At 38.6% G+C, this 124,451-nt stretch overlaps 1 protein-coding gene and 1 pseudogene across 1 annotated transcript; one reads left to right on the top strand and one right to left on the bottom strand.

Annotated features, from left to right (window-relative positions):
• Positions 1-7,215: 7,215 nt before the first annotated feature.
• On the bottom strand, positions 7,216-7,334 carry LOC129409925 (5S ribosomal RNA; annotated as a pseudogene).
• A 752-nt stretch (positions 7,335-8,086) lies between these two features.
• Positions 8,087-111,697, top strand: tnfsf10l (TNF superfamily member 10, like). The gene is made up of 7 exons (XM_020922743.2): positions 8,087-8,516; positions 67,780-67,929; positions 102,451-102,487; positions 102,578-102,685; positions 106,274-106,419; positions 106,979-107,089; positions 108,244-111,697. The coding sequence occupies exons 1-7, from the start codon at positions 8,289-8,291 to the stop codon at positions 108,427-108,429; spliced, it is 966 nt and encodes a 321-aa protein (XP_020778402.1). The 5' UTR covers positions 8,087-8,288; the 3' UTR covers positions 108,430-111,697.
• Positions 111,698-124,451: the final 12,754 nt, after the last annotated feature.

The following is a 124,451-nucleotide window of genomic DNA, read 5'->3' as shown; positions in this document are numbered from 1 at the left end:
ACAGCAACCTACAATATCGATATTTTGATATTTTTGCACACCCCTAAAAATCACTATATTTCAAGTTTTATACTGTAGATCTCAAAATCTGCATGAGATACTTTTACTTTTATGCACATTTTTAAACTGGTATCTTTACTGTAATACTTTTCATTTTAATATTGAGTGTTTTTTTTTGCTCCAGTATCTGTACTTTTACTAAGAAAAATTGAATTCTTTCTCCACTACTGTTCTTCTTCCAGTCTGTGCTTTGTAGTTTTGATCATTGTGCGTTCAGACCCGTTAACTTTTGTTCAAGGATAGAGAAGTGTCATTTATCGTCTCAGAAATCGGTTTAATGGACAGAGACGGTGTGATGGGCAGAGTGTGAAATTTTGTAACTGGAGATGTGTGAAGTTTCTGTCAAATCACATGAAAGCTCGCTTTTATTTTTTATTTCTTTGGAGTCTTCAGGGACTGGTAAAAGAAAGGGTTCAGGTGGTTATCAAAGGTTTTGGTTCAGTCAGAGGTGACTTTTACTGTATTTAAAACACATGGTGGTCCATATGGGCTCTCCTGGGCTGGGGATATCTGTAAGTGTCCTGTTATAGTCCTGGTTTAGATCTGGTTTAGTCCTGGTCTAGTCCTGGTTTTATCCTATAGTCTAGTCCTGGTTTAGTCCTGATTTGAACCTGGTTTAGTCCTGTTGCAATCCTGATTTAGTTCTGGTTTAGTCCTGGTTTATGTGGATCTAGTCCTGGTTTAGTCCTGGTTAAACCCTATTTAAGTCCTGGTTTAGTCCTGATTTGAACCTGGTTTAGTCCTGTTGCAGTCCTGATTTACTTCTGGTTTAGTCCTGGTTTATGTGGATCTAGTCCTGGTTTAGTCCTGGTTTAGTCCTGGTTAAACTCTATTTAAGCCCTGGTTTAGTCCTGTTGCAGTCCTGATTTAGTCCTAGTTTAGTTAGTCCTAGTCCAGTCCTGATGTAGTCCTGGTTTATGTGGATTTAGTCCTGATTTAGTCCTGGTTAAGACCTGGTTTAGTCCTGGTTTAGTCCCAGTTTAGTCCTGTTGTAGTCCTGGTTGGTTTATTGTAGTTTAGTCCTGGTTTAGTCCTGTTGTAGTCTTGATTTAGCCCTGGTTTTCTCTGGTTTAGTCCTGGTCTGGTCCTGTTATACTCCTGGTTTAGTCCTGATTTAGTCAAGGTTTAGTCCTGATTAAGACCTGGTTTAGGCCTGTTACAGTCCTGTTGTAATCCTGGTTGGTTTACCCTGGTTTGATTCTGGTTTAGTCCTGAATTAATCCTGGTTTAGTCCTGGTTAAACCCTGGTTAAGACCTGGTTTAGTCCTGGTTTAGTCCTAGTTTAGTCCTCTTGTAGTCCTGGCTGGTTTACTGTGGTTTAGTCCTGGTTTAGTACTGTTGTAGTCCTGGTTCAGTACTGGTTTAGCCAAGATTTTGTCCTGATTAAGACCTGGTTTAGGCCTGTTACAGTCCTGTTGTAGTCCTGGTTGGTTTACCCTGGTCTAGTCTTGGTTTGGTCCTGGTTTAGTCCTGGTTTAGATCTGGTTTAATCGTACTGTAGTGCTGATTTAGTCTCAGTATAGTCTTGTTATAGATCTAGCAGTCCTTGAAAAGACAAATATTTGAAGTGAAAAGTTTGAGTGCTCCTTTTGTTTTTGTTAATTTAAATTCAGTCTGAAATTCCAGAGTCGATTTGCCCAGAATTTTACGAGGTTCTGCGTGACAGTTTTATGAAAGTTGGACTGAACCGCCACTCTCTTCCTCCGCCTCGCTCCTCGGTTCACTGGACTCAAATAACTCCAAATAGTTTTTACTTGAGTAATATATTGTACTTCTGCTTCAGTAATATATTGTGTAAAAGTACTCTTACTTGAGTAAAAGTATACTCTTCCCACTGTGAGTAAATCTACAAGGAGCAAAAGCTTTATGTCGACAATATGAAATTATTTGAACATTTGTGTTTCTAACTCCGCTCCTTCAGACATGACTTATTTTTTTCAAATTTTTGCATCTAGCCTATGAAAACACCAGATTTTATGTATTATTTAATAGGGATGGGACAAGATCTCAAGCCACAAGACAAACTCACCACATGAGAAAAATTATCTTGTGAAATTTTTTCCCGTGTTTTTACATTTGGACTGGATTTTAAAAAAATTGAGTTAAGTACTTTTTGAGAAGCTGTAGTAAGAAAAAGCTACAATGCCAACAGAAATATTAACAAATATTAAATACAGTGAATCAAAAAAGGTGAAGCTATAATTGGGAACTAGATTATGTGTCAAAATTTCAAAATCTCATCTTGTCTCGTTCTCGTAGAGCCAATCTCGTTTCTCATCTCGACTTGTGGAAATTGAATCTTGTCCCATCGCTGTGATTTAACATTTTGTCTTTCCAATTTCCTTATCCCTAAATTATAAATCTAATGTTAAAGATGCATTTTCCTATGCAGAGGTTACTCCATGGAGATGTTCTTGCTTTGTCTGGAATGTTCCACCGTATGACAATCGGTTCGACCTATTTCCATGGAGACAGGCAGGTCACACCACCAGGTCAGGTCTGTTGAGAGGGGAGCCCACTTACAGTAAGAGTGCATGATTTCACTGGGTTCTTGAATGGTAAGCAAGATGAGTCAGTTAGATATGTTGATTGCCATACTGTGGCACATTTAGGCAAAGCAAGAACATGTCCACGGAAATAAGCACACTCACACTCATAGTGTTACATAGTGCAGTTTTAAAGCTGACCTATTTTATAACTTTGTAGAGTTTCCCTTCCCATTTCCCTTCTCGGAATTGTATTTAAAGTGATTCATGTGTGCTTGAGTAATCTTATTGTCTTAGGTTATGAGTATACAATGAACAGGAGACGCAAAAGTGGCGTCGCCTCTTCACTCTCTATTCCACATTTAGACAAGTGTTTTCGGGAAGAAATCTGCTTGCATACGGTGACGCAAAAGTGTGTGGAATTTGATTGTGTATGTATGTACTTAAAGCAACAAGGGCATCTTTGGACAAATGGAAGATTTCACTCCACATATTTTCATCAGGTACTCCTTCCACAAAGTTGTCCCACCATCGACTGGTTCTCCAGGTCTCCGCCTGGCTCGCCTGCGACGAACTGGTGCATCCAGAATTTGACAGAGGTGATTGCAGATCCTTCTCTGTTCACTAATAGTATCTGTGCATATTCTGTACATTTGTTGCGATGCCTCCTGTAAGTTTATTAGAGCTCCCAGAGCAGCTTGAAGGTCTGATGCATGGAAATGATCCGACATGTTTGTCTGTGTACTGTATGTATGTGACGTAAACATGCACATGATGTGAGCAGATTTGACCAGAGTTTTGAGTCTTGGGCAGTGTAGACAGAAACACTACAGCAGAGTGTATTAACCTTTTCCACTCTGGAGGGCGGCTTCAGAGTTTTTCTTTTTTAAGCCTCAAAAACTCCATCACCATTTAAACGAAAGGCACTTCGGACAAAATGGTGGCATGATGGCTGACTGGCTAGCACTCATGCCTCACAGCAAGAAGGTTCTGGGTTTGATCCCTGGGTCGCCTGGGCCTTTCTGTGTGGAGTTTTCATGTTTCTCCCCGTGTCTGGATGGGCTTCCTCTGGGCGCTCCGGTTTCCCCCATCAACCCAAAACACGCTACAGGTCTCCAAGAACAGTTGATAGTCAAGGTCAGTTAAACACTTACTTACTTAAAATATTTTGTCATTTTTATCTGCAAGCGTTCTTGTCTTCAAGTCTTCAAGTCTTCATATTCCATTTTCACCTCTACCGGTACACATCCACTGCTCTGTACTTACTTCATTCTCCTATTCTATTTTCTTGATCAGTGATACAGGTAGGATTGGGGATGTTTGCATAGTCTTTTTGGTACAAATGAAAAAAAAAAATCAGCTGTTCACTAGTGACGTGACACTATCAGAGGGGTCGGCTCTTTGTTGTGATGACGTTTGCATCATCCAACAACAACGTTTGCATCATCCACTCCCACTGGGCTCCACATTTTTCCAACACAGCAGTCAGTGGATTTTTTTCTTTTATTAAGTCATTTTAGATGAATATTGTGATTTAAAATTTCCAAATTATAACATAAAGATCCACGGGTGTCTTAGATTAAAACCATATAGCAGACACAAAAAACAATGGGTCTTTGTAAAGTAACTGTGCTCTAACTGAAGTTCATTTTTAGTATTTTTTCCAGTATACTTCATCCCGTGGCCTTATCTGCACCACACTGTCTAAACCTAATGCAGAGTGAATTATGCATCTGTTCCTTTCAAGACAGACCGTTTCAAACACCCATTTTGACTATTGGGTCAGTCGCGTGCAGACAGTCCATCTGAACTGCGCTGTTATGTTTTGGAAATCTCAAATTCAAATATTTAACAGTGGCTGAAGTGCGCTGGGCAAATATTTGGGTTTAAAATGGCCGACGCAAACACGAGGCAGCGGCGTTCTAAAGGTTTACACTGAATAAACAGAGACGAGCGCTGAAACTCTCGCCCTAAAAATCAACAAATCAAAATCTCTCACTCAGTTATTGTACTAACACTGGAAAACGTTGTATTGTACTTTGTGGTATTGCCTTTAAAGGGCCTGTATTACGCTACTTTCTGATCTTTGTTATAATGTTGTTTCCTCATCGCAAACAGACCCGGAGTTGTGTTTTGTTTCATTTACACATGTTTAACACACAAATCTTGCATATTTAGGCTGAGTTCTTCTCTCAAACAGAAAACACTCACTTCCACCTTATGATGTCATGTGGCAGTACAGGAAGTGCTCCGTACACCTTTAGAAGAATCATTTGGAGGATATCAGCTCTGGAATTTCCAGTCTCTACTGAACTAAAAATAGATGGTAGCTGTGGTGAAAAATGCTTCAGCTATGTTCTCACTTGTCCCGTTTTGGTCTTGGTGTAGACTTGGTTTGGTTTTGTTCTAGTCCTGGTTTAGTCCTGGTTTAGTCCTGGTTTGGTCCTGGTTTGGTCCTGGTTTAGTCCCATGTGTTGGTGTGTCGCTTTGGCAGGTCTCGGATTGGACTTGGTGTAGACTTGGTTTGGTCCCGGTTTGGTCCTGGTTTGGTTCTGTTCTAGTCCTGGTTTAGTCCTGGTTTAGTCCTGGTTTAGTCCTGGTTTGGTCCTGGTTTGGTCCTGGTTTGGTCCCATGTGTTGTTGGAAGTTTGTACATAGTGTCCACTTTGGCAGGTCTCGGATTGGACTTGATGTGGACTTGGTTTGGCCTAGTTTGGTTCTGGTTTGGTTCTGTTCTAGTCCTGGTTTGGTCCTGTTCTTGTCCTGGTTTAGTCCCATGTGTTGATGGAAGTTTTTACAGTTTTACTTTGGCAGGTCTTGGATTGGACTTGATGTAGACTTGGTTTGATCCTGGTTTGGTTCTGTTCTAGTCCTGGTTTAGCCCTGGTTTAGTCCTGGTTTAGTACTGTTCTTGTCCTGGTTTATTCCCATGTGTTGGTGGAAGTTTGTAAGTAGTTTTCGCTTTGGCAGGTCTCGGATTGGACTTGATGTAGACTTGGTTTGGTCCCGGTTTGGTCCTGGTTTGGTTCTGTTCTAGTCCTGGTTTAGTTTTGGTTTGGTCCTTGTTTGGTCCTAGTTTGGTCCTAGTTTAGTCCCATGTGTTGATGGAAGTTTCTGCGTAGTTTTTGCTTTGGCAGGTCTTGGATTGGACTTGATGTAGTCTTGGTTTGGTCCTAGGTTTGGTCCTGGTTTAGTCCTGGTTTAGTCCTTGTTTGGTTCTGTTCTAGACCTGGTTTAATCCTGGTTTGGTCCTGTTCTTGTCCTGGTTTATTCCCATGTGTTGGTGGAAGTTTGTAAGTAGTTTTTGCTTTGGCAGGTCTTGCATTGGACTTGATGTAGACTTGGTTTGGTCCCGGTTTGGTCCTGGGTTGGTTCTGTTCTAGTCCTGGTTTAGTCCTGGTTGGGTCCTGGTTTGGTCCTGTTCTTGTCCTGGTTTATTCCTATGTGTTGGTGGAAGTTTCAACATAGTTTTGGCTTTGGCAAGTCTCGAACGGGACTTGATGTAGACTTGGTTTGGTCCTGGTTTGGTTCTGTTCTAGTCCTGGTTTAGTCCTGGTTTGGTCCTGATTTGGGCCTGTTCTTGTCCTGGTTTAGTCCCATGTGTTGGTGGAAGTTTCAACGTAGTTTTCACTTTAGCAGGTCTCGGATTGGACTGTACAAATGTTTTGAAATATATAAGTATTTTAAACTTTGGAGATGTACAGACTAATAATAAAGGATTATTCAAACATGTGTGAATGAAACAAAACACAAGTCCAGGTCTGTTTTTGATGAGGTAAAAACATTCTAACATGGCTTAAATCTCACAAGAGTCAAATTTTGCATAATATAGGACCTTTAAAGATGCACCGTGTAACTTGTCTGCTGGAGGGTCAGTCACCTGCTTGTCTCCATTTACTGTTAATATAACTCTTGATTTTGGGGTTAAACAGGCATTTGGGTCCAGTGTTACTTATATAAACCCAGAAAAAGTGTTCAAATTGATTCTGTGAGAGTCAATTTGACGTTCCACTTTTTGCTGTGAGTGTGGAGTGTTTGTGTGTGTGAGTGCTTGTGGTGGTCGAAAGGGCAAATGGTGCAGATTGGTATCCTCACTTCTGTCAGTCTGTCCCAAGGCAGCTGTGGCTACAGTAAGAGTTCATCACCACAGACTGTAGTATGGAGAGAATGAATAATGCATGCAATTGGAAAGTGCTATGCAAGACAACATTATTATTTTGTAGCTCAGAAATACTTTGAAAAACAAACATTCTTGGTATGACTGAGGTTGCCTTTCCACAGATCTGACCTATAACGTGACTAGGAGGCATCATATACTTGTCTCCACTGAGATAGATAAGCTTAAAGGTCCCACATTATACAAATTTGACTCTTGTGAACTTTAAGCCATAGTAAGTAAGTCTTCATTTATATAGTGCTTTTCACAGACATTTTTGTCACAAAGATGCTTTACAGAGCATTATTCATTCACTCTGTACCTGGTGATGGTAACACATCATGGTAGCCACAGCTGCCCTAGGGCAGACTGACAGAAGCACGGCTACCGTGTCAATCACCGCCATTGGTCCCTCCGACCACCACCATCACTCATGCACGCACCACTTTCATACTAGGCAATGTGGGTGAAGTGTTTTGCCAAGGACACAACGACAGTTATTCCCACTGGCGCCTCACTGTGGCACCTGATTTTCCCAGTGTTCTCCCATCCAAGTACTAACCAGGCCCGGCCTTGCATAGCTTCTGAGATCTACACAGGATCAGGTGTTTACAAGCCGGTATGGCCACATACCGGCCATAACAGAAGCCATAATAGAATGCTGATATCTAATAAAAACATACCTGGAGTTGTGTTTTGTTTTTGTTTCATTCACACGTTTGAAGTAATGCTTTATTATTAGTTTGAAGTTAAAAACACAGTGGAGCAATTCCTGTATTACCACAAGACATCATAAGGTGGAGTGTTTTCAGTTTGAGAGAAAAATTCAGCCTAAATATGAACGGTTTGTGTGTTAAATATGTGTGTGGGAATGACACAAAACACAACTCCAGGTCTGTTTGTGATGCGGAAAGAGGATTTTAACCTAAATCAGAAAACAATGGGCTCTTTAGTGTCATGCCTCTCCGTGGAGACAAGCATGTGGCGACTCCTCCTACAAAAAGTTGCATAGGCCTCTCTTAAGTTTACCACGTGTATGTAAAAGTGTATAGGCGCTAGTGATTTAAATAAATAATTGACCCAGAGTCTCGTGACCTTTCTCTTTCTCCCTCGGTGCTATTGCTGCAGTTTGCTCCTGATAACGTGTCGTTTCCCCTCTCCTCGTGTTTATTGCTTCTTCGTGAGCTGTGATTGTTTTGACTCCTCCGCTCCTCTGCTCCTCTGCACTGTCCCGTGCGCCCGCCCGGAGCTCATAAACTCTGGAGGCGGCGCATGGTTGCTCCTGCGCGGGGTGATGAGGAGGTTAACCCGGCCCCCTGCGCTCCACTCCTCCCGCTGCCTCCTCTCTCTCCCCCGCTGCAGCTCCAGTCCTCACAGCGCCGCAGCCATGGACGGAGCCAAACTTCGTTAACTCTCCTCACACCCAAAACTTTTTTCCAGTGTCTTTTACGCACTGACGCTCCCAAATGCGACAACTTTACGTTCCATGGAGACGCTACTGTGATTGGGGACAGTGTTGACTCGGACGGAGGAGTTGGTCGGTTCGGTTTTCGTTTCGCCGTGGTTCGCTCATGCGTCGGGAATGCCATGGCGCACACTCCGAGCGCTCAACAGCAGCAGCACCAGGATTATTTCAGATCCGTGAGCAGCGAGTCCACCACCTACATGATGGTCCCTACGGGCGGGCCCCCTCCCAGGCCACGCCGGGAATCACCGTCCCGAATGTGGGTGGCGATGGTCGTGATCGTGGTGGTAGTCCTGCAGATCGCCTCCACCACGGGGCTCTTCGTCTACCTGAACATGTCCATATCCCAGGTGAGAAGACGCGGTTACGCACGCGAACTCCTGCTGGTTCTGCACGCTTCGGCTGTGTTCACACTTGTCCCGGTTTAGTCTTGGTGTAGACTTGGTTTGGTTCTGTTCTAGTCCTGGTTTAGTTCTGGTTTAGTCCTAGTTTGGTCCTGGTTTATTCCCATGTGTTGGACTTGATGTAGACTTGGTTTGGTCCTAAGTTTGGTCCTGGTTTAGTTCTGTTCTAGTCCTGGTTTGGTCCTGGTTTAGATCTGTTCTAGTCCTGGTTTGGTCCTGGTTTAGTCCTGGTTTGGTCCTGGTTTGGTCTTGGTTTGGTCTTGGTTTGGTCCTGGTTTGGTCTTGGTTTGGTCCTTGTTTGGTCCTGGTTTAGTCCCATGTGTTGGTGGAAGTTTGTACGTAGTTTTCACTTTGGCAGGTCTCGAATTGGACTTGATGTAGATTTAGTTTGGTCCTGCTTTGGTCCTGGTTTGGTCCTGTTCTAGTCATGGTTCAGTCTGGTTCTAGTGCACTAAGCTTTTCAGATTGTGCCTCCCCTTTAGAAATCCCCAGGCCTGGTTCAGTCATGCTTTAGTACTGATTTGGTCCCAGTTAGTTCTAGATGTAGTCCTGGTTTAGTCCTGCTCTAGTCCTGGTTTAGTCCCATTTTACATGCATTTGTGGAACTTTGCAGGTAGTTTTCGTGTGCTCGTCGCCTACAGCATGGGAACAATGCGTGTTTTAACTCGCTGTATTTAACCACGACAACAAAACCGCTCCAGAACTGGTTTATTGTCCGGAGGAGACGTGACGTTGAGGGTTAAAACGCTGCGGTGTGAAGTCAGACCGCAGCCGGGTACATTTACTGGATAATTTGTCCTCTAATAATGATTCAAAACCTAAATGATATGAGCCTTCTGGCAAACGGGTATTCCCCAGTAATTATAAAAGGACAGTGAGATTACGAATCAAAAAGCTACTTTAATCATCATTAAAGCTGCACTCTGCAACTTCTAAGGCAGTGGGTCTGCTACTTTCTTGTGTGTTGATGTTATTTCTTTGCCTGGAATGTTCCACAGTAGGGCATTAAACATATTTCCCTTGCATTTGTTGAATTACTGGTGTTTTATAGCTCAAAAATACCTTTTAAAAACATGAATTCTTACCACGTGCAGGCTTGCTTCTCCATAGATGTGACCATTAACTTGTCTCCATTGTGACTGTGATAAGTTTATTCTCATACTGTGGAGTAATCAGGCAAAACAGTGATGACAGGTGACAGACCCTCCACCAGAAAAAAGTTACACGGTGCACCTTTAACTCTCAATTGAATGAACACAATTGGAAAATCGCAAAGACTGCAATTCTGAAGTACCATAATTATCTCCACAAACAAAATCTCCTGTCGAATTTTGTAGTTTAGATCTGTGCAAATGTTCTGAAATGTGACTCTTGTGTTAGTTTGTCAGTTCAGATTTCAGTCTACGTGTCAATGACAGTGCATGTCAGGAAAAATCACAGCATTAATTGACTTTTTTGTTATAACAATGACATTGAATAGTTCATTTTAAACATCCCATACTATCTAAAATTGTCTCTCGTGAGCTTTAAGTCATGTTAGAATATTGTTACCTCCTCAAAAACAGACCTGGAGTTGTTTCGTTTCATTCACACATGTTTGAGCAACACTTTATTATTAGTCTGTCTACATCTCCAAAGCTCAAAATGCTCTGTTCTGCCTTGTGATGTCATGTAGTGTTAGTTTTCAAGTTCACAGCTCACGTGGCTTTTACTGTTGTTATTAAAGTTGTGTTATATCTGCCAAAGCAAAAATACTGAAAGTTTCTTATGTAAACTGTTATCCAATTCACTGCAATACTTATCTGTCAAGTCCCAGCATGTTTTTCCAGCACCTTTTTATTGTAATTGTAATGAATCCAGGATATATAAGCCTACAGCATTTGACAGAATTTTATAGCTAAACATAAAGAGGACTTGAATAGGGCCTTGGGAGAGAGCGGTAAATTACGCATACATGCATGGATAAAATTTAAAATGTCTTCAGGCTCAAAATACTCTGCTTCACCTTGACATGTCACAATTCAATAGTTTTCAATTCAGTTTAGTAGAGATTGACAAATCCAGGGCTGAGGTTATCCAAATGATCACAAGATGGAACAGTGTTTTTTCGTTCGAGAGAAGAACTCGACCTAAATATGCAGGGTTTGTGTGTTAATTAAGCATGTGTGAATGAAACAAAACACAACTCCATGTCTCTTTGTGATGAGGAAACAACATTATAACATTAGAATATACTATAACATTAGAAAATAGCATAATATTATCCCTTGGTTTGCAGAGGTCCACTTACCGTAAGAATTCTGAGCTTTCTAACTATTCACTAAGAGGAGTTTATAAGTACAAGTCTGTACTTTAGTCCTTCTCAGGTCCAATCAGGAAGTAATCACAGAAATCCAGAGCGTAGGTGCCAGTAATGCCGTGAAACTTCCTGATATTAACTGAAATGACTTGAATATTAGGCTGTGATCATGCTTGTCTTGGTTTAGTCCTGGTTTAGTCCTAAAAATCTTGGTTTGATCTGTAATTAATCTGGGAATACTCCTGGTTTAGTTCAGAGTTTAGTTTAGTCTATACCTGAACTTTACCAGGACTGAACCAGGACTGAACCAGGACTGAACCAGGACTGAACCAAGGACTAAGCAAGAACTAAGCAAGAACTAAGCAAGAACTAAGCAAGAACTAAGAAAGAACTAAGCAAGAACTAAGCAAGAACTAAGCAAGAACTAAGCAAGAACTAAGCAAGAACTAAGACTGAACCAGGACTGAACCAGGACTGAACCAGGACTGAACCAGGACTGAACCAGGACTGAACCAGGACTGAACCAAGGACTAAGCAAGGACTAAGCAAGGACTAAGCAAGGACTAAGCAAGGACTAAGCAAGGACTAAGCAAGGAGTAGGACTGAACCAGGACTGAACCAGAGACTAAGCAAGGACTAGGACTAAACCAGAACTGAAATAAGTTAAAAATAACATATGTAATATTCTAAATTCTAAATTAAACTGAAGTGATTTTGACCTGTGCCGATTTTTGCGGCGTCAGGTGAAGTTTCTGGGACTTTTTGGATATAACATAAACAAAATGACTGTGAACCAAAGAGAAGCGTTCAGCAGAAATTTAGAGTGCAGCTTTAAAGGAACACTCTGGAACTTTTTGCACTGTTGTCACGAGCAGAGAGGCTGGAGAGAGGAGAGACAATAGAAAGAGGTTCAATGTGCTTAGAATAGCTGGTTTGTCATTTGTTAGCTTATAATAGGACTACATGTTGTGGTAGAATATTGAATTGTGTTTTTTCTGACAAGCACTGCAATTTGATTTAAATAATAGAATTCTGTTCAAAGTTCATATTTTAAACATATCTAGAATAATTAAGAAACAGGCGAAAATGATGGACTGACAAACTAATACAAGAATCACATTTTAAAGCATGTTTGTACAGATCTAAACTACAGATTTAGCAGGTTTTATACAGAATAAGACACAAGATTCTGTTTGTGAAGGAAATTACGGTGCTTTCAAAACTGCAGCCTTTGTGATTTGCTAATTGCATCCAGTCAAAAGAGTGATTAATCTTGCAGGCCCAATTTATAGTAATGTAATTGTAATGTGATTCTTGTTTTAGTTTGTCAGTTTATATTTCATTCTTTGTCAATTCTTCTGAGTGAATTTCAAATATGAACTTTGAACAATTCCTATTATTAAAGGGCCCGTACTACACTATTTTAAGTTACTTTCTGATCTGTCTATAATGTTGTTTCCTCATTAAAAACATGTCCGGAGTTGTGTTTTGTTTCATTCACACATGTTTAACCCATTTGATCTCAGAAAATACGCTGTTCCACCTTGTGATGTCATGTTGTAATACAGAAAGTGCTCCGTTGTGTTTATAAATGCTGTACACCTTCACAAGAATTATTTGGATGATTTCAGACCTGGAATTGCCAATTGTCTATTGAACTAAAGGTAAAAAGGAGCTGTTAACATGAACGCTGCCACTTCATGACATCACAAGGTGGAACAGAACATTTTGAGCTTTGGAGATGTAGACAGACTAATAATAAAGAGTTACTCAAACATGTGCGAATGAAACAAAATACAACTTGAGGTATTTTTTTGATGAGGAAACAACATTCTAACATGGCTTAAAGTTCACAAGAGTCTCTTTTGTGTAACATTTTGTAACATTTAACAGATAAACCACAAATCTAATCCAAATAGTTAATTTGTTCAGGCCCTAGTGTAAGCCACAAGTTGGTTACAGGTCAAATGCTCCAAAGATATTTATTTAAAGGTGCATTTGTTTTCTGGTGGAGGGTCTGTCAAATACGTATTCTTTTGTCTGGAATGTTTCACAGTATGGCATTAAACGTTTCTACCTTCATGGAGACCAAACCATACCAAGCTGCAGGTCAGATCTGTGGAGAGGTGACCCCACTCACAGTCAGAATGTCTGTTTTTCTAGATATCTTTGAGCTATAAAACCACTTGTAATTGAATAAATGTAAGGCAGAGCTGTTGTGAACTAATGTCATACTGTGGAACATTCCAGCAGAGCAATGACATACCTATAGGAACAAGCAGGTGACGGACCCTCGACCAAAACGTTACATAGTGCACCTTTAAGACCGATCTTGAACCCGGACCGGCGAGTTTATAACGGTGTAAAAGTCTCATATAGTGGCAGTGTGGGTCTCTCTTCGCTCCTTCTGTTTTTGTTGGCTCCACCGTGGAAAAAGTCCGGATTCGGAACGCCATGTGTGATCCTTGGAAGAGCTTTAAAGCAAATCTCTACTATACAAAATACATATGCGCCCCAAAATGTGTACATTCCAACTCATTGTAATAACTTAACTTCAGTGACCCGCTGAAATGCACAATTAAACAACAGAATGGAAGGACTTTATTACAAGTAAATTATGTCCAGATGACCAGAGACCAAAGCGTATATTTTACACATACGCATAGATCGTATAAAGAAGCGGACAAAGGGAGTGTGACGTTATCCGCAGCCTTCAGTTCCAGTTAAATGAAGGACAACGACGGACAAAAAAGCGAAATATAAACACCAGGATCATGTAGAGCGGGTTAATATGAACATTTTAAGACCAAAATGACGAGCAGGCAGCAGCATGGTCGCCTCTCCACAGATTTGACCTGTAACTAAGACTGGTGACATCAGCTGCTTATCTCCATGGTTTAATACTACTATAATACTAGAGGAGCTGGAGTACACATGAGCAAGACGGGGCTTTTGTGATGATCGCGGATGCAGACGTCTACTCATCTGTGCGGGATTGAACGTGTGTCACTTCCTGCGTTTGGTCTAAAGTCTAGATCCTAGAGTCTCATTTCTCTTTCCTCACTTCCTTCTCCTTGATTCTTCACCTCGATTCTGTAGGAAACGAGTGAGGAAGTCCCACGCACAAAGGAGACACGATAGAGAGAGGAGAGAGGATATAAACTCCTCACTGAGTCCAATAAAGTTGTCTGCACTTGAAGCCTCCCTCGTGTTTACTCCCTCCTTCCGTGGTTTTCTTTGGGACACCACTTAACATGACACATTTGATTGTAGGGCTGGGTATTATTCAGAAGTTGCAGATACGATACATACCTCGATACATAGGCCATGACACATATCTCGACACAGTGCACTTTGATTCGACACGATATATTTCAAAACGATTCAATACGGTTCAGTAAAAAATAAAGGCTACATCATGGCTGTGATACTAAAAGTCTTTGTTAAACCACTTATTGTGCAAAGTTAAAATGAAAAACACCAATTTTACTCATCAAAAAAGTTAAAATGTCAAATGTGTTGCATAAACGAGTTTCCTTCCTCTAAACAAGTAACAAAACTGTAGCGTTGTAACAAAATAATTTAGTAAAATATACCAAAAAATACTCTTGGCGACATATCGATACAGCAGCCCATGATATCGATACTGTATCATCACATTAAACGATACGATACATTGCTATTTCGATATTTTTGCACACCCCTATTTGATTGACAGCTGAAAATGGAGCATCGAGGAGAGGAATCAAGGAGAAGGAAGTGAAGAAAGAGAAATGAGACACGGCCCAGATCTTGGTCGGGACTGAGACTCTTTTTTCCAGACCTGAGTAGGAATGTAACGATATCCAAATATCTCGGAACAATATTTTCACGGTCGGCGTGGGACAATATAGAAATTTGATGTCACGATTATCATGGCCAAAATAACTGCGATTAGTGATTATATTATGATCATTATGAAAGTTGCTTGAAAGTTTAAAAATGTTTTGGATATGATCAATGAGTTGAAATGTTATAGTATTGCACTTTGTTGAAGAAAACATCTTGGAGAAGTAGCTTTTTTCAGCACATTCTGGTGATTTAATGGTGATTATCTTTGTACGGCGATTATATAAAATGTATTTCCAAACCCTTTTATCATGATAAACAATATTATTGCCCAATCCCAGTCTCACAGTATAGTATTTATTGCGATATGTTGTAGAGGCTATCAAAATTGCGAGCATGCTACTTTTTGCTTTTATATTGCTTTGACAGTCCTTTGGTTCTGTCATACTCCAAAGAATTAAGATTTACACATGCTTGTAACAGTTATTTCTTCATCTAATCAGCACTGAAATGGAGCAAAGGATCATGGTCTATGTATTTCCCTCTGTCTTTATAGCTGTTGCTGCACCACAACTATTAATTTAAGTGAATAGACTTGTAATTCGATATATTATGATGGCCCACGATGTTTGACGATACAATATCACAAATTTCCATTATTGTTACACCCCTACACCTTAGTCTCACTCGAGTGTTTGGTCCTGACCACGATCTGAGGAGCTTTCACACCTGGAATTTGGACCGAACCAAAGTCCAGGCCAAAGGTTTACAAGTGAAAGCAGCCGTTTTTTGCACTGTGATCCTATGGACTTAAAAAAAACAGCTGATGAGAAGAGGGAAGGAAGAAGGGCTGTTAATCTTTCTTTTCCCTGCTCTGTTGAAGGCCTCTGTGGTGCGTCGTCGTGGTGATTTAGGGTCAGATACAAAGCGGCTTGTTTGAAAAGACTCTGTCCATCATGCTGTGAAAGAGAGAGTGGAAAGAGAGGGAGAGAGAGAGAGAGAGAGAGAGAGAGAGGGAGAGGGAGGGGTGGATGAGGGGTCAAAACTGATGATTAACTACCACCCAAGAAGTGCAGTGTCGCTCACAACCAGCTGTGGCAGAGAGGGGCCGCTCCATTTGTGATTTTAACGGTGCACTGCAATAACTTTTCTGATGTGAGGTCTGTTTTAAAAGTTTAATTGCTCAGAAATACTGTGAAGTACCTGCATTCTTTCTGTTAGCAATCTCACCTCTCCACAGATCTAACCTGTAATGCAGCAGACTCGTTTTGATCTGGAGCTCCTTATACAATATATCTCTGTACTGGGGCAAGATGCATTTAGCTCAAATGCATGGGGGAAGTTCTGTACAGGACTTTTAATATTAGAATCCAATTTATGCCTTAATTTTCTTAAAGGTGCATTGTGCAACCTCTCTGCTGGAAGGTCCACAACCTACTTGTCTCATCTTATTGCTTTGCCTGGATTTACAAGTGTCTCAATGGAAAGCAGCTGGAAGGGCCCCTGAATTGTAGCCTTTATTGTACCCTAAGTTACCCTATGTACATAAAAAAAAAAAAAAATTGTTATATGTATTGTATTAATTACACAATTTACAGTATGTCTCAACACATTTGTTCGTGTTGAGCATAAGCAAGTATTCTGATTTGGGTAAGCACCCTGCTTTTATGTTCATGGCAGACAGGTAAGAAAATAAGTAATATTTCTTACCAAATCAACAGTTACAGATGCTCTAGGACATGGGGAACAAGAAAAAATATTTAAAATAAGATTTCATAGTAAACTTCAGCGAGCAAATGAGGATTATATTAATTTTACATACTGAAAAAGCATGTGCCTCTTCAGGAAGATGGGTGAAATGGTATAAACAAAGCCCAACATTTGGTCTTGATACATTCACATTTCATTTTAAAATGACTAAAAGCCGACGAGAACCTCCCCCCTCCCCCGGGCACAGCAGGGAGCGCCCTGAGGGAGGAGGGGGCTGTTCCCGCCGAGAGAATGGGACGCTTGAGCTGGGACTTTCAAACCAGGGGGACACCAGTATTCTGCTCAAAAATACAATAATACAATAATTCCTTCTGTGAATAGGGGTGTCTCTCCACAGATCTTAATTGTAATGTAGTAGAAATGTACTAGAAATGTTGCGCAGTGCACCTTTAAATCTGATTTAGGCTCTGGGCTACCAGATTAATTGCAAACAAATCAAAATCACAATTTGAATCAAAATATTCTGCTTAAAAACCGTTAACCCTGTAGTTTAGATCTGTCTTTTTGTCGATTCTTCTGGTTTTAAAGTTGAACTTTGAGCAGAGTCCTCTTATTAAAACATAAATTGTAATTCTAATCACAATCACACAAGGAAAAATGCGGTGAGATGTTCTTAGTAAAGCGTGCCGTCCTGTTGTTTTGGTATTTTTGGACCTAATCTTATGTTTTGTTGACTTGTTTCTGATATCTCTGAGGTTTAGAGACTGAGTGCAGCAGCTCTGGACCCTCTTCTGTTGTGCTTTTGGGAAACCCCCTCGGTCTCAAGCGAAGGACAAGAGTCTATTTTTAATCTGGAAACTGGGCCCTATTGGAATCACAGAGAAAGAACAGAGGAGGGAGGAGAGGGATGGAGGGAGGAGAGGGGCAGAGAGAGAGCGGGAGGAAAAGAGGGAGAGAGAGGAAGGAGGAGAGAGGAGGGAGGAGAGGGGCAGAGAGCTGGAGAGAGAGAGAGGGGAGAAGACAGAGGGGAGGAAGAGAGAGGAGGAGAGAGAGGCGAGGGAGAGAGAGGAAGGAAGACAGAGGCAGAGAGAAAGGGGAGGGAGAGAGGGAGGAAAAGAGAGGGAGAGAGAGGGAAGGGCGAAGGAGGAAGAAAGAGGAGAGAGAGGAAAGAGTAGAAAGAGGGAGGAATGAAGAGAGGAGGAGAGAGGGCGAGGAGTGAGAGAGAGAGGACGAAAGGGAGGAAGAGAGAGGAAAGGGGGGTGAGAGAGGGAGGAAGACAGACTAGGAGAGAGACGAGTAAGAGAGAGAGAGAGGGGGGAATGGAGTGAGAGGGATTGTGAGAGAGAGAAAGAGGGAGGGAGAGAGCGGGAGTGAGGGAGGAAGAGAGAGAGAAGGGGGGTGAGACAGGGAGGAAGATGAAGAAGAGAGAGAGGGGAGGGAGCGAAAGGCAGTATGAGAGAGAAAAAGAGGGAGAGAGGGCGGGAGTGAGGGAGGAAGAGAGAGGAGTGGGAGGAGGAGAGAAGGAGATAGAGGATGATACAGTGGCTGAATGTCTAGCAGCCCTGCATCATCCCAAAACCACAGGACAAACCCTCCAGCTGAAAAGTCCTGACCAAGACTCACTCAAGATCTAGAGATGATCAAATGCAGAGGGCAAATTTCCCAACGGGGGCAATAAAGTGAACCTTATAATTTGACAGAGAGGAAGAGATAGTTTGACATCAACTCATCAAGAGACTTAAGATGGCTATATCTTTACGTGTTTAAATTTTAAATGTTCATTCATATGTGCTGTCCCTTTTACAAATGAAATAAGAGATAAACAGATAGAGGTGTCACAAAGAGGACAGAGGGGAATATGAAGCTAACTGGAGGCACTGCTCAGTTTGAAGCTCTGTTACTCAAGTCTTTAAATGGCCCATCTCATGCAAAATAACTCTTTTCACATTGTATCTTCTGCACATATACAAGTACAGTTTTAATAAACACTAGTAGATAAACTTATTATATCGTGTACACTGCAGTGTAGAACAATGAGCTTATGCTGTCGCTTTGGTTTAGGTGTTCATGTGGGAATTGTCAGCCGATGCGGAGTGGAGGACGTGGAGGGGCTAGAGCTTTCTGCTACATCAAACGCGTCATAGGTGTAGCTGCCACGTCATCGTTGTAGCAGCTTTAGTTTGTTGTCACGTGGGATGGTGGCAGAAATACGCTGCAATTTGTTTAAAAAAATGCAGAATCAATTTAAAAACCACTTCGGCGACATATACAAGGCCCACACATCACTCTTAGAGGGTAGAAAGCTCTGAAAAGTTGATTTTGCATGAGATGGGCCCTTTTAAACTGAGCTTTGTTTTAACACAATCTGACCAGAAAGAACTGATTGATTTTATCTCAGAAATGTTAATTTCTATTTTTATTTTTTCCATCAGAAACCTTGAAATTCTCTTGAGTTGGACATTTTTTGGAGATGACACTGAAATAACTTAATTACGACTTTACATTCCTCAGAAAGGCTTTTGCTTGGTCTGCGTCTTCTCCTGTTTTTACCACTGTTTTTCTTTCATTTTTAAAACCTTGAAAATCGCTGAAGTTTCACATTTTCCCAGAAGAATTCATGACAAAACTCTTGACATGACTTAATTTCCTCAGTTTTTCTTTTTTTGAAAACCTTGACATGGACATTTTACAGACAATAATAATTATCAGTGACTAAACTTGTTGTGCTCGTTCAGCTGGTTTCACTATGACCGAACTTGCAGCTATGTATGCAAATACAGACTTTCTTTTGTTGTTTCACTTTTTGCAAGAGTGTTTTTTTTTTTCTTCTCATAAACATGACCTAACTGTGCCCCTAGATAAGAAGTAAACATGTTCAAATCAAATATAGTCTTTATAGATAACAATCCTAATGTTGATTTATTCTTAATTACAAAAACACTGGACATAAAGGACCATTTATCTATGTTACAATTTAGTTCCCCAGAGGATTATCCAATCAGAAAGCAGAATGAGCCTCACATAAGTCTCTCATTTGGGTTGCCAGGTTCAGTGGTGAAATCCAGTGTGTTTAAACCTAAAATGTCTCTGATCTGAACAGTCTCTACATCAGAATCTGCACCAATCATGAATCAGTGCTAGTGCAACCTCTGTAGCTCAGGGAGGGAATTCTAGATGTTATGAGCTTTCACATGAAGCCTGATCAGTCCATATACTAAGAATGAGACAAACTTGGATGTGTCCTCTATCTGCAAGTTAAAGCTGCATTGTGTAATTCTTCTGGTGGATGGTTCGTCACCTGCTTCTTTCTTTGGATACGTCATTGCTCCACCTGGAATGTTCCACAGTATGAGATTAAGGCTACGTTTATATGATGACAGTCTGAACAGAAGATGCAAAAGTGGCGTCGCGGCTTCACTTTTTATTCCGTGTTTAGATGAGCGTTTTTGGGAGGAAATATGCATGCATACGGTGACGCAAAAGTGTGTAGAATTCAATTGGGAATGCATGCCAGGCAGCTCGGTGGTGATGCTAGGTGGTGATGTATGTGACCTAAATGCATACACGACATGAGCAGATCTGACCAGAGTTTTGCATCTTGGGCAGTGTAGACGGAAACACTACAGCGGAAACTTTTCTGGAGGGTGGTTTCAGATTTTTGCGTTTTTAAGCCCCCCAACACCGTCAACGTCAATGCTACACTGTGAAATATTCCAGACAAAGCAGTAACAAGAAAAGTATTTGACGGACCCTCCACCAGAAAAGTTGCATCTTTAAGGCACTGGCAACACAGGTTTAATTGTGACTGTAGAACTTTTTCAAATGTAAAAATGCAGGTTACATACAGCTCCTTTAAAATGTGTCCAGATTTTTTTTAGAAAGTCTGACTATTGTACACAAATAAGCTTAAAGCCAAAGTAGTACATTCTCTCAAACAGAGCGTGGTGATTGGCGTCCCAGTCTGGTCTCATTGTTTGTGCAGTGGATCACCTCCTCTGTGTCTGTGTGGTCCGCTCCTGCCCGCCCCTGCCTGCCCCTGTCTGCTCCTGTCATCTCCTCATTCACAGAGGGTCAGTCCGAGGCCTGTTTTCGCTCCTCCACTCATTTATTTTCCTCGTTTCGTTCTTATTTTTGTGAATTAACTTTGTATTTGTGATGATGATGCTATCGGCGCTGTGACTGGCTGACCTCTCATAGCAGGAGAAATATTTATAAAGACCCGTAATACTGCAATAATGAAGGGCTAGATGTTAACGCTGAAGGCTTTGGGGTGTGGAAGTAGAGCTGTCATGATCACACGTTTTGAAGAGATATACAGGACCGGTCAAAAGTTTTCTTCTTTATTTACCTGGTTATTTACATTATAGATTCTCAGTGAAGGCATCAGAACTATGAATGAACATGTATGGAGTATAGAAAAGCAAAAATTACACTCAAAATAACTCAAAATTTGTTGATTTTTGCTTTGATCACTGCTTACATTTTTGGCATTTCTTGACCCTGATGAATTACCATTTCAGGAGACTTCATTAAGAAGATCAGTCAGGGAAGGCCAAGGTTTACAGCACTGTCAACAAAGCAAAGGGTGGATACTTTGAGGAACTGATTATGAATATGGATCTGCCACCTTTTGGTTGCTATGGAGATATTACTGTTTTGCCTTGACTATTCCGCAGTATGGAAAGTTTTTTGGGTTTTTTTGGAGGTATTTTTGAGCCATACAACCACAAAAACCATAAAACACCTGTAACTGAACAAATGAAGGGGGGATATGTTTAATGCTCTACTGTGGAACATTTCAGGCAGAGAAATAACACCTTTGTCTTTTTTTCTTTACTATATAATTCCATATATCTTTGTACACTGTTTGGCAAGTTATTTCAAAATTGCAATACGTTATTTATGACTTGCTGCTGTCATTTCAAAGTAATTAGTTACATTACAATATTACATTTAAAATGTCAGACATTACATTACTATTGCATTACTTTTAAGTTACTCTCACTCTAACTGTGAAGATGCTGAACTTTTGCACCGTATATGGACTGAACCAGGACTGAACCAGGACTAAACCAAAACTGAACCAGGAACTGAACCAGAAATGAACCAGAACTGAACCAGGACTAAACTAGGTCTAAACCAAGGACTGAACCGAGGACTAAACCAGGACTAAACAAGGTCTAAACCAAGGACTGAACCGAGGACTAAACTAGGTATAAACCAGAGCTGAACCAGGACTAAACTAGGTCTAAACCAAGGACTGAACCGAGGTCTAAACCAGAGCTGAACCAGGACTGAACCAGGTTAGAACGGAGTTCTGCGTCGGTCCTTTCTCCTGCTAATATTTTAGTGAATTTGTATGAAGAAAAACCCACCATTTCAATCCAGGTTAAAAAAAAGCATTGCAACGTGCGTTACTGACATTTGTACTGAGTAAAATATTACAATTTTTTCCCCTGTAATGCTTTACATTACTGCGTTACAGCAAAAAGTAAAAGTAGCATTACAGTAATTCGTTACTTTTATAACGCATTACTTCCAACACTGTCTTTGTATATCACTGCATATTTGATGTCTTCAGCGTGTATATAAAAAGTAGTGCACATAAAAAATACATGAGAAAAAAAGAAGGAAGGTGTGTCCAAACTTTTGACTGGTAGAAAACAGCACAATAGGCAATAATATTGAAAGGTGCTTCATACAGTTGTCTGTTAGTCGCTTTAATGAGTCATAGACAGCATTATAAACCTTTCTGGCTCCAATACTGGTTACAAGTGCATTTCCTCGAGTTCAGACAGGTTTGGTTGACAGGTGGATTAGTCATGTAGAGACACACATGGTCCGTCCGTATCAAAACAAACATGGCTGCTTACGAGGAAGGAAAGAAAGGGAAATAAATACCACAGAGGACTGAAAAACATGGAGGATTTCTGCAGAATCAATGAGCACTAAACTTAAAAATGCATTGTGTAACATTTCTGGTGGAGGTTCCGTCAAATGCTTAATAAATGTAAAGTAGAGCTGTTTAATCTCATACTGTGGAACATTCCAGGCAGAGCGATGACATATCCAACCAAAAAGTTACATAGTGCAGCTTTAAACTTAATCTGAGGTGAGAGAAATGTGCTTTTGTTTTTAAATGATGAGTGACCAATGAGCTCCTTTGTTTCACTTGCGTCACTGAAATAAAAAAATCTGATTGGACGTCCCTGTTTGGTTCTGGCTCCAGTCGTGCCTGAGGGAGTGAGGACTAGATTAGTATCCCTCTGTATAAAAAAAATAGAGAGAGATATGATATCAGTCTGGCCGTTTCTTTCTTTCACTTTCTTTTTTGCAGTGTTTACAAAGGTTAGATATTATTTCTTTGTCTTTGTCAGCGATATTTCCTCCTCTTTTGTTTTTAGCGGAGCAGGGCCTTGACAGTGTGTCCTGTATTTAAACATTCCAGTGTCCCTGTGTGGTCTGATCCTATAGCAGCACATGGACCGGGCAGAGACACTATAGAAGAGCAGGAAGAGGGGGAGGAGGAGGATGGGGTGTCACTCTTTAATTTAGAGTAGGGCTGTCAAAAATACCGAGAATCAGATCCTAATTACCAAAACTAATATTGGAACTAGATACTCATTTGAGCAGGTATCGATAATAAAAATTCCTATATTGCACTAAATTGACTTTTGTGAGCTTTAAGCCATGCTATAATGTTGTTACCTCCTCAAAACATACCTGGAGTTGTGTTTTGTTTCATTCACACATGTTTGAGTAACTCTTTCATAATTCATAAGCCTGTTCATACTTCATAAGAACATAAGGACCGTTTTTTTTTTCATCCACCAGCCTGACTGCTCTTTTTTTTGGTGATTCACCTTTTGGCTTTCGCACTTGTCATGGAGATTACATCAGACTTTTCTACACTGATTTTCGTCCGAGCCTAAAATGTCTGCGATCTCCCTTCATGAATTTCTTGCTATTTGACTGTCATTATAATCATTGAGCATCGTGTTGTATAGATGCTTGTGTTTTCTAACCTTTTCCGCCAGCTGTGACTCAAAACCATGTCTACGCGGCGTACGGGAGGGGGGACGGTCTGCTGCTTAAAATGTTTTTATTAACGCCAAATAAAATATCCAGCACAAAGTATGCATGATAGGCTTACGTTCATTATTTGTATATTTTACTTTACACTCATATTTAGTTTGCGGCACTGCAGTTTTCATCCACCCGTCCGCTCCCGCCTTGTGCCGTCTCTCTCCCGCCTGCAGTGAGCTTTCAAAATGTGTCCCGCGCCACACTGTTTTGTGTCGGGTCCAGCGGGATTGCAGGGCTCTATTTCCAGGTCCGATATCATCCAAATGATTCTAGTGAAGTTGTATGGAGTTTAAAAACACAGTGGAGCACTTCTTGTATTACCACATGACATCATAAAATGGATCAGTCTCTTTTCCACTCAGCCTAAATATTGAGGGTTTGTGTGTTTAACATGTGTGAATGAAACAAAACACAACTCCAAGTTGTTTGTGATGCGGAAACAACATTATAACACAGATTTGAAAATAAAATCACAAAACATGTCTATTCTAAATTGGTGCAGTGGACAAAACCGCTTTCAGACACAATATTCCTGTTCTTCTTCATTGGAAATATTTACTTTTTGATTGAATTCTACCAAAGTTTTCCATCCCATACGCCCACTCACATTTCTGTTTTCCCTGGGAGTTTCTCTGCCGTTTTACCCATCACCCCCTGCTGTTAGCCGGTTAGCGTGTGTTAGCATGTGTTAGCGTGTGTTAGCTTGCTGTCCGTGAGCACATCAGAGTATTGGGTTTCCTTTAGCTTCAGGCTCTGACAGAGACTGAATTCTTGCACAGTGACACAGACCTGAAGCAGTTTTATGAGGCTGCACAGATTCTCTTTAACTGTGCGTAAATGGGGTCCATGAATACAGCTTCTCCATGTTTTTAAAATCCACACTCTCTCAGCATTCTTAAAGAGGAGACATTACACTTCTATTAACTGCTAATACATAACTTTTAGATTGCTATATTACTAGAGGTGTAACAATATCCAAGTCTCACGATACCACGGTATGAACTGCACGGTTCGATATTTATTGCGATAACGTGGGAAGGCTCACGATTAGGAATGTAACACTATCCAAATCTCTCTGTATGATATTTTCACAATATACATCTCACGGTACAATATTTATTGAGATATTTTGTGAAGCTACACATGATACTTTTTCATCTTAAAATGCTTTGACTTAAACCAAAGAACTAAGACTTAAAAGTGCTTAGAACTGTTATTTCTTCATGTACTCTGCACTGAAATGGAGCAAAGGATCATGGTCTATGTAGTTCTCTTTGTCTTTTTTTTTTTTTTTTTTTAGCTATTGCTGTATCATAACTCTTAATTTAAGCAAAGAGACTTGTAATTCGATATATTGTGATGGTCCACGATATTATTCTGAGAACTCTGACAATACGATATTACGATATTTCGGTTATTGTTACATCCCTATATATTACCTTTTTATTGTTTGGAAATTAGACGAAAACAACGTCTATTTATTTAGTTTCAGTGTAAGTTCGCCTTCCCTTTGCTCCTCACGCTAAGTAAACCCACCTTCAGAGCGCTGTCACAACACAATCAGCGTGCATCCCGCTAATGAAACTACTGCACATCGCATCAGGTTTGTGACGTTGTAGTGTATTTTTTTGTGTCACGTTTTTGTATATTTATGCAGAATGCCGTAGGCTTGTGGGTGGAGCCTTGTACAGAATCTTACACAGGGTTTGAATATGGCCCAGGAGAGATCACTAGATTACTCAAACATGCATGGATGACATCTGAAACCAGTTCAGGCATATTTTTGGTGAGAGAACAACATTATAACATGGCAAAAAGCTTCAAAAAGTCAATAATAATGCATAATAGCCACTCTTGAAATAGTGCAATTAACTGAATTTTAATCCCATCGAGATCTAAATATTTTTAATGGCCAATAATCAGCTTTGATCTTTTTAATGGTGAGGACTACAGCCAAGCATCTTGATTATAACGTTCACTAAACCACGTTGTATATTTTTAAATGAGATCTGCTGGAAAAAGTAAACAGTTGGGTGCTGAAGTTTCAAGATCTTGGAAAATATATTCAGAAATTCTGCTCTTCCACACATATTTTTGGTCCTGATTTGTTTCAAGTTTAAAATCCTAAACAAATGAAATGATGTCTCTCTCCCTCTGTCATCTCTTTTCACTTTTCATTTTACACGTTTACAATTTGTGGTCGCATTTTTTATTTGCGCAGATCAAAACTAGTGCTCAAGTTTCACATTTCACTCTTCAGCTTCAAATTGTTGAGAGATCGTCCAAAACAACGTGCCCAGTGACTTAATGTGGTGTAACTTTTGGCAGTAGAATGAATTAAGCATTTAACCATGTTTAAGGGAAGAGTGAAATCTGAACTGCAAACTAGATTTTAAACAGCTTTTAAACAGAATAAGACCCCGTGGACACACAATGGAGGGCATCTAACGCACAAGGGAGGGCATCTGATAACCAAAGAAGGGCATCTGACACACAAGAGAGGGCATCTGATAAGCAAAGGAGGGCATCTGACACACGGGGACTTTTCAGAGCATGTTTGCAGAGGTCTAAAATACAGGGTTAGCTGCTTTTACACAGAATAAGACCCCGCAGAGACACAGGGAGGTTTAGTTCTCACAGGGGAATAATTATAGGGTCCTGATCCTGATTGGACTTACACAATGATGTAATAAGACTATTTACTGGTCATAGTGGGCTCAGAAAGTCCCATAATATTTTAACTTTATTTAGACAAAGCTGTTCTGTAGTTACTTGAAGAATAAATAACAGCTACATAACACATTTGGATCGGTTTTGTCGTATTTGATGTTGCTTTGTCGGTTGTTATCAACAGATACTTAAAGTTGCAAACTTTTCAGTTGGGGGGGTCCATTAGCCAGGCTGGTGCCACCTAGTGCCTCCACTCAATTGCATTTCTCTTCAGCAACTAGGTCAGGAATAAGGATATAATAGACGGGTCACAAAAACCCCGAAAGTGTGAGTTTGGGCACCAGCCAATCAGCGAAAAGCCATACATTCTGTGTTGGCAACGAAGATCGAGGATTTAAAGCCAGAACAAATAGAATGTTTGGTGAATTTCATCAAGGGGAAAGACATTATTGCCCTTTTTCTTATGGGATTTGGGAAAAGCTTAATATACTAGTTACCCCCGTTAGCGGCGCATTACATACGTCACAACCAAATTAAACCAGCAACTTTTTAAATGAAAAAAAAGTATCCACCTACCGTCGAGCAAACAAATCCTAATGCTGTGAGGTCAGATGGTTTCCATGAAGTGAAACCGGCTGATGAATCAGTCTAGGGGTCCATCACATGCTTGTTTCTATGGAAATGTTATTGCATTGCTTCAAATGTTCCACAGTATGACATTAAACAGATCTACCTTACATTTATTCAATTACAGGTGGCTTTGTAGCTCAAAAATATCTAGAAAAACTATTCAGACTGTGAGCGGGGTTGCCTCTCCGCAGATCTGACCTGTAAATTGAACTGGATTGGTCTCCATGAAGATAGAAAGATTTAATGCCATACTGTGAAATATTTCAGACAAAGCAATAACATTTGATGGATATGATAATAATAATTATACATTTTATTCAGTTTGTAGTCATCTTGCAGTTTTCTACAAGTCTATTCGTATTACAGGCCAAAGCGTCTGTGCTAAAGCATCTGCTCGCTAAATTTACAAGGCTTTTCATGCTCTGACTTGCATCATCTCAGTGCCAGAAATGCCAAAGATTTGATTTCACGATAAAATTCTCCTGGTCCTGGTTCACTTCACGTTTCTCTCGCTCTCGTCCAACCAAAACCAAGTCTGACACGTACCACTGTTAGCTGTTAGCATCAGCTGCCCGCTTGGATGGCAGTGACACAAACAAAGACCTGATTCAGACCTGGTTCAGACCTGCTTCAGTCCTGGCTTAGTCCTGGTTTAGTCCTGGCTTAGTCCTGGTTCGGTCCTGGTTTAGTCCTGGTTCGGTCCTGGTTTAGTCCTGGTTCGGTCCTGGTTTAGTCTTGGTTTAGTCTTGGGTTAGTCCTGGGTTAGTCCTGGTTCAGTCCTGGTTCTGTTTGGTTCTGGCTTAGTCCTGCAGATATAGATAAGAGAAGTTGTTACATGTCAGATCTGTGGAGAGATTAACCCACTCACAGTAGGAATGCATATTTTTTATTGTATTTTTCACAACAAAAACTCTTACATTTTGATATTGAATTTTAATAGTCAAGTTTAATGCCATACAAAAGTTACACAATGGATCTTTAAAACAAGGTAAAACTTATGCTGATGCTGTGGTGATAGTCACAGCTGTATTTGAGGATTGACAGAGTAAACATGACCTCTCCTAAGCAGCAGCTGGGACACACACGAAGTTCAATGACCGACACCTCTGAACAGCTCCACGACGCGAGAACGCAAACAAATACACTTTAAAATAAACCTTATTCACACCAGAAACTCTTGTGGCTCCTATATGTCAGGTTTAGTTCTGGTTTAGTCTTGGTTTAGACCTTTTTTAACGTAAAGTCTGGGTTGGGGTGGTTGGTATAAATAAAATAGTGAAAAGAGCCCATAATTAACAACATTACTAAGCACTCAGTCCGTTCTCGACTCACTTGTGAATCAGTACATGAGGCTCTGAGATACTTCTGTCACATCTGGGACATTTCTTGTATAAAACTGGGACAAATCCATGGTTTTTGATCGATCTGCTGGGACAAAAGACAGAAGCCAATATTATTTAATACAGATCAGAGGTGGGACCAAGTCGTTGTTTTGCAAGACTCAAGTAAGTCTCAAGGCTTTGACTTTAAGTCCAAGTCAAGTCCCAAGTCAAAGACAGGCAAGTCCAAGTCGAGTCTCTCTGGCCCCTAAGTCCAAGTCAGATCCAAGTCGTCTGCTTTGAGATTAAAAGTTATTTCAAGTTTTGCAATTTATATGTCTTTTAAACTAAATTGTACTTAAAAAGTCATGGATGAGAATTTATATAAGAGTTGTAGAAATGTAAATTTTTCCTTTTTAAATGTCTTGACAAGATCTTAGTGTGAATCATTACTGTCAGAATAGAAAGAATCAGATTTAAAAGTGCTTAATAACAATGATTTTGTCATGTAGTCTGCACTGAAATGGAAGGATCATGTTTTATGTAGTTCTCTGTTTTATTGTATTGTACTGTATGTATATTAATGCATTGTACTGTATAATACAGTTTGTTCCTTTAAAATGTATCAACTGAAAAGAGAAAAGTATTTTTAAAAAACATACTTTTTTTTAGGAGAAGCATCAAGTCTTCTCAAGTCACAGGCCTCAAATCCGAGTCAATTCCCAACCCATTGACCTTCAAGTTAAGTCTTGGTCCATTTTCGCAAGTCAAGTCTCAAGTTCTAAAAATAGTGACTCAAGTCTGACTCGAGTCCAAGTCATGACTTGCAAGTCCCCACCTCTGATACAGATAAGGGCAAATAAAATGAATTGGTTGTAATATAGTGAGTTCTTGGGTCTAGTTACTGATGGAAATGACCAGGTTCAACATTTGTGCATTTACTTTTTGGTTATTTCACAGCAACGTCCAGTGTAATCAATAGGAAAAGTGTCTCCTGCCCCCCACATGGCAGTATGACATAATCTCATCGTAGAATCTGAAAACCTCTAATAAGGCTGTCTGGTCGCCATAACTACAGTGCATTTTGTCTGGCCTCTCCAAAACCACACTATAGCTCTCCGATCTCCTCCATCTAAAACATGTGCTCATTTTCAGACCATGCACTTTTATTTTAGTGTCTGTCAAATTTACGAGCCTTTTGGAGCAGCAGATTTCTTTGGTTTTTATTTGGAATGAAGACAGAAGGATGCCTTTGTCGGGGTATAGGGCTCACGGGGGTGTGAATAAAACATATGGATGTAGAGAGGGTTAGCATTAGCCCCTCAGGTGAATGCAGATGGGTTTAGCATGGTGTGAGCCTCCTTCAGCTCGTGGCCTGTTCACACGTTGGTTAGATCATGTGGAAGTGGAATCAGCTTCAGCTCTGCAGCCTTCCAGAGAAGAGAGGAGAATGTAAGTGGGACCATGTGGAGTTTTATGAAGAATATTCATTTATTTAATATTAATAATGTCTTGAAAACATGTATTCTTTTTCATTACCATTATTATTTTTATCTAGCCTATTTAAACCAAGGACATTGCACAGATTACATTGATCTCAATGTGAAAAGATGCTCTTTACCGAGGGTGACCAGATGTCCCTATTTCCTCGGGACAGTCCTAGATTTGAACCCTTTGTCCCCCATCCAAAGATTTATCCAAAACCACTGATTTGTCCCAGTTTTATACAAGAAATGTCCCAGGTGTCCCTATTTTGACCAGTTTGAAACATGCCAACAGTAAAGAGAAGTATACATTGTCGTGTATTGCTTAAAAACGACCAAAACACAAAGAAAATGTGACTATACTGGCTCACATGTTAGTCATGAATGGTCTCTGTAAAACAATTTTTCTTAATTACACACTCGTTTCACAATTTTATTATTACCAACCAGCAAACAGCGGGGATGTCCCTTTTTTTTTATTTTGAAATTCTGGTCACCCTATCTTTGCCAGATTTAGCTTCAAACTACTTCTCGGGCAGGTGCTGAAGCCATTGAACAGCGTGTTGACATAAAAGTTGCAATACTAACTTACTTAAAATCACAACTATCCAATTTGTCATGGTTATAGAACAAATTGTAGTAGTTTGAGAGTTGAAGAGAAGAGGTGTGAGGCTGGAGAAGTTTTATTTACATTAGTACAGATCCACCACCCAGAGACATTGTGATAGTGTTCTCCATTCTGCCTATGCTTCTGTTGTAGGAAGTATTATACCTCAGATGATGTAGGTCAAGATAACAAGGACTAAGGTGGCAGTGAGAGAAATGGAATATGTCTAACATGGGATTTTTCTAACACACTTAAAGTTTCTTAAATAAATATAAAGCCAAAGCTGTTAACGCTCTTTTATCTTTTGTTCAGAAGAAATAGTCAATTCCAGAGCTGAAATTATCCAAATGATTCTAGTGAAGGTGTATGGAACATTTCAGGATAAGCATTAACAAACATCTCCACAGAGACAAAAGATGACAGACTTTCTACAGAAAAAGTTACAAAGTGCACCTTTAAGTCTATCTTGCCATGAGGTAATCAACAGTGACAGAATGCAAACTGGACAGTGCGTCTCTAATGAGGTGTTACATTGTCTAACTTTGTGTAGCGTTTAGCCTTTAGCGTTCGCATTATCAGAGTGTGAGAATGGAACCACAGTGAAACAATGAAACCATCTGCAGCTCCAGCGATTAGACCGTTCCCAGGGCTCCTTCATCCAATTGTTTTCAAGCCAAATCTGATGGCGTGTTTCACCTACCTCTGCTCAGCTCCACGGTTACTGGACGTGATCAGGTACTTTTTCTGCAACGTGAGGGGGGAAAAAAAGAAAATAGAGGTCTTAAAATAAACTTCTGTGAATTTGAACTGAAAGGCGCATTGTGTAACTTTTCTAGTGGAGGGTCCATCAAAGGAGACCAAACCAGACTAAGTTACAGGTCAGATCTGTGGAGAGGTGACCCCGTTCACAGTCCGAATACCTGTTTTTGTCAGTATTTTTGAGCTGTAAAACCACCTGTAATTTAAGGCTACTTTTATATGATGACGGTCTGAACTGAAGAGGCAAAAGTGGCGTTGCGTCTTCATTTTTTATTCCATGTTTAGATTAGTATTTTCGGGAGGAAATCTGCGTGCATACGGTGACGCTAAAGTGTGTGGAATTTGATTGGGCATGCATGCCAGGCAGCTCGGTGGTGACACTAGGTGGTGATGTATGTGATGTAAATGCATACGCAACGTGAGCAGATCTGACCAGAGTTTTGCGTCTTGGGCAGTGTAGCTGGAAACACTACTGCGGAGCGTATTCAACTTTTCCATTCTGGAGGGTGGTTTCGGATTTTTGCATTTTTAAACCTCAAAAACGGCGTCACCGTCTAAACGAAAGGCATGTCTCATAAAATATTTTTTGTTTTTTGCCTATAAGCCTTCTCGTGTAAACAGGCCCTAAAGTTGCACAATGTCTTCATGGAGATATTACACTTATTTTTCCCTATGAGACAGCAGGTAACACCACAGGCTCAAGCTACATGTCAGATCTGTGGAGAGGCAAGCCCACTCATAGTTAGAATGCAAGTTTTTAGGTCAATAAAAACCCATATTCTTGAATAAATGGAAGATGGATATGTTTAATGCCATACCGGGACATTCCAGGGAAAAATATAATATCTCCATGGAGACACACAGGTGGTGGACCCTCCACCAGAAAAGTTACACAGCACACCTTTTAATAAATATAAAGTAGAGCTGTGTAAAGTCATACTGTGGAACATTCCAGGCAGAACAATGACAGATCCTTATAAACAAGCAGGTGACGGATCTCAACCAAAAAGTTTACACAGTGCGGCTTTAATATTATACAAGAACATCTCAATCTAACATGTGGCAGAGGCAAAACAAAGAACAATTGTTGAAGGCACAATGCTACGGTAACGTCACTGAAACAGAATCCAAATGCGTTCACGCTAACTCAGTGTGAAGAGTCATACGCAGAGCTGGTCATTTTAGATATATGAGGTAATGTGGGTTTAAAGTAGAAATAAAGCCAGAGATTTTGTCTGTCTTAAAGCTACATTATGTCACTTTTTCTGGGGGAGGGTCTGTTCTGTTCACCTGCTTGTCTCCGTGGAGATGTTATTGCTTTGCCTGGGACCTGTTATGGCACGGCAGTAAATGTATCTATCGCTATGGGAACGAGAAGGTTACCCCACCAGGACAAGTTACAGGTTAGATCTGTGGAGAGATGACCGCGCTTACAGTAAAAATGTTTTTGGAGTTAAAAATAAATAAATAAATAACAAGAATGCTATAATGTGGAACATTCTAGACAAAACATAGTGCCCCTTTTTAAATATCTATGACTTTAAATGTTTTATATTACACAAAATTGATTCCAAAACATACATGGAGTTGTGTTTTGTTTAATTTATGTTTGAGTAATCCTTTATTATTATTCTGTCCACATTTCTAAAGCTCAAAATCCTCTGTACCACTTTGTGATGTCATGACTAAGTAGTTTTCAAGTTAACACCTACATTTTACCTTTTTGTTTGTGCAATTCCAGGGTTTAAATTATCCAAATGTTTCTAGTGAAGGTGTATGGAGTTTAAAAACACAGTGGAGCACTTATTGTATTACTATATTACATCACAAGGTTGAGTGTTTTCTGTTTGAGAGAAGAATTCATCCTAAATTTGCAGTTTTTGTGTGTTAAACATGTGTGAATGAAACAAAACAGAACTCCAGGCATGTGTTTGATGAGGAGACAACGTTGTAACATAGATCAGAAAATAGCCTAATATAGACCTGCTAAAGGGCCTATATTACACTATTTTCTGATGGTTTACATATGACCTGACTTGTACAACTTTTGAAAATAGCATTTATATTAAAGTAATCCTCTTTATTGTAGCCCTGTGTGCTTCTTGGACGCCTTTGAAACCAGGTCACCACAAAAGCATGACTCATCTACAGGATCTGGCCTCTTTTATTCAACTGCTAAACCTAAAATCCTTTTTGAGAATCGTCCTGGAAACGGCAGAGAAATCCCCAACATGTGCTGAAATACTATAGCTCCAGAAGAAGAGGCTTGGACCATTTTGTTTAGATCAGAATCAGCGTGGGTCAGGACTTGGAATTAAAGTGGACATGTTCTGCAAAATGGACTTTTCATTTTATAATTGTTTCCCTTCTCATTTACCTCGTGAAGTTGTATTTAGAGTGATTCATGCATGTGTGTAATCTGTATTCTCCTTTATTCCAGACCTCATTGGTCCATTGTTCAAACGCACAATAAGTCTTGTTTAAAAGCTTTTGGTTTTACTTGTTTCTAATTCAATGATCCAGCATCTGTCAAGTCAAATGAATTAACAGAAGGTCCATGTCATGTGGTACATTTTAGTGTTGTCACGATATCACATTTTCAAATATGGTTCCAATACAGATTCCAGTACCACAGTTTGATTATAAAAAACACTCAATACTAGTTTTAGTATTGATTAGTATCAGATTTTTCAATAATTATCACAAGCATAGTACATTTATCCAATTTGTTTCTATACTACTTACAGAAGTAACAGACTAACTACAGATTTTTAAATGTTCACTGTGTAACTTTTCTGTTGGTCACTAGCTTCTCTCCATGGAAATTTTATTGTTTTGCCTGGATTGTTCCACAGTATGGCATTAAACAAACCGTATATCCACCATGCATTTCTTCACTTGCAGGTGTTTTCATTGAGACCATGCATTCTTTGCATTGTACAGATCTGGAACATATAAAACAATAGCATCTCCGAGGAGTGTTTTATTAGTTGCTTCTTATTTTGGATTGTTGGGGTCGATTGTTTAGGACTTTTTTTCAAAGGCTTGGTTGCCTATTTCTTTCTGAAATTTTAGTCATTTTGTTGCATGGTTGAACGTTTTCGGTAAAATAGATCAATGCGACGTGTTGTGATAAGGGTTAGAGTTGCAATTTGTTTCAAATTTTAAACACGTCCAGAAGAATTGCCAAAAAGACTGAAATATGAACTAACAGACTAATATAACATGTACAGATCTACACTACAGGGTTAGCAGTTTTATGCAGAATAAGACAGGTTTTCTTGTTTATGGAGGAAGTTATGATACTTTAAACTTTACTTTGTTTGTCATTTTAGTCTGCAGTTTTGTTTACCTTCATCTTGGAGCCCTGTTTTATAGCTAGTACCTGAGAATTCCACATCTGTTATTCTTCTTCATTGACTCACTTTCTTTCGTTGATAAGGTTTTGGCACTGGCCCCATTAGGTTGACAGATTATTCGCTGGTATCTCTCCACAGTTAAAAATTGTCCCGAAACACACATATCTCTAAATCCCCGTGGGAATCATGTTTGTTTTGAAGGCTCAGAGGTCAAAGGTTATCACGACCGACACTATTTGTGCTAAAGAGCCAAATTATCACAGACTGCATTCAAGGAAACGAATCCCTAAGAATCACATTAGAACACTGGTTTACTCATACATAAACATGGGTGAAGTGTCTTGCCCAGTGACACAAAGGCAAAGGATCTAAAGTGCATATGACAGGTTAGACTATTCATTTCAGTAAAACATATTGACATAATTGACTGCTTTTTTACAAATGTAACTTTTAGTCCTGGCTTGGTTCTGGTTTAATCCTGGCTTGGTCCTGGTTTAGTCCTGGTTTAGACCTGGTTTAGACCTGGTTTAGTCCTGGCTTGGTCATGGTTTAGTCCTGGTTTAGACCTAGTTTAAACCTGGCTTGGTCCTGGTTTAGACCTGGTTTAGACCTGGTTTAGGGTTTAGACCTGGCTTGGTCCAGGTTTAGTCCTGGTTTAGTCCAGGTTTAGTCCTGGTTTAGACCTAGTATAAACCTGGCTTGGTCCTGGTTTAGTCATGGTTTAGTCCTGGTTTAGACCTGGTTTAGGGTTTAGTCCTGGTTTAGTCCTGGTTTAGACCTGGCTTGGTCCAGGTTTAGTCCTGGTTTAGTCCTTGTTTTGTCCTAGTTTAATCCTGGTTTCATCCTGGTTTCAGAGCTGCAGGAAGTAGGGGTGCTGGGGGCGCTGCAGCACCCCCTAGTGGCGAGAGGGATTTTTTTTTTTTTTTTTTATGTATTAAAATACACAATTTATAAATTCGTTTTGAATATTTTGGAGAGTGATTCTGACACATGTAGGCTGTTATGTGTATTTAGAGTTTAATTTAATAATTTTTAGCCCTTGACATGCAAGTTTACAAAAGTTATGATGTCAATATCAGGCTTCCCGCTTGCTAGCTTACTTCACAGCATCCCTTCTAAAAAATTACTTCCAGTGGCCCTGCCTGGTTTAGTCCTGGTTTAGTCCTGGTTTAGTCCTGGTTTAGTCCTAGTTTAGTCCTGGTTTAGTCCTGGTTTGTGTATGGTGACCATTAGCTTGCTCTGAAGTTAGCATTCAAATCGTTAGCGGCTCATTTTAGCGTCAGCTCAAAGGCAGTTAGCGTTAGCGTCAGCGCGACTCTGAGGCTCATTTTTCACTCTGTGTTTGGATGTAAAGACGCTCAAGAAGAACCGGACCAGTACACTTCGACTGGACCTAATGTAAACACACAGAGTTAATGGAGCAGACAAGAGGAGGAGGAGAGAGGGGGGAGGAAGTGAGGAGAAAGAGGAGGGAGAGAAGAGAAGAGAAGAGAAGAAGAGAGGAGGGAAAAGGAGGAGGAGAGATGGGAGGAAGAGAGAGGAGGGAGAGAAGAAGAGAAGGAGGAGAAAAGAGAAGGAGGAGAGAAGGAAAAGGAGGAGGAGAGGTGGGAGGAAGAGAGAGCGGAGGGGAGAAGAAGAGAAGGAGGAGAGAAGAGAGAAGGAAAAAGGAGGAGGAGAGATGGGAGGAAGAGAGAGGAGGAAGAGAGGAGAAAAAGGAGGAGAGGAGAAGGAAAAAGGAGGGAAAATGAGAGGAAGAGAGAGAGGAGGAGAGACGGGAGGATGAGAGGAGAGAGTGGAGGGGATGAGGGGGGAAGAGGAGAGGAGGAGGGGAGAGAAAGAAGGAGGAGGTGAAGAAACAGGAGGCAAAACAAGGAGGAGAGATTGGAGGGCTAGAGGAAGAGAGAAGGAAGAGAAAGGGGAGAGAAGACGGAGGAGGAGAGAGGAAAACAGAACCTAATTTACGAGGAGAAAGGAGGAGAGAGGAGATGGGATGAGAGAAGAGGAGAGGAGCTTGAGCAGAGTGTGGGGGGCCGTGGGGACTCTTGGGTGGGCAGGTCTGTGGGTGGGCAGACGGGTCCAGTGAGCTGAGGCTGAGTCACCACCAGAACCAGTCCGAACCAGAACCACAGACAAAGACCAAACAGACCAAGAAGAGTTCAGAGCCACCAGGACACTTTTCCTGCTGTTTGGAAGGAGAACTACTCTGAACATGGACTTTTCAGAGCTTTTAACCATGTTGTAGTGGTTTTCCTTCTCATTTACCCTCTTCAAGTTGGATTTAGAGTGATTCACACATGTTTTAGAAATCTGTATTCATTATTTGCATTCAAGACGTCATTGCTCTGATCTATCCACGTTTTCATTCTTCCTTCTTCAGTTTTATTTTTCTAACTGGTCATAGGCGTAGGATTCAGCAGCATCACAGCCATTTTGGTACATGTAGTTCGGGGTCTGGTTTTTGGTTCAGGTTCAGCCCTGGTTTAGTTTTGATTCAGTCCAGTTTAGATCCTGGTTTAGGTCCTGCTTTGGTCCTGTGTTGGTCCTGTTTTGGTCCAGGTTTAGTTCTGGGTTGGGCCTTTTCTAGTCTTGGTTTAGTCCTGATTTAATCCTGGTTTAGATCCTGGTTTGGTCCTGTGTTGGTCCTGCTTTGGTCCTGCTTTGGTCCAGGTTTACTTCTGGGTTGGTCCTTTTCTAATCCTGGTTTAGTCCTGGGTTAGTATTGGTTTAATCCCAGTTTAGTCCTGGTTTAGTCCTGGTTTAATTCTGGTTTAGTCTTGGTTTAGTCCTGGTTTAGTCCTGGTTTGGTCCTTTTCTAGTCCTGATTTAGTCCTGCTTTGGTCTTGCTTTGGTCCAGCTTTTTCAAGTTTTAGTCCTGGTTTACTCTTGATTTACTCCCGGGTTGATCTGTATCTAGTCCTGGTTTAGTTCTGGTTTGGCTCTTTTCTAGTCCTGGTTTAGTCCTGGTTTAGTTTTGGTTTAGTTCTGGTTTGTTTCTTTTCTTGTTCTGGTTTAGTCCTGCTTTGATCTTGCTTCGGTCCTGCTTTTTTCAAGGTTTAGTCCTGGTTTACTCTTAATTAACTCCTGAGTCAGTCCTTTTCTAGTTCTGGTTTAGTCCTGGTTTAGTCCTGCTTTAGTCTTGCTTTAATCTTGCTTTGATTGATTTAGTCCTGATTAGATTCCTGGTTTAGTACCCATAGTTTAGTCCTGCTTTAGTTCCACTTTTCATGTGTTGTGTGACTGTTGCCTATTTGGTTCTGGTTTGGTCCTGGTTTAGTCCTGCTTTAGTCCTGGTTTAATCCTGCTTTAGTCCTGGTTTAATCCTGCTTTAGTCCTGGTTTAATCCTGCTTTAGTCCTGGTTTAGTCCTGCTTTAGTCCTGGTTTACATGTGTTGTGTGTTTGTTACTGATTCTGTGCTTGACTCCAGGAGAAGTGTGAAACTTTATCCCACACGAGGTGACATCATGTTTCAGCGATGATGTTTGAAACCGCACTCACTTCAGGCCATTCCGCTGCCGATTCAAAGAAAACCACGCATTTCCGGAATTTCATAACATTATTTCATTCTGTTTAATGGGCCTGGATCCAGTGTTTTCCGTGTATTTGAGCAAAATACGCTTGCCTTCCAGTACAGAAGTGTTGTAATGAGCAGCTCTTGATGTCAAAATAACTGTGTACTGTTTGTATCTAATTACAAAGAGTTTTATTTTCCCAGAATCAGGAAATCCCCAGTAGCATGCTAGTTGTTATTAGCTCAGTCACAAGAACTTCACTTGGGTCTCTGAAAGTTGTAAAAAGCTCTTATTATCTCATTGTGGTGAATAATTATGGTGCTCTGAATGCATAATGTGAGTGAGAAATAACTTTGAACCACTGGAAACTGGAATAAATGCAACATAGATAAGTTTAATGCCATACTGAGGAACATTCATGACAACGTAATAGCATTCCCACACAGCAAAAAGTGGAGTGTTAAAGTTGACTCTCACAGAATCCGTTTTAACATTTTCTCACGGTTTATACGAGTCCAGTCTGTCCTAAAGTTAATTTAATATTTTTGGAAATGTTAATTAAGTAACACTGGACCAAAGTTCCTGTTTAACTTTGAAATCAAGAGTTATATTAATGTTTTGAGAGTAAACAGATCACACTTTGTAGGGTTTTCCAGATTTAGCTAAACAATACTCAGAGGTGTTTTAATTTTACTTTTTATTTTGGTTAATTTAAATGAAATTATGTACAAAACTGGTTCAAACTGGTCTTCTCTCACGGGAGTTTGAAGTGGTGGGTTGGAGGTTCCAAATTAACACTGAGAGAGTTGAATTAACGCTGGGGAAGTTGGAATTAACTTAAACCATATCAACTCTGCCAAACCGTAACCCTAACCCCAACTGGATTCCCTATTTAACTTTCAAATTGTTAAAATAACACTTTTTGAGTTAAAAACAACTCTGAAATATTTTACTCTGAAATTGTAACCGGCCAGTTTTTGCTGTGTATGTAGAAAAGCATGTGTCAGAGTCAGACCGTCCACCAGAAAAGTTACACAGTGCAGCTTTAAACAGCCCATGTTACTCTGTTTTCTGATTTCTGTTCTAATGTAGTTTCCTCATCAAAAAGAATCAGGAAATGCACGTTAGCATGCTAGTTGTTAGGTTAGTCAAGTCAAAACCTCGCTCTGGTCTCTGAGTTGTTAAAACGGTAAAAATCAGATACGGCGCCTTTTTAAGTAACACAATTTCTTCTACGAATGACAAAATACCCTGGTATGGAGGAGGGCCTGTCGTCTGCTTGTTGTTTCCATGGAGATGTTATTACTTTGCCTGGAATGTTCCACAGTATGACATTAAACTTGTCTATCTTGCATTTATTCATTACAGTTTTTTATTGCACAAAAATGCCTCTCCCACTGCCGCATGTTTTGAAACGCTTTTCACCATTTTCAGAGGCGAGAGTGGAGTTTTATCGCAACAGCTAGTATGCTAACAGTGTACTTCCTGATTCTCTCACAATACTCTGCTTTATAATTACATGCAGGACATTGACTTATTTTGAGCTCAAGAGCTGCTTATACAATATATCTGTACTCAAATACATGGGGGAAAAAAGATCCAAATGATTTTAGTGAAGGTGTATGGAGTTTAAAAACACAGTGGAGTGGAGCACACCACATGACATCACAAGGTGGAACTGAGTGTTTTCTTAGCCTAAATATGCAGGGTTTGAGTGTTAAACATGTGTTTAACACACAAACAAAACACAACTCCAGGTGTGTTTGTGATGAGGAAACAACTTAACATAGCTCATAAAATAAATTGCAGTTTTTATGTTTTTCTTATTTCATATGTGAAAAATGGAAAGTAGTTTAGAAGCAGGTTCAGACACAACGGGACGGTCGTATAAAAAAGTATAAAATGGTGATTAAAGTGTTGTTTTATTTAGTCCATTGGATCCTGTGGCTTTATAAGTCTGAGAATGATTGACAGGTGAAGTCTGCGCTGTTGGGAAATGACTTAACAAAAGCTCAGCTTTATTATACCTCCATTTACCCATGTGTAGCCTGAAGGTCTGACTGGAAAGAGGAGGAGAGAGGGAGGGGGAGAAGAGGGGGAGAGAGAGGAGGGAGGGAGGGATGGAGATGGAGGTAGAGAAGAGTGAGGGATGAGAAGAGAGGGAGAGAAGAGGGGGAGAGAGAGGGGGAAGAGAGGAGAGAGGGAGGGAAGGACATGAAGGGAGAGAAGGCGGATGGAAGAGGGAGAGAGAAGAGAGAGGGACAAGAGTGGGAGAAGAGGGAGGGATGGGAGGGGGAGAGAAGAAGGAAGGAAGAGGGGGTAAGAGAAGAGGGGGGGAGAGAGGGGAGAGAAGAGGGAGAGGGGGAGAGGAGAAAAAGGAGAAGAGGGAGGGACGAGAGCGGGAGAAAAGGGAGGGAAGAGAGGGGAAGAGAGGAAGAAAAAGAGAGAGGGAAGGGAGGGAAAAGACAAATGAAGAAGGGGGACGAGAAGAGAAGAGGGAGGGAGAAGGAGGAGGGAAGAGAAGAGGGAGGAAAAGGAGGAGAAATGAAGGAGGGACGAGAAGGGAGGAGAAGAGGGTGGGACATGAGGGAGAGAAAAGGGAGGTACAAAAGGGGAAGAGAAGAGGGAGGGAAAAGAGGAGAAATGAAGAGGGAGGGAAGAGAGAGAGAGGGAGAGAGAGTAAAGTGGATAAAGAGAAAAGAGAGAGAGGAAAATAAAGGAATGAAAGAAATGGGGTGAGCAAGACAGGAGGAAGAGAAGGGAGGGGAGAAAGAAAGAAAGATAGAAGAGAAGAGGTGTGAAGAGAGAGATTGAGAATCATCTTGTCATGATACTGAAATTTCCAACTGGATTTCGATACTTGATACTTAACACCGATTCCGATACCAAAATGATATGAAAGAACACTGAAATTTGGACAATACCATACAAGACCATACCTCCTCCTAACCCTGTTCTGATGTGATGAAATATCCCACAGTGGGGCATTAAACCTATTCTAATGTAGTGCCGCGCTCAGAAACTTACCTGGAGTTCTGTTTTGTTTTAATTCCATGTGTTTTAGTAAAGCAGCTTCTCTCTGCACACTCTGTTACACCCTGTGACATCATCAGGTGGTAATCCAGAAGTGCTCCTCAGTGTTTGTTAAGTCATCATTCAAGTAGTTTCAGTTTTATGCATGTTCACACTTTGCCAACGTGCTTAATCTTTTTTAGAATAAAGTGCACTATGTAACTTTTCGGCTTGTCTCCATGACGATTGGTGTCGTTTAAAGGAGGTTGAGGTGTTAACTCATTCACAGTAAGAATGTATGCTCTTCAAGCCATTTTTGGGCGATAAAAAACTGTGATGAACAAAAGCAAGATAGATAAGATTAATGCCCTATTTGCACGAGGTTGGTATTACCCGTGGACCTTTGGTGATTTGTAATAATTGCGGTAGATGCCTGAGATCTTAATCCCGTGCGAATGTGCCATGTCCGTAATTTGTAAAGTAAAAATTCCGCCGCAAATTACTTACAATATTCTGCCAAACACAGACAGTCCAGTGATAATACTAGTTCCGTGCGAATCTGCATTTCAGTGATTGTTGTTGTAATTGCGCGTCTTTTTTCTCTTTCAATCTCAGTCAGTGTCAGTAAAATGGAGCAATTTACGGACTTTGCTTATCCCGTAAGTAACGCAGAGGTGGGGCGGTAATTTGCAAATTACCAGACGTCCCCAGGTTGTACTTATCCCGTGCGAAAAGGGATTAAGTAACATTCATGACAAAGTAGTAACCTTCCCATGGAGACAAGCATGTGTCAGGGTCAGAATCTCCACCAGAAAAGTTACACAGTGAAGCTTTAAAAGGTTCATATGATGCTATTTTCTGATCTGTGGGTCATTTCATGCCAAATCTCCGAATGCCCCTGCTTGACCATCTCAGATTTGACTGAAAAAATTCTAGGTGGTTCACACACTTTCCAATCAAAAAAGTCCCAAATTGTAGCTCACAACTCTATATAGTTTTGTCATGAAAAAATATTTTGTCAACTCTGCCCTGACCTGTTTTGAGCAGAGTTTTCCATGGAGCTGCTTTCAGATTGCTGTATCTGAAAACATTTTTAAAGTCGGTCCTTCAAATTTTTAAGGGTTAATATTTGTCAAATGTACTTGTAGAATCTGGACTTTTACACATGTGCTTTTGATTTATTACAGATATCTGGGGGCTTGAATTTGCTCGTAAATTCTCTTCTTCAAATATGAGGGCGTCTTTGAAGGACTGTGAAAAGTGCAATTTCAAAGACAGAGGTTTGATATTGAACATACACCTTTCCACACATGCTGTGGACTTTTGTATTATAAAACTGACCCTCTGTGATGAACGCTCTAAAAGATATATTAAGTGTTAAAAATGCAAAAAAAATTTATTGGGTGCCAGCTTTACCATGTTATACCAAAAAAATTATAGCACCCACCAACATAAAATGGACTGTTTTAGAAAGCCTACATGTCTGTTTTTAACATATCCAAAATGTGTGATGGTGTTCTGCCTTATTTTCGCAAAATTAATTTTTGAAAAAAGTCAAATCTGAGATGTTTGAGTGGGGGCATTCAGAGATCTGGCATGGAGTGGCCCCTATGTTAAAATGTTGTTTCCTAATCAGTTGGTTTTGTTTCATTCACACATGTTTAACACACAAACCCTCCATATTTAGACTGAGTTTTTCCTCTCAAACTGAAAAAACTCAGTACTCCACCTTGTGATGTCATGTGGTAACACAGGAAGAACTCCAGTGTGTTTTTAAACTCCACACACCTTCACTAGAATCATTTGAATGATCACAGCCCTGGATGTGCCAATCTCAACTAAACTAAATTTTAGTTTAGTAGCTCCTTTTAGTTTACAGCTCCTTTTAATAAACTAAAGTTTATATAAGGTGGAAAAGAGCATTTTGAGCGTTTGAGATGTAGACAGACTAAAAAAGAGTTACTCAAACATGAGTGAATGAAACAAAACAAAACTCCAGGTCTATTTTTGAGGAGGTACAATACAATAATAAAATAACATGACTTAAAGTTCACAAGAGTTCATTTTGCGTAATACAGCCCCTTTAAGTTCTGCGAAAATTTCAAAACTCCATTCTATTAAAAAGTTGTACCTGAGATTTTAAAATAGCCTGAATAGAGCCGAACACGTCTCCTTTAACCTTTGGAACCTTATAAACTTTTTCAGAGACATTTTATTGTTCAGTGCCCACTCCAGGAGCAGATAACGCTGTAAAAACAAACACACAATAACCCCGCAGAGGAGTGCGCAGCTTTATCGGTGATGATCTTTGCGAGCGCTTATTTTAAACTTAAACGCCTCATTGTCTCCATGGCAGGCTCGCCCTTCTGTACGCGGCCGCCATATTTGAACTGGCGTGCGTCCAAAAGCGCCACAGAAAACGCAGAGAGGTTTGAAAGGGAGGGGGAGTTTCAAAGGCTGTGTTTGCACTGTGAACAGAGGTGAAGTAAGAGCAATGATACTTCAAAATAATATTACTTAAGTAGAAGTACAAAGTAGTGGGCCAAGAAATGACTGAAGAGTAAAATGTATTTAGTGAAAAGTAATTTAGTCCTGGTATAGTCCTGGTGTAGTCCTCATATAGTCCTTGTGTAATCTTGGTATGGTCCTAGTTTGGTCCTGTGGAGTCCTGGTGGAATCCTAGTTTGGTCCTGGTCTAGGCCTGGTCTAGTCCTAGTTTGTTCCTAGTGTAATTCTGGTTTGGCCCTGTTTTGGTCCTTGTGTAGTTCTGGTGTAGTCCTGGCATTGTCCTAGTTTGGTCCTGGTGTAGTCCTGGTATGGTCCTGGTATGGTCCTAGTTTGGCTCTAGTTTGCTCCTGGTCCAGTCCTGGTAGAGTTCTTCCGTAGTTCTTCCGTAGTTCTTCCGTAGTTCTTCCGTAGTCCTTCCGTAGTCCTTCCGTAGTCCTGCCGTAGTCCTGCCGTAGTCCTGCCGTAGTCTTGCCGTAGTCTTGCCGTAGTCTTGCCGTAGTCCTGCCATAGTCCTGCCATAGTCCTGCCATAGTCCTAGTTTGGTCCTGCTGTAGTCCTGGTATGGTCCTTGTTTGGTCCATGTTTGGTCCTAGTTTGGTCCTGATGTAATTCAAGTATAATCCTGTTATAGTCCTGATTTTAGTGTTTGTTCAGACCATGTTTAGTCCTAGTTTAGTTCTTGTTTACCAAGCAAAAAACATTACTCAAGTAAGTGTAAATTACTTCAAAATAATATCACTCAAGTAGAAGTACAAAGTAGTGGTTCAAGAAATTACTCAAGTAAGAGTAAAAAGTATTTAGTAAAAAGTACTATAGTCCTGCTATAGTTCTGATATAGGTCTGGTATAGTTCGGTCCTGGTTTAGACCTGATCTTAGTCTTTGTTTACCAAGCAAAAATTTTAATCAAGTAAGTGTAATGTTACTCCAAAATAATTTGTAAGTAAATAAGAGTAAAAAAGTATTTGAGAAAACTACTCAAGTAAGAGTAACTTGAAGAGCAACTGTTGAGAATAACATCTGATTTATAATTTAAATTTGATGTAACTGGAAAGACCAAAAAAAAAAAACTGATATTTTCAAAGGATAGATACGAGAATGTCTGTCTGAAGAAGTGGTGCAAGAAACAACAAAACAATAAATGTTCAAATCATTTCATATTGTCACATAAACCTTTGTCACTTATTGACTTACTCACAATGGCAATAGGACAGAAAAGAGCAAGTTCTTTTAAAAAGTTACTCAAGTAAATGTAACTGAGTACTCCACATCTCTCCACATGTGAAGTTTTGCATGTGAAGAAAAGACACGTGTTCCTGGTTGCTAAGGAAAGAACCGTAACTAAGGAAGTGATCCGTGCCAAGAATGCGGTGTGCAAACAGCAGCAGATCTAACCCGGCCGGGTAATTGTTTAGTATTAATTACAAACCCTCACTTACTCTTTTACTTAATGTCTTTCCCTGTTCCTGAAAGATTTAAAGGTGCAGTGTGTAACTTTTCTGGTATCTGAGATAAGAGAACCTTTATTTGTCCCACAATGTCCCACAGTGTCTCACAATGGGGAAATTCCAGTTGTTATTGTTTTGCCTGTTCCATAGGATGACATTTAACTTAAAGGTGTGTTTTTTTGTTTTTTTTTTTGGCCAGAAATAAATCTCTTGAGTGGGTGCCATCTGTTAGGAGAGGCACTTTAATGGCAGTGGTTCTCAGTGTGAAGGGTCTCAAGGCATCTACAGGGTCCTGACATTATTTCAAGATATAATAAACACATTTAGCTTTTTTTTTTTTTTTTTTTTTTTTCTTTTTCAAACATGTATAAGATCTGATTTAGTCCTGGTTTAGTCCTGGTTTAGTTTTTGTATAGTCCTGGTTTTAATCGCTTTGGTTCAGACCTTGTTTGGACCTTGTTTAAATCTGGTTTAGTCCTGGTTTAGTTATGATTTAGACTTTGATTTATTATAGACTTATGCCACATTTTTATTTTTAATATTTGTGACCCATTTCTTACTTTGTTTTTGCTCACGGTCACGATATCTGAAAACAATTCTCACCGTTTCTTTCACTGCAATCCAGCCCCAAGATGGCCGCCCTGCAGATTTGTTAGCATGTTTGTTAACGTGTATTTGTTAGCCTGTGTATGTTATCGCATGTTTGTTAGCATGTGTTTGTTAGCATGTGTTTGTTAGCATGTGTTTATTAGCGCATGTTTGTTAGTGTGTGTTTGTTAGAGTGAGTGCTTACAGACTCACTCTGTTAGTGCGTCTTAGTTAGCGTGTGTCTTAGTTAGCGTGTGTGTTTGTTAGTTTGTTAGCGTGTGTGTTTGTTAGCGTGTGTGTTTGTTAGCGTGTGTGTTTGTTAGCGTGTGTGTTAGCCTCAGAGCGCTCTGTTCTGTGTTCAGGCTGATTTGACTCTTTGCAGCAGAGTCTCAGATGTGAGCTCATCTGTGTGCTCGGCCAAGTTTGGATTGGCTGAAAATCAATGTTTAAGGTCATTGTTTTCAGGCCACATTTCATTGAAAAGACTTTGTTTAGTAATGAGCTTTGCGTTTGAGTTTTTAACCCTCTAGTTTTCTCATCAAAAACAAAAGTGGAGCTCTGTTTTATTTCATTCATTCTTAGCAATTCAACCAGAAGCATCAAGGATAACATTTAGGTTCACATCCTTGAATAGTGCACAATACGTATATGATGTCATCTTTATGGTGGAGGGTTCATCACATGCTTGTTTCCATGGAGATTGCTGCAATGTTCCACAGTGTGCCATTAAACTTTACTGTTTTTAATGTATTCATTTGCTTTTATTGCTCAAAAATACCATGGAGGGGGGGTTGCCTCTCCACAGATCTGACTTGTAACTTGTTCTCATTTTTTACCTAAAAGTTAAATGCATTTTTAACAGAAAAAAAGAAACTGAGCAGCAGTAGTAAGCGGAGTTGGCCACATTGTTCCAGAGGTCAGTTCCATTGGGAGGAAAGCGTACTGCCATTGTTGAAACACAGTTTTCTTTTATTATTAGATTTCTGGTGACTACAGTGTAAATTAATCCAATTTAATTGTGTGTCTAACAGACAAAACAAGATTTTATGGATATTTTTGATTTGTAATTTTTCATTAAAATACAGATTCAGTTCACAGGTCACATTTTACTCATCCAGGAGCAATAACATTTGAGAGAAGACTGAAATCTGAAATCTGAATTTAAAACTAATCCAAGAATCCCATGCATTTCAGAACTTGTTTGTAGAGGTGTAAACTACAGGGTGAATGCAACTTTTACACAGAATAAGACCCTATGGAGACACAGGGAGGACATCTGACATACAGAGAGGGCGTCTAACACAGAGACATTTCAGAACACGTCCGTAAAGGTCTAAACTACACGGTTAGCAGATTTTACACAGAAAAGGCTCTATGGAGACTCAGGGGAGGGCATCTGACTCACAGAAAAGGTATCTGACACACAAAGAGGACATGAAATTACCCAAAGCGCTCCAGATCTTGGGTTAAATCATTGCAACTTCTCAAATGGACCGCATTTGTTCCACTGTGGCAGAGTTCTTATATGGACCCACTTCTTTTGGCGTGAGCTCTGATTGAAACTGGCTGGCTGAAGTTTGGGAACTGCTTTGTTGGAAGTAGTAGTAGCAGTAGTAGTAGGATTACTTCTAATTGACACAGACATGTACACATTATAGTACCACAGTAAGGTCGGCCAAAGAGGGACCTGAGAATTGAATATTGAGTTTTTGGTTTTGGATGTGCTCTTCATAGTTTTAAGTTTCCAGTTTGAAGCAGTCTTGTCGTTATTGTTCTTTCGACTCAGGGTTATAGTCACCAGCTCCATGTGGACTTTGAGCTAAACTGCTTTTGTCAGCAGAGGAGCAGCCAGAGAAGACAGAACCAGTGTTTATGTCAATGCTTTCACTTATTCTCTTTCTCTTATTCCCAAGGGCTGGATGAAGTTCTCACTGCTGTTACTTAAAGTGCATTTGACAGGTTTTCATGGTTTTCTAATCATGACTGGGTAGGGTGAAGGGCTTAGAGAAAAAATGGCCAAAAAAATCTCTGCACACGCGATGATAATGATTTAAATTTATTTTAATATAAGTCAGAGCAGGAACTCATCATCTTTCAAATAGGAGGAGCTCTTTTCATTCTTATCATAGCATTATTTAAGAAACTGTAAACTGCTATTTTAATGTCTTTCTTATTCTGTAAAGCACTTTGAATTACCTTGTGTACAAATTGCATGATACAGATAACATCACATCGTTCTATAGGTGAGTAATATTTATAAAGACAAATGGGAGCAGCAAATATGAACATAGTTGTAAAGCAGAATTTTGTTATGTATGCAGTGAGTTCTTGGGTATAGCTAATAACAATTCCACATTTGTGAACTTACTTTCTGGATATTTCACATCAAAGTCCAATTAGGGATATAACAATAACTGAAATATCGTGATATTGTATCATCAGATGTCTCACAATAATATCGTGGGCTGTCACAATATATCGAATTACAAGTTCCTTTGCTTAAATGCATGGTTTTATAGTAGCAACAGCTTATAAACATCGGTAACTACATATCCCATGATTCATTTCAGTGCAGACAATGTGAAGAAATATGTTTTTTACTTGAATTCTTGGGATTATGATGGAAATAATTCACACCAGAACCTTGTCAAGGTATTTTAAAAGCAAAAAAGTTTCCTATCTACAGTTACATTAGTCTCCAAAGTATCGCAATAAATATCATACCATGAGAAGCATATCGTGATAATTTCGTACCGTGAGATTTGGATATCCTTACATCCCTATAATCATGAGAGAAATCTGTCTCTTTTCCCCATTTGAGAGTATGACATCATCACTATGGATAGAACAATAACAGAAATATTGTGATAATAATAATGACAATATTATAGAGAGTTGTCACAGTATATTGAATTACAAGTTCCTTTGCTTAAACGCATCGTTTTATAGCATATAACAACAATTAATAAATACGGGAAACTGCATATACCATGACTGATTTATTCAGTCATTAAGAAATATGTTTTTAACTTTCAAATTCTTAAGATTATGACACGAAAACGATTTGCTCTAAAGTCTTATCTAGGTATTTTAAAGGGCCCATCTCATGCAAAATCAACTTTTCAGAACTTTCTACCTTCTAAGAGTGATGTGTGGGCCTTATATATGTCGCCAAAGTGGTTTTTAGATTGATTTGGCATTTTTTAACGAATTGCAGCATATTTCTGCCACCCTCCCATGTGACAACGAACTAAATCCTGCTACAACGATGACACGGCAGCTACACCTATGACATGTTTGACGTAGCAGAAAGCGCTTTGCACCCGCCCCACTCCACCGCCTCCGCCGTGAAGTCCTCGTCCGATTCCAGGTCCAACACATGCGGCTGAACGCGCTATATCACCATGATGAATAAAAGTTTATTCCTACCACTATCAGGGTGCACGCCTGTCTCCCCCTCCCTCCCTGAGATGGCGGAGGAAGGGCGGCTCACTCAGAGTCTATGTCACGTTTGGAGGTTGGAGCCTGTGTTTTCTCAGGACGGGTGGGGGGATGAGTAAAAGTTGGCCTTTCATAGTTCCTGGTCTGTGATGCCTCCAAGAAATCAGTAAGATTTCATAACGTATTGTGTGAAGGATGTTCCAAAACCCAAATTGTGCTTGTATATGTGCAGAAGATACAATGTGAAAAGAGTTATTTTGGATGAGATGGGCCCTTTAAGAGCAAAAAGTATCTACAATTCCATTAGCCTCTCCAAAATATTACAATAAAACTCATACCATGAAATGAATATCGTGATAATATCGTACCGTGACATTTTGATATCGTTACATCCCTAATCATCACATTCAAGGATCTGAATCTGAATTTTATAAGGTGCTCAGCTCTAGTTTGCTGAGATATTCACTGTGGTAAATATTTGTCGTAGGTTACATCAGTTAGGTGGCGGTTTGTCAGAAAAAAAAAAAAAAGAAGATGAGATAAAATTCCATCTAAAATGCAGAGACAATTTATGCGCAAAATAAAGGTGTTGTCTTTTATTTTAATCATAACTATTGTGCAGTTTGACAAGTTTTAGCCCTTGTTTACATTATGGTTGCTAGGTAACAGTTATGGAATCACCTCTATGTATGTCACATCTGCTGCATGTGCCCAACCAGGAAGTGAAACTACAAACATCACCAAAATTAATAAAACAGGAAGAAAAATAAATAAATACTAGCAGATATGATTCTTTTGCACTGTTTTAAATCTGATGATGTTAACGATTTTAATGGCTGCTTTCACTTCTCTTATTCCCAATCCGAACTTCCCATTGGCACAGACCTCGGGAGGTTTTGGATCTGTGTTAAACATTGGCAAACGTGGCCCAGTGTCTGTTCAGTGTTTGAACATTTCAGTCCACTCCCTCAAACTCCAGTGGGATTTATATTTCCTTTTGTGCAGCGAGAACCAAAGCCCCCAGGAACGGCTCTTTTGGTAAACAAATAAAAATGAGCTAATAGGTCAATGAGGTGTGGGCCAAAATCTCCATGTTTTTAGCAGATGATCAGAAACAGGACTATTTTAATGTTGCACTACGTAACTTTTCACATTCTAGGTGGATGATCAGATATGTGCTTGTTCCAAAGACATGATATTGCTTGTGGAATGTTTTGCAATATGGTATTAAACTTGAAAACTTGACAGATTTTAGAATGTAATGTCATACTCCCAGATGGCGGCAAGAGATTACTTTTTTTTTTTTTTTTTTTGTGGTTAAACACAAGAACTCACAGTATTACAACAGAAATCTGCACTTTAGCTGTCCTCATCTGTATTAAATATTACTATCCTAACGTGGTTTACATGCAAAGTAACACGTGTCTAGGCAGTTCAATATTTTCCTCATGCTGTTTGAGTGATGACACCACAGGAGTCAAATGCCAGAGTAAAAGAATCAGAACTTTTGGCAACTATAGAGGAGTTTGGAGTGATGTTGACGTGGTGGTCTAACCGTAACCTGAGAATGCATGTTTTTTGAGCTATTTTTAAGCAACAAAAACACCTAGTTAGTGTTGATGCACCGATGTGATATTGGTATCGGATATCTGTTACTGAAAAATTTGCTGGATCAGATATCAGCTTCCAACCATCAATCCAGCCGATATCCTGACTCAGGGTATGCCCGGGCTTGACTACCCCAATTTAAGACTTTTTAAAGACCTTTTTAAGACCACTTTAAATGAAAATTAAGAAAACATCGCACACATTATGCGAGCGAAAAACACCAGATCCAATTCTAATAATGACAACTACCAATATTGTATCTAGAATCACTTCCCCATGATCCATCCAACATCTTCCTCCACTCTACTGATTATTTATTCATTTCTGCCGGTGCCTGAAACCAAAGTATTGTTGCACATACTCCAAATTAGACGTTCGTGCACATTAAGTGATTTCATGTTGTTTGTTTTTTTCCTTCCTCCATTTAAAATTGCACTGCAGCCCAGTTGACTAAAAAAAATAAAAATAGGCTAATGAAATGTAAGACTTTTGTGAAAGACATAAGACTTGGACAATATAATTTAAGACTTTTTAAGGCCTTAATTTAGGAACATAAGATTTAAGACCTTTTTAGGACTTTTAAGACCCCGCGGCTACCCTGCTGGACTTATAAACTGATGTAGTATTGTTCTTTTTTTTTTCTTTTTTTTTTACTGCTCTAGAAACTCTCATAATGTTTGAATTTGTATTTGTGAGGGATGTAACAATAAATATCGTGATATCGTATCGTCAAAGGTCTCACAATAACATCGTGGACGATCACAATATATCGAATTACAAGTCTCTTTGCTGAAATGAAGAGTTATGGTGCAGGAAAAGCTAAAACAAACAGAGGGAACTACATAGACCATGATCCTTTGCTCCATTTCAATGCAGACTACATGAAAGTTCTTTGGATTAAGTCTTGTCGAGGCATTTTAAGAGAAAAAAGTAGCATGTTCACAGTTTTTTTAGCCTCCACAAAATATCGCACCATGACGTGAATCGTGAAAATATCGTACTGAGAGATTTGGATATCGTTACAAAGTTGTTCTGGTCTGGTCTGTCTTTTTTATTTTTGTTTTAAGGATATATGGTATACGTTTTAATGCTGTCTCTGGAATGTAGGTGACGGACCATTCGCACCTTTTAAAAATGTTGTGCCTTATTTTAGCTGATGAAATCTAATACTGGAAACTTGGAAACTGTGCCCTTACACCACAAACCTTCTTAATCCAGCGTTATTTTACTGCCTCTATAAAGCACTTCACTCTCCCCCCTTCACAGCTGCATTAGTCGACTATAAGTGATATTTGAGACAGGTTCTGAGGTGCTTTTATGAGGTGGCTCCACACTCCTGAGTTAGGGTGTTTTGCACTCAGAGCTCTGGCTTCACTGTTCACAGGTTATCGACGCAATAAAACCAAGCTTTAAACTTTGGCCAAGATATACACACTTCACACCTCGTCTCTCCGGCTCCTGCTAATGAGAAGGTCTAAGGCACAGGGCAAATGTTTACTTCAATCTATGCCATGTGCAGCTGGTCTGGAATGTTCAGCAGTATGGCATTAAACATATCTTGCCTTTACTGAATTGCATATGTTTTCATTCCTTCAAAAACACAGTGGAAACATGCATTCTTTCCCAGTGTCCCATGGAGATAGATAAATTTAAAATAACTGCATGAAGCCAGCGCTCTTGCAGATTTTTATTAAGTTCGCAACTGAACTGAACAACCTGTGTTGCAAAAAGCTTAACCTGCAGAAAGAAGACATATCCAAGTTTGTGTCATTCTCAGTATATGGACAGACCTCATGTGAAAGCTCAGATCTATGGAATTTGCTGCTGAATTTCTTACTTACTCTGAAAAACATGTTTGAAATATTTTTAGTCTGAATTTTAGAAGCTGAAATTTTAAGTGTACATTTTCAAAATGTTTAAAAGTCAAAATAAAAATATCACCTTTTAAAAGTTCCAGCACAAATATTTTCAAGCCCTCAAATTCAACAGTCAAAATTCAAAGTGTAAAATTTGCTGTGAAAAAAATTTGCAGTAACGATCCAAGATCCAAGGCCTAAGGAATTGATCCAAAGTGATCTGATCTAATTTAGTAACAAACAGGAAATGGTGCAGTGAAATGATCTGATTGGTCAGAATTAGCCTCATTAAAACCCAATAGGAAAACAGCCAATAGGAAACAGCCTCTATCCTCCTCACTCTCACAAGATCGATTGCTTCTGCCTTGGCATCTTGGATCTGTGTTGAGAATTTTTTTACAGCAAATTTTGCACTCTGAATTTTGACTTTTGAATTTGAGGGCTTGAAAATATCACTGCTGAATATTTAAAAGTTGACATTTTTATTTTGAATTTGAAACATATTTTATTTTAAAAATAGCAATTTCAGCAACTCAAATTCAGATTAAAAATAATTTTAAAAATTCAAAGTGAGAAATTCAGTGGTATTTAAAGTTCAAAATCTGATGGAACAAATTATCTTCCATACAGAGCCTCCAGAATTCCCTCACTGAGCTGCAGAGGCTGCCCTAGCGCTGATTCATGACTGTCTGTAGGTGCTGGAGTTTAGGGAGTGACCATTTAGATCAGAGAGGGACATTTTAGGTTTAAACACACTGGATTTCAGCACTGAACCTGGCAACCCAAATGAGAGGCCAGATTATAACATGAAATATAAATGGATCGTCATGTTCAGTATTTTTGTAATTAAGAATAAATCAGCATGAGAATAGTTATCAGTAAAAGCTGTATTTGATTTGAACATGTTTTTCTCATACAGTTAGGTCAAGTTTCTGGAATATTAAGTACATACAGTTCCTTTTAATGCCATACAAAGCAATAGCCTCTCCACTGGTGCTGTTCGGCTGGTGGTTTTTGGCTGCAGATTTGTGTGTTTCATTTGTGCATGTTCAGATCTGTGTGTTTCATTTGCGCTTGTGCAGATTTACAGAGTGAGTTCTTCTTCTGCGCGTTTGGCCGGGCTCCAGCTCATTTCTCCTCTTTCCCGCTCGTTTATGTCCAGCAGGTTTTGCAGCAGATGTCTGATCGTAAAATGACACAAACCAGGAACAGCGCGTTTGAAAAATCACCAAAAGGAAAGTGCCAGAGTTCATTGTCACGCAAATCAAATATTATCGACTCATGCCAATAGAAACAGGAATGTGTTTCATACTTGCCTAAAGGTGCACGGACTTTCCTGGTAAAAGGTACAGCTCCTGCTGGATCAGTTCAATGATATCGGATCAAATTATATCCTGGTTGGATCTTTTATTGGATGTAAAAAGACTATTTACTAACTGATGGCCCAGGGCCTCTCATAATGTCTTTAAACAATTGGAGCCATTTTGCAATAAGTTAACTATGTTTTGAGATAATTTACCCTCCACTATCTGTTGATTAGGGATGCTCCGATCCAGCTTTTTCTGTTCCAATACCAATGACGATACTTTGGCTTTAAGCATTTGCTGATCAGCGATTTCAACACCCACACAGAGCAGAGACTGAAAACACACTGTCTGTGTTTAAAGGAAATACATTAGTAAAAATGATCCAAAGAAGCTTTGTAACTGTTATTATTATTAATTAGTAACAAACCCAAAATATTTTGATGTGTTTTGACATTGTAACATTGTAAATCGCCTTATCACGTCAAATTGTTGACCAAAATGGGATACTGATTGAACCAATACTGACTGAACGGATATCCAATCCATCCAAATTTTCAATACTGGTACCGATATCCCATACCAGTATCATATTGGTGCATCCTTACTGTTGATATTGGGTAGCATCACATTAGCATGTTTCCCATTTGTCAATGGTTTATTTAAACTGTTTTCCGTAGTAGAGTCACATGACCCAGCGAATCAGGATGGCGCAAATCACAGTAACGTGGTCCAATAAGGATGTGACTAGAGCATCTACAGCGTATCAGTGTTTTCAGGCGTCCACACAGTGCTGGATCAGATCCGTACACAGATGAATTTGTGGGAGCTGTTGGCACCAGATCATTCCTTCTCTGGAATTGTTTTCCATCAGATTAGTGTGGATGAAGACGGACACTGCATTCACAACAAAAATGACCCGAATATGTACTAGTCTGGATGGGACTTGAAAAAGGTGGATCGGTGCATCTCTAGACCAGTTTTCCCAAACACTTCCCAAGTACTTGACTACTTTCCAGGATCTCTACTTTGTACTTTTACTTGAGTACTCCATCTGAAGTAACAGTACTCTTACGTTTGCTGTAGTGGGCTTACTCTTATAGATACAAATGAACTTATTACAGCTAATATATTTACATTTACATCACCTTAAACTCTGTTGTGACAGGCCTGAGTGTACCTCCTGTGGTAATACCTGTAGTTCCTGTAGACTGTCTAGTTCCCACACCACAGCTCCTATGTTCAGATAAAGTCCTCGTTTGTTTTTTTTTTTCTTGTCCATATTTCACTGCAGCGCTCCGTTTGTGCAGAGTAGACACTTTGTTTTGGTAAGCTGATTTATGGCTCCTGCCCCCTCCCGCCTGCAGGGGTCAGCGCTGGGCTCCAACAAGGCGCTTTGTCTTGTCTTTTCAACACAAAAGAGAGAGTGAACTCCATCAGACCAAGTTTCTCTCACTTCTGTACTTTAGAACCTCAGATCTGACGAGCTTTCCAAGTCGAATTGAGGTTTATGTTTTAATAGGATTCTGTTCAAAGTTCAGATTTTAAACATGTCCAGAAGAATTGACAAAAAGACTGAAATATGAACTGACAAACTAATACAAGAATCACATTTCAGAACTGTTTGTACAGACCTAAACTACAGGGTTAGACAGGAGACTGTGTTGGTGTGATTTCAATTTGATTGGGATTTGCAAACTTGCTGTAAAACTAAGTCTCCTGTCCTCTGTGAATCCTAAACATCCCTTTGTGTCAGATGCCCTCCCCGTGTTTCCATTGGTTATTATTCTGTATAATTACAACTCCAGGTACATTTTAACGAAAGGAACGGTATAAGATGGCAGGTCTGAAAAGTTCATTTTGCTTAAAAAGTATCCTTAAATAAAAACAGACTACTACTACTACTACTACTACTACTACTACTACTACTACTCCTACTACTATTACTGCCATTACTACTCCTACTTCTACTACTACTACTACTACTACTACTACTACTACTACTACTACTACTACTACTACTACTACTACTACTACTACTACTACTACTACTACTACTACTACTACTACTACTACTACTACTACTACTACTACTACTACTACTACTACTACTACTACTACTACTACTACTACTACTACTACTACTACTACTACTACTACTACTACTACTACTACTACTACTACTACTACTACTACTACTACTACTACTACTACTACTACTACTACTACTACTACTACTACTACTACTACTACTACTACTACTACTACTACTACTACTACTACTACTACTACTACTACTACTACTACTACTACTACTACTACTACTACTACTACTACTACTACTACTACTACTACTACTACTACTACCATTACTACTACTACTACTACTACCATTACTACTACTACTACTACTACCATTACTACTACTACTACTACTACCTACTACTACTACTACTACTACTACTACTACTACTACTACTACTACTACTACTACTACTACTACTACTACTACTACTACTACTACTACTACTACTACTACCACCAACATTAATGCTACTACTACTCTACTACTTCTAGTACCAGCAGTGCGCTGTACATTTTCCCAGGCCTGGTCCAGATCTCAGTGACTTCTCGGTTTCCTAATCCTCTCAAATGAGTTTTGGAGTGCCAGGAATCCCCAACACAAAGCTGCTGCTGTCTCCAGGGACAACCTGAGCCTAAAGCACCAGTGTGGAACATTATCAGTGTGTGGAGGGTGCACCGGGTTGACCAATTATACTTGGACTAGTGTGTTGTGGAGATGGAATTTTAATCACAATCATAATGAAATGGAAAATTGAAATGATGCAATTAGAAAATCGCAAAGGCTGCAATTTTTGAAGCACCATAATTTCCTCCACAAAAAAACAAAATCTCCTGTCTTATTCTGCAGAAAAACTGCTTTTGTCAGTACTTTTGGTCGTGTTTAAAATGTGAATTTTGAACAGAATTGTATAACTTTAAAATTCTGGTACTTGAACGTTGTAAAATATTTCATCGATTGCAAACCAGGAAGAAAGAGTCTGATGTGGCTCTTTCACCGGTAGAAATGAGAGTGTATAGAATGGTGCTGTGTAACTTTTCTGATGGAATGCCGGGGAAGTTCCACAGTGTGGCATTACATATGTTTCTATTGCTCAGAAATAGCTTGAAAAAAGAGGAACAGGTCTACATTTTTACTGTTTTGCCTGGAATTATAGCAGTCCAAGTTACAGGTCAGATCTGTGGAGAAGCGACTCTCCTCACAGTGAGAAATGCATGTTTTTTTAAACTATTCCAGAGCAATAAAACACAAGTTAAGTAATTGCAAGACTATGAAAGGTAATGCCATACTCTGGAATTTCCCGGGCAAAGTGATATCTACAAGGCAGACACCTCCACCTCTTACAAAAGTTACATAGTGCAGTTTTTTCTTCTCTCTCTTTGGTAATCTCTCAACAAACTGCATTTTCTCCTCGTCTCTCTTTGGTAATTCTTTCTAATTATTTCCTCTCTCACGCCCCTCTGTCTATCTTTTGCTTTTCCTCTTTTACCTTCTCTCCCTCTCTCGCTCTTCTCTTCTCTCTCTATGTCTCTTTCTCTCAGTTTCTATCTAACCATCGCTTTCTCTTTCTTTCTTTTCTCTCTCTTCTCTCCTTTCTCTGTATCTCCTTTCTCCCTCTTCTCTCCTCTCTTATCCATCTGTCTCCCCTCTCTCTCCCTTCCTTAGTTGTTCTCCTCTCTTCTCCTCTCCCCCTCTCTCTTCCTCTCTCCTTACTTTCTCCACGTGCTTCTCTCTCTCTGTGCTTTCCTTAGTTTTTCTCCTCACTCTCTCTCTCTCTCGCTCGCTCTCTCTCTTCTTAGTTTTTCTCCTCTCCTCCCCATCTATCTCTTCCTCTCTCCTTTCTTTACCACCTGTTTCAGCAAAGAGAGAGAAACACTTACTTTTTCTCCTCTCTTCTTTCCCTCTCTCTCTCATTAGTTTTGTATCTTCTCCTCCCTCTCTCTCTTTCTCTCCCTCTTTCTCTCTCTCTCCTTAGTTTTGTCTCTTCTCCTCCCTCTCTCTCTCTCTCTATTTCTCTCTCTCTCTCCTTTTCTTAGTTCTTCTCTCTCCTCTTTCTCTCTCCTTTCCTTACTTTTTCTCTTCTCTCTCTCTCTCCTTATTTTCCCTCCTCTTTCTCTTCTTCTCTCCTTATTTTCCTTCCTCTCTCTCTTCCTCTCTCTCCTCTCTCTCTCCTCTCCTCCTTCCCGTGCAGAGATATTCTTTCACTCCTCTGGCTCCCTCCTGGATCAGACAGTGGTACATTGTTTAGGTCTTTCCTGTTGTAATCCAAGCATTGGGATCACAGCTCCTCTGTCGGCCAAGAACCTCTCTCCCTTTGCTCCACTCCTCCACTTTTCCCCATTTTCCTGTCTTTTTCTCGTCTTTTTCTCTCTGGGTGAAGACAGCGCGAGCCATCACTCAAACACACAATCACTTTTTCAGTTTTTTTGGGATTACAGTTTCATCCAACAAAAGTCTGGAATGATTTGGCGAAGTTCTCAAACTCATTCCTCTGCGATTTTAAAGGTTCTATATTACACAGAATGGACTCTTTAAAGGTGCATTGTGTACCTTTTTGACTTGGGGTCCATCAATCACCTGCTTGTTTCTATGGAGATGACCTTACATTTATTCAATTACAGGTGGTTTTATAGCTCAAAAATACCTCGAAAAACAAGCATTCTGACTGTGAGCGGGGTCGCCTCTCCACAGATCTGACCTGTAACTTGGTGTAGTTAGATCTCCATGGTGAGAGAAAGGTTTGATGAGCTGTTTACCAGAAATGTTACACAACACTCCTTTAAGTTATAATGTTGTTGCCTCATCAAAAACAGACCTGGAGTTGTATTTTGTTTCATTCACACATTACTAGTGCCACCTTGTGATGTCATGAAGTGGTAGTTTTCAAGTTTAGCACCTACCTTTTACCTTTAGTTTAGTAGAGGTGAGCAATTCCATGTCTGAAATTATCCAAATAATTCTTGTGAAGGTGTATGGAGTTTAAAAACACAATAGAGCACTTCCTGTATTATCACGTGACATCACAAGGTGGAACAGAGTGTTTTTCTGTTTGAGAGAAGAACTCAGTCTAAACATTGAGGGGTTTTTTGTAAACGTGTGAATGAAACAAAAGAAAACAGCTCCAAGTATGTTTGTAATGAGGAAACATTATAACACATCAGAAAATACCGTAATGTGAACCCTTTAAAGCTGGATTGCGGTACTTTTGTGGTTTAGAAATACAGCAGGAGATATTTGTGTTCACAGGAGGGAGAGAGATTATATATCTTGAGTCATTTACAATCTGAGGAAACCCAAGCGGCCCCCTCCTAAAGTTTTATCTCAAAAGTTGTGAATGAAATGAAATGTTTTGTCTGGAAAATTCGACAAATTGTTTTGAGTTTACAATGTGGTCTTTGTTACGACTCAAATCCAAAATCCCCCATTTGGAAAGAGAATGACGTATATGGGACAATCCTGTAGTTCAAAATAACTTTAAAGGGTCTATATGACTTTATTTTCTGATCTATCTTAAAATGTTGTTTTCTCATCATAAATGAACCTGGAGTTGTGTTTTGTTTCATTCACACATGTTTAACACACAAACACTGCATATTTAGACTGAGTTTTTAACTTCGATACACCTTCACTCATTTCACTTCATTTATCATTTGGATGATTTTAGCCGAACTAAATGTAAAACTACCATTACATGAAGGTGCAACAGAGCATTTTGTCTTTGGAGATGTAGACAGACTAATAATAAAGTGTTACTCAAACATGTGTGAATGAAACAAAACACAACTCCAGGTCTGTTTTTGAGGAAGTAGCAACATTCTAAGGCCCCATCCACACTAGTACGTATTCAAGTCGTTTTCATTGCAGATGCAGTGTTCGTCCACACTAATCCGATGGAAAATGGCTCCAGAGACGGAAAGATCTGGTGCCACCAACTCCCACGAATTCACCTGAGTACAGATCTGATCCTGCGCTGTGTGGACGCTTGAAAACGTTGATACACTGACGTAGGAGTTCTAGTCGCGTCCTTATTGGACCACGTCACCATGACTTGCGCCTTCTTGATTCGCTGGGTTCGGGATATTGGTCATGTGACGCTATTGCAGAAAACAGTTTAAACAAACCATAGACAAACGGGAAACAGAAACGAACACAGAAGCGACATGTCTGAGCGCAAATTATGTCCGATACGGTGATACGGTGATTCCTTTCGGTGTAAACGTAACCTAACGTGGCATAAAACTCACAAGAGTCAAGTTTGTGTTGTATAGGACCTTTATTTTCAATCGACAATTTCTCATACGTTTATTTCTTTGCTACTATTTTGAAGAAGCGTAGTTCAAATTGCCTGGCAAATCCAGACTGACTTTTTTTTTTTTAATTTAATACAAAGTCTGATCTCCACTTCCTGATCTCGAGCCACACCCAAACATCCCCGTCCAATCAGATTTGTTTATTTCAGTGACGCATGTGAAACAAAGGAGCTCATTGGAACAAAATCACATTTCAAGTTTAGTGCTTCACTCATTGATTTTACTGAAATACATCATGTTTTTCAGCCCCTATTGATACATAGTTTTTCCTCATAAGTGGTCATATTTGTTTTGATACAGACAAACCATGCATGTTCCTGATTGGCTAATCCACCTGTCAATCATCTGAACATCTGACCAGACTCACATCTTCATAAAGTATTGGAGAAGTGGGTATTCTTGCTCCCATTCACAATATGTACATTTTTTTCCTTTTATTTCACTGTTTTACCATCAAAAATACTCTTAAGGAAATAAAACAAATGGCAGAAATTTTAATGCCGTAGTGTGGAACATTCCTGGCAAAGCAATAACCTCCCTTGAATCAAGCAATTTATGGACCTCCACTAGAAAAGTTACACAGCATGCAGCTCGAGATAATAGGATGAGCTCTGATCCATACATTACTGACATACATTACATTTTATGATTATTTTATTCTAGCCAAAACCACAAAAAATAAGTTAAAATATAAGTTATTCTAAAGTTCCCCAAACGCAAACTTTGACCTCAATAAAACCTCAAATTTTAAGTCATAAATCCTTTACAACATGTCTTCTTTTCCATTTGACGTACCCCATCTGAGCTCAAACTGTATTTTTAACCCTGTTTTAAAGCTCTGTGGAGGATTGCATCACCGCTCTGGATGTCTTTAACATGTGGAGTCTGGACTGAAACCAGTTAGGGACCAGCTGGGACCTTCTGGGACCGGTTAGGATCCGAGTGAAGTCCGAGTCGGGGGATGCTGCTCTGGGGATGAGAGAGTGCATTTGGGAGGTCTGGACCAGGAGTGAGCTTGTGCAATGGTTTTGGAAGAATGCTGAGTTAATCCAATTTTCAAAGAATTTCACAAATAAATAAATAAATGAATACGATCATGTTGATAGTTACTGCAGTGACATCATGCTGGAGGTGTTCTACGTGTGTGTCTAATGGTGGAATGTTCAGCAGTTACCATGGTGGACCAAATTGCGCTATTTTCTGATCTGTTTCCTCAAACATACCTGGAGTTTTGTTTTGTTTAATTTACACGTTTATCACACAAACCCTGCATATTTAGGTTGAGTTAAGTAGAAAAACACTCTGTTCCACCTTGTGATGTCATGTGGTATTACAGGAAGTGCTTCATTGTGTTTTTAAACTCCACACATCTTCACTAGAATCATGCATCATTTCATTTCTGGAATTGCTAAGCTCTACTGAACTAAGATAAAAAGGAGCTGTTAACTTGAAAACTACCATTTTATGACATCACAGGGTGGAACAGAGCATTTTAAGCTGCAGATGTAGACAGACTAATAATAAAGAGTTATTCAAACGTGTGAATGAAACAAAACACAAGTCCAGGTCTGTTTTTGATGAGGTAAGAGCATTCTAACAGGGCTTAAAGCTCACGAGAATACATTTTGCGTAACGTAGGTCCTTTAATTTCACTTGAATCGTGATTTGTGATGACTTACTTTCACTTTTACACGGAGGAATTACTCCACACATGTTCCTCATATAATCCGTATTAATTTTGGCCGTGTTTGGACGTTATTACATCGTCCATTTAAAACTCATCTTTCACTTTTTGCTTGAGCTAATTTGCAACAGCACTTTGCAAAAACACAGATCAGTCATTTCAAGCTTTATGTTACAATTATAGAGATGTGCTTTTACATTGGAAGGTCAGGAATCCATCTTTACAGTTTGGGGAATTGTTTTTAGGCTGTCATCTGGTCTACGATGATGAAATCTGTACAAAATCATCACATTTAAAGGCGCACAGTGTAAACTTTCTGGTGGAGGGTCCATCAAATAATTTCTCTGAGGAGATGTTATTGCTTTGTCTGGAATGTCCCACAGTATGGCGTTAAACCTTTCTATCTTCATGGAGACCAAACTAGACCAAGTTGCAGGTCAGATCTGTGGAGAGGCGACCTCGCTCACAGTCAGAATGTCTGTTTTTCTAAGTATTTTTGAGCTATAAAACCACTTGTAATTCAATAAATGTAAGTTAGTTGTTTAATGTTATACTGTGGAACATTCCAGGCAGAGCAATGACATCTCCATGGAAACAAGAATGTAGGGCACCCTCCACCTGAAAAGTTACATAGGGCACCTTTAAGACAGTTACTTTTACTTGAGTAGTAGTTTCACCAAATATTGTTTTAATTCTTACTTCGTCATCGTTTCTTGGACCACTGTTTTGTATTTTTATTTGAGTAATATTATTTTGATGTAACAATACTGTACTTTTGCATATTAAGGATTGCACGATTATTTAAGTTATATGGTCATGGTGACCGTTCCACATCAGCACAAACTTCAGTCACAAGTTTTGCAGAAAAAAAAAGTGTGTTTTTCTGAAAATGCCAACCACGAAAGTGTCAGATCAGCTGAAACGTGTTTATGTGGTTTGAAATGATAAAGGGAAGTCATAACAAGCCATTTTATAGAGCTCAACAAAAATATGAAAATGCGAAAAACACAAAAATAAAAATTTTGTCATATAGGCTATTTTAATCTCTCAAAGTGCATGTGACAGGTTTTCAGTAGGTCCGTCACAATAACACATTTTTAATATATTGCTGAAGTAAATATTGACACGAAAACCCAAGAGCAGATTGAAACCACAAAACTACTCTAAATCTACAATATTGTTAAAATACATGAGCTCCAATAAATAAACAGCAGAATGAAAAACTTTATTACTTATTGCATCTGTAATAAGTCATAAAAGTTATTAATTCACGGTTTTATAGCTTAAATCTTATCATATTCAATAAAATTCCCAGAAAGTTACCAGTAGTGCAAAGAAAATATACACCTGATAAATAATGACCCCCCAAGAAAACATTGTTCCAGCTGTCATATATTGAAGTCAGTATAGTAATACTTGTGACAGGCCTAGTTTTCATGTTTGTTTGTTTTTTTTCTAGTTCTGGCTTGTTTTGATGGGATAGTACCTGTGGTCAATATTTATCATAGTTTTACATCAATTAAGTTGCAGATTGTGGAAAGAAAAGACTGAACAGAAAAGGACAAGAATACAGTATGTTGTCAGTACAGAAAACTCCAACCAAAATGCAGAGACAGATTTGGTTGGATTTTTCTCAATTTTTCTGACAGTTTAGACCAGGGGTGTCAAAGTCAATTTCACAGAGAGCCAAAATTAAAAACTGGGCCAAAAAGTCATGGGCCAAACTAAATATTTATTGAAAAATTTCAACAACATCTGCATGTTTTCTCTTCTTTTGAGATATGTAATGTTAAACCTTTTTAAAATATTAAAATAAATGTTTAATAGTAGTTTTGCTTAAACATTGAATCCAGAACAAGCATAATATAAAATAATAACAACATTTTAAATAATTAATGTCTCTATATTCTATCTGTAGCCGGCGGGCCAGCTCTTATGCATATTTGATATAATCTCGCGGGCCAAATATAATTATATTGCGGGCCAAATTTGGTCCCCGGGCCTGAGTCTGACATGTCTGGTTTAGATCTTCATTTGGCCAAATAAAAGTGTGTGTTTATTTTTATGAGTATTGTGTAATTTACTGGGGTGGGACAAGAGACGATCTCCACAAGACGAGATCTGACATGATAACAAGATGAGACAAGATGAGATTTTGACATAATTTATAATAAAAACATTGTGCTGTTCAGTTCACAATTTCATTTTATTTTTTTTCAACCTACTTTTGCTGTTTGTAGACCTAAAACAGTTTGAGTTCTTCTCTCGGAGCTCACAAGAGTAAATTTTGTCTAATATAGGACCTTTTAAATTTCTCATGGAGACAAGCAAGCGAGGCCACAGTGCCACGTTACCTGTCAGATCTGTGGAAAGGCAAGCCCTCTCAATAAGAATTCACATGTAATTCAGTAAATGCATGGACAGTTTTAATGCCAAACTGTGGAACATTCGACTAAATCAAGAGACAATAAATTCTGTCTGTCATTTTAACTGAAATACCGTTTGCTTTTACAGCGTGGGGAGGTTTGACTTATGCATGACTGAATTTTGAACAACATTTACTTATAATTTTAAAGTGAAATGAACTCGAACTCCTCCGTGGTCCACCGTTCTGCTTCGCTTCTTGAGAAAACCCGGTGGAAAGAGACTGGGCCCATGTTTTTGTTTGAAGTTTTGACGCGTTGGTAGGGAGTGTGTGAGGGATCATGGGAAGCAGTGCATTGTGGGGGATTTGGGCAGATAAAGAGAGCACACATCAGCGCACAGCTCAAACCAAAGATTAGGAAGAAAGTGTCGGAGCCATTAGTGAAGGAGACGGGGCCAGAGGAGAAGACGAAATATGTGCAAGAACCAAGATCTGCTTTAAAGTTCATATGACTGCACAGTTCACTGAAACACCATTAATATTATATTTAAAAAGGGGGGGTTACGCAAAATCGACTTTTTGGAGCTTTCTACCATGCTATAATGTCGTTCCCTCATCAAAAACAGGCCTGAAGACGTTTTAGATAGTTTCCATGCATGTTTGAGTAATTTTGTGATCTCTCCTGGCCACTATTCAAACCCTCCTTACAGTTAGCTTTAAGATTCTGTACAAGGCTCCACCCACAAGCCGACGTCACACATACTCCCACATGACCACTTTTCAGAAATATTTACAAAAGCAGGACACAAAACTGCACATTACACCTTCACAAACCTGGTGTGGTGTGCAGTAGTTTCATTGGCAGGATGCATGCTCATTGTCGTGTAATAGTGCTCTGAAGGGGGAGTGAATTAGCCCCAGGAGCAAAGAGAGGGGAGACATCAAAAAACAGGCGAATATTGCATTTTCAAAGCAATAAAAGGTAAGGCAGTGATCTAAATATGTTATGTGTAAGAAGTAAAATACCACCTCTTTAATAACATTATTTTGAGTACTTTATTGTTTCATGAAAATATTATTATTATTATTTTTTTTTTTTTTTTTGACAAACCCAAAATCCTTGTGAAAGTCAGATGCCTTTGAGGTGTTTTGGACTAACTGAGAAACCAGAATGTAACTTCTGGTTGAACTTTGACCTTTTAAACGCTTGTGTGTGTGAGTCAAACAGAGGAGTGCAGATTGTGATGACGAATCATGACATTATGGGTGTCAGAATGTCCCCAGGTGAGGCTTTACCTGTCTGAGCACACACCTGTCACTGAGGTATGCTAACTAGCTTTAGCCTGGAGCTAGCGTCCACTTAGCTATGCTGAGAAGGTCTTGGCACCTTTTTAGTTTCACTCTTTTAAAAGTGTTTGTTATGGCAAGGCAGGTTTATTTCTACATATAGCACAATTGGTACACAAAGTACTTCAAAGTGATTTATAGAATAAGAAAGGCATTAAAATCACAATTGATACTGTGCAGAGACATCACACTGAGGGTGTTCAACATGTATCTCTAGTGGTGGAATGTTCAGCACTTATAGGGTGACCAGATTTTCAAAATTAACCCCTTTGCGACGACTTACACAAATATAACTTAGGGTGACCATATTTCCGTTTGTGAAAACCTGGACACCTTACCGGGGGTGCACGGTGGGGCCTCGACATTGAGCTACTCTCACCTCACAACCTGTGCACATGGCCTCCCACTTGTGCCAACCAGGCTGGAAAACTGAGAATTTCTTGTACATGTCATTGTTAAATGCGCATTTGCGCTTCGGGATATTGCAGACTGACCGAATGTTTGTGTCTGCTCGCTCCTTCAGAGTTACAGAGAGCTACTAGAGATGCTCGGTTTAATGGCCCCAATGAAAGATAATGAAAACCCGGACATTTCCATCACTTTAAAAAAAAAAAAACGGACGCCCAGGACAGGACACAAAAAACGGACATGACCGGGGAAAAACAGACATTTGGTCACCCTAATATAACTGTTTGGATCAAGATGTAAGCCGAGATATGCAGGACCTTCCTAGGAACCTTTGGCAAGCACTTGTTTCTAGTCGTCACAAATTTGCAACATACCCAAATTTCTATTTATTTTTTGTTGCTATAGTCAAATTAATAATCTCAACTTAATTTAGCATCTACTTAAAGGCTAAAACACACAAAACATTTTTATATACATCTATATACATTCAGGCATTAAGGGGTTAAAAACTAGGACACCCACCGAGCCGGCGGGCAAGCTCTAATACATGTTTGATATGATCTTGCGGGTCAAAAATAATTATATCACGGGCCAAATTTGGCCCCCGGGTCTGAGTTTGACATGTCTGCCCTAAGCAGTTACCGTGGTGCAGACACAGCCAAATATGAATTAACATTGTCTGAAAACTCAAGAAAAAATCCTAAATGGCTTTAAACAACTCATTTGAAGGAGCCTGTGATCAATACAAGTATTTATGGTCTTGTTTAGGAGTTTGATTTTCAACTAAAGGTGAGAGTGACTAAGTGAAAAACTGTTTAGTAATGTTATGTATGTATGAGAAACTTGTCAAAGCTCACAAATCAGCTCCTCTGTTGTAGTCAAGCTAAGCCGCTAAATCAGTTCTTTCTGGTCAGATTGTGTTCAAATAAATCTCAAATTAAGTCTAACTTGAGTAACAGAGCTTCAGACAGAGCAGAGCCTACAGTTAGCGTCACAGCCCCATGAATAAAATGTTTCTATATCATCTGCAACCGAGCAAGAAGGAGGCAAACTTGTACCTCCTGTGCCATTGCGGCCTGATGGACAGTGAAGATTAGAGACCACCACATTTGGGCAGGTCAGGGGCTTATCGGCTGAAGCAGTGGGTTTAGTGTAATTTACTGTAAACTGAAGTGAATGGGAGATTTAGGGTTTAATCTAAAGTCATTAGTGGAGTTTTTAGACCGTAACTTTCCTCCCTCTCTCCAACCAGGATCTGAACCTCCTCCCATAGACTTTTTATCAAACCAGTGGAGCTACAAGTTTAATGCTGTCATGATTTCAGATGGAGAGCAGGGGTTTATATAACTCTATTGGAGATTCATTGTTTTTGAAAGAGATATCCAAACTTATGATTCACAAATGTTGAACCTTATCAATATTTGTTTGGGATGGACTCCACAAACCTGATATATTAATTTTATATCTTACAGTTTTTTAAATTTATGACAAACTTGCCTTAAGAGATCAAAAATTGTACCACTTTCTGATGTTAGAGTGTTCTGCCTGTGTGTTTATGAAGGAGTGTTCAGAGGTTACCATGGTGACAGAATGCAAAATTTACTATATGCCCTGTAGTGCAGAAAATACAGTATACATTTTTGGGAACCTGTGATTAATATGAGCATTCATGGTCCTGTTTAAGTGTTTTATTTTTACAAAAAGGTGAAACTGAATAACTGAAAAACTGTTGGCTAATGTTTGTTCTCGCCGGGTCGTGTTAAAATTAAACTCAGATTAAGTTGCAATTTGAGTAACAGAGCTTCAGACAGAGCAATGCCTACAGTTAGCATCACACCCACAGGGAACATTGATGACATCAGCTGCAAAGTATCAATAGGGATTCTACATTGTTGTGACGTCATGTAAACCTATTCCAACCTATTCGCATGATTTCAATCTTGTATTTTAGTTTTAATGCTCATGTTGTATTATTTTTTTCTGTGCAGGTTCGGAGTCAGGGCGTCACAGAGGAGCTCAAGTGTCTGAGTTTACTCAACGTTTTAGACAAAGACCAAGACATCCCCGACCAGCTCACCCAGCTCTTCGGGGAGCCATGCATCAAACTGGCAGAGGGCATCAAGGCCTACATCTCTAAGGTAAGACATGTCGAAGAAAATATACAAACAACATCTCTAAGGGTAAAAAATAAAGAAAAAACATCAAGCACACGCATCTCTATGGTAAATTCATAGTAAAATGAGTGAAAATCAGTCAAAATATTGTTTCCAAGAAGGCTGAAGCATTAGTGATGTCACAATAATCACATTTCAAACTCTATTTAGTGGACCGAACAGAAAAGCAAAGACAGGGTATAAAAATAAGTTTAAATTTAATGAAGTAAAAAAAAAAAAGGCTCAAATTAGGTAAATCATGAACAGAAAAGCTGGACCCAACTGGGATAACTTAAATCAAACTAACCAGAACAAACCTAACCCAACCAGACAAAGGAACAGGGGTGTTTAAATACATGAGGACCAAGGAAAACTGAACACAAGAAGGAGAATTACACTAAATATTTAACTAAAACTACTAACTTAATCAAAATGACAAAAGGCAAATAAGTGGATGTTTTCAACCAAGAGTCCTCTGTCTGGCACACAAGCGTAAGTAAACAATTCAGAGTTATACTAAAATATGTGCACCCAAATTAGAATGTAAGTCTAAATAAAGGAATCAAATTATGTGTGATGTAATTAACTTCATGTAAATAAAATGAAATGAAATAATACTAACACTGTAGAGTGGTGGCAGAGGTATGCACCACACTAAGGAACAGACTTGATACTTAAAACCTATTCTAATACCATGAAGATAATAAAAACACTCTTTCTTTAGACAACAGAATATGATTTTCAGCATGAAGTTATAGCACTTTCTTTTCTGTTCCCATTTGCTCTTATATCTGTGTAATCCCTCAGTGGTCCATGGGCGTGTATTAGTCTATGTGCTCTTATACTTGTCCTGATACAGCTCAAGATCATTCTAAAGCGATGCAGGAAAGATTCATTTCCATACTGTGAATGTGACTTTTTTAGTATCGATACCTGCTCAAAAGAGTATCTAGTTTTGATATTCATTTTAATTGTAATAATTATTTTCACTTGATTTTGACAATTCTAATTCAAACTTAAGATATTAAAATATTTTCCACTTTACCTTTGTAACCGAGTCAAAGAAAATTGATATAAATAGATATTAAAGAGGGAGAGAGAGTATTTTTCTTCTATGGGGTATTAACTGGTAAAACATAACATATGTTTTCTACGTTTCATTTTTTTGTTTCCGATCGACATTGAAAACCTCTCCAGGCATGTTTTTCATGACTGAACAATATTATAACACTGTAAAAGGCTAAAGAAAGTTGATTTTGTATACCCCTCTTTAGGTCCAAATCGCTCCAACACAAATAGAAACCCAATAAAACATAATTCAAAACAGTAATCCATTTTAGCTCTACTTACTTGATATATGCCTCATTCAATTCAGACTCAAATCTAATAAGTAGATTTAAAGACTTAATCAAAACATTAAGTTCACTTGACTCCGACTCGCTGATCTGAAAACCATCTGGAGCTTGACTAAACCTGGGATTAATTGGTCACATTTATTGTCGTAATAGAAAACCAGCGGAGCACCCAAGGGACTCAGGATTCAAACACCATTAAGGAGGTAGACGGGTTTTGGTGCTGTCCAGTTTTGACCTCTGCCTCATCAAATAAAGATTATCCAAGTCTTATGATTAATGAAAGAATTGTTAAAAAGTAAAAAATAAGAAACATGGAGTAAATGTTTTTGATTGAGAGGCTAAAATGGAGTAGTTAAGTGTCTATAAAAACTACAAAAATTAAAGAAAGTGTAAAGTGCATATGACAAGTTTTCATGGTTTTCTGGGATAGTACCTGTGGTCAATATTTATCATAGTTTTACATCACTTAAGTGTCAGTTTGTGGGGAAAAAAGTTGAAAAGAAAAGTACAAAAATACAGGAAGTAGTGCTGAGTTCTAAAACAGAATCCCTCTACCTACTGTATGTCAACAACAAGGAAGACAATTTACACATAAGGATGACAATTTTCTGACCGTTTAAACCTTCATTTAACAAACTAAAGGTGTTATAATTTATTTTTATCAGTCTAATCATAACTACTCTGTCATTTCAACAAGTTTTGGCTCTTAACATCAACATAGCCTCGTCATTTTGGTGTTAAAAACGTCCTTATTAACCCGCTCAACATGATCCTGGTGTTTTTATTTCACCGGTTTCATTTTAAATAAATTCCCATTCCTTATACGGAACTCACTCCAAATTCACTCCTATAACTGCAAGCCTCGGTGAGCTTCATTTGACTGGAGTCGAGTATTATAGGTGAAGTCACACTTAGACCACTTGATTGTGGTTGCTAGGTTACAGAATTACCTCTACGTATGTCACATCTACAACAATTTATAGACTTCACTTCAATTATAAAACAAGAACTATTTTTGGTAACATCTTGAATCTAATAAAGTGATCTTTGTTTTGTTGAAATGTGGAGTCTTAACCTGTCATATGCGGTTCTAAAGTACATGTCAGGAGGAGCAGACACACACAGCTGGAGTCCACATGTGAACCGGCAGCAAAACAACTCGACTCCCACACACTCATCACAACAGTCATATCTTCAGACAGTGCCTCAAGACATGTCTAGACCTGGTTCAGTCCTGGTTTAGTCTGGGTTACAACCACAGACTCTATAAAGAAGTGGACAAAGGGACTGAGACGTTGTCCATAGTGTTCAGCTCCAGTCAAATGAAGCTCAATGAGCATGGCAGTTACAGGAGCAAATTTGGAGCTGGTTTCCAAATTAGGAATAGAAATTTAATTATGGACAAAATCTTGAAATAAAAACACCAGGATCACATAGAGCGCATTAATAAGAATTTTCCAAAGTAAAGTCAATTCAAAACAGAGTAGATGGAGCCAGTGTGAGATAGTATTTTGACCCCCATAGTATATTAACCCCGGGGTCAACATACCGCTATAGTAAAGTGACCCCCACCCCCACCCCATAGGATTTTGACTCCCCTTACTTTTTTCTTTAGTAGTTACTTATATGATCATTATTGCTCATGTAATTTACTTTTATTATATATTGCTTCATATTCAGTTTCTTTTAAGGTATTTTAAGGAATGTTTTGATGGATAACGACTTGGTTTTTGTGTAAATGTAACGTATTGTTAAAATTGCATATACATAGCAATCTTGTCACTTTTTGTATTGTATTTTACATTGTTATGATTTTTAGTTTGCTATGTTCTGATAATTCTTAATCATAAAGTCAATTTAGGCAATTGTTTGTAAGGATAATGACCTTAAATTGAGTAATGTTGTGTTTTTAGCCATGTTGCTTTGATCATTAGTCTGTTGGGTTTGTTTTTGTCTTTATGTTTTTCATGCATGGAAGAAATAACAACACACACATAAAAAAGACTTATTTATTCAATGTTCGACTCCCTGTTTTTATGTATTAAATCACTGTAACACCTCTATGCCTTAAGTACATTACTCATCATGTTGTAGGCACGAAAATATGAACACACATCTTCATGTTACATTTTCATCTAATGCAATTGTCTTTATCTAAGAGTTTACACATCAAAACTATAATGAACATATTGAGAGGTCAGATTACTATAGTCTTAGGATTTTGACCTCGGAAGCGTCTCCAAGCTCAGGTCCTATTTGGAATGCAGCGGTTAGCATGCTAGCTATGTCCATTTATATATACAGTCTATGGTTAAAACCTGGTTTAGCTCTGATTTAGTCCTGCTTTAGTCCGCATTTTGTTCTGCTTTAGTCAGTCTTCATTTGTTTGCTGTAATCCTTTGATACTTACAGTATATAGGGTGACCAGACGTCCCTGTTTATCTGGGACAGTCCCAGTTTTGAGTCCTGTGTCCCCTGTCCCAGCAGATTTATACAAAACCAGTGATTTGTCCCAGTTTTATACAAGAAATGTTCCAGGTGTCCCTATTTTTGACCAATCTGATCCCTGGTAACAGTAAAGAGAGGCAGAAATTGTCATTTGTTTATGTAAAATACAGAAAAACTGCTTAAAAATGACCAAAACACAAAGAAAATGTGACTATACTGACTCATGTTAGTCATGAACGGTCTCTGCATGACAATGATCCTTAATCACACACTCATTTACTATTTTATTATTACCAACCACCAAAAAACTGAGGTGTCCCAGTTTTTTTTACTTAATTACAGTTTACTTAGAAAGACATTTGACTATAGATTTTTGAAATATCTTTAAAATATGTTCCTTGCCCTTGTGAGTGGAGTGGAAACCCTTCGGGCCAAAATTAGCCGTTAGCGTGTCTTGCTAACAGCCCTGCATTATTGTGTCCTTAAGTGAAGCGCCTGACCCCCGTCCGCACATTTATACATCTGCAGTGTGTCCATAGCGTGTTAGCATGTGTTAGCGTTTGTTAGCTGGATCTACACTTCCTGTTTTGGTGCGGTGCGCTGTAGCCTCGGGTCGGTGGAGCTTGTGATCGTCATGACGATTGTGCATTCAAACGAGCTGCTAAAGAACGACTGTGTTTATGTATACAGTCTATTTATTCAAAATCTGATAAAGTTTGCAACAGGGGGAGATGTCTGATAATCGCAATTTGAGTGGTTGCAATTAGCCAATCACAGATCACATGTTCTGAAATGTGCAAGTGTGTCAAAGTAAAAGTAAAAAGTACAGATACCTACATTTTTTACTTGAGTCAAAAGTCAATTTTAGTGGAGTACTTTTACTTCACTACATTTGACAGCAGGTGTCTGTACTTTCTACTCCACTTTATTTTTGAACAGGACTGAAAAAGAAGTCTTTTTTATTATAATTTTGAGACCCGCCAAGGAATTGTTTTTAACACATTCATAATTTGAGCAAACAAAAATATACAGCTTGTAAAAATGATCAATTATATTGTTTTTGTTTAGCAAAATCCAGCACAAATCTTATCAAAATCACTACATTTGAAGCTTTATAAGAACTCAAAATCTGCATGAAACTCAAAATCTGCATGAAAAACTAGTATTACACTTAAATACATGTACTTAAGTAGTTTTTTTTCTGTGATACTTTTACTTTTATTTGAGTATTTTTCTGCTATTTGCACTTTTAGTTCAGTAACAAAATTGAGTACTTTTCCCTCCAACTGATCAGATGTCCTCTCTGGCATCGGAACGTAGTAGAGTAAAAGTAATAAGTACAGATACCTAATTTTTTTTTTTTACAGTACAGTACAGTACTTTAACTTCTACTTCACTACATTTGAGGGCAGGTGTCTGTACTTTCTACTCCACTATATTTTTAAACAGGACTGAAAAAGAAAGGTCTTTTTTATTATAATTTGAGACCTGCTAAGGAATTATTTTTAACACATTCATAATTAAAGCAAACAAAAATATACAAATAAAAAGAGTTTGTAAGAACTGTTCTGTTGAGCAAAATTTAGCTCAAATCTTTATCAAAATCACTATATTTGAAGCTTTATAAGACCTCAAAGGCTGCATGAAAAACTTTAAGAGTAAAAAAAAATAAAGTATATTTTTACCAGGCACTTTAATACTTTTTCTTTAAGTAGGTTTTTTTCATGTATATGGTTTTACTTTTACTTGAGTATTTTCTGCTCCGTTATATGCACTTTTACTTAAGTAACAAAATTGAGTTCTGCAATTTACACCTCTACAAACATGTTCTGAAATGCCTTTGTGTGTCAGATGCCCTCCCTGTGTCTCCATGGGGTCTTATCCTGTATAAAAGCTGCTAGAACCCTGCAGTTCAGACCTCCACAAACATTCTGAGAGACAGGGGATTCTCAGATTAGTTTAAAGTTCAGTTTTCACGCTTCTTCTTTTAAAACCTAAATTGTACAAATCGAATCACAATTGTTTGTCAGATAATTCAGTATTTCCCCCTGGTGATGGCTGCTTCTGGCTTGGACACATTATGAACTCATTTGTGTAGAATCTGCGGACCCAAACACAAATGGCATGTTTTGTAATTTTGATCCAAATACTCCATTACCGCACTAAACATAACTGTAGCACTCCACTTGTTTAGAGCTCTCGTAATCCAATCGAGTCTAAATGTGTGGGTATTAAGTATATATTGTTCCACTGTATTTGGACACAGGGGAAGTCTGGGAGGCTCTGTTTACACTGCTGTTCCTTGACGTGGCCCCAGATATGAATGTATATATTTGGATATTTAAAGGTGCACTGTGGAACTTTTTCTGGGTTTCTATCACATGTCACTTTTCTATTTTGCATTTGTTTAAAGAAGACCTATTGTGCTTGTGTCTGCTTTATTTATAATCTATGACACCCGTGGATCTTTGTTATCATTTGCACATTTTAATCGCAATATTTTCTAAAACAACTTAATAAAAGAAACAATTCCTCTGTCTGAAAACTGTGGTGCTCAATGGGAGCGGACATGGCTGAAAACGTCATCACAACAAAGCGCGGCATGCTGAAGCTGCTAGCGAGTAGAGAATTATTATTTTTTATTTACCAAAATGACTACGCAGTGCTGCTGAATCCTACGTGTATCACAGATTAAGAAAGTAAAATTGAAGAACGAAGTAAGAACAGAGTGTGTACTGTGACTGATCAGCAATATGGCGTCTTGAAAAAAACATACATGAATCACTCCGAATACAACTTTGAGAGGTTAAATGAGAAAGGAAACAACTATAATTTAATTTAACTAACATTTTCTCAGAGTTTATATGAGTCCAATCTGTTCTAGAGTTAATTAATATTTCCAAAAATGTTAAATTAAGTAACACTGGACCAAAATTCCTGTTTAACCCCGAAATCCAGAGTTATATTCACGTTTTGAGATTAAACAGATAACACTTTGTAGAGTTATTCTGATTTAGCTAAACAACACACAGAGGTGTTTTATTTTATTTTTACTTTATTTTAGTTAATTTAAGATTAAATTATGTACAAAACTGGTTCAAACTGGTCTTCTCTCACAAGAGTTTGAAGTGGTGAATGGGAGGAGCCAAATTGACACTAAGAGAAGTTGAATTAACACTAGAGGAAGTTGAATTAACCTCAACCACATTAACTCTGGCAAATAACCCCAACTCAAACCCCCATTTAACATTCATATAGTTAAAATAACACTTTTGGTGTTAAAAACAACTCTGAAATATTTGACCCTAAAATTTTAACCCTCCAGTTTTTGCTGTGTACGGTTAACAGTTCTGAAAAGTCAATTATGGGAATAGGTTTGCTTTAAAGCCACAGCATATAACTTTTTTTTGGCAAAAATAGACAAAAAATGCAGTAAAATCATGTTGACTGCTCTGAAAACATGCATCCTTCCTGTGAGCGGGCTTGCATCTCTCAAGACTCGCTTCTATGATAATGTTGTTCCTTTAGCTACAATAGCCACACAATATGGCATAAAACATATCTCACTGAAGAATTTTTTACTTTCTATTTGGAATCTTGCAGCTGATGTCCCATCTCTAGAAAGTTATACAGTATACCTTTAATTTCAGGTGGTTTTATTGCAAGAAAATATTTGAAAAAACATAAGTTTTTACTGTGTTCTGACCAGTGACTCCCTGATAGCATCCTCTGCTTGTCTCCATAGCGATAGATGCGTTTGATGCCATACTCTGCAACATCCCAGGCGCAGCACTAACACCTCCACGGATACAACTCCACTCTACTAGAAAAGTTACGCAATGCACCTTTAACTTTGTTTTCCCTCAAAAATAATAATAGGTTTTTCATCATCACCAGTAACGTCCTGTGGGGACTGTGAACATGTACAGAGTGTGTAATTATTCTAGCTCTGAAGAGGCGGTTTTGAATGGACTAAACAAAGCTGATGTAAACGTGTTGGTGACAGATGCTGTAGAGGAACATCTGGTCCGGAGTCAGGGGAGGAACGAGGGAGCCCAGAAGACGAGTGACAGAGTGGAAATAGCATTCAAATGAGATTTTAATTAATAAAACGTGAAGTGAAGACGAAAATATGAGCAGAAGTTAATCACAAACATCTGGAAGTGCTTATGAGCCGCACTTAGGCTTTTACGATGACTTTAAAGCAGATGAGTTACAGGTTTGTCATTAATTTAGTCAGTAAATTAGGACTAAAGAAGGACTGAACCAGGGCTGAGCCAGGACTACATTAAAATTGAGACAGAAATAATCCAGGGCTAAACCAGGATTGAACCAGGACTAAGATAGGGTTAAAAAAGGGCTAAACCAGGACTGAACAAGGACTGAATCATGATCTCACCAGGATAAAATCAGGACTGAATCAGAACCCAACTAACCCAACTAACCCAACGCTGAACCAAGATTGAAGCAGGACCAGACAAAACCCGGACTGAACCCGGACTGAACCCGGACTGAACCTGGACTGAACCCGGACTGAACCCGGACTGAACCCGGACAAAACCTGAACTGAACCCAGACTGAACCCGGACCAAACTAGGACTGAATCAGGACTGAATCAGGACTGAAAAGACATAATGAACCAACCTATCTTACTTACTACACTTTTAATAACTGAAATAATGTATTCATGATTCTTTCAAAGACTTTCTATTAAATTCTGTGAAATCTAACCTGACATTTAACAATTTACATTTTTGTGCTTGTTTTTTGTCCCTAAAAGAGAATTTGTTTGGGAATGACGAGCTCTCAAATCGGTGATGAAATAAGTCTTTGATTCTAGAGTCTGCAGTGATGTAGAGCATCCTGCGTCATTGGGGATTTTGAGAAATCGTCTCATTAAGTGAAATAAACAAACACTTTGATGAGGTCAGCTGACAGAAAAAACACATGACTTTGATACGTTTAAATCAAGTTTATGTTTGGAAAAGATTCTGAGGGAAAAATCCGACACATCTTTTGTCGACAGTCTGAAAGAGACGGTCAAAGATGTGAGTCTGATCACTGGTAAATCTTCGTTTTCAGATGGGCGTGATTGACAGGTGGATCAGCCAATCGGGGACAAGCATGGTCTGTCTGTATTAGATAAAATAAAGGAAAAAATATTAGAGTAGTAGCACTAACTCAAGTAAATTTGAGAGAAATGTGAGTTTATTTGTAAATCATGACCAATGAGCTCCTTTGTTTCACATGCGTCACTGAAATAAACAAATCTGATTGGACGATCATGTTTAACTGGGCTTGAGATACAGCAGAGGGCGTGAGGACCAGACTGATATTGAGTATATATATATATATATATATATATATATATATATATATATATATATAAACAGAGATATCATTTTGGATTTCCAGAAAAGTTCCAGAAATGTTCCACGGCATGGCACTAAAATGATCTAATATTTAATACAGATGGGAGCAGCTAAAAATGAATATTGTTCAAATGCAGATTCTTGTTGTGATACAGTGAGTTCTTGGTTCTTCTCACTAAAGAAAAGATCAAGTTCAACATTTGTGAATTTACCTTTTGGATATTTCTAGATAAAGTACTATGTAATCAATAGGAAAAAAAAAAACTGTCTCTTGCCTCCATCTGGACGTATGACATCATCACATTGCAGAATCTGAAAAACCACCAATACTTTTTTAACTTTTTGTATTTCTAAGGAGGTCTCGGGTCACTGCTCTGACTTCCCTTTATAAACCCAGAGGTCAGACGATGGAGGAAACATGTGCCATTTGAGTTCCACCTTAAGCTGATAACCTCCTCTTATCTCGTACCAACTGTTTGTGTAGGTCTGTGTTTAAGTCTGTGCAATGGTCAGGCTTTTAGTAGAGAGGCGACTTCATGGCTTAAAGGACTCGCATTATGCAAAACTGACTCTCTTTTTAGCTTTTAACCACTAGAAATTAACTGGAGTTGTGTTTTGTTTCATTCATACTTGTTTCGATACTCCATACTCCGCAAAATTGATTCTTGTGAGCTTTAAGCCATGTTAGAATACAGAAACATATCTGGAATTGTCTTTAAACAGAAAGTTACCCTTATTGGAAAATGTAAACGTGGGCAAGGTACAAACCCAAGGCACTGGGTTTGTGTTTAAAGACTACTGCTTTAACCCTCGCAGAGCAGCTGTACTGATATTTTTAACTCTTTTGTGACCCGGTGAAGGCCTCTACCTATTTTTCTTCATCTGACATATCTGGAATTGTGTTAGTTTCATTCCCAAATGTTTGAGTAACCCTTTATTATTAGTCTGTCTACGTTTCCAAAGCTCAAAATGCTCTGTTCCACCAAGTGATGTCATCAAGCGGTAGTAATATCAAGTTAACAGTTACGTTTGTTTTTGTTTTGTTTTTCAGCAGAAATGGGAAAGTCCATTGCTGAAGGTGTATGGCGTTTAAAGGTGTAACTTGGGTTGGGTTTCCATCACCTTTTTTGTTTCTATGGATATGTCATTGTTCTGCCTGGAATGTTCCACAGTATGACATTAAACAGATCTACCTTACATTTATCCAATTACAGGTGGTTTTATAGTTCCAAAATAACTCTTATGACTGTGAGCGGGGTCGCCTCTCTCTCCACAAATCTGACTTGTAATGTAGTCTGGCTTGGTCTCCATGAAGATAGAAATGTTTAATGCCATACTGTGAAACATTCCAGACAAATCAATAACATCTCCATGGAGAAAAGCAAGGAGGGACAGAGTGTTTTCTGTTTGAAGAAGAAGATGAAGAAGAATTTAACCTAAATATACGGGGTTGAATGAAACCAAACATAACTCTGGGTATGTTTTTGATAAGGGCTAAATCCATAAAGTGTCTTGCCAATGAACACAACAATTATAGCCTTGTCAGAGCTGATATTCAACAGCAAGTTTTGGGTTTGAGGGCAGATTCCTCATAATCACTGTTTTAAGGGAGGCTAAAGAACCTTACCTCAACTTTCTTATATTTTGAACTGGCCTTGTGCCCAGAGTCCATATCTGACCCACACACTGTATGCCATACATTCTTTTACACAAACATCAAACACAAGTGTAAACCCGTATAACGAAAAGTGAATCTTGCGTGACGGTTCTGGGTTGAAGTTCAAATAAGGAGAGTAAAAAAAGAGGATTTTCTGGTGTTAAAAACTTCGTAACGCCTGAATTCATAAAATATGACGAGTGACGTTAGGGTAAAGCTAACAACGCCATTTTCAGCAGGTTCAAACATCTGGGACCAACACAAATATGGGCTTAAATAGGTCCTTTAATTCCTTTAAAGGCACTTTACCTGCTTTTTACAGTCTTAAAAATGTGATAAACAGAAATAGTTATGTTAAAGTTATTTCTCACTTACCTTATGCATTCAGAGCATCCTAAGTATTCACCACGATGAGTTTATAAGCACTTTTCACAAGACCAGAGCAGAGTTTTGCCGTTGCACTGGTACTACTAACAACAACTAGCATGCTAACAGCACTTTTCCTGATTATCGAACAGTAAAACACTTTAAAATTTGACACTGGCAGTACATAGCTGACTTATTTTGATGTCAAGAGTAAGGAAGGGCATTCGATTACATTTTCTTTATCGATCCTCAGGAGAATTAATGTTCAATTTTTGATTAATCATTAACGTTTTTATATTAAAATTATCATCATTATTATTACTATCTGCAATACTAATCTGCATAAATAAACTCAACTTTACAACATATAAACCATAACCACTATAGAGCCACATCAGCCCGAAACGAAACTTAAAACCACATGGCTCATTTGCATAAACTAAGCGAAGAAAAAAACAGCTCTTGTGCGCTGATGCGGTCAACTTCTGTCGGACTAAAGGACATGACTCAGTGGAATATAGGTGTTCTTTCTGTGACAGAGGGATGTTGATGCTGATGGTGAGTCTGTTCTCGCGTATATCGTGTTGGAGATGGTTGACGAGGCCGCAACTCTAGTGTTTGCGCTGTCAGACACAGCCTCGTCTTCGGTTTTGGTTTCGGTTTGTCGATTAAAAATGAACGTAATCGACAAAATTCTTGAAGATCAATTATCGATTAATGGATTAATCATGCCCATTCCTAGTCAAGAGCTGTTTATAAATAATTTAAACTTTACTCAAATATATGGAAAGAAATGAGGTACAGGACTTGGTATGATGAAGTTTTTGCTTTGCTTGGAATATTCCAAAGCATGGCATTAAACGCGTCGATTTCATGAAGACAATCAGGTGATGCGGCGGGTCAGCTCTGTGGAGAGGTGACCCCATTCATGGTGCTTTCGAGCTATAAAAACACAAATAAACGCAAGATAGATACATATTTTTAATGCCATACTGTGGATTACTCCAGACAAAACGATAACATAATCATGGAGACAAGCAGATGACAGACACCCCACAATAGAAAGTTACATTGTTGTGCTCCTTTTAAATACTGACGTCCATATATATAAAAAAAAAATAAATTATGTTATAGTCTCACCCTGCTTAACCCCAGTGTCTCTTTTCTTTTAACAACACAATTTATTACTACAATTCGCTTTGCATTTTTCAGTTTCGCATAAATCACATGAACCACATAAATCTGATTTTACAACCACAAAACAGATGCTTCATTGGTTTAAATGTCTTAATGTTCTTTAAGATATCAGGAGGTCATCAAAGCAATTTCTGTTCATTACATTGAATCGGTTTTTGCTTAAGGATAGAGAAAGCGCCATGATTAGCAACTTGCATGTCTTAATATTGTTTGTATCAGTTGCTTAAAGGTGTACTATGTAGCTTTTCTATGGCTATTTTATTTATCTGCCTGGAATTTTCCACAGTATGGCATTAAACAGCTCTACCTTATATTTATTCACTTTCAAGTTTTTTTATAGCTCAGAAATTCCTAGAAAAACAGACATTCTGACTGTGAGAGGGGTTGGACTTGGTCTGTTTTTTTCTCCATGAAGATAAAAAAGGTTTAATGCCATACTGTGAAAAATTCCAGACAAAGCATTAACATCTCCATGGAGAAAAGCATTTAACGGACATTCCATCAGAAACAAAAAACCCATGCATATTTCAAGTGGCTAAAGTCTGAAATTTCATGCAAATTTTCTCAGGGTCAAAGCAGTTTGATCTTTGACCTCTGCTAATCTGATTTGACCCACATCTCCTCGAGGCAAAAGAGAAAGAGAGAGAGAAACTTTAACCTTAAGTCTAGAATTAAAAGAGCCACTGCTGCTGTTGGCCTCACTAAAATAATACAGAAAGAAATTTAACACATTCTTTATTTTTAAAATCACTTTTCAAAATCAACTTTTAAAGCGCTATACCTGATCTTTACTGTCTTAAAAACGTGAAAAAAAACTAGTTCAGTTTGAAGTGGTCCAAAGTTATTTCTCTCTTACCTTATGCATTCAGAGTAGGGATGGGCATGATTAGTCCATTAATCGATAATTGATCATTAAGAATTTCATTGATTACGTAAGTTTTAATCGACAAACCGAATGTAGGTTGCTGTGCGTAGCCTGACCAAAAGGGGGTCCGTACATGTGTCTCTCTGCGCTCAGAAGGAGCGAGCAAACACAAACAGTCGGTCCGCCTGCAACGTACCGAAGTGCATATGCGTATTTAACGATGACTTGTACAAGAAATTCCACACTTTCCGTTCCGGTCGGGACAAGTGTGAGTCCATGTGCACAGTGAACAAAGCAGCACATATGTCTCGGTGTCCAGTGTGAAAAAGCTTTACCAGGTGAGAGTCGCGCAATGTCAATGATGAGTCCCCACCTCCCACCCCCCGTACGGTGTCCTGGTTTTGACAAACGCAAATATGGTCACACTAACCTGTATTCCACTGAGTCATGTCTTTTAATCCTACAGAAATTGACTGCATCAGCGACACAAGAGCTGTAGTTTTATCTTCGCTTAGTTTATGCAAATTAGCGATGTGGTTTTAAGTTTCGTTTCTGTGAGAGTTGCGCAAAACTGAATTAAACACATTATAAATAAACGGATTGATGTGGCTCTAGAGTTGTTACGGTTTATTTGTCGTAAAGTTGAATTTATTTATGCAGATTAGTAGTGCAGATAGTAATAATAATGATGTTCATTTTAATATAAAAACGTTAATGATTAATCGATAATCGATAGTTAATTCTCTCGACGATCGATTAAGAAAATTTCATCGACTGCCCATCCCTAATTCAGACCATCCTAATTTTTCACCAAGATGACTTTAAAAGAGCTTTTCACAATGTTCAGAGTCCAGAGTGGAGTTTTACTGTCACTCTAATGCTAACACTTGGCATGCTAACAGTGCACTTCCTGATTATCGGACAATAAAGCGCTTTATCATTAGTTGCAGACAGTACACAGTGGACTTATTTTGACCTCAACATCTGCTTATACGACTAGAGTAGAACCAGGGCCAAAGTAAAAAACAGGACCAAACTAGGTCTACATCAGGACTGAACCAGGACCAAACCCTAACCCAGCCTAAGTCTTTTGTTTCATTTGTTTTTATATTTTATCAGCTCAAGGGCCAAGGTCAAAACACGGTTACACAATTCAAACAATAAAACACGATTCGGACAAGAGATTATTTTGTTGTTTCGCCATCAAAGATAAGACGACTTCACTTTATCGAGGTCAGGTTAAAGGTTAAACGCTGACTCGATCTTTTAATTTTATTTTCCCTCTTATTGGAAAAGTGATATGTTTTGGTTTGGCATTGCATACTTTAAGTTGCAATGTGTGACTTTTCAGGTGGAGAGTCCATCACCTGCTTGTTTCATCATCATTACTCTGCTTGGAATGTTCAACAGCATGACTTTAAACAGCTCTCTTACATTTATTCAATTACAGGTGGTTTTAGAGCTCAAAAATACCTAGAAAAACAGGAATTCGGACTGTGAGTGGGGTCGCCTTTCCACAGATCTGGCCTGTAACTTGGTTTAGTTTAGTCTCCTTGAAGAAAGAAAGGTTTAATATCGTACTGTGAAACATTACAGAAGAAGCAGTAGCATCTCCATGGAGACAAGGACCCTCCAGCAGAAAAGTTAAACATTGCACCTTTATAGGAGCGGCTTCGCCTCTCCACAGATCAGACCTGTCACTTGGCCTTTAATCCCATAGAGCTGCAGGATTAATCACAATTTAATATAAATCACTATTTGAATGGATGCAAATACCAAATCGCAAAGGCTGCAATTTTTTAAGTACTATATTTATCTCCACAAACAATGAAATCTCCTGTCTTCTTCTGTGTAAAAGCTGCTAACCCTGTAGTTTTGATCTGTGCAAACATGTTCTGAAATGTGTTTTTTGCAGTTCATAATTCAGCCTTTTTGTCAAGTTCTTCTTGATGTGTTTAAAATGTGAACGTTGAACAGCATCCTATCGCAAATCGACTCACAATTGCAAAAACCGCTATTCAAAATTTGTCTAAATCATGAAACCCTATACTATGAAACAGTCTACTGGCAAAACATTGACTGACATCTCCATGGAGACAGGGAGAAAGGTTCCACAGTGCGTCTTTAAGTCCAAACACAATCTAAGGCCTGAGTCGTGACGCATTATTATTATTGTGTACAGAGGGATTGGTTCAGTCAGAAATGAAACTTAAATCTGTTTGGTGCCACTCCTTTGGCCTACTTTTCTCTTGTGTCCTCAGGTCAGAGCATGTGCTGAAAATACTGAGTAATAATCACTATAAAATAATATACTTTGCAGCTCTGGGGGTGATGCTAACTAGAGGCACTGCTCCGTATGAAGTTCTGTTACCCAAGTTAGACTAATCTGAGCTTTGTTTTAACACATTCTGACTACATAGAACTGATTTTGATGGAGATACAGCAGGAGAGCAGATTTGTTGTTGCTGTTAAACAAGTTCCTCTCAAATAACATTACACACACAGGCTAGTTAGTATTGGCCAACAGTTTTTCACTTAGTCACTCTCACTTTATTGTTGACAAACTCCAGAAAAAAATCACAGGCTTCTTAAAATCCATTTAGCATTTTTTTCATTGACTTTTCATCAGGTTGTGTTTGCTCTTTGACAAATAAGTGAACGCAGTTGTAAAATCTGGCTTTTATCTAAAAACGAAACCTTTTTTTATCTTTTAAATCGTGTGAACAGGTCACGCATGCTTTTATTTTCTCTCGTTTAGTCGACTGCAACACACTTTTCTCTGGCATTACTCACCATGCACTTTCTCGCTTACAGTTAATCCAAAATTGTGCTGCACGCCTTTTAAGTGGAACCAAAAAACGTGAGCACATTACTCAGATTTTAGCGTCGTTGCACGGGCTTCCAGCTCGTTTTAGAGTTGATTTGAAGATTTTATTGTTTGTTTTTAAAGCTTTGAATGGACTGGCCCCACAGTACACAGTCTCAAACCTCATGCAAATTTACCCCCCTGAGGTCCGTGGGCCAGCTCCATCTCGTGGGGCCTAACGTGAGACGTAAAACCAGGAGGATCGGGCTTTTTCTGTGGACAAACCCAAACTCTGGAACATTCTGCCCCCCAACAGCCCCACAGTGGAGAGTCTCGTCTTAAGACCTCTCTGGCTTTTAACACCGCGTGAGTTGTGTGGTCCTTGTGTCTTTTATTTATTTGACTTATTTACTGCTATTTTATGATTTTTATGGTTTTGCTGTTATTTGCTTTTACTGGTTTTATTGTTTTAGGACTCGTATGACCACATTTTAGCAATTTACCTTTTCGTGGTCTTCAGTTTATGATCTCTGTGCAGCACTTTGGAAACTGCTTTGCTTGTAAAATGTGCTGTATAAATAAAGTGGATTTGGATTTGCTAATGTGTGCATTGTGTCACCATGATAACTGCTGAACCTTCCGCCATAGACATACATGCATCTCAGCAACATATACATAAGTTACTAATTGCTAGTAAGTAATCAAGTTTCAAAAATGACATAATTTTATAAATATCATAGTGAAAAACCACTACCTGCTTGTCTCCCTATTCCACAGTCCTTTTAAAGCTATCAGTATTAGTTTGTTTTTTTGCGGTGAGATCCTGGGACACTGCAGACACTCGTTCTTTGAGAGTTTAAATGCGTTCTCTGTTTCTCATTACCAGAGGAAGTCCCCGCAACAGCCGAAGCATGTCTGAAAATCTGATTTATGAGACAATCATAAATGAAGCTCAACTCAAAGCGCGTGACTTTAAAGCAACAGGAAGTGTGCGTTAGAAATATGTGTCCCTTGAAAGTCATTGGTCTATATAAGGCTGAGAAAACAGAGAAAACAATGGAGAGGTTTAGCAGGTACAGGTATAGGTAGGTTTAAATACAAGATTATTTTTGCTTTTACCATCATTTTATTGGCAAAGTTAGCTCTAAACAAATTTACCTTCTATTTAAAGGTCCTATATCACACACAATTTACAAAATGTGAGCTTTAAGTCCATCCATCCATCCATTTTCGTCCGCTTATCCGGGGCCGGGTCGCGGGGGCAGCAGCCTAAGCTTTAAGCCATGTTATCATTTTGTTATCTCCTCAAAAACAGACCAGGAGTTGTGTTTTGTTTTGTTCACACAGTAGAGTAATATTTTATTATTAGTCTGTCTACATATTCAAAATTCAGAATGCTCTGTTCCACCTTGTGATGTCAGTTTTCAAGTTAATTTTACTTTTTAGTTCAATAGAGATTGGCTGAAATCATCCACTTGATTATAGTGAAGTTGTATTTAGTTCAAAAACAGTGGTAAATGGTCACACTTTTATACAGCACTTTACAACAAGTTAAGTGTCTTGCCCAAGGACTCAACTACAGCATCTGTGGGAGCTGGAATCACACCTCCAACCTGCATAATCAATGATGGGGTTTGTTTTAATATCAAGAGCGGGATTCGAAACGTCAAGCTTCGTATCAGTGGACAAACGCTTACCAACTTACCAACTGAGCTACTGCAGCTGCAATGGAGCACTTCCTGTATTAGCACAGGACATCACAAGAGTGTTTTCTGTTTGAGAGATGAACTCAACCTAGTGTTAAACATGAATGAAACCAAACACAACTCCAGGTCTGTTTTAAATGAGAAAACAACATTATAACAGAGATGAGACAATCGTGAAAAACAGACCTAGTTCAATTTAAATGGTTGATAGTTATTCCTCACTTACCTTATACACAGAGCATAATTATTATTAATTATTCACCATGATGAGTTTATAAGCTCTTTTCACTGTAGTGCTAACAACTCACTTCCTAAATTGCTTTATAATTAGACACAGACAGCACAAAGCAGTGTTATTTTGACCTTAAGAGCTGTTTATACAATATATCCATACTGAGGCAAGACACGTTTTACCTAATTACATTTAAAAAATTGGTAGAGCTCTTTTTTAAAACTAAAAGTAGGTCTGTGGAGCCCGCCTGCTTCCCTCCTCTGACTGTGTTTACGTCTTGTGCAGATAAAATTCTGACAGAACAATGGCGTTAGCAACACAAACAAGCTCATAGGAAGTGAATGAGCTCGCGGAACGGTAATCGCGGCTAACGGGGCTGTGAATGCGGTGTGTTTAAAGCCCGTCCGATATTCCACGCTTTAACATAGAGAGGGAGAGAGAGATAGGATCAGCTCTAGACTGTGTGAAAAACAATGTGCCAACCGGAAAGTCCCAGGCCGTATCAGAACAGGCATCAGGTTTAGTCCAGTGGAGCGGTACTGGGCTCGCGCAGATAAACAGAAGAATGTAGGTTTGATAAGGTGTTTTAAAGCTGTGGAAATTAATGGGGTTTAAAATATGAAGCTTTGTCAGGTCAAACTGGACGGTTAACAAGAATTTAACAGTGGCGCGTACAATGAAGTAATGGCGTTCTTATCTAATCTGGGGTGGCCTGCTCTGCCTTCCCGGGAATGTTCCACGGTATGATATTAAACATGTCTATCTACTAATCATCATTCACTGTCACCCACTTTTCGAAAATCCAACTCCTAAACAGAATCGTGAACGCTTAAAATCCGTTTTGCATTTTTTCATTGGCTTTTCTGATAAGCTAAAAACCAACTGCTTAAAATTTCACCATAGACATACATACAGCACCCCAGAGTATCACTACAAAGTATCAAAAAGTTACCTATTACTTGTACATAATCTGGTTTGGGCTTTTAATGACATAACATTATACATTACATTCTGAAAGTGTACTGCAGTGGTTCCCAAACTTTTTTTCTGGGGACCTATATTTTCAAAGTCACAAACCTTCGCGACTCAAGTCAATAGATATTATTTGTAAATCACAAAATAAAGGTAGATTTGACCATTATTGAGCATTACTGAGGATATTATATTGTTGACTGAGTGATCGTGTCTCTGAACAATTAGTATTACTCAAGTTTTAAACAATGACAAAGAGTAACTGAAGCAGCAATAAAAGGATCCATAAGTCGCCTATTTGGACATTAAATGTAGCCCATTTCTTTTTCTTTTCAACATTCAAATGAACCAACAATATTGGAACAAAATAGTCAATAAAATAATTACAAAAATTCTAAATTATACAAAACATGTAACATTTAAAAATTTCTAACGAGATAGGTGGGTCTGTCAATTTTTGTAGCATGTTCCAGTCCAGGGTGCAGGAGGAGAGCGCAACACGCAGATCAGGTACAGCATTCAGGGCCTGTTAACACCAGAACGTGCCTTTCATTTAGACAATGACTGAATTTTTGGGGCTTAAATATGCAAAAATCTGAAACCACCCTGCAGAGTGGAAAAGTTGAATACGCTCCGTGGTAGCGTTCCCGTCTACACTGCCCAAGACGCAAAACTCTGGTCAGATCTGCTCACATCACGTACGTGTTTACATCACATACATGACCACCTAGCATCACTGCCTAGCCACCGGGCATGCAAACCCAAATGAATTCTACACACTATTGCGTCACCGTATGCACGCAGATTTCCTCCCGAAAACTCTCGTCTAAATACGAAATAAAAACTGAAGACGCGATGGCACTTTTGCGTCTCCTTTTCAGACCATCATCAGATAAATGTAGCCTCAGTCTGCTTCTGTGCTTTGTCATTATTTTTGTGAGCACATAAAATCTCATGTGTCAGAACTGTATTTTGCAGACCAACATGCGGATGGTGACAATGCGACCCAAAAAAAATCTCTGGTCGCGACCCTGTCTTTGGGAAACACTGGTGTACCATATCTGTGTTTGAATATTTGTGGTTTTTGCATAGTATCAAAATATAAAGCTTTGTCAGGTCAAAGTGGACGGGTGACAGGAATTTAACAGTAAATAACACACAATACAGTAATCAAGGTCTTATCTAATCTGGGGCGTTCTGCTTTGCTTTGCCGGGAACGTTCCACAGTATGGCATTAAACTTGTGTATCTAGTGTTTATTATTCCCTTACCAGGATTTCAGAATGAATAAACATTAGGACTGATGCCATATATGCTGATAAAAAATATAAACGGCCCACTTTACCCTGCTTTCTGATCTATGTTATAATGTTTTCTCATCACAAACAGACCTAGAGTTGTTTTATTGTTTTGTTTCTTTCACACATCTTTAAAACACAAATCCTGCATATTTACACTGTGTTCTTTTTCTTGTGATGTCATGTGGTAATACGGGAAGTGCTTTTTCAGCTCAAATTGCCATTCTCCATTGAACTAAAGGTAAACTGTAGCTGTAAACTTAAACTATCACTTCATGACAGGTGGAAGAGAGCATTTTGAGCTTTGGAGATGTAGACAGACGAATAACAAAAGGTTACTCGTAACGTGTGATTGAAACAAAACACAACTCCAGGTATTTTTTTTTGAAGATGTAACAGCAATATAATCCATCACTTTTGCGTCATACAGTTTAAACTCCATTGTCACTGGTCTGTTCTGTTGTACGTCAGACAGAAGGTGAAGTGGAGGTCATGATCTGAAAACACTGAGTCCTCCTGAAACCTGCGGCTTTATTTGAAATTCTTCGCTCACATTTCACCGCGATCGGCTTCGGCGTAAAAAGCCAAACATTAACGCGGAGTTGGCAGATCCGATCGCTCCAAAGCAAAATAAACTAGACTGTGATGAGCGTCAAATGTTACCGTGGCAACAGATCACTCATCATATTTGTTAATACTTTAGTTGTAAAAATGGACAGGTCTGGTGAATATGGCAATTTAATGAAAAACACAATTAGATTTTTTTCCCCAAAATACACAATTTTTGTGTTACGATTATTGTCTGCATCTAATTATAAAGCATTTCATTGTTCGAGAATCAGGAAGTGTGTTGTCATGCTAGTCGTTTGCTTTACTGTGTCTGTAAACTGGTGTAGGATCTGTGTGTGTGTGATGTTTACGTTTGTGTGTGGAACATTGTGGCTGTGAAGAAAACACACATTCCTGAGTCCGACTTAACATGAGGTGGACAGGTTTGGCTCGACCTCTTGACTTTTCATCCAAAACTGAGGAAAAAAAAACAAAAAAGAAAAATGTAGTTGTGTTGATCTGTGGAGCTGTACCCAAAAGAGCATTACATGGAGCTTAGACTGTCGGCTGTTTATCAAAAGCAGAAGAGAGAGAGAGCGAAGACAGCGGGAAAGAAAGAGGGAAAGACAGAGGGGAATAGTCAGGTGAAGAGGTGAAGACAGAGGAAAAAAGAGAGGGGAAGAGAGGGGGGTAAAGAGATGGAAAACGAGAAGGGAAGAGACAGGGGCAAAAAGAGGGAAATAGAGAGGGGAAGGAAAGGGGGGGGAGAGAGAGGGAAAAAGAGAGGGAAAGAAAGAGGAGAAGAGGGGAAAAGATGAGGAAAGAGAGAGGGAAAAAGGGGAAGAGAGGGGTAAAGAAGAAGGAAAGACAGAGAAAATGAGGAAAAAAGAGAGGGGGAAGAGGGAAAAGAGAGAGGGGAAGAGAGGGGGGCAAAGAAAGTGGGAAAAGAAGGGAAGAGAGAGGGGCAAAAAGGAAGAAAGAGGAAAAAAGAGGGGAAGAGAGAAGGAAAGAGAAACGAGAGGGGCAAAGAGGAGGAAAGAGAGGAAAAAGAGGGGAAGACAGAGGGAAAAAGAGAGGGGTAAGAGGAGGGAAAAGAGGGGAAGAGAGAGGGGCAAAGAGGAAAAAGGAGGGGAAGAGAGAAGGAGAGAGGGACAAAGAGGAGGAAAGAGAGAGGAAAAAGAGGGGAAGACAGAGGGAAAGAGCGGGGAAAGAGAGAGGGAAAAGAGAGGGGTAGAAAGAGGCAAAGAGAGGGAAGAAGAGAGGGGGTAAAGAGGAGGAAAGAGAGAGGAAAAAAGAGGGGAAGAGAGAGAGAGAAAGAGAGGGGGAGAGGACTTTGATACAGATCAATAGGAGCCAGTATTGCACAATATCAGTACCATTATTAAGCATTAAACGTGCACTATGAAGGTTTCTGGCCAACTGTTTGTCATCATGGAAATACTATTGCTTTGTCTAGAATGTCCCACAATATGGCATGTTTTATATTTCCATGGAGATGAGCCCACAATGCCCTCCAAGCCAAGTTACAGGTCAGATCTGTGGAGAGGTGAGCTCACTCACTGTGGGAATGCGCGTCATTTTGAGCAGAAAAACACCTGTATTTGAAAATCTGCAAACTTAAATGAGTTTAATGACATAATGTGAAACAATAATATCTCCATGGAAGCAATCTTAATAGAAAAGTTTCACAGTGCAGCTTTAAAATATGGCTAATAGGTCTAATATACTACTTTTTAAATTGTGCATTTTTATATATTCTTTTATGTATTTTTTTCTCCACTGACTGCACAGAGCTCATGAGTAAATGCAGGAAATCACGTCCAGGCCCTTTTAAGAGAGCTGTTTTTCCTTTCCTGTTAAACCTGAACTTATTTTCAGGTTGTCCTTGAAAAAGCAGTTAGCCGTGTACTGTATATACACAGAGTCCTTTCCCCCTTTGAAAGCACAGCCCATTGACTTTAAAAGGGAAGTGAAATATTGCTTGCTGCAGCCACATTAGCGCTGGTATTCGTGCTCCTGTCCGCTCCATGCTCCGATTCACAGCATCTGATAAGGACCAGCACACACGCCGCCTTTGCATGCTTCTTGGGGACATTACACTGACTTCCATTGACTACCTAAACCCCGGCACCGGCAGCCAATCATTAAAGCTCCTATATTACACAAATTGGATTCTTGTGTGCCTTAAGCCAGGTTTTTATGTTCTTACCTTGTCAAAAACAGACCTGGAGCTGTATATTGTTTCATTCACACATGTTTGAGTAACTCTTTATCATTATTAGTCTTTTTATAGCTCCAACGCTCAAAATTCTCTGTTCGCTTGTGATGTCATGAAGCAGTAGTTTTAAGTTAGCGGCGCCTTTCACCTTTTTGTTCAGTAGAGTTTTCCAATGTTGGGGCTGAAATTATCCCGATTGACTCTAGTGAAAGTGTATGGATTATAAAAACACATTGGAGCGCTTCGTGTTTTATCACGTGACATCACAAAGCGTTTTCTTTTTGAGCAAATATGCAGGATTTGTGTGTTTAAATGCGTGAATGACAGAAAACACAACTCCAGATATGTTTTTAATGAGGTAATAACATTATAACATCGTTTAAAGGGCCCGTTACAGTTAATGATGTCGTAATAAGGATTTAAGTTGTGGGGATTTTATTTGTGTCCCCATAAAGGAGGCGGGTCCCCATGATGTGAGTGTGTACAGGGGTCCGGTCGAGTGGTAACGGAGGGAAACAGGGGCAGATTTTTTACATTCAAATGTCTCTTATTCAGAAACTAGAGGGACTATTGAAATAAGTAAAGTATCAGAATGTAGGAAAGAGTTAACACTCCAACAGGGAAAAGTTAAACCTGTGATATTCTTTCAAGTTGTTGACAAAAAATTTAAAAACTCACGTCGGTAACGGAGGGAATGAAATATGCAGCACTTTTTGAGCAATAAATACAAACAGTGATAACTAGTGGTTCTCACTTACATATCCTTAACAAACTGGTTTGAATATTTGCTTCATATAGTTTTCTACCATATGGTACAAGATTAGGTTGAAAAACCTCTTACTTTTTGAGTCATGAGATTTTTTATTAAGAAAGGTCATGGTAACGGAGGGAAAAGTAACGGAGGGAGAATTGTGCAAACAAGTAGAAGGTGCATGATTTTACATCATTTGTAAACTTTTTTCTTCCGAATACTTTAATATTACTTCAAAATGAAAGGAAACTATTTCTATAAAATATGTCAGTCCTTCCAAGCAAATTTTTGTCATTTTAAATACTTTTTTTTTTTTTAATCATGTACCTTCATCAACAGTTCAAAGATGGAATAACACAAGATATGATGAAATACATCAATTTCTTTACATGATTTGCAGGTCTTTGAAATTTGGGAAATAATTTTTGTTCCATGTTTCATACATGGTTTGTTTAAAACATATGTAACTTTAGAACCAAAATGGTACAGAAAAAAGGTCAACAGTTTCATAAACTAGAGTACATATGTATCTGTTGAATACATTTTTATATCAGATGCATTAACTTGAATTTTTGGCCTTGCTGTTTACTTCTGCTTGACCGGGCCCACAGGTCTCAGTCCCCACACGGTGATAAATACAGCTGCACACACTCGGCGCTCGCCGCATTAGCCAGCAGCATATTAAAGTGTTGAGTTTCAGCTGCTGCTAATCCTCCGCAGACTCTGGAGGTCATGTCCAGACTTGTCCCGGTCCCAAACTCAAACCTGAATCCTCCTCTGTTCTGTCTTTAAGGTTCCACTTTCACATTCCTCTGCACCAGCTCCATCACTCAGGAGAGGGACAGGAGGAGAGGGATCTTAGTTTAAAAGACATGATCTGTGTTAGAATGTTGTTTCCTCAGGAAAAACATACCTGGACTTGTGTTTCTCAGGAATTGCCAATATCTACTGGGAGCTGTTAACTCGACTTCATGTTACAGTAACTTCGCGACTTCATGACATCACGAGGTGGAACAGAGCATTTTGAGCTTTGGAGATGTACACAGACAATAATAAAGAGCTGCTCAAACATGTGTGAATGAAACAAAACACAACTCCAGATCTGTTTTTGGTGAGGTAACAGCACTATAACATGGTTTACAGGTCACAAGAGTCAATTTTGTGTAACATAGGATGTTTTAAAGGTGCACTAACTTTTCTGTCTTCCTTGAGATGTTTTACCTGCCAGATCTCAAATATTTCTGTGTGATTTATACAGAGAGATATCAGTCTGGTCCCCACTCCCTCCGTTGCATCTTGAGCCAGAATCAAATCTGATCATCCATTCAGATTTGTTCATTTCAGTGACACATGCCAATCGAAGGAGCTCATTGGTCACTCATCATTTTGAACTAAATCACAGATTTAACAGTTTAGTTTAGTGCTTCACTCATTGATTTTTGCAAAATTCCACCATGTTTTTCAGTCCCCTGTAATATTTTTTCCCTTTCTTTTTTTGTCGTAAGCAGCCATATTTGTTTTGATACCTTTAAAAAACAAAACAAAAAAAACTCTAAAACATGCACCAGGGACTAGAGGTGGAAATTAGCTTTAGTGATACAACCTGGCACAATGTAACTCTCCTGTTAAGGTTGTAGATTGTGCACTGTCCCTGTCTCATAAACTAATGAAATAAATAAATAAAATACAGTCGGACCATGCTTGTCCCAGATTGGTTAATCCATCTGTCAATCATGTCCTGAAATTGGAGAGAATTACCGATGAGTCTCATATTGGTAAAATAGAGAAATGTTATGGTTTTGCTTGGAATGCTCCACAATATGGTATTAAATCGTGACATTCTGGAATTTTAGAATGTGATGAATAGTCCTTTTCCATGAAATATTTACATTAAATTCACAAATGTTGAACCTGATCATTTGTCATTTTAACTAGGCCCCAAAAACTCACTGTACTACTACAAAAATCTGATTCATTTTAACTACGCTCCATCTGTATTACATATTACTGGCCTATAGAATGGTGTGATGTCATGTGAAACCCAGCACTTGACTGTACCACGTCCCTCTGTGATGTCGTGACCTCCTATGCTCTCTCAGTGTGTTGATTTTGCCCCTCTCTCTGGATCTCCCTGACCCCGATCTGATGTCTCTATTGGGGAGACGCTGGGGTTAAATGTGCCTCATCTCCAGACCCAGGGGGTTTTAGCTCAGAGGAGCATGCCTGATTTATGGGGGCCAAATGGGCTCGGAGCAGGGAGCAGACGGGGGCTTCCAACAGACAAGATCAGCACATGAGAGGAATACATTTGGGGATATAGGCGTTACTGACAAAAACGTATGAATATTTTTATCTTTTGAATAGTTTGGGTTCATATTACACCACAACACTGTAGAATTCCTAAAGTTTAAAGGTCCTACATTCTACAAAAGTGACTCTTGTGATCTTTAATCCATGTTATAATGTTGTGACCTCCTCAAAAACATAACCTGAGTTGTGTTTTGTTTCATTCACATCTTTGAGTAAGTCTGTTTCCTTTTCCAAATGCTCTGTTTCAACTTGTGATGTCATGTTGTGGTAGTTTTCAATTTAACAGCTACCTTTTACCTTTAGTTCAGTAGAGCTTGGCAATTCCAGGGCTGAGATCATCCAGGTGATTCTAGTGAAGGTGTATGGAGGATAAAAAGTCGAGCACTTCCTGTATTATCACATTTCATTCACATATTTTTTTCAGTATGAGAGAAGAGCAAGTGTGACTGAAACAAAACACAACTTAATGTGTAAACAACATCAGAAAATAGCGTAATATTGGCCCTTTATGGTGAGCTGAAGGACAGGTTTGTGGTGGAATTTGCTTTTTAACTGTAACCTGGTTTATGGGTAATGTCTCTGTAATTACTGGGCCTATCCACATGAAACTAAATCTGCCACGTAGTCTTCTGAAAAAACAGAATTAGTTCATTTTAAACTGTTTGTGGTGATCCAAAGTTATTCCTCACTTAACTTATGCATTCAGAACATCCTAATGATTCAGAACGGAGTTTTGCCCTCATGGTAAATTGAACAACAACTAGCATGCTAACGTGCACTTCCTGATTGTTGGCCAATAACACGCTTTATATTAGCTGCAGGCAGTACATCATCAGGAAATGCCAAGAATGTGAGGAAACGGCTCGAAGATGTGACACAGCTGTGGGTTTATGTGTTTGGGCTTTGCACAATACGCGTTCTCCACACAAATGTGAATTATTCCATAACAAGACAAAGCTGTAATCGTTGAAAGTTCAGTTCATGCCACAAATGCAAACCATGGGGCTGCAAGAAAAGTGAATTGCAATTAAATCGAAAAACTATTTGAATGGACGCAATTAGCAAATCACAAATACTGCAATTTACCATAATTTGTACCATCATTTCCCCCGCAATCAAATCTGTTGTCTTTCTATTTCAAGTTTCAATTTCATATTTTATGCTGACTCTCCCCTTGCACACTCCCTGTGCTAAATCACTCCCCCTTCAGATCACTATCACAACACAATCAGCATGCAATCTGCTAATGAAACTACTGCACATCACATCAGGTTTGTGAAGTTGTAGTGTATTGTAGTATATTTGTATCATGCTTTTGTATTTATTTATATAGAATTGTCATGTGGGAGCCTGAATGATGTAGGCTTGTAGGCGGAGCCTTGTACAGAATCTTACAGATAACAATAAGAAGTTTTTGAATTGGGCCTGGGAGAGATCACAGGATTACTCTAATATGTACGGATGACAAACCTCTGGAGGCCTGTTTTTGATGAGGTAACAATGTTATAAAACCATAGTAGAAATCTCCATAAAAAAGTAAATTTTGCATAATCCTCTGTTTAAACAAAATAAATTGGATTTTGTACACAACACAATTGAAAAATGATGTCCGTTTAATTCCTGCGTTTTTCATATTAAAATGTCAAAACCTCATTCCATCTTCCAGGAAGTCTTATTATACTGTTAAACAATTCTTAGTAATAGTCGTGTCCTGACAGCGTGTGGTATTGGCATCCCCTGTTAATCCATGCACGCCCAAAAATTCAACCAAAAATTATGATTACACTATTGAGACTGAAGTCCACCCTTTTCCTGAAACTAACTAAATGCTTTGCCAAATGTTGTCATAACTTATAATGCGATCCATTTTATTTCATATTAAATCAATAAACAGTCAGAGGGTGCGTCCTATTGACATCAGTTGAACTTTTACGGCTGAATTGTATTATCTTTCCATAAAACAGTCGGAAGTTGGCAAAATATCACTCAAAACTCAAAATCATTGGCCAGTACAAATTAGATTGATTCATGTATATTCTAATTGGAATGACATAATTACCAAAACCATCAATTTCAAAAACATTTATTTCTTATGCTAATGCTATAAAATGGTCAGGGGGTTGTGTGCTTAATGACTTTCAGTAAATTTTTATGACAGAATATTACAATTTCTTAAAAAACTAGCTGGCACGGATCAGGTTAGCTTGATGCATGTAGCTTTGGGCATTATTGGAACGTCTCTATTTTCAACAAAGTCTGTGTAACCAATATTAAACAGTGGGTAAATTACATCCTATTGACTTTAAAAGTTGCCTTAATTTCACTCAAGCATAAAATTAGTTTATAGAAAAACTAACCAACACATATCCGGTTAGCTTCATTCATGTATATTGTGATTGGAATGACATGATTACCAAAAGCTTCAAGTTCTAATTTAGTTCTTATGGTTACATTATAAAAGTCAGAGGTGTCCTTACCAAGTCTCAATAACTTTTTATGACTGAATATTACCCAATTTCTTACAAAAACTAACTGGCACAGATCAGGTTAGCTTGATTCATTATTTTGGTAATCATTGGAACATCTCAATTTCCAATAAAGTCTGTGTAACCAATATTAAACAGTGGGTAGATTACATCCTATTGACTTTTAATGTTCTTTTTGCCTAAATTTCATTCAAACATAAAATTAGTTTATAGAAAAACTAGCTGACACAAATCCGGATAGCTTGATTCATGTATATTGTAAATGGAATGACAGAACTACCAAAATAATCAGTTGTAAAAACATTACTTTTTATGCTTATTCTATAAAATAGTCATAGGTTGCATCCTTACTGAGTTTGAGTAACTTTTTATGACTTAAAATTACAGTTTCTTCCAAAAACTAGCTGGCACGAATCAGGTTAGCTTGATGCAATGCAATTATTGGTTATTATTGGAACATCTCTTTTGCCAACAATGTCTGTGTAACCAATATGAAACAGTGGGCTGTTAACATCCTATTGACTTTTAATGTTCTTTTTGGCTGAATTTCACTCAAACATAAAATTCGTTTATAGGAAAACTAGCCGACACAAATCCGGTTAGCTTGACTCTGTCTCATGCATGCTACGCTACATTATTGTAGCATTTCTATTATCTTACATTACCGAATCCGTGTCATCCATGACTGACCTGAGAGGGTGGCTAATGGCTAACAGCTGCAGGAGGAAGTAGACCGAACACCTGCGAGGTTCACAGTGAATATTCAGGAGCAAAGAATAAGGAGCTGCTAACCTCAAACAGCCTTTAGTTTGGCTTCTGCTTTCTTCCATGTTGTGGGTCCTACGGGGTTTCACAATAAAACATTTACAACATACATAGATACTTTCTGATTTCTGCTTTGCCGGGAATCTCCCACAGCGTCTTGCATTTTTTATTGCTACAACTAGCTTTTTATGACTTTGCATAGAGTTTTGGTGGTGTAGAGAGGTTGTCTTACATGCAAAAAGTTGGCGGTTGTATCCCAGCATCTGATCAGGGTCTACTGTTGTTGTGTCCTTGAGCAAGACCCCGTTCTCGCATATGTGTTATAAAGCTATAGGCTATGGACCATAATGCAATTTGTTATAGTAAAGGCCTTGTACCAGATTTTTTCCCATATTTTTAAACAAATATGTCTTGCCTTAGTATAGATATTATAAGCAGCTTTAATTGATGTAATTGAAAGCTTTTTATTGTCTGAGAATCAGGAAGTGCACTTTAGCATGCTAGCTAAGTTGTTGTTCGTGGAAATCATTCGTAAACTCATCATTGTGAATAATTAGAATGCTCTGAATGCAGTCAGAAATAACTTTGGACCACTGCAAACTGTTCAAAATAAGGCTACTATTACACACGTTATGTTATTACATTATCTATCATACAGATTTATACGCATATGATTATTTGATTCAGTAACTTCTCTTGATACCCGACACCATTAACTTAATTAAATAAATCTGGTACAGTTGGAATACAGCAGAAACTTTATCCAAACAAATGGTGTGTCCATTTCTTCTTTACCACTTTCTCTCGCCAAGTAAAACCTCCCTTCATTAAATCGTTTTTAACATACAACGCACCCGAGCTGTAACATTATCAGATCTTGTAAATGTTGGTGTTTTTACTGTTGATATCAGGTGCTTTTGACTGGGAGAGGTAGAGGAGGGGGCCGAGGAAAGGCAGAGTAACTCATTCTGACACACACGTTTATTTAACCCCCTCCTCTGCACACAAGGCTCTGTCGCTGTGCCATTTTGTGCGCACTGTAAGTTATGCACACAGCCCAGAGCAATGATTTAATTCGCTAACCATTCGTGCTTTCCCCCATGGAGCTTTTCGGAGCAGGCCGTTTGGCAGCTGAATATTGGAAACACACAAACTCAAGGCTCAAAACTCAGAGGTGTCACTTTAACAGAAGGTGAGGCCGAACAGGAGCCAAGAGAGTGCTCACATATGACGTCATGACAACAGAGATATTGGCCATTCCGCACAAAATGGAGAGGAGGAGGAGTAATAGTAGTTCAACATATGATGTATTCATTCCACAGTGGTGGTAAACTACCATCTCTGGCACCATCTGGACAGTAGTGTATCGTTTAATGTGTGGATACATTATCGGTATCGGGGATAGCTGTATCGATATATTGCCAAGAGTTTTTTTTTTTTTGTGTATTTTACTGAATTATTTTGTTACAGCACGACAATTTTGTTGCTTGTTTAGAGGAAGGAGACACGTTTATGCAACACATTTGACATTTCCACTGTTTTGTTGATTAAAATGGGTGTGTTTCATCTGAACTTTGCACAAGAAGTGGTTTAAAAAAGACTTAGTATCACAGCTGTGATTTAGCCATTGTTTTTTATTGAACAAATTGATTTGAAATATATCATATTGAATCAAAAGTGCACTGTATCAAGATATGTATTGTATCGGCAGCGTCTTAATGATACCCAGCCCTACTGGACTCAGTTGGTAGAGCATTTGCCCACTGATCTGAAGATTGGCGGTTTGAATGTTGCTCTTGACAAAAACATCATTGGTTGAGCGGTCAGACCCACAGGTTGTTGGTGCAATTCCAGCTCAACAGATGAATGCTGTGTTCTTGGGCACCCTCCCTTGCTCCTAGTGTCTGTATGCAATAGTGTGTGAATGGGTGAGTGGTTCCTTCAAGTAAGGCCCTTTGAGTGCCCTGATCATGGAAGTGCTGTATAAAAATGTGACCATTGTGACCATCTGTCCCTCCAACCATCACGAATCACACACACCACTTTCATACTAGGCAATGTGGGTATTGTCTTGCCTCAGAAGACATCAACAGAGCTTAGTTCAACATTTGGGTTGGGGGACTACTGTGGTACCACTGAGCCACTGTTGCCCCTGAGCACAAGAAGAAATAGTAGTACACTGCAAAAAAGCTTGGCCAAAATTTAAGATATAAACATTGACATCTATCAGAAAATGACTTAAAAATTAAATTATTTGTCTGTGCTGCAAAGTCATTTTACTTGACAAGTTAACTTAAAATAAACTATCTAGACTTAAGCAGTCCCTGAACGAGTAAGTAGATGATAAATCTGAAAATAAGATGAATAAAGTGATATAAGTTTTAAAATCTTGGCCAGATCAGATAAATCTGCAGTGTAGTAGTAACAGCAGTAGCAGTAATAGTAGTTTTTGTATTAGCTCTGGGTGGCAAAATATTGATATTTTGAGGTATCAAATACTCTGTTCTCTACAAAAATTAAAAAATAAATTTAAAAAAAAGTTACACATGTTTTATCAAATGTGTATACAGTTTCACGTGATTTATATTTCAGTGTACATGTACAAATATTGAATTTGTGAATCAGTTCAAGCTGGAATTATATTTTGACCATGTTTAACAAGGATTGCACAGAAGAAAATGTGCTCTACAAATCAACTTACCTTGGCTTTCCCTAATGTGCACGCTGAGACTTATTGTAAACCACTCTCTGAGTCCGGTTCAAATCTGTTGCCAATTTCCCTTCATCTTTTAGCACTCCTTGTGTAAATACATACATTCATATACAGCTCATTAGCTTTAGCACGACCGCACGTTCCTCTGTATCGCGGTGCCTCCTCGGAGCCTCAGGTGGGACCAATCGCACACACTCCGCAAACCCGCAGCCATCGCGTCCAATTAGCGCGTTAGCTTTAGCATCTGTCGCTACGGAAACAAAATGGAAGCCAAGAAAAACAGCTGTGTGGAGCGGAGAGGCCATTCAAATCAGAGGACATGAGTTATGGTCCTGTTCTGGGCATTTCAGCAGCTAACCAATCAGAGAGATTTATAACACCAGGGTCAAGGGTCAAACCAGAGGCGGCTGTAGGCACGGAACATTACACACTGAACTTTTGGTGACTCAATCAATGACTTAATTAGAGGTAATGTTGTCAACAAGGTGATATAGACATAGGCTTAAATAGAGGGTGCAGTACAAGTCAAGATAAAATTACTCAAGTAGAAGTAAACATACTGGGTCTGAAAACTACTGTGAAAAGTACAATTTTATGAAAACGTTAGAGACAGTGTAAAGTCTGGTGTCCGAAGTGTGAAGAGAAGTGAACGCCTCAGTGACAAAAAGCCAAAAGACTTAAATGTCCAAATGACTTCTCCAGAGACAGAGGGAGACGGAGAGACAGAAGAGGAGAAGAGAGAGAGGGAGAAGGACAGCGAGAAGGACAGCGAGAAAGACAGCGAGAAGGACAGCGAGAAGGACAGAGAGAGAGACAGAGAGAGTAAGAAAGACAGAGAGAAAGAGAGAGATGGAGTAAGAGAGACAGAGAGAGAGGGACAAAGAAAGAGACAGAGTAAGAAAGACAGAGAGACAGATAGCACGACAGAGATGGGTAGACATGGATAGAAAGAGAGAGGTAGAAAGAGAGGGGTAGAGAGAGAGGTAGAAAGAGAGGGTAGAGAGAGAGAGGGTAGAAAGAGAGAGGTAAAGAGACAGAGAGAGACTGGGAGAGACACAAGAGAGAGACACATAGAGAGAGAGACACACAGAGAGAGAGAGAGAGAGAGAGAGACCAATAGAAAGTGAGCCACAGAGAGAGAGAGAGAGAGACTGAGAGAAAGAGAGACTGAGAGAAAGAGAGACTGAGAGAAAGAGAGACTGAGAGAGAGAGAGAGGGAGATCAAGAGAGTGAGAGATAAAAAGAGAGAGACCAAGAGAGAGGGAGAGATAGAGAGAGATAAAAAAGAGAGAGACAGAGAGAACAACAGAGAGAGAGAGACAGATCGAGTGTGAGAGATAGAGACAGAAAGACGGAGAGAGAGCGTGTGTGTTTAAAACAGAGCAGACCCTGGAGAGATGAGCTTCATTCACACATTCACTCTGACCTGGGAAATGCCTGAATAATGCAGATGATTGCACTTGGATCACACAGTCTGTAAGATTACATAATCCCATAAGAGGCAGCAGGCCCTACAATTTTCTTTATTTACTTCTTATTGTCCACCATCTGATAAAAGGAAACTGCTCGTGGACACGTGAAACATAAAAGAGAAGTCTGTAACCAACTTATTTTCAGTCAAATCAACCGTTCTAAGATGAATCAGGACCAGCTTTTACTCCAGATCCACAAACAAAACTGAAATAACTGAAATTCACAGAAAATGTAATAGGACTTTTATATTAATTCCATCTGTACTTTTTTTTTTTTTTTTTACCTAAGTAGAAGTTTCTGAATCTAATTTTTAGGGGGATATGCTTCAGCTTGGCATGGGAAATGTCAAAACCCAACAAATAATGTGTGCCAGACCTCCCCCCCCCAGTTTTATTTACCCCCTTATATTTACGAGAAACAATCCATATTTACCAGAAACAATCATCAGCTGTTCCTCTATCTTGGCCTTTTATGATATTTACAATATTGACTTATTGTTCAATATATAAAAGCTGGAACAATAATTTAGATTCTCAATATTTATCGTGTGTACAATTTTTTACAATAGTGGGAAGATTTTAGCCGCTTTTCTACTTTACTATGATAAGATCTGAGCTGTAGAGAGTAGTATAAATAACTTCTATTGCTGATTCTGCTGTTTATTTGCTGCAACTCAGGCCTTTTAATCATGCAGTATATTTAAAAATAGGTTTATAGGCATTTTCCTGCTTTGTGACAGGGTCTAAAGTGGTTTTGATATTATTATTTATCACAATATTTCTCTGTAGCAATAGACTGTGCTCCAAAATGTGCTATTGTGATAGGCCTATCTCTGTATATCTCTATAAAACGAGAGCAGGTCATGAAACTTTGAGCTTTTGGATTTTAGTCTCTCATTGTAAGCAGTTAAAATTTACACACAAGCATTAACCAGATCTTTTCTTTCTCTTTCTGTCTTTCTCTTCCAGGTCACAGAAAACATCGTCTCCAAACAGACTTTTATAGGTGAGACTTAAAACCATGACTTGACATTGTAATTATAGATCATTACTATAATTACTCACTGTCCGTTTGCACTTCCTGTTTCTCCTGCAGAGGCGCGGACCTTGCCTCGCACTTTCAACTCCACAGGGTCAAAGTTCGTGACCTCTGTGCCACAGCGGCCCTCGGCTCATTTGACCCTGAGGGACTCCAGTTCTCCAGGTGAGTTTGGATTTACAAACCTAGTTAAAAATTAGTCTGAACTATTACTACTATTATTACTACTACTATTACTACTGCTACTGCTACTGCTACTGCCACTGCCACTGCCACTGCTACTGCTACTACTACTGTCATTACTACTACTACTACTACTGTCATTACTACTACTACTGTCATTACTACTGTTACTGCCACTACTACTACCACTACTACTACTACTACTACTACTACTGCTGCTGCTGCTACAACATCAAAAACATACTTGGAGTTTTGTTTCATTCATACATTTAATGCATATTCTCACAAACAGATAACACTCCGTTCCACCTTGTGATGTCATTTGGTAATACAGGATGTGCTCCACTGTGTTTTTAAACTCCATATAACTTCACTAGAATCATTTGGCTAATTTAAGTTTTGGAATTAACAATCTTTACTGAACAGAAGGTAAAAGGTGCTGTTAACTTTAAAACTACTGCGTCATGACATCACAAGGTGGAACAGAGCATTTTGAGCTTTGGAGATGTAGACAGATTAATAATAAAACTCAAACATGTGTGAATGAAACAAAACACAACTTCGAGTATGTTTTCGAGGAAGTAACAACATTATAACGTGATTTAAAGCTCACAAGAGTCAATTTTACGAAATATACGACCTTTAATGAATGCAAGCTGACAAGACAAGTTTAATGCCATATTGTGGAACATTCCAGGCAAAGCAATAACATCCCCAAAGACAGGACAAGCAGAGGGCGTAATCCCATCCAGAAACGTTACATGTGCAGTTTTGTTCCTTTTTCAAGTAAACAGGCTCATATTAGTAACAGTTGTGTCCTCAGTGGAGCCCTGTCCTCACTTACAGACTCTGACTCTGTTCGTCTCATGTGGGATTCGCGTGCAAAACCGCTGGGTGTCGACCAATCTGGCAACGCACTGCTCCAATCACGGACCACCTCTCTGTTTGAGGAAGGAAGACGCCTCACCTTTAACCTCTGACCCGAGCGTTATACCAAAGTCCGATCCCGATGCAAAATAAACGCAGAATCGCACACGCCCCGATGTTAAAGCGTTCCAATGCTGTGAAAATATTCCACAGCGCTGCTTCTGTTTCTGTGAGGGAACGCCAAGGACACCAACAATGGGAAGGAACAGGAACAGGAAGAGGCTCATAGAGTTAAAGGAGACTTCTGAAGGATTATGTGGAGTTATGATGACAGAAAAAACATGTGAAGTTAAAACTAACCATTAAACTGCATAATTATGACTTCATGTTTTTCTAATTATGACTTAGTTCAGTGGGTTAGTACATGTGGGGAATATTTATTGCGTTAAAGGGCCCGTATTACACTATTTTCTATCTATGCATGGATCATTTCAGCCCTGGAATTGCCAGTTACTACTGAACTAAAGGTAAAACTATCACTTTGATGATTTAGCTTTAGTGAAATGAAAAGTTAAACCTATCATATGCTCTTTAAAGTTGGTCCTTTTAGACATTAAGTCTATGATGACAAAACGACTGCAGATGACAATGAAAGGTACTCTGTGTAACTTATCTCTTACCTGGTCTCACCACCTGAGATCTTATCACGTTGCCTGGAATGTTCCACCTTATAACATTTCACTGACCTTTCAACTTTACTTAAAACTTTTCTTGCATTGATTCAGTTGAAGGTGTTTTTATTGCTAGAAAATAAAGTCTAAACATTTAGGCAAAGCAATTGGCATACTCTCTACCAGAAGAAGCAAGTTGACTTTCTATATTTTTTATTCTGACCTCATTATCTTGTCATTTTTAGTTCAAGTATTATTAGAACTGTGCAAAAATAAAGTATGGATAAAGGATTTAAAAAAATTTTTTTCTGTTTTAAAAAAAATTGTTGGATGTCACACTCTACAACATGAGTTTAAACTGTACTTCAACACACAGTCATGGAAAAGACCAGTTTGTTTTTTATCGGTGTTTCTGCGTTTCTAAAAGTTAGAAAATGAAAGGGAAAAAGGGAGAGAGGGTTCCGTTCACAGTGGAGCTCTTTTTCTGTTACTGTGGAGCCCTTGTGTTTACTGTGAGTAACAAACATTGATCATAGACACAGAGAGGATGTCACACTCCGCACCAAGATTCCAAAATATCAGTCGCAGCTGTCTTGGGTCGTATGTGAAATCTTTGTCCCGGTCTTACTGAGATCTACAACCATAGAGACCATAGCCTATAAATGGACATGGCTAACCCTCTAGCTGTTGCAATCCAAAAAGGAAATGAGCTCCATCAACTCTCAGCTCACTTGGTATTGAAAAAAACGTCACCTCTTCCTCTGTTGCTGCTGCTGTCAGGCTCCCGCTCTACATGACCCTGGTGTTTTTATTTACCATTTTGTCCATATATCAATTCCTATTTCTAATATGAAACTTGTCTCTAAATATATAACTTCAAGCCTCTATGAGCTTAATTTGACTGGAGCCGAATGCCATGGGTGGTGTCACACTCCATTAGGCCACTTCTATACAGTCTATGCCTACAATACTTGACTTTTAGCTACGACTCAAGCTTTTCCCCATGGTCATAAATCTTTTGGTGCAGACGGACAAAATTGTGCAGATCCTAAAATATAAAATATAGTGACAATGTGCTGATAGTTCTTATAGTTCATGGTTTATTTCTGTACATGTTTTTAATTGAAATGATTATAAATGACACGCACAACAGTTACACCCACAAAGCTCTGTGCTGTCTCATGGTGATACAAAACAGCGTTGGAGACTTCGAATTGTTGCACAAAAAAGCTAAAATTACCTTGTGTTTTGTGTCAAATGGCTTCCAAACTTTAACACAAAACAGTTCAATTTTCATATTAAAAGGCTAAATTGTCCTCAGTAAAAGTCCCCACAGAGGAGCAGGAATCTTGACAGAGGAGTGGTTTTCCAGCTCTGATTCAAAATGGCTGCCCTGGATATTTTTCGGAGCGTTGTCTATTGTTTCTAGGGAAACGTTTATGGAGCTCTGGGGATCGTTGCTCAATATTCACATGTTTCTTTGGTTCTGCTTTTGGTTTGACCTCTGGGTTTGTTTGTTTCTTGTGAAGAGAACAAAAGTGTGTCCAGCATGAAATCGTAAATGAGATGCACTTTGCCTTTAATTTAATTCTGGTGCTTTTTGAGTTACAACATATCTTCGTAAACTGGGAAGAAAAAAGCCAGACTAACTGTTTGGATGCAATGATATGATCTTGATTTGTAATACTCCAAAATGTCAGCCAGATTGCCTGTAAGTCTTTGCCCCATTACGACCAAAGGAATATCAAATATCTGAACTTTGTTTTAAAGGGCTTTCTCAGGCAAATCTCATGTCTTGTCAGATCTTTTTTTATTAAGTTGACAGCAAAGATTAGTGGTTACGACATTCGCCCACTCCCCTGTAGGTGCATGCTTTTGTCATGTCCTTGGGCAAGACACTTCATCCACCTTGCCTACAATGAATGTGAAGACTGTGTGTTAATGCTGCAGATTGGGAGCTTCTTTTTCATCCATCTGCCCCAGGGCAGGTGTGGCTACAGAAATCTCTTAACCCTTCATCCTCTTTCCACAGGCCCCACCCCCGGCCTGCACCAGTCCTGTCGTCATGTGGTGCGCTCCTGGGCCAATCAGAGCTTTGGGTCCCACCTCCACAACATGAGTCTGACCAATGGGAAGCTCAAAGTGCCCCAGGACGGACGCTACTACCTGTACTCACAGGTGAGTACTACACATGTACTGCCTGTACTCACAGGTGAGTACTACACATGCACTACCTGTACTCACAGGTGAGTACTACACATGCACTACCTGTACTCACAGGTGAGTACTACACATGCACTACCTGTACTCACAGGTGAGTACTACACATGTACTACCTGTACTCCTAGTGTACAGTACCACATATGTACTACCTGTACTCACAGGTGAGTACTACACAGTACATATATACACAGAATACTATCAATATATACACAACAGATAGAGCAGATGAATATTGCAAGCATGCAAAACTGTACTAGTTTATTTTAGTCAGTTTGCAGTGATCCAAAGTTATTCCTCACTGACCTTATGCATTTTGAACATCGTAATTATTCACAGTAATGGGTTTATAAGTGTTTTTCATGATTAGCATGCTAACAGCCTTACTTCCTGGTTTGCGGATGGTATAAAGCTTCATACTGTAATTAGATGTGGACCGCACACATACTCTCTTATAACCTTGTTGTACTTGTATTCAAGATTTACTTTATACTTATACTCTCTTGTGTATTTTCAGGTGTACTTCCGATATCCGTCTCCAGCCTCCAGTGAAGGCGACCAGCGCAGTGTGAGCCACCAGCTGGTCCAGTGTGTGTACAAGAAGACCTCCTACCCCAGCCCCATACAGGTACTACAAATACTGCTATGAATACTACTACAAATACTTGTATGTTATTAGGTTCTTTTTTCAGACCAAGAGTTTCTTATCATACCTGATAGTTTCGACTGCTCACTAGCGGTTTTCCTTAGAGTGGTTACGTGATGTTACTGCGACGTGTCCGGTCTGCTGATTTATACAGAAACGAAATGAAAAAAGAACCTTATAACATTATCTTTACTATCATTATTATCATTATTAAAATTGTCGGAAGATCACCAAATGAACCTCATTGGACTACTACTACAAATACTATTACTATCCTCAGCCACATACAGCTAATACTATGAATACTACTATGAATTGTATTTTGGATATTACTTCAAATACTACAAATGCTACTACTGGCACTACTGCTGTTACTGCTACTACTACTATTACTCATTAATTGAGGCGAGGTAATCTAAAACAGACAGCAATCATTTCTGTAATAAATATGTCTTTATAAAAACTTTATGAATATGGTTCATTTTTACAGATTATTTTCATTCGCTCTAACACAAGGTCCTAAATTTCACACAAATCCAAAAGCTCATTATAAAGGTTCTGTATGCACATGGTCAGAAATTTGAGATGTAACGATATCGAAATCTCTCAGTGCGATATTTTCACAATATACATCTCACAGTACGATATTTATTGCAATATTTTGTGGTGGCTAAACTGTGAATATGCTACTTTTCCCTCTTAAAATACCTTGACAAGACTTAACCCAAAGAACTAAGATTTAAATGCGCTAATAACAATTATTTCTTGATGTATTCGGCACTGATTTATTTAATTTTTTTGTAACATAACTATTCAATTATTAAGTGAAGAGACAATTTGATATTACTGTGAGACCTTTTGACAATATTTCTGTTATTTTTTACATTCCTATCAAAAATGTGCATAAAAATTTTAATTTGATTCAGAAAGTCTTGAGTGAATACTTCAGCAAATTGTCAAATTTATGAAAAGTTTCAGAAGATATGCCAAAAAAAAAACTGTATGGCAAATTTGAATCTGTAAGTAGCTTTGTTGTTCAAAATGTGTTCAGATGTCTTCTAAAATGTGTTCAAAATGTGTTCAAAACATGTTCAAAATGTGTTCTAATGTGTTTTCTCTTTTATCTCTTTTCTCAGTTGTTGAAAGGCGTGGGGACTAAGTGCTGGGCCCCTGATGCTGAATACGCTCTACACTCGGTCTATCAAGGAGGACTATTCGAGCTCAGAGCAGGAGATGAACTCTTTGTGTCAGTTTCCTCACCAAATATGGTCAACGCCGATGACTCTTCCAGCTACTTCGGCGCGTTCCGATTGGACCTCTAAAATAATCCAGGAATAATGATGGATTTACAAACTACCAAATGGGAAATACAGTTTTGAATTCTGAACATTTTCTGGAGATTTTTGGTGATATTGGCTGGACCGATGTTTTTTCGAAAGACGTTTTTATAAGACTTTAAGGAGGACGACACTGAACAGTTTGAAGCAGTTTTAATTCCTTGTAAGTTTTTGATTAAAAAAAACAAATAAAAATACATCAATTACGTGCAATCACCTGGAGAAGACTGTGATGATTTTTCTCATTTCTGTTGAAGGAATTAAATATTTTGGACACACGTTTTTGGAGAATTTTCCAGAAATTCACAAATCCAACATAGTAACTATTTTCCACTGGTTTTCTTCACCACAGCTGCCTTTTTGGAGTGAAATGAAAATGAACTTTTTGAGTATTTCAGACTTGGGAATGTATATGGATGATAGTGAACTTGTGAAATCTGCAAGGAGACCAAAGCAAAAAACCAAAATGTGGAATCTAACTTGTGCCATGAACGTGCTGTACAAAAACTTTCTAATAATTAATATGTATTTGATCTCATTGATTGTGACCACTCGGACGCTTTGTACAAATGACTTAAGATGTGGATTTAAAGAGTGGGTTGTATTTTTGTTGTGGATTTTGTTGAAACACGGAGGAGCAGGAAACGAGGGGAGAGGGAGGAGAGGAGGAGGAGAGGAGGAGAGCAGGTGTGCGCTTCTCAATGTCATTCAATAGGGTGTGTTCAGAATTTGAGGACAACATAAGAAATGCAGATGGATTGCAGGGGCCTATGTAATGTAACTCTGTAGTAGCTTCATAGCGTTTGAAAGAACTGTCCAAATTTAAGATCCACAGATGTTGAACTTAATCATCTTGATCATTATGTTGTAAAAAATTTTGTTTACAAACCATAGACTGTGTAAATAAATGAACTACGGGAGTGTGATGTCACCCATAGCATTCAGCTGCAGTCAAATGAAGCTTATTGAGGCTGCCAGTTATAACAGCGAATTTGGTGTTGAGTTCCATATTTGGAATTCTGACCAGAAGGATCACTTCCTACTTGCAACGTGGCGGTCAAGTCAAGTCAGTCTATGCCACAATATTAAGCGTAATATTAAGTGTATGGATTAAAGTCTTTTCATCTAATAACAATCACGTCTTTAGGGTTGAAAAATGGCACCACTTTCTGAGGTGGGGTCAGTCCTGTGTTCCCACAACCCTCTGTTCCATCATTTCTAAGATTTTTTTTATTTAGAAGATTTTTCTCAAAATTAAACTCTAATTCAGGTCATTTTTTATTTTTATTTTATGGGATGATTCCGAGTCATTTCAAACTAGGGTCCTTTGCACCATGACCTCTGCATTACATCTGTAGTCAACTGCTGCTGGATAATAGATTGGGTGTAATGGACTAACAAATTAGAAGAAATGGGGATCAAATTTGATGCAAATTGATGATAGGAAGGAAATGAAATGCAGGAACATATGGCCTAATTTTTTGGGGGGAAAAAAATAAAATAAAATTTAGAAATGAGGGAACATAAAGCTGAAGGAACATAAGGCTGTGGTATTATAGGCTCGCCCCCTAAGAGGCTAAAGTGAAAATATAATTCCACAAGAAGAAGTTGAACTTTTTGCCAGTTTTTGTTTCATGTGGATAGGCCCAGTAATTACAGAAATCTTAATCATGAACCAGGTCAACAAGTCTGCTAGCCTACTGACCCATAAGTGAGTCAAGAATGGACAATGTCACGCGATCTCATCACAATTTTATTTATACCACCCATCCCAACCTGGGTGAATTCCACTTTTTAATTTTGAAAACCTGGTCACCCTAAGAAAAATGAAACTACCATGAAACAGCCACAATAAACAGTATTTACTCTCACTTGTTGTTTACTAAAAGAGTTGCTCAAACCTGCCTCCTCCTTCTCTTCTTCTGGTGTCTGTCACACTTTTGTTTAGGTTAAATATTTCTGTCTGTTTTTCCGGTTAAACCTGTGAAGTCACGTTCCGTTTAAATCACCATAAGTCACGCTAACATGCTAACATGCTAACCAGCTAATCCGCTAACACAACAAAGTGACAGACTCTGGATTTAAGGCTAGCTCTACACCGCTAGAGCTAATCATTTAGACACTACAAGAAAGCGTTGTTAATGTTATTGCTGTGATTTTGTTTCTGAATGTAAGTGTAAATGAAAAAATGTTGAGATGTTTTTATATATAAAACCACTAAATTTCTGTTTTTAAATTTGGATTTGTACATTTATTTGCGATTTTGGTGCTTGAGAAGTTGAGTTTGATGGTACCTTGAAAGTTCTTTTTGTATTGAAAGATAATTATGTTTTGCTTTTTTTTTTTTTTTTTTATTAAAATGGATAATAAAAAAAAAACTTAAAAAAAAAAAAAAAAGTACACTATGTAACTTGCAGATTTGATTGCTTTACCTGCAATGTTACACAGTATGGCATTACATTTATTTGTCTTGCATTTATTCAGTTACAGGTGTTTTTATTGTGAGCCGGGTCACTTCTCCAAAGATCTGACCTGTAACTTGTCTCCATTAGATAAGTTTAATGCCATACTGTGGGACACTCTGGGCAAAGCAATAATATCTAGACAGACGTAAAAGTTACATAGTGAAGCTTTAAATTGTTTGGAATAAAATAGTCAGGGTCTTTTATGCAAGAAATGTTTAATTAAAATAGACGCTTTACACAGCAACAATGTACAATACAGTTTTGTTTTAATGAAATGAAATTACCACTAAATGCAGCGAGCAGAGTGAACACAGGCTGTGTATGAAGACTACGCTGTGAAAAAATGAAGGCAAACATGTATGAAATAAAAAATATGCAGAAATATTTGTTAATTTATTGTAGGGTTGTTTAAAGTATTGAAAATCAGATACCAATCGATACTAAAACTAGTACTGAAAGTAGATGGTAATAGAAAAGAAATTATTACGATTTAATGTTGAAAATAACATTCAATTTTTTTTCTTTTTATTATCATTATGGTATCAGAAGTGTATTGTGAATTGAGTCTATTCCTTGGTATCAAAATTGAGTTTGAAATTTTAGTATTGTGACACTAATTTATTCATAAGTTAACTATATGTTTAGGTCACAGGTCAGCAGTAGTAGTAGTAGTAGAAGTAGTAGTATGCCTTCAATTTTTTCACAGCTAACCTTTGTATCCCTGTCTGTGTTGATAAAGTGTTGGTTTGTCTTGATTCTGTGAGCACCTAAACTTTGTAATAAAATGTTCTGAAATGGAAGACTTTATTTATTTATTTTCAATATGGGTCCTTATCATTTATTGTTGACATCTCTGTTTTAGGTCCTGGCTTAGTCCAGTTTTAGTCCTGGTTTAAGTCTGTTTTAGTCCTGGTTTAGACCTGGTTTAGTCCTGTTTCAGTCCTCGTTCAGTCCTGTTTTAGTCTTGATTCAGTCTGTTTTAGTCCTGTTTTAGTCTTTGTTCAGTCCTGGTTTAGTCCTGGTTTAGTCTTGGTTTAGTCTTGGTTTAGTCCTGGTTTAGTCCTAGTTCAGTCCTGTTTAGACTTGGTTTAGTCCTGGTTTAATCCTAGTTTAGACCTGGTTTAGTTCTGGTTTAATCCTGGTTTAGACCTGGTTTAGTCCTGTGTTAATCCTTTTTTTAGTCTTGGTTCAGTCCTGGTTTAGTCCTGGTTTAATTCTGTTTTAGTTCTGGTATAGACCTGGCTTAGTCCTAGTTCAGTCCTGTTTTACATCTGGTTTAGTCCTGCTTTAGTTCCTGGTTTAGTCCTAGTTCAAGTCCTGGTTTAATCCTGGTTTAGGTCTGGTTTAGACCTGGTTTAGTCCTGGTTTAGACCTGGTTTAATCCTGGTTTAGACCTGGTTTAGTCCCTTTTTAGTCCTGGTTTACCGTGACCTGATCTACTTCTGTATTTGGAGAACAAACAGATCCAGGTGTGAACCAAAGATGGAGGAGTTTTTTATCAGCTCATGTTTCAGAGTGTGGCCGTGACTCTCTGACACTGATCACATTAATCACACTAACGCTGGGTTTGGCTTGGCTTTAGTTTACTTTGTTTATAACAGGAGTGGGCAATTATGCTTTATATGGGGCCACGTGAGAAACAAAAAATATTGTGGAGGGCCGGGCCAAAATGGTTCACTCAGTTCTGCATAATATTAATTGTATTTCTTCTATAAATAGCAGTAATTATTGTTTTGATGAGCTGGTAAGACTGGTAAGAGCTTATGTTATGACTAAGCAATGAAAAATAAAAGCAATGTAGTTTTAGTCCATGAATAAGAAATGTTTATTTTGTAATTCTTGTATGCTTGGGCTTCCTCTGGTTTCATCCATCAGTCTAACACACATCCACAGTTATTGAGTTTCAGATCATTCTATAGACCAATATTATTTCATTCAGATGGGGGCAGGTAAAATTAATATTGTCAAAATGCAGATTTTTGTTGTGATACAGTTCATGGGTTTACTTAAAAATAGAAATGATCAGCTTCAACATTTGTGTATTTACGTTTAGGATATTTCATGTCAAAGTACAATGTAGTCACTTGATACAGCAGTTACCAAGGTGACACAATGTACACATTAGCAAACATTGTCAAAAAAGTTTTAAGATTGTCTGAAAACTCAAGAAAAATGCAGAATAGATTTAAACAATGCACAATCTAATGTGAAAATTCTGGTATTTCCAAAAATATACAAAATATAAAAAATCGTATATTAAAGTGAAATAAATATGTACTTTCCCAGTGAAAACTTTGATCTCGTTTAGAGTAGTAGTAGCAGCAGTAGTAGTAGTAGTAGTAGTAGTAGCAGTAGTAGTAGTAGTAGTAGTAGTAGTAGTAGTAGTAGTAGTAGTAGTAATAGTAGTAGTAGTAGTAGTAGTAGAAGTAGTAGTAGCAGAAGTAGTATAGTAGTAGTAGTAGTAGTAGTAGTAGTAGGAAGTAGTAGTAGCAGCAAGTAGTAAGTAGTAGTAGTAGTAGTAAGTAGTAGTAGTAGTAGTAGTAGTAGTAGTAGTAGTAGTAGTAGAAGTAGCAATAGCAGCAATAGTAATAGTAGTAGTAGTGGGAGTAGCAGTAGTAGTAGTAATAAGTAGTAGTAGTAGTAGTAGTAGTAGTAGTAGTAGTAAAAATCGTAGTAGAAGTAGTACTAGTAGTAGTAGCAGCAATAGTAATAGTAGTAGTAGTAGTGGTAGTAGTAATGGTGGTAGTGGGAGGAGTAGCAGCAGCTGTAATATAAAAGTAGTAGTTGCTCTTGTAGTAGCACTAGTACTAGTAGGAATACAAGTAGTAGTAGGAGCATCATTACTGCAAGCAGCCAAAATAGAAGTAGTAGAAGTAGAGGGAACAAAGAGTATCCAAAACTTTCATACATACAACTTATAAACAAAGCTTTTTTTTATTTCAACTTTTAAACTCAACTGAAAATATTACTCAAGAAACAGTTATATATAAACATATGTAAGATAGCCAAATAAATTAAAACAAGTCATTTCCTCCTCTCCCCTCCGAGTGAAATCTCCCAGCAGGCATGGGGATTCTGGGGGAGGCGGACAGGCTGTATAAATGAGTGGATGTAAGTGTGTGCTAGCGTCTATACTAGCGTCTGTGCGGATGATTTGTGTGTCTGCGGCGCTAATGCTAATGCTGCACACACGCTTCACTGTAGCACACTCAAGAAGAGCTGTGGGACTTTATGTAAGAGCTTTTATAACTCTGTCCCTGTATTATGTGTGTAAATGTGTGTTCCTGATCCATTAATTTATTGATAATGTTTACTGTTAACTGTTAATCACTTAAAGTTGCACTGTGTAACTTTTTGTTTGGGGCAGCTCTACTTTACATTTATTCAATTGCTGGATTTATAGCTCAAAAATGCCTAAAAAACAGACATTCTGACTGTGAGCGGGGTCGCCTCTCCACAGATCTGACCTGTAACATTGTCTGGTTTGGTCTCCATGAAGATAGAAATGTTTAATGCTTTATTTTGAAACATTCCAGACAAAGTAATAACATCTCCATGGAGAAAAGCATTTGGTGGACCCAACAGAAAAATTACACAATGCACCGTTAAAGATATTATGCAAAATTGACTTTTTGGAGCTTTCTACCTTGTGATAAAGTTGTTCCCTCATCAAAACATGCCTAAAGAGGTTTTAGATGTCATCGATGCATGTTTGAGTAATGTAGCGATCTGTCCTGAACCCTATTCGAACCCTTCTTACGGTTAGACTCTGCCCACAAGTCCACCCATACTCCCACACAAGAATTCTCTAAAACATGATACAAAACTGTACACAACAACTTGACAAGCCAGATGACGTAAAATTCATTCTTGTTTTATTCATTCTTGGTCCAAAGTTACTTGCCTGAGCAGCCAGTCCCTTTTACATTCTGTTCGAATCCAGAAGAGTCTGTAACTGGACCACAGAGCGTGAAAAATCTATGTCCAAATTTTAGATGATCCAACCAAAGCCAGTAATTTGTCTCACGTGTCCCTCAAATGTGGAAGACATCTCCATTCAGAACAAAATATATAACTTTCTTAACCTGAAATAAGTCATAGTTTGGTGTTTCGATTGTTAATTCTGTAAAAATCCACTCTGTTTCTTGGTTCTTCATGTCAATTTTTCTCCTTTTTTACATGTAAGCAGCCGTGGTGTTTTTGACGCAAACATAGCATGCATGTCTCTGATTGGTTAATCCACCTGTCAATCACGCCCTCTGAAATTAGGAAGACAGGACACAGCTCCATATTCACTCATGTTTGTCAAGTTTTGTCAAAGTGTGTAGTTCTGGCTGGTAACATATAATTACAGAAAAGCTACACAGTGCACCTTTAATATTTACTTCAGAATCATTTACTTTTTTCTTGGGTTTTTCTCACCATTCATGTCTTGTTGCAGTATCTATCTTGAGTTAAAAAAAAACAAACCCTCCCCTTTTAGTTCAAAGAGGAGCCATACAGAAGAGGGCGCGTGTTTGAACAAGTGCTTTATCTGCTCCAAACCTCATGTGTTCAGGTGCGATTGAGGAGCCGTCAGATCCAAAACGGCTCCCAGGCTCTGTGCTCGGATCTGAGTCACGGTTACATGGAGTTACAGAAGAAAATGAGCATCTGGGGACTTGAAATGGGCTGTTCCTGAAGGATTCCCACATAAATCCCAACTTTACAAGAAGAAGTTAGGCAAGAACGTTACTTCAAAATAATGTTGGAAGTAAAAAGTAGTGGTCTAAGAAAGTACTCAAGTAAGAGTAACTTAAAGGTGCACGATGTAACTTTTTGGTTGGGTCTGTCACCTGCTTGTTTTTTTTTTATGGAGATGTCATTGCTCTGCCTGGAATGTTCCACAGTATGACATTAAACAGCTACTTTACATTTATTTCATTACAAGTGGTTTCCATGAAGATAGAAAGGTTTAATGTCATACTGTGAAACATTCCAGACAAAGGAATAACATCTCCTTGGAGAAAAGGATTTGACAGACCTTCCACCAGAAAAGTTTCACAATGCAGCTTTAAATAATACGCAACATTTGGTATTGATATAGACACAAACATGAAACAAACTAAATCATATTTGAAGGAGCGGTGCAAGAAACACAAATGTTCAAATCATTTCATATTGTCAACATGAAGCTTTTGTCACTTGTAGACTTACTCACAGTGGGAAGAGGAAGCACAACTTTTACTCAAGTAAGAGTACTGTTACTTCAGTACTATTCTGAAAAGTGTAAAAGTTTAAACTACTGGTAAAATAAGGTAACTGTAACTGAGTACTGTCCACCTCTGGATTTTTGCAAATTCATCTAAAACAGTTTAGTTTAAAAAAAGCAGTACTCCGATTTGAGTAATATATTGTACAGTGTACTCTTACTTGAGTAAAAGTTTTGGTGACACAAAGTCTAAAGTGATATAAGATTTATGTGACAATATGAGATGATCTGAACATTTGTGTTTCCTGCACCGCTCCTTCACATACGGTTTAGTTTTAGTGTTTCTCTTTTGATAATACCAGATTTTGTGCATTATTTATCATTTATTATTTATATTATTTATTATTTTGTTTTGTGAGTCCAATTACATACATTATATTTAAATAAAATTATAAATCAGTTTTGCTACATCCAAACAGTTCTAGAGTACAATTTTGGATACATATTTTGGAGTCATATTTTTTGAAACCTTAGTTTCCAGACTAATGTATTTTTATACAGAAGGATATCAGTCTGGCCCTCTATGGGGTCTTGAGCCAGAACCAAACATGGTTGTCCAATCAGATTTGTTTATTTATAGTTATTGTTTATAGTGACACATGTAAAATAAAGGAGCTCATTGGTCACCATCATTTACAAACAAAATGACATTTCTCTCTCCACACATTAACAGAGTTTAGTGCTTCACTCATTGATTCTGCAGAAATCCACAATCTTTTCAGTCCCCTGTGATATTTTTTCCCCTTTCTTTTTTCCTCATAAACAGCTACATTTGTTTTGATACAACCTGACTATGTGTGTGCCTGACTGGCTAATCCATGTGTCGATCACACCCTTTGAACTCAGGCCAGACTCACATTTCAAAGTATTGGAGAAATGTGTATTCAGGATCCCAGGCAAGCATTGCATCATTTGGACTTTAACATATCTGTACTCTCCCTCCTTATGTTACCTTCAGGGACTCTTGTAAACGACATTATTATTTATCATTTGTACTTTACTGTCCATTATCTGCATTTTATGATGTGCACATGAACGCATCTAAAGCCTCTTGTCATTGGCGCTCCAACCTAAACAGACACGTTTCATTAAAGAGTCTATGGGGACAGATAAGACCTACATCCATTCATAGAGAAGTCTGCTTAAGTACACACAGATTCAAGTATAAGTCTACTCAAATACTTTATAGACCTGGTTTAGTCCTGGCTTAGAATGATTTTTGTCCTGCTTCAGTCCTGGTTTAGTCCTGTATAGTCTTGTCCTGCTTAAACTTCCTCTAATACTCAAAATTGACTCATGAGCTTTAAGCCGTGTTATAATGAAGTTACCTCATCAAAAAACATACCTGGAGTTGTGTTTTGTTTCATCCACACATTAATTTTTTATTAGTCTGTCTATATCTCCAAAGGTCAAAATGCTCTGTTCCACCTGGTGATGTCATTAAGCAGTAGTTTTCAAGTTAACTGCTTTTTACTATTAGTTCAGTAAATCCAATTCCACTTATTATCCACTTACCTTCTACCTTTTAGTCCTGGTTTATATGTTTTTTTGAACAGTTTAGTCTTGGTTTAGTCCTGGTTTGATAAGACCTACAAATAAAAAAGTCCAGGCTTACAGTAGCATTTAATTATCTGTAAAAATGTTTGTGATACTTTATCTTTGTATTTAAAATTTGAAACAAATACGTCAATGTAATTTTACTCTTTTCTTATCATAAACTTAAACTTGAGTGAATCAGTGCAGCTCTTCTGTTCTTCATCCTCTGTGCAGTCTGAACCTCCTGCTGTTTTAGAATTATCTTCAGTGTTCAGATCAAACACATGTTTTTATAAGATGAAAACCAGAAGTATCCCGTTTTATTGTCTTATTACTACATTATGTGTCTCTACTGTGGCGTGCTGAGCTCATGTCATTTCCAGTCAACTTTTAAATTATGATGTTCAATTCCCTGTCCCAAATATTCCCTTGTATTTAAGCAGATATAGTTCATAAGCAGCTCTGTAGGACAAAATAAGTCAGCTGTGCACTGTCTGCATCTAATTATAATGCGTTTTATTGTCAGAGAATCAAGAAGTGTGTGGTTAGCATGTTAGTTGTTCCGTTACCATGGCGTCAAAACTCCTCTCTGGTCTCTGAGAGTTGTAAAAAGCTCTTATAAACTCATTGTGGTGAATAATTAGGATGCTCTGAATGCATAAGGTTAGAAAGGAATAACTTTGAACCACTGCAAACGGTTTAAAATGAACTTGCTCTGTTTTTTTAATGTTTTTATTTATTTATTTTTTTAAGACAGTGAAAATCAGGTACAGCCGCTTTCTGAATTCTTATGTCCTTCAGCTCAGTGTTCAACTATGGACAGATTATAGAATATACTGTAAAAAGTAAGTAAGTAAGTTAAATGACTCCACTGTGTAACTTTTTTGGTTACTTACTTGTCTCCATGGAGATGTAATTTCTTTGCTTGGAATGTGCCACAATATGGTATTAGACTTGACCATTTCTACAAAAACAAGGCTCCAAGCTAAATTACAGGTCAGATCTATGGAGAGGTGACCCCACGCACAGTAAGAATGCATGTTTATCAAAGTATTTTTGAGCAATAAAAACAAATGTAATTGGATGAATGCAAGATGGATATGTTTAATGCCACACTGTGGAATATTCTAGACAAGGCCATAATGTCACCACAGAGACAAGCAGGTGGTGGACTCTCCCCCTCCGGAAAGTTACAGAGTACACCTTTAAGTGTAGCATGATGTGTTTTCTTCAAAAAGTCTTGTTCCATTGGTAGATCACTTTACAGTCCTGGTTTAGTCCTGGCTTAGACCTGTTTTAGTTCTGGTTTAGACCTGTTTCAGTCCTGGTTTAGACCTGGTTTAGACCTGTTTTAGTCCTGGTTTAGATCTGGTTTAGTCCTGGTTTAGACCTGGTTTAGTCGTGGTTTAGACCTGTTTCAGTTCTGATTTAGATCTGGTTTAGACCTGTTTCAGTCCTGGTTTAGACCCGGTTTAGTCCTGGTTTAGACCTGGTTTAGACCTGTTTTAGTCCTGGTTTAGACCTGTCTTAGTCCTGGTTTAGACCCGGTTTAGTCCTGGTTTAGACCTGGTTTAGACCTGTTTTAGTCCTGGTTTAGATCTGGTTTAGTCCTGGTTTAGACCTGGTTTAGTCGTGGTTTAGACCTGTTTCAGTTCTGATTTAGATCTGGTTTAGACCTGTTTTAGTCCTGGTTTAGACCTGTTGTTAGAGTCCTGGTTTAAACCAAGTTTGGACCTGTTTTAGTCCTGATCTAATCCTGGTTAAGTCCTGTTTTCATCCTGTCAAGTTAAATTGACTCAAATCATGATTTCTTAATCCAAGTCATTTTAACTTGTCTAGCTGTAAGTTTCCGCAGTGTATAGTGATATTATGTTAACTTATTTGTACGTTTTCCAGAACGAGATGAATGCGTGGGGCTTTAAACGGGGCATCTTGCGGCCATATTGTTTGAATCATGAGCAAATAAAAATTATGCGAATATTTCACTTTACATAATTCAGAGTAGTGAGTTGAAGCCTTATGTTCTAGTTTCAGGCGTTTCACAAAACATTGCCCAGAACTTTTGATTCATACTTTGCAGCTGATGTCGTCAACATTCCCTGGGCGTGTGATGCTATCAGTAGTTTGACTTTAATCTGAGCTTTGTTTGAACACAATCTGACCATGGGTAATTTAGCTGGAGAGATGATCTGTGCAAGTCTCTCAAGGCTCCTAAAAATGTGCTGGTTAAATCCATTTTGTATTTTTTCTTGAGTTTTCAGACAATTTTATCAGATCAAACTTACCAGATTGTGTAATTTTTGCCATACACATACATGCAGAAAACCCCCACTGTGATGTCACTATAAAGTATCATTAGCGAAATCATAAAACTTCAAAAACTAACAAAATCTGAACCAAAGTTACACGTAAACCTATCGCACGAGAATCAGCCATGCCAAGTTTTGACTTCAGAAACATAATTATGACGAACAGTGATATTTACATAAACGCTCTAAAATGGCTGTAATTTTTCATCCTGACACAAACATCTGCTCAGCCTCTCGTTCACTGTACACATGTTTACACTGGAGCCGAGCAGCGCTGGCATCGAACCCACAACCTCCAGCCAAACGCCAGGAGGACGCTCACTTTCCCACTGCCAGCTCAGTCCCTGAACACCACACAGGGTCTGTAGAACATGTTCACCCACTGGAACCAGAAACATAAATATGACTTCAAATTGTGAAATGTTTAGAATGTGCGAATACAGAAACCTTGACAAAAATGTATATCACAGTTACGTACTGTTCTAAAAAATGACTTTTCAGAGCTTTTAAAGGTCCTATATTACACAAAATGTATTCTTTTGAGCTTTAAACCATCTTAGAATGTTGTTATCTTCTCAAAAACCTGGAGTTGTGATTTGTTTCATTTACACATGTTTGAGTAATCCTGCATTATTAGATTATTATTATATTATTATTATTATAAATATTAGTCTACACCTTCTAACCTCAAAATGCCACCTTGTGATGTCATGAAGTGGTAGTTTTCAAGTTAACAGCTACCTTTGACCATTAGTTCAGTAAAGATCCACAACTCTAGGGCTGAAATTATCCACATGATTCTAGTGGAAGGTGTATGGAGTTTAAAAACACAGTGGAGCACCTCCTGTATCATCACATGACATCACAAGGTGGAACAGAGTATTTTCTGTTTGAGAGAAAAACTCTGCCTAAATATGCAGGGTAAATATGCAACTTTATAGATCAGAAAATAGCGCAATATGGACCCTTTAACATAGAGTGACCAAACGTCTGTTTTTTCCTGGACATGTCCGTTTTTTTGTGTCCTGTCCTGGGCGTCTGTTTTTTTTTGTTTGTTTGTTTGTTTTTGTTTTTTTTTTTGTGATGGAAATGTCTGGGTTTTCATTACCATTCACTGGGGCCATTAAATTGAGCAAACAGTCGGTCAGCCTGCAACATGCCGAAGCGCAAATGCACATTTAACAATGACTTGTACAAGAAATTCTCCATTTTCCCTCACGGTCAGGACAAGTGTGAGGCCATGTGCACAGGTTGTGAGGTGAGAGTAGCTCAGTGTCGAGGTCCAACCCCCCACCCCCGGTAAGGTGTCCTGGTTTTCACAAACAAAAATATGGTCACCCTACTTTAACATAAATTTCACTTGCATCAACTTTGAAATGATTATAAATTATTTAAGTCAGCAAAAGTATCTAAAGCCTAAATTGTAAAATAAAATTATATGTATTCAAAAAAATGTCCCAAAGTCTATTAAAGATTAGATGGACCTTTTAGCAGAGGGTCTGTGGAAACATGATTGAATCTTATTGTTAGCGTTAGTGAGCCGCTAACTGTGGACACATGTTACAGAATAGGGCCGTGTTAGCGCAGCATTAGCGCGTGGCTAGCTTAAGTTACATCAACATTTTTTGCATTCTTCACTTCATTTTTACACAAAGCTCCATTCACTGTCCAAGCTCCTCACCAAAAAAAAAAAAAAAAAACAACTCAATGATGACCAGTTCTAAGACAGAAAAGGGAATATGGGGTTAGTTGTTAGTTTAAGGGTGACCAGATTTTCATATTTTAAAACTGAGACACAGATGGGTTGGGATGGTTTTGTATAAATAAAACTGTGAAAAGAGTGCGTAACTTTCTCATAATCTCAGGGACTTCTGTTGCTGCTTTTTTTTTTTTTTTTTTTTGCCTTATGCTCATTTTCAAGCTCTGTTTTTCTGTATTTTAGTTAAACAGACCACAATATGTGCCTCTGTTTACTATTGGCAGGGATCAGATTGGTCAAAAATAAGGACACCCGGGACATTTCTTGTATAAACCTGGGACTAACCACTGGTTTTGGATAAATCTGCTGGGGCAGGGGACACAGGATTCAAAACTGGTAGCCTGATTCATCAGCCAGTTTCACTTCATGGAAACCGTCTGACCTCGCAGCATTAGAATTCGTTCGCTCAACAATAGGCAGGTACTTTTTAAATTTAACAGATCGCTGCTATTTGGTTGTGACATGTGTAATGCACCGGTACACTCAGTGGTGTCCAAGTACTTGCCGGCACAACTGCAAACAAAGCAGAGAGAGAACATGTTTGTCAGTGATCACTGTCGTTTCTGCAAGATGAACTTGTGAATTAAAGGTGCAAAAAATGTGAAGTTTGTATTTGACAAAGGAAATCCAAAGGAGAACAGTGTATACAGTCTGCTATCGCGGCTCGCCTTGGTTCAGCTCTTTGCTGATTGGCCGGTGTGCGGTCTACAACTTCCAGGGTTCTTGCAAACCATCTAGTGTATTCTGATTCCTGACCTTGTCACTGGAGAGAAATGAAATTGAGCGGAGACACTAAGTGGCACCAGCCTGGTTACAAAACTGGGACTGTCCTGGGTAAATACAGACATCTAGTCACCGTGGGTTAGCTAGAATGTGTCTCTGTATAAGTCTAATGCAGTTTACTGGACCACTACTCGACTGCTTTGGTTAATATTATTTTTAAGGACATTACTCTTACTTGAGTACTATTTGGCTACTTATTGATACTGAGGTTAATGTTAAACATGCACTATGTTTCTAACATACAGTGAAGATGACCAAGCTTGTAATGTAAAAACTTATTATGATAAAGTAAAAAGCTCTTTTGAAGGGGTATGGGGTCATGTGACCTACAGCATGTGACTAGATTACAAATCACAGAGAAGAAAAACACATTAAAAACGTGGCTCAGTGGGTGGTGCGACCTTATGTGCCCTGACGAAGACTCCACATGTGTCGAAACCCGTTGGCTTGTCCCATGTAACTATTATAGGAATTTTATTCTAATTCCAACAGAGTGCCTCAGAATTTTTGACTGCCTTTAACTTTATCAGAGTAAGTTTGGTCATCTTCATTATATGTTCGCTTTTGAGCCTCGGCCTTCAGGAGCACCTGGACTTCTACTGAGATACCCTGAAGCTCTCAGTTCTTCTGTGTTTTTTGCACTATGTAACTTTTTGGTTTGAGGTCCGTCATTTGCTTGTTCTATGGAAGTCCTATGTCCTATGCCCTATGTTTTATGTCATTGATCTGCCTGGAATGTTCCACAGTGTGACATTAAACAGCTCTACTTTACATTTATTCAATTACAGGTGATTTTATAGCTCAAAAATACCTAGAAAAACAGACATTCTGACAGTGAGCGGGGTGCCTCGCCATAGATCTGACCTGTAACTGGGTCTGGTTTGGTCTCCATGAAGATAGGAAGCTTTAATGCCATACTGTGAAACATTCGTGATGAAGCAGTAACATCTCCATGAAAAAGAAAAGCATTTAATGGACCCTCCACCAGAAAAGTTACACAATGCGCCTTTAAAATGTCTCAAAATCACAAGTGCCATTGATCGAAGTGGAGGAAAAAAAGCAGGAATTAAACCACTAATCGCCCATATAATTTAAAAATGAAATAATGCAGATTCTTTCCTACCATTGAGGCCAAATTGCTCTAAAATTGTTGCGTGTTTCAAACTGGATGGAGCCCAGATTTCGCTTACAGATTCCTCATGTGTCAGACCACCAAAGCTTAAAGTGACTCTTCATCTGAGTCGGGGTTAACGTGTATCCCACAGAGAGCAAAGTTTGAGCTTAAAATTCTCCTGCTCGTGTCCAAAACTATGGACAATTACAGCTAATGATCGAAAATCCCGCTACGCCTCGGCCCTTTTCAGATCTTCGGTTAGAATTTCACAAAGTTATTTAAAACAGGTTTATTTTATTAATGGTTTCCTCGTGCAAAAGGGAAGTGTGAGCTACAGTTACGCAATTTGGACTCAAAACGCCACATGTGAGTGATTACAGAGCCCGTTTGAAGAAGAAATTATTGGATATCTGTAACAAGAACAGTTAAAGTAAAAGTATCTCAATTCTATCCATTTACGGTTAAAGATGCACTGTGTAATGTTTCTAGTGGAGGTTACCCATCTGTCTGTCTCCATGGACATGTCATTGCTTTGGCTGAAATGTTCCACAGCATTGCATGACGCTGCCAAATCAGTTTAAGAAAATATCACTCTAAATACAAATTTGAGAGGGTAAATAAGAAGAAACCAACTATAAAATGGTTAAAGAGCCCAGATGTACTGATCTATGTTGTAATGTCCTCATCACAAACAGACCTGGAGTTGTGTTTTGTTTCATTCACACATGTTTAACACACAAATCCTGCAGGTTTAGAGTGAAAGCACTCCACCTTGTCATGTCCACTCCAG

The sequence above is a fragment of the Boleophthalmus pectinirostris genome, unplaced genomic scaffold (assembly GCF_026225935.1).
Source record: "Boleophthalmus pectinirostris isolate CB_2022bp ecotype Guang Dong unplaced genomic scaffold, ASM2622593v1 HiC_scaffold_20, whole genome shotgun sequence".
NCBI lineage: Eukaryota > Metazoa > Chordata > Actinopteri > Gobiiformes > Gobiidae > Boleophthalmus > Boleophthalmus pectinirostris.
This window is presented reverse-complemented; position numbering and strand designations above follow the sequence as displayed.

Coding starts and splice junctions, on each gene's coding strand:
- tnfsf10l (XM_020922743.2), top strand. CDS start 8,289: ATGGCGCACACTCCGAGCGCTCAACAGCAGCAGCACCAGGATTATTTC. Junction 67,930..102,450: donor TCAAGGCCTACATCTCTAAG/GTAAGACATGTC, acceptor TTTCTCTTCCAG/GTCACAGAAAACATCGTCTC. Junction 107,090..108,243: donor CCTACCCCAGCCCCATACAG/GTACTACAAATA, acceptor CTCTTTTCTCAG/TTGTTGAAAGGCGTGGGGAC.